Source organism: Eptatretus burgeri, chromosome 17 (assembly GCF_056783735.1).
Source record: "Eptatretus burgeri isolate ZD-2024b chromosome 17, Ebu_testis_v1, whole genome shotgun sequence".
In the NCBI taxonomy this organism is placed as follows: domain Eukaryota; kingdom Metazoa; phylum Chordata; class Myxini; order Myxiniformes; family Myxinidae; genus Eptatretus; species Eptatretus burgeri.
In genome coordinates, this window is record NC_140977.1 from 54,422,557 (window position 1) to 54,538,693 (window position 116,137).

General features: G+C 47.0%; 2 protein-coding genes across 7 annotated transcripts; both read left to right on the top strand.

Moving 5' to 3' along the window:
• Positions 1-16,671: 16,671 nt before the first annotated feature.
• Positions 16,672-57,952, top strand: CRAMP1 (cramped chromatin regulator 1). Of its 6 annotated transcripts, none has more exons than XM_085862886.1 (23): positions 16,672-16,689; positions 23,006-23,259; positions 23,918-24,135; positions 25,255-25,408; positions 25,580-25,663; positions 27,266-27,314; positions 30,738-30,823; positions 31,021-31,144; positions 31,309-31,390; positions 31,890-32,132; positions 37,469-37,613; positions 38,945-39,052; positions 39,428-40,209; positions 45,119-45,254; positions 50,208-50,473; positions 50,805-50,879; positions 52,361-52,442; positions 52,951-53,037; positions 53,190-53,338; positions 53,451-53,715; positions 53,807-53,956; positions 56,271-56,416; positions 56,580-57,952. In XM_085862886.1, exons 2-23 carry the CDS (start codon positions 23,007-23,009, stop codon positions 56,754-56,756), a joined length of 3,861 nt encoding a protein of 1,286 aa, XP_085719012.1. In that variant the 5' UTR covers positions 16,672-16,689; position 23,006; the 3' UTR covers positions 56,757-57,952. The 6 variants fall into 6 exon arrangements, with proteins under 6 accessions (XP_085719012.1, XP_085719009.1, XP_085719014.1 ...); XM_085862883.1 differs by lacking the exon at positions 16,672-16,689 and adding an exon at positions 19,336-19,595; XM_085862882.1 differs by lacking the exon at positions 16,672-16,689 and adding an exon at positions 20,596-21,090.
• A 42,403-nt stretch (positions 57,953-100,355) lies between these two features.
• Positions 100,356-110,329, top strand: LOC147010147 (protein Tob1-like). Its single transcript, XM_085862317.1, has 2 exons — positions 100,356-100,514; positions 108,268-110,329. Exons 1-2 carry the CDS (start codon positions 100,359-100,361, stop codon positions 109,372-109,374), a joined length of 1,263 nt encoding a protein of 420 aa, XP_085718443.1. The 5' UTR covers positions 100,356-100,358; the 3' UTR covers positions 109,375-110,329.
• Positions 110,330-116,137: the final 5,808 nt, after the last annotated feature.

Genomic DNA, 116,137 nt, shown 5'->3' on the forward strand with positions numbered 1-116,137 from the left:
GCTCCTGATGTAAACTCAGACTGGGACCATTCTTCACCAGAAACATGCTCTCTCTCTCTCTCATCCACAGATTCATCCAATCTCATCTTCAATTATCCTACCATTCTACCTGCCCATAGTACACTGAATCTTGTGGTGAGGAAGTTGCTATGAAACAACTTAGCTTTTAGCTTTTATTTTGGGAAAGCAAATCCAACCGAAGGCAATCTCAGATCATTCCAAAAAGTCCTCAACAAGTGTGTGTCCACTATCAGAGGAGCCAGAAAATAACATCTGTCCAACCTCAAGAATGAACTTTCAAACTTGTCTCCTTCCTCTAGAACAGAGAAGTGCCATGTTAAGTCTGTATCTGGAGTATGCTCCCCTTCCATTCCTTCCCTTTCTTGAAATGGCACCACAGCCGACTCCACTCGTGAGAAGGCTGAATGCCTAAATTCTGTGTTTACTTCCAAATCTTGTTTCCCCAAACCCCACTCTCATTACCCACCCTTTCCTGTCATACCAAACTGCTCCTGGACTTTGTATTTACCTATGCCACCGAAGGTGGATGGAGGTTATGTTTTTACCCATGTTTGTCTGTTTATTATCTTGCCAAAACGAAGTTTTTGCAAGATATGTTAGTCAGCTTGTATGTTTTTTTTTTGTTTGTTTTTTGTTTGTTTGTTTGTTTGTTTGTTTGTCTGTAATCACGTATAAAAAAATTCTGCAGAACACAGTTATCATTGGAAATTTTTGTAACTTCGCATATCAGAGGCCTATAGAGGTCCCTTTCAGTGCACAAAATTTTGAAGGTCAAAGGTCAAGGTCACTTTGTCGAAAATCAGGGGAGTCGACGAAACCCTTATTTATTGAGTAATTTTGATCGGATAGTCTTCAAACTTCATGGGAATATAGTTCATGGTCTGGCGCTCAGCTGATTAATTTTTGGTGGCGATTGGCCTTGACCTTCATGGTTAGCGCCTGAGGTCAAACATTTCACCCCAAGGTCAAATTTTCAAGTTTTAGGAACCATATCGTGTAGTACCTCAACTTGAACACCTCGATGAGTGCTTTCTAGATATGTCAAGCTTGAGACATTATGACGTCATTTGGTGACGTTATGAGGCAAACGCATATTTTTCATGGTTACTCTGTAGAACGATTCTCATCGGAATCTCTCGTAGGCAGATATTCCTCAAGGAGTCGCTCCTGGTGGATAGCAGCTCTGTTCACCTCAGTGTGACCTTAAAGAAGTCACACATGGTCACCTTTTGCAAGATACGGGTCACCCTGAGGGTGACATTGGTTTATTTGTTTCTTTGTTTGTGAACAAAATATCTCAAAAAGTTGTGGATGGATTTGAAAGAAATTTTATGGAGAGCTTTGGGTATGTGACACTGACGAAATCATTAGATTTTGGTGATGATCCGAATCCAAAAATCTTCCAAGTGATTTTTCACCATTTGGAGATAGAGCACAATATCTCAAAAGGTTTTGGATGGATTTGAATGAAACTTGGTGGTTGAGTTGGTTAGGTGACAAGAACAAGCTCATTAAATTTTAGTTCAGGTCCAAATTCAGATCCAGCCTAAAAATCCAGATCCAGATCCAGTGTCCTAACAACCTGCTCTGTTGCTCTTGCACATCCTCTCTCTGCCCTTTTCACCCTGTAATTTGCGCTTGGACATCTATCATCTGCTTGGAAATCTGCCCACTGCTTTACATAAAAAAGATGCAAAATCTGATCCCCTGAACTACAGACTTATCAGCTGACTTCCAATCATCAGCAAGGTCATGGAATCCGTCATCGTAGTTGATATAAAATCATTTCTTATCTCCAACAGCCTCATCTCAGATCATCAATTCCGATTCAGACCAGGTCCTTCTACCTTGGATATGCTGCTTCCACTCAGCAACAATGGTGGAGGCCCTAAATATCAGACACGAGATCAGGGCCGTCTCTCTGGCCATGTCTTGAGCTTTTGATACAGTCTGGCATCCCACCTTACTCTCCAAACTGACTGCCAATGGAATCCAAGGTCAACTCCATGCACGGCTTACTAACTTCCTCCATTCTCGAAGCCAACGTGTGGCTCTCAATGGAATCCTTTCATCTCAGGTCAGGTCAGGTATGGGAGCATGCGCCAGAGCAGCGCGTTTCCGCCGGCGTCCACTTTCTGCCGGACGGTACTCCACGGGCCTCCATCTGGCCATCCCTCAGACAGATGCTTGTCCCATCCCCATCTCCTTGAGATGCTGATCAACCTGCTGTGACCATGAGGCATGTGGTCGGCCCATTGGCAATCTCCACTCACGAGGCCCCCTCGCTGAGAGAATCTGGTGAGCAGGATCAGCATCAGGAAAATGAGCCACATGTCCATACAGGTGCAGCTGACGCTCATGGACTATGCAGGTAACATATCTCATTTGAGTCTCTCTCTCAGCAATTGCTTGTTGGGCACAAAGTCCGACCAGCGATAGCCAAGGATTCTCTGAAGAGACTAAGTCTCCATCTCAGATCCCTGGTCAGAGTCCCTTACATCTGCAGAGCAACACTGGAAGCACGAAGGACCTGAAGACTCGGACTTTTGTCATCCTGTAGAGGTACCGACAGTGCTACACCCCATGATCCAGTGAATCCATGACTCCCCAGGCCCAACCCAAATGTCTATTGACCTCTGGGCCACAGCCAGCAGAGACATGAATATCACTGCCAAGGTAAATTAATCTCTCTGTGACCTCAACATCCTCACCACAAACAGGTACCGACAAGATAGCAGCATCCAATATGTCAGTGAAAGCCTGGGTCTTAGTTTTGACCCAGGAAACCCGTAAACCCAGCGGCTCCGACTCCTCATTCAGCACCTCGAGGGCCCTCAAAAGAATATCCAGAGTCTTCGCAAAGATGATTACATGATCTGCAAAATCAAGGTCAGAGATCTTAACATTCCCAAACGATGCAGCACAGCTTGATCTCTCTGACATCCTCCCCAGAATCCAGTCCATACAAGTGCTGAAAAGTGTGGGAGGGGGGCAGTACACTCCCTGACAGACTCCAGGGACATCTGGAAATAAGTCAGAGATGGTATCACCACATCTCAGAGCTCTCTCAGTACCAGAATATAGTTCAGACATCAGATCGATCAGTTTCGGTGGCAGCCCACGGAGACCAAGAATCCTCCAGAGGGCATCCCGATTCACTGAATCAAACACTTTTCAGATAGCAACAAAGGCTGCAAGCAGCCCCTTCCGAAACTCGCGTCTGCAGTTCGGTGAGGACCTGAAGGGAAAGGATACGGTCAATTGTTGATCTCTTTGGTGTAAAGCCTGACTGCTCTAGTGCTGGTGATAAAATAGATGGTGGCGAACCCAATCAAGAATTATCCGAGCAAAGACCGTACCCAGCATTGAGAGCAGCATCACCCCTCAGTCGTTGTTACAGTCCTGGCAATCATCCTTCCCTTTCCAGAGAGGGACAACATGTTTCTTTGCCCCATGGGGAGTTCCAAGACATCCACCGGCAACATCAAGGATGGTGGCCTTGAAGGCACTCCACAACTGTTCAGGATTCCCCAAAGCACTCAAACCCCCAAAATCCTCACTCAGTCTGTTTGCAAGCTCCTCAGCTACCCTCTCATCCTTAAGCTTGCCAACATCCAGCCGAGGCTGGGATTCTCCCAGATTGAAGCTGAAACTTCAGAGTTGCTACCACAAGCCTGTGGTTGGTATTGAGGAACTGTGCACTCTGGTTGACCCTGCAGTTCTGGATCCTTCTGCAGTGACCATCAACGAGCACATGGTCAATCTCCTTTGCCACTCCATCAGCGTTGGAATACCAAGTCCAGCAATGAGCCTGTGGGCGCTGAAACTATGAACCAGCCACCATAAGTCCATGACTTCTTGCAAAGTCAAGGAACTTAGTGCTATTCTGGTTCACAGTTCCAGACCCATGAGAACCAACACATGTCTCATAACCATCCCTATCAGTTCCAGTCGATGCATTGAAATCCCCCCCAAGACGAGAAAAGTATCTCGCCTGGGGCACTGATCCACCACAGACTCGAGCATGGTATAGAATGTGTCCTTCACGGTGAGATTACTCGCCTCAGTCAGAGCATATACAGACCAGGAAAACGACACCCAAGGAGTGACTAATCCTTCCTTAGTCTCATTGACCAATGTTACCTCAATTATCATTGGAGGCAGCTTATTGGACGCAGCTATAGCAACTCTTTGAGCAGAGTAACCATCAGATCGACCACACCAATAGTAGGTGTAACCACCTGCCATGATCTTGCCACTATCCGGTCTTCAAACCTTAGAGAGTGCTGAAATACCAATTTTCAAACGATTGAGCTCAGATGATAACAGTGATAGGTGATCATCCTCTATCAGGGATAGGACATTGCAGGCACCCACCCGAAGGGACCGCCTCAGGTTCACCCAAGGAGACCACCGTCTGGTAGATGACACCTCAGCACCACCATGACACACACAACCGCAATCTGACCCGGGAAGGTTACCCTGTGCTTTTCCTCCTATCATCAAATAGTCCGGGTCCCGAAGGCTTTGCCTCAATCCCGTCATAAAGTGAGCTGCCCTGCGAAGGGCAGCTGCACAGGAGGTACTCCAATGGAGTGGGTTTTCAGATTTATTTGCGTTTTGTTTGTGTTTTGCGGAGTGAAGTGTTTTACGGTGGCCGGAGTGCAAATCCTGCCACCAACCTCCAAAAAAAAGTAACCCAACTGCAGGAGGACGTCCACAGACACAGTTGGGCACAAGACAGGGATGGCCATTGGCTCACAAGGAGATAATCTGTTCTTTGACAGGTTTTGTTTTTAATCCTGCTGGGTGTCCATATCCATGCACCCTCCTCACCAGGAAACCTGGTGGGGTAGACGGTTGAGTCGCCAACAACCCGACCATGAAATAGGTTAGTACAAGTTTACAAGTCACAGATCTAATCTGGCCTGACCTGACAATCATCTCTCCCTCTCCCTGATAATCCCCCTCCACGTTTCTGCAGAGCATATGTGGTCCACCATCAACCCCCTTGTCATGAAATGTCCCAAATTCAGGATCAGTGTTCACCTCCATTCATTTGTTTCTCTTTTTTTTCACCTATGGAATTAACTTCCACTTTCTCTTCAATCTTGTTCTTTCCTCCAAGTCTTCAAGACAGCTGTTCTCAACCATCTAAGATTGTCCCCAATCCAAGAATATGATATTGTTAAGGCTGTGGAAATTCGCATTACACCATAAAGGGTCCTCAGGTGAGATATATCGGTAAGTCGATGTGTAGTTAGCCCAAACCCGTTGTGTGGAGGGAATATATGTGATCCATTCGGGCTGCAATTCTTCAGTTCGCCGGTTTTCTTTTGCTGTCGTTATTTTGGTGCAAGAACAACCACGAACATCGCTACAACCAACACGCCATTCACTACACGACGCCAACAATCACGCCATTCACACCACGACGCCACCTTCCACAACTACGCTACCACCATCTTCGCCACTCGCCATTCAATGAGCACCGTGCGGTGACGATCTCCGCGGGACAGATGAAAGGAGCAGAGAGGCAGCAGCAACAAGGGTGCGAAGGGGCATCTCCCGCCCAAAACTCCCGCTTGAATGTCTCCTGTCGGATTTTCCCTCCTGCTTTTCCCGCGCTTTGGCATGGGGGAGGTGCGATTTGAGCCAGAGGTCAAAGGTGAAAAAGGTGGGGGCCTGATTTTGAGGGAATAATTCCCTGGCCCCGAGCCAAAACTGACTTTCCTCGTCCCCTGCACGGCACGGGGAGGGGGGAACGAGAGGGCACGCCTCTTTTTGGGAAGCTTCCAGAAGGGAGGTGGAGCCAGAAACGGGGCGGGGTGAAGGGCGGAGCCCGACCCTACAAAAGGCGTGGGCGTGGAGAGTCGCCATTCGGTCGATTGTCGAGAGGTGTGGGCGTGAAGGTCGACGATAACGTCGTTCCCTTGTCCCTGTTCCCTTGTCCCTGAAGGGGAATTGTCGAGAGTTGTGATGATTGTTCCTGGTCGGAGGTTCTGTTCGTTCGTCCCTGTCGGGTGGACGACACGTGCAGGCGCGAGGCACGAGCCCAGTGGACCACGCCGGAGGGTCTCGGAGTTACGGTCGCCAAGGGCTGGACGACGCGCTAAGGGAAGTCGCGACTTTCATTTCTTTTGGGTTCTGTGTAAACGTGTGTGTGTGGCGCCAGTCTGTTGAAGTAGAACTGTTATATGTGTTGCTGTGTGAATTGCATTATTCTGTTGTAGATCTGCGTGTGTCTCTTCGCTTGCTTTTATTGTGTTTTCTTGCTTGACTGTAATATACGTGCCTTCCGTGTTGCCGTGTGGCGCGGAATAAATGTGCTGGTACAATTGTTCCCTGTTTCGCTGCGTCCTTTCCTTTGTTTGAATCTCCATCTTGTATCACGTAAGGGATTAATAGTGGGTTGAAAACACCGGGTAACTAATCTGAACCGTCAAGGTCGACGATAACTCCGCTCGGTTATCCCTGTAGCACGGAACGAGCCGCTTAAGCGTTTCGTGTCCGGAGTCGACCTGTGGCGTGGTACAACTCCTCGGTACGCTATCCGCGCGGGTACTCAGGTAAATCGACCATTCGGTGATCGGACCCTATTTCGCGCGGGTAGAATGCGGACTGAGTTGTGATGAGGTTAAACCCCCACCCGTGACTAGCTCCCGGCGTTGTTCCGAGAGGGTCACGACTGAATTGCATGTTCGGTGGGCGAAGCAGCCGCTATTGGTTACACGCGGTCGTTCGCACGCCGACGGGGCGCGAATTCGCAACACTGGTGTCAGGAGTGGGATACAAACTCTCCCGTCTCCAGCTAAATTCACGGGGAATGGTCCAGGGGTGTGCGAGGCGACCCCCCGGTCCCCCCAAATTACGAGCGAGCTAAATTCATCGCGTACGTGAAATAAGATGGAGTCTCAAGGTGAGCAGGAGCCAGGGGTAGTAGAAATGGATGTGGGAGTGTTAGAATCCATGGTCCAGGATGAAATCCCCGTGCAGGACATTCCTATTGTGATGCAGGAACAATTTCCCCAACCAAACCCGGAACCCGAAATGGGCGCGGCAGCGGCAGAGGCCGCGGTGTATGACATCCCCCCCCCACCCTGCCTCCGTCAAAGTCCTCCCCCCAGTCCCCGGTGGACCCGTGCCTGAGGGCGAAGCGATTGCCGCAGACCCACTTAACGTGGGCTAGGTAAACATGATTTTGCAGGCAATAAGCGGAATGATGCAACAAATGAACGAAAAGATGGATGGAAATACGCAACAAATGAACGACAAAATGGATGGAAATACGCAACAAATGAACGAAATAAATGAAAGTTATGAACGACAAAATGGATGAGAATGTGCAAACAATGCGGGGTGAGATGCAGCGCGTGGGGCGATGCCTGCAGGCGGGCATAATGGCGGCGCCACGTGCTGGAGCCACCGAGCTGAGGGGGAGTGCAACGGTTGTCAGGCCTGCAATGGAGGTGGGTGAGGGCAAAATAATTTGGGAGAAGCGTTGGGCAAGACACGTGGAGGTAACAACAACGGAAACATTGACAGTGACACAGAAGGAAAAACTAAGTGGGGTGACTGCGACGTGTGAGATGAGACACGAGGTGACGACGAAGGAAATATAATTAACAGAGACACGAAGGGAGACGCAGGAGATGAAAGAAATAATAGTGGAGACAAGGGAGGTAATGGGTGAAGAGGTGACTGAGTTGGCAGAGACACGGGAGATAGAGGGTGAATTGGATGGGGTTAAGGACAAACACACACACATGGAGTTAGCGAGGCTTGATGGGGGTGAGCTGGCGGACTGTTTGGTGACCCGGTGCAAGCAGCTGGATAGCCTCCTCCAGGAACGAGGGGAGGGAGTATGCCCCCTTGAGGCGACTCACGACCAGGTGGGTCCGGTCGAGCATTGCGAGGTTGAGGGGGCGAGTGCTGTGGACAGGTGCACACAGAGCTTGGGGGGTATGGAGGCCCCGGAAGCTCGAGAGGTGACCCAATTCCCCAGTGTGATTGTCCCGGTGTGTGTGTGTGGTGAAAGGTGTGAGTACGACCCCGTGTGTGAGTGGTATGGTGGCGAGTGTGCCAAAGTGCGTGCTTCCCAGCACGCCATGTGTGAAAGGGGCACCGCGAGTGAAAGGAACCACGTGTACGCCAGAAACGGCATGTGTGAGTGAAATGGCACGAGTGAGTGAGCGGCCGAGTGTGAGAGGAACAGCGTGTGTGAGGTCGTTGTGTGTAAGGGAGATGACGGTGGGCATGAGTGAACATGCAGCCGAGTCTCCCAGTGTGAATGTCATGTCATGGAGTGTGAGCGCCGTGACACGCAGGTGTGCGAGGGTCGAATGGCGATGGAGACGACGGCGACAGATGGACAAGGGCTGAGTAGCGGCCGTAGCTGCATTGGGGACCGCGCCGGGTTTACCCAGCAGCGAGCACGAGGTTCGTGCCATGCAGCGCACGAGGCCGCCACGTGCGTGCTTGCGGGAGTGAAACCCGGTCCGGAAACGCCAGCGGTGGATGTTGCCGATCCCGCGGACGGACAAAGGTTAGGCTGGACAACGGATTTGGACCGGATGGGTTCTCCACGCGAGCGTGTGTGTGAAGCTCAGATGGGCAGAGCACATGTGTTCGTGTGGGGAACCCCTAGAAACGCGAGGCTTGTTTTTTTTTGATGCGCCGGGTGACGTCATGGCTGCACATTGGGTTGGAAGCCGGCAGGAGGGGTATCCCTGCCGGATGGTACCGTCCAAGAGGGACGAGGTACAAGAGCAGCTGCATGACGTCACGGGCAAGGTGCAAAGTGCGCGAGCTGTGAGTTGCCGCACTGATGCACGCATTTAAAAAAATAAATAAATAAAAAAGCAAGCCTCACTTTGGGTGAACAGGATTCCCAGGCAAGGGGTGGAAGATCCCCTTGGACCAGAGCACAGGACACTACTAGTTAGGGGGATGGGTTAGTGATAGATAGACCGGTCTCATGGGGCAGGGGTAAGTCCTCATGAGGCCCGTGGAATGGATGAGGTGGAGGGTTTCGGTTTAGATTTAGGATGGAAGATGGGAAATGGAGTACGGGATAATTTTGAGGACAGTGACAGACTGTGAGTGTGTAGAGGGGATGTAGCTTAGCTACGTAGGTTAAAAGGACCGTGCTGTAGTGTAAGAGACGACATGGGAGCACGAGTTAGTTAGGGGATACAGATAGCAGAATTACAGGATTCAGCGATGTGTGAGTGGAAGAACTGTATGGAAATAGGATGAGTGAGTGAGGCCAGCGGGTCTGTGTGAATGGAGTGAATGTGGAATGCATGGTGCGATGAGTGATTGGGGGGAGGAGTGACTCCCGCCCAAGGGACCCCGAGGTCAGTGTAGAGTCAGTTAGTGGGTTAGTTAAATTGACAAAATGGAGGTCGTTTTGTTGTTGGTGGGAAAGTAGGCTCGAAACCCGTTTGGAGGGGTGCAGGAGCCCTGTTGACGGGCTGGGAGCGTGGCTGCGAACGGTGAGTATCGCTGAGTGGGTACCCCGGGCACCGGGCAAGTCGGCCGTGGTAGGCCAAGGGCCCATGGGAGGCCGGGATAGTGTAGTGGGCACGGATGCGCCCGCATGATGCAGGGGCCCAGGGGGCCATTAGCCGCGTGGGCAGTGCGTGGGCACGGGTGACCCTCGGGAAGGGGCCCGGGGCGCCAGCCTGCCACGTTAGCTTTTCAGGGGAATCGTCAGGGAGGGCACTCCCCGGTGTTTAGGGAGCTGGTAGGCTCGGAGGCAGTGTAGTGCCCAGGGGTGCCATAGCTGGAGAATCGGCAGAGGGTAGTGCCTGCCAAGGGAGCTATGTGTCCCAGCCACGAAACCGTGTGAGGGCACAGGCGGAAAATTGGGGGGCATGGCCCGAAATTGTGAGGACACCAACACAGGCGACGGGAATCTGGGTTGATAGAACCAGTAGATTAAGCGAGAGGCGCTTATTGAAAGCCCCGGGGTAGTTTAAGTGATAATGGTTAGGGTAGGTTAGGAAGTCTACCCCTCCGCACCATCCATCCCTTCGCTCTCGTTGTGGGCCGCTGGACCCACTTTGGGTTAGATCGCTGAACTCTGAGGAGGCCATCCTGAGGCTTCGTTGGGCCTCGACACAGGACGCTAGCTCTCCCTAATTCCCCTCCAGGAAGGGAATCTAGGGGTTGGGAGTCGGCTAGGTGACAGGATAGGTTAGCCGAACAAAGACGATAAAGGGGGTGAGGGGACGAGTTGTAGTCGGGGAAGTAATAATAAAAATAAAAAAAAACAATGTCACCCGCAGGGTGACCCGTATCTTGCCAAAAGGTGACCACGTGTGACTTCTGGGTCACTCCATGTCAAATCATCAAAGAATCTGCCGTCATCTCTCAGATTTTTGTAAAACTTTGGGAACCAATTGGGACCCATGAAAAACGGCAAGAACTCAAATATTTTTGCTGACAGCCTCTGAATTAGTGAGATACAGACTAACGAACTCTGGACTAATTAGCATGACGTCGCGGATTCAAATGCCCATATCTCTAAAAGTATAACACCGAGAGAGCTGGTTTTGGTGTCATTTTAAAGGTATTTTCATGCCCTATGAATTTGTCTGGGCAACATTGTCCTACCTCCAACCACAAAAAAGTTATCACTAAATATAAACTTCAATCATGAATCCCCAAAAAATGTATCCTTCAAATTTCCTCAAATTCATCCCATAGGTACCTGATGATGTCAAGAAGCTTCCACATAAATTTTGTGATGGGCACTCCAATCGTTTCTGAGATATGAGCAATAATGTACATGTACGTATGGCATATAGGTTCGAAAATCAGAATTTGTAATGTATTATTACAAATAATAGATGTAATGTATTATTACGCCGGAGGGACTCGGAGTTACGGTCGCCAAGGGCTGGACGACGCGCTAAGGGAAGTCGCGACTTCCATTTCTTTTGGGTTCTGTGTGAACGTGTGTGGGTGGCACCAGTCTGGTGAAGTAGAACTGTTATAAGTGTTGCCGTGTGAATTGCATTATTCGGTTGTAGATCTGCGTGTGTCTCTTCGCTTGCTTTTATTGTGTTTTCTTGCTTGACTGCAATATACGTGCCTTCCGTGCTGCCATGTGGCGTGGAATAAATGTGCTGGTCCAATTGTTCCGCGTTTCGCTGCGTCCTTTCCTTTGTTTGAATCTCCATCTTGCATCACGTAAGGGATTAATAGTGGGTTGAAAACACCCGGTAACTAATCTGAACCGTCAAGGTCGACGATAACTCCGCTCGGTTATCCCTGTTGCACGGAACGAGCCGCTTAAGCGGTTCGTGTCCGGAGTCGACCTGTGGCGTGGTACAACTCCTCGGTACGCTATCCACGCGGGTACTTAGGTAAATCGACCATTCAGCGATCGGACCCTATTTCGCGCGGGTAGAATGCGGACTGAGTTGTGGTGAGGTTAAACCCCCACCCGTGACTAGCTCCCGGCGTTGTTCCGAGAGGGTCACAACTGAATTGCACGTTCGGTGGGCGAAGTGGCCGCTATTGGTTACATGCGGTCGTTCGCACGCCGACGGGGCGCGAATTCGCAACAATATTTTATACCCTTGTAAACACCTCCCTTCCCAAAGCAAACTCCTTCTAAATTTCCAGTTATTTCTTCCAAAGAGTTTGCTTTTGTGTCCATTTTGTCCACTCCATGCGTCCTCCCCAAGCCCTCATTCCTCCCCCACTTCCATTATTTTTCCACTTCTCCCTTTCTATTGTTCCTTCTTGTTCTGTTGCATCCTGATCCGTTCCATGCTCTCACTCTTCCACGAGCCTTGACTCTGCATACAAAAAAGAAGAAAAACAAAAAAAGGAACTTTTCTGCACATTGGTCATTGTGGAGCTCACCCTGATTCCTGCTCCAATTGTTGGTGTAACCCTAACCTCTGTAATCTCTCCACAAGGTTAATGTTGGTGTAACCCTAACCTCTGTAATCTCTCCACAAGGTTAATGTTGGTGTAACCCTAACCTCTTTAATCTCTCTACAAGGTTAATGTTGGTGCCAGATCAACAGAACTCGCATGACTAATGAAATCAGAAAGAGGAAATAGACTTACGACGAATGCCTTTGTCAAAGTGGACATCTCTCTGGCTATTATCAGAGAACCACCTCACCGCCGTCGAGTCTGGCATTTCACTCAAGCCGACTGGCAGGGTCTCCAAGCAGCCCTCAAACTTATAGACTGGTATCCTATCTCTACTTTCTCCAACATCAACTCATCCTGGGAATTCTTTCAAAGAAACTTGCTCTCCCTCATGCACAGATTTATCCCCTCTCGTCTTCAGTTGTCCTACCCTTCCTCCCGCCCTTGGTTCACTGAAGCTTGTGGCGAGGTAGTTGTCCTGAAACAACTTGCCTTTGCCTCATGGAAAGCAAACCCAACTGAGGCCAATCTCAGTTCCTTCCATAAAGCTCGGAACAAGTGTGTATCTACCCTAAGGAGAGCCAGAAAACAACGTCTTTCTCATCTCAAGTCTGAACTCTCAAACCTCTCTCCCTCCTCAAAATCCTGGTGGCATCGAATCAAATCTGTTTCTGGTGTTTGTTCCCCCTCCATCCCCTCCCTTACCTCAAATGGCAGCACTGCTGATGCCGCACGTGAAAAAGCTGAATGCCTAAACTCGGTGTTTGCAGCTAAATCTTGTGTCCAAAACCCATCACTTTCTCTACCCACCTTACCCAGTCGCACCCAACTGTCCCTGGACTCTGTGTTCTTTTCTCCTGACAAGGTGGAGAGCTTGCTGTCAAACCTCGACTCAGATTCTGCAACCGGTCCAGACGGCATCAGCCCACGTGTCCTCAAAGCCTGCTCTTCTGCTCTTGCTCACCTTCTCTCTGTTCTATTCACCCTCTAATTTGCTCAAGGCCATCTGCCATCTGCTTGGAAATCAGCAAACACCACTGCCCTGCACAAAAAAGGTGCAAAAACAGATCCCTGCAACTACAGACCAATCAGCCTTCTCCCAATCATGAGCAAGGTTATGGAATCCATCATCGCTTCAGACATCAAATCCTTCCTCTTCTCCAATGGCTTGATTTCTGATCATCAATTTGGTTTCAGACCAGGTCACTCTACCCTGGATATGCTGCTTCTGCTCTCCCAACAATAGATGGAAGCCCTCAATGCCAGACAGGAAATCCGAGCCGTATCCCTGGATATATCACCTACTTTTGACACAGTCTGGCACCCTGCCCTGCTCACCAAACTCTCTTCCTATGGTATCCAAGGCCATCTCCACTCATGGCTCACAGACTTCCTCTGCTGTCGCAGTCAACGTGTGGCCCTAAATGGAGTTCTTTCATCCCCCCCCCCCTCCTGTCCAGGCTGGAGTTCCTCAAGGTAGCGTTCTGGGCCCTGTTCTTTTTCTGGTTTTCATCAATGATCTCTCCGACTCTCTGGAAAATCCTCGATATCTCTTTGCTGATGACTCCACCCTCTGCCGTACCATTTGTCATCTGGTAAAACTACCAAAATCACGAATCACTGCTCACCTTCACTCTTTCATTCCTCTTTTTCCCCACCTTTGGAATAAACTCCCTCACTCTATTCATTCCCATTCTTCCCTCCAGGCCTTCAAAACAGCTGTTCACCACCACCTCTTATCATCCCCCATCCAAATCCTCAATCTTTTCTACCCCCGATAATCCACCCAAGCCCACCTCCTTCAAATTCCCTCCTTTCCTTCCTGAAAGTCCCTGAAATGTCCATCTTCTATTCCCCATGTTCCCCGTCCCATCCCTCTCCCTTCCACAGATCTCCAAATGTCTCTGTTCCCCACTATTTTGTCCTTCCCACTCCCTCCCGTCCTGTCTCATGCCCCCCCCTTGATGTGCGTTGTGTGTTCGCTCTCATACGAGCCTCGACAAGGTACATACAAAAAAAAAATGCAGAGGTAGGGTAGTTCTAAATTGAGAAGAGGAGGATAATTGGAGAGAGAATGGAGGAGGGGAGGGCACTGGCGTACTCAGGGGGTTGCAGGGGGGGTGGTGGTCCGCCTTGGGTGACAGCCGGGGAGGGGGTAGGGGGGTTACGATGATATTGTTGAAGATTCGGCGGCGCTTAACAGCACCGCCGTCTCAGGGGTTATAATGCCGGTTAGTTCGGCACAGGTCTCGGGTCATGCGCCTCAGATCACGATACCAACGTACACCTATGCCCTGCCAGTTGGGGATATACACCCCAGCTACAGACTGGGTTTGTCAGAGAACGAGCGAAGTCTGCCAGTCCGTAGCCCGTTTAGTTTTAAATACAAATCGAGCGATTGTTCCTCAGCATGGCACGAATAAATTCAAAGGCGGCAAATTTCGTATGAATCAGCCAGATTTATTGGGGACACATCGGGGAGCACGACACAAGCAAAGCTTTCACGAACGTTATAATTCATCTATAACCCGCTATTAACTAGGGAGCTACGGATACGGGTTTCGAAGGGAGCCCAGGCAAAATAAGCCTTAGGCCTGGACAACATGCATACAAGACACGGAGTACTTGATGGTGCCTCATGGACAAGAGGAAAAGTGTCGAAGGCAAGAATGCGGCTCGTGACAAGCCGATGTCGTCGGATTCGAGCGCCCAGCTCGAGCATGCAGCGTGGCAAGATGGCGCTCGTACTCCTATCGGCACCGCTCGTGCATGCCGCGTGGCAAGATGGCGACGACGACGTGCTTTTGTCGGCACCACTCACACACCAGCCTCGGCGTGTCCAGCCCCTGTAAGGTCGACGGCACAAGAGCTAAAGATCCGGTGTGTTCCAGCTGGTTTATCACAAGGTCCAGTATGCGAATCCAGGCCTGGCCTGTACACCAGACCAGGCCAAATCTGGGTGTTGGGCTCCGTAGGCGGATCGACGGGATCAAAAGATGGGGTCAGGCTGTCCAGGGAGTCAGGACAGTCAGAGGCCCCGTGGCTGGACTCAGGATGAACCTGTGGATCACCTGCAGGCTGGATCCATGGCTGAGGAGGAACAGCTGGCCAAGCCACTCCTCATAAAGCAGATCGCCGACCGACAAAGCAGTTCCTCTTGCCTTTCGGGGCGGGCTTTTCGGACCGCCTCCGGGGACACGTGATTGGTCCATCGTTCGAGTTTGCAGCCGCTCTCCGCCAATGGGTTGCTGACACGTCTTGTTGACTGACTGTCTGGGCGCTGGGTGGGGGCTGGTTAGGAGGGGGGATGGAAGAAGAAGAAGGCGCCTTTTGGTACACCACCACTGTATGAACAATGGACAGCCTGCTACACCTCCCGACACACATGTAACGTCCGATTACCAAACAACCTGGCTAAACATGCACTTAAGGGGGGATCTGGGCTAATCCTATATTTAGTAACCCACTGGGGGCCCATTTCCGCAACAATATAACGATGATAAGAGTACGATGATATAACGATAGTTTTAGTTGCAAGTGACATTATTTCATATTTTTGCGATTTTAAGGAACTGCTGAGGTAAATGTGCACTCACGACACGTCGGTCCTTCAGCGTCGTTATTTCTGTAATAAATGTTTCGAAGAAGTCCCCTTACCTTGAGAAAGCTCCAAAGCGGACCAGCACGAGGAAGGCTTTTGATGGAAGGTTTTCTCATCGAGTGTCGGTATGATTCTCTCATGATAATTTCTGACGTGCTGTGATTTCAAATTTTAAGTCTACAAAATTAAGTTTAGGATAAGAATATTATTTATTTTATAACTTGTAACTTTCAAGAGTAAAAAAAACTGAGGAGAACAGGCGAACTGAGGAGAATTGAGGAGAACAGGCAAAAGAAAAAGAAGAAGAAGAAGAAGATTTAGAAGAAGAAGAAGAAGAAGAAGAATTAGAAGAAGAAAAAGAAGAAGAAAAAGAAGAAGAAGAAGAAGAAGAAGAAGAAGAAGAAGAAGAAGAAGAATTAGAAGAAGAAAAAGAAGAAGAAAAAGAAGAAGAAGAAGAAGAAGAAGAAGAAGAACAAGCGGTTCCTCAGCTCGTGTCAGAAAGATTCTTTCTGTGATAATTCTGACAATTGATTCACAATAATTTAAAATTTTAAGTGGACAAAATTAAGTTTATTAATTATATTGATATATTTTATAAGCAATATTGTAAGTTTATAACTTTTAGGATTAAAATATATATATATATATATATATATATATATATATGGAGAACGCGTGAGAGAAGTGAAAGAAGAAGAGGCCCAGGAGCGACCAGTATAAAAAAAAACAAGGACAAATGTATCCTGAGCCGCGTCCTTAAGGCAATAACAACGACTTCCGATATTTCGTCACGTGCCTTGATGGAGCCAATAGCGAGACCTGTCATGGAGGCTCGTCGTTCATTACGAGAAAATAGTGTGTTTACGAAATTACAATACATTAAATGGAATAATCTTTAAATAGTAACGAGAACTTTTCGAAACTTGAAAGCAAATGTCCAAATATATTTAAAAGTTCATGATAGACGCTCTCAAAAGGCACCGTTAATGCGAGGATGTGTACAGGTGTTTAATATTTAAGGAGATCCGGATCCTGTAAGTAAAAGAGCCGAGTCCTAAAGGTTTTGTCAGAAGAAGAAGAAGAAGAAGAAGAAGAAGAAGAAGAAGAAGAAGAAGAAGAAGAAGAAGAAGAAGAAGAAGAAGAAGAAGAAGAAGAACCCCGGATATAAAGTACGATCCCAGAAAGGATGTTTTTTTTTTGTTATCAGCTTTCTCCACCAATTAGAAGCAAGCTTCCATCAGTTACCATGGCATGTTGTATTGTACGAAAGTCATGATTCGTTCTTTGGTTTGACGTCAGTTTAAACTCATTTGCATACACGTCTTGGCCATGATGGCAGCCCAACGCTCTCCATCACGGGTTGGGTGAACACTTTCATTCTAAAAAGTTAATTGCGTTACTGTTCTGGATTGACAGGCCTTCTGAAAAATTAATCTCCTCCATTAAACAGTTAATGGGCAGGAAAAATGTCCTGCATTTTTCTTATTTCCAATTTGCTCACTCCTGGTACAGGGCTGTAATCCGCTTGAAATTTTACTTGCAAACATGACGTGTGTTTTCTGTGTGTTTAATTTTTTAACTTATTCATCTCCAGGGAGTGCCAAAGCAAAGGTCCGCCTCGGAGGGGGGAGGTGTCAAAGGAAGGGTCCACCTCGAGATTGATTGGGGGGTTGCCAAAGGAAGGGTCCGCCCCGGGTGCCAAATACTCGTTTTGCCCCTGGGGTTGAGTGGAGTATGGAAGGATGTTTGGTGGGAGACGCGAGTAATGGGAGAAACATGTATGTTGCACGTACAGTAAATGATAAGTGGGGAGGGGGGGTGTTGGCAAAATACCGCATTTGCGTACGTAATAAGTATATGTTTACAAGGTCAGGAAATAAAAATTATCGACTTAAAATTGCTTTTAATAAACAAATCTTGTCGTTAACTTCACCACTGCTTATTTTTCGATGTGCGGGTTGTAACGTCAATTTGGTTTACGTGAGAACGTTTAACAGGAGCTCAAGACACATTTTGACTGCAGAAATCGACAAGTCTGAAGACAACAATGGTTCACGAGCGGTACTTGATGATGTAGATTGTTTCAGAAGTCAAGGATGAGACAATGTGATAATGTTTGACCAAGTTATAAAAATGATCAACATGATGTGGTACGAGTGACAGGTTATTAGCTGCAAAATGTCGAAAACCTGGTTTCGTTCAACAACTTTCAAAATTTGACCTTTGCATAACCTTCAAAGGTCACAAAACAATGTTGTGGACATTAAAATAAAGAAACAGGATACGTGCTATAGCTTATTGGAGTTAGTTCGTCGAAGAAGGTCGAAAACCTGGTTCGATTCCCACAACTTTGAAAATTTGACCTTTGTGAACTTTAAAGGTCAAAGGTCAAGTATTATGACCTTTGGTGCAAAACTTCTTCTGGAACATTCCAGGAACAATATAACGTCATAAGGCTATATGGCATTTCACACTCCTCGGATTATCCATATTTTGATGAAATCAGCGTAAAAACAAACTTGAAGGGGGCGCCACGGGCAAGGTGTTCGAGATAGAGCAAAATGGTTTCAAGACTTTAGGTGGGGAATGACCTCAGGATTATGCATAAAAATATTGTCATCCTAGCTCTCAAAGTTTGGGCGGTCGTATGATTTTTACGTCAAAATTCGAAATTTTCTAAGTTCGTGACCTTGTGACCTTGACCTTGGGACGAAAATGAAAAATCGAGCTCCGTGGAGCTATGCAGGTGCCATTGGGCTAACCAAATACTGAAACCCCTGCCAGTTTCGACAAACCCCCTCGGAGAAGATGCAAATTGAAATTGGCTACCCCCTAAATACACAATTCGCAATTTTCTAAGTTTGTGACCTTGTGACCTTGACCTTGGGACGAAAATGAAAAATCGAGCTCCGTGGGGCTATGCAGGTGCCATTGGGTTAACGAAATACCAAAACCCCTGCCAGATTCGACAAACCCCCTCGGAGAAGATGTAAATTGAAATCGGCTACCCCCTAAAAACACATGTTTTTGGGGCGTGGCTCCGCCCATAATGGGCGCACCACGCCCATTCTCAGGAAAGCACAACTCGATCATGATATAAACCTCGCACCAAAATTTTATCAGGATTGGATCAAAACCCACGGAGCTATGATCGGGACAGACAGACAGACAGACAGACAGACATAACGAATATAGTGGTCACTTACTGACTCGTGAACCAATGAATGAAACGTTATCCTTTGGGTCATGAGAATTGGAAGCAATCAAGCAAATCATAATTATTAATAGGATTTTGTAAAGAACATTTTACACATCAGCGTACTGTACTATTTTCTCAAACAAAAGGATGTTTTAATTTTGTTCTCTCTCTCTCTCTTTCTCTTTCTCTTTCTCTTTCTCTTTCTCTTTCTCTTTCTCTTTCTCTTTCTCTTTCTCTTTCTCTTTCTCTTTCTCTTTCTCTCTTCAATTCTGTCATCATTACTTATTTGTATTTTTGCATCATTGCATGATATTCGTTTGAAACAATCCATATCAAATGACGGATGCTCCATTTGTTACAAACCACGGCGGAGTAATTAGCTGCAGTGATTTTGGTAATTTTCTTCAAATGAAATTATTGACTTAACCAAGACATCGTGGCAAGCACACTGTTGATGACGGAGTCAGCGCCCCGTGTCGTCATATCCGAACGACGTCTCCACTAATGGCAAGTGGAGCGCGGGAGGAAAAAAAATTTTCCCTAACAAATCGACCTCGCGTTTTCGTAACGGACTTCACGAGCCACCGTACTCGCCGGGCTGTCAATCGCCTTTCACCCGAGACCACGTGAACATACCGAGCCAATCAGGAGCGTCCGCGGGGTTCCGTCGCTCCCGTGCCGGCTCGGTGGGGCCTTCACGGGGCCTGATCGCTACCGCAGTGTCGTGCCGTCACCCGGACGGACATCTTCGATTCCTAATAATTGCTCCTTTTACCTCTGTACTCGACACCGATCGTCCAAATCACGTAGAGCCTTTCTTTAATTCCAACTGCACTCGCGTCCTTTCTCTTCCTCATCAGTCATCTTTCCGGTGAGGTAAGAGCTACGAACGGGGATTGGGAGCGTGAGAGTCGGGGATTGGGAGCAACGGGCATCGCGAATGACGGCGGGATTGGCACACCGATGGGGTTGCAGATATAATGGGGCTGCATCGGGGGGTTGTAAGGGGGAGACCGATGGAAGGATAGACGACCTCGGCCACAAATGAGGCGCAGGAAGCGGTAGTGATCGTGGTGCAGGTGTCATTGTGTGACTTGTTCTTCTGTACGAGACCCGGTGTGTGTGTGAGATCGCGGTAGTATGTCCAGGTAGTGACCGGCGAGAGACCCCCCCCCCCCCTCTGCCTGGTAAGTAAGGATTCCCTCCACGCCCCGTCGGTTCGACCGGTCTTCCACACCGTTTCCTTGGAGACCGCGCATGACGCAGCTCGAGGAGTGACAGGTCGGCGGACCGGCATCATCATCTTTGCTCGTCTGCAGCAGGATCTTGAAGGAGCACGTGTAGGTGATCGTGGAGGACAGGTGCGCAGTTTGTCCCAAAATGGGGGACACTGCAGGAAAGGAAGAGGAAAGGGACACGGTCTTCACTCTTCACGCTTCCCCGACAAGGGAGGACTTGCGTTGGGGACTTCGGGTGGACCTTTTGTTGATTCGTCTTGGGATACACGTCGTCCGTAAGGTCGTGCACCTTGCGATCTGCTCGCTCTTCGGCCGGTTACACCGGCGTTAGATTTTTAAAGCGGACATCCCCATCCCTAGGCAGACAATCCGGTGTCTATGTCTGAGGACCGTTCGCTCGCGGGATCGTTTTGAGAGTCGGGGGTACCGTTGACCGGACTTGAGGGTCGTTTCCACGTCGGACGTGTTCGCACGAGTTGCAGCGCGGACGATCGAGGGTCTCAACCCGTCGGAGTCGCGGACGACGCGTACGTACGCAGATGGACATTGCTGTAGGAATCGGCGGGGAGCGAGTGAGTGATGAGGCCGCGTCGGTGTCGATGGCGACGAGCCCCCTCCCCCGCCGCACAACCCTGTTCCCCACCCCTCCCGAGGATCCCACTGGGTCTCTGCACCTCGAGCCGGTTCGTCCCGCACGTGGTGAATCGGTCAGGCCCGGTGGGACCGCGTGTGCCCTCATGGCCGGGTGTACGCGGCCACCGAGGAGGTCAGACGATCATGTCGATGCGGAATTGATGACGTAGCTTCGCCCCGTATTCAAGTCGAGCTTCGGGGACTCCCGGCTCGGTTTCCGCACTCTCTCTCTCAGGTCTCAACGGCTTTCGGCCGCACTCAGGCCTTCTCCCCGCAAAGGAGGTCCAGTGTGTGAGGGTTCGGAGGGCCCGGTGAGCCGCTCCGAAGCTCCGCGACAGAGACGAGGGGAGGGACGGCGAGGCGCCCTGCCGGCCGATCTTTGTGCGCGTCCCCGAGCCGCGCACATGATGCTCCATTGATGGTCTCCCGCTTGGGACACTCATGGTCCGGAGACGCAAGGTCGCCCTGGCCGGGGATGAGGTCAAATCGGACAGGGATGGGTAAGTTGGCCCGAGACCGGGGGCCTTGAAATGTTCGTATACATTTTCTGCCTTTCTGAGCCTTCTCGCCGCGGACCTCCATTGCCTCTTTCTCCCTTCGCGCGTTCGTCCTTTCCACCGTGCTTTCTGGACACCCTTGACCCCCGATGTCGGCCCGCGTCTGTTACTTCGAGGTGAGCGAGGGAAACCTCGATGGTGTCGGGGGTGGAAAAGTGAGGACGATGGCGAAAACGGGATCCGGTCGGGATCTTCGAGAGGAACGGCGGCGGCCATGTTAGGGCGGCTTCTCTCTTGTGTGTGTGTGTGTGTGTGTCTTTCTTTCTTCGACTTCCCTTCCATCCGTGTCCCTCCACTCCGGTCCCATTCATGTCGAACGTTTGTCCGTCCCGGTGCGGACATGCCTTCCTGGCTTTTCACCCGTAATCCTCGCCAAGTCCCCGGCCGCGCTTCCCGCGAGTGCTGCGTTGCTAGCGGACGGGGATGATGTACAGAGAGAGAGAGAGAGAGGTACAGAGGTCGAGGCAGACTTGGATTTTGTACATCGACTCGTCCTGCCGTGTCCAACCTCGGCACGAAGCCGTTGTGTCCCTTCGAGGCGACTCGTCCGTTTGAGAAATAAACACCTCCCGAGTTGTTTTCACAAACCGTTCGAACTTCAGCCCCAAATGGGAAACTTTTTTTGTTTCTTTCTGGTTCGCTCTCCCCGAATGCTCTCCGAGGTCCCCGAGCACCCTTCTGCCTAGCTCCCGCACGCTCTCCTGTACCGTAGGTGAACCTCTACTGTGGTGTCGTGGGATGCATGCTTAACCACGTCATGATCATCGTCGTGGGACTTGATTCTGGAACTTTCCAGATGCGCTCTTTGCAGTCACCTCGAAACGTTGAGTAATTTACCGCTTGGAAGATGCTTGGGTGTTTTGATGAGAGGTTGTTATTTTGCCATTTGAAATTTTTTTTTAAACTTCAACTCGACAAACGTAGTACATACACAGAGTTAATGTAGGCTTGGTGTTGGCTTAACGGTTAAACTGGCTGGCTGAAGATCTTGTGGCCTTGAGTTCAAGCCCCTGTCCAACCGTTGAATTAACACCAGACAGGTTGATTCAGCCTGCCATCCTTCCAAGGTCGGCAAAATGAGTACCAGGGGCACTGCATCAGTGGCACAGCCACACCCCCAGAAAATGATGCAGCCAAGCAGCCACAGCCTGCATACATACATACATACAAGCAAGCAAACAAACAAAAATACAGATATAGTTAATGGTAGGGTTCAACACTGATAACCCACGGTCAACCCCGCTACCGCCGGTTCAACTCCAGTAATCCTGGGTTCAACCCTGGTTTAAACCTGTTAACCCGGTTTCAACTCCATCTGCCGGGGCTCAACTCTGATAACCCGTGTCAACCCCATCAGTCCAAGTTTAACTCTGACAACCTAGGTTCAACCCCGTCGTCCCAAGTTCAACCCTAGTAATCCTCAGTTAAACTCTGGCTTAAAGCGACTGTGCTGGATTTAACCCTCATGAACCAGATTTGACCCTCATTTTACCGTTAGCCTGGGTTTAACCCCACCACCCAGGGTTTGACGTCGTCAACCTGGTTTTAACAAGTTTCTTTCTTACCTGGTTTAACTTTGTCGTCATCTTAAACATGGGAAATGGGGTCCAACATGACCCAATGGGAAGATATTATTTGTATCATGAATCTTGTGTACACTTTGTTAAACAATATTACATGCTATGAAACTAAGCGAGATAGACGACTGTATTTGTCCAATTTCAGCAATATCGAACAAACCCCAAAAAATTCACATCTTGAGCTCCAACATGACCCCCATTTCCCCTAGTGCGAAGGTTAACAGCAGTTGAGTTTGTGGTATGAGTACAGTGGTAATTTGACCTCCTCTCTTGAGCAGAATGACAGTGCAAGCTGAAGATAGCATCGACCGAATGCCGAAGAAAACCTCAAAGAAAGTCCCGACGGATTCTTGCAATAGCAACGGAGAAGCGTTTGCGGCGGCTCTTCAGCCGGAGCCGATGCTCCCGGCCTCTCCTCCGAACCGGGCCGGACCGTTACCAGTCGACGCTCAACGCCTCCTGCGCTCGAGTGTTCGGCCACCTATTAAGAGGGCTCGGAGCGATTCGTCTTCGACTCCGGGGAAGGGCAGAGGTACGAGTCCCGATAGGATCTGGCCGTACATGTCCAGCACAGTAACTTTAGCAAAACTAACGTAACTATTATTATTATTATTTGCTCTTGAAATGTGAAGGCTCGTGAAAAGGAACAAAGGCATGCCTTAATCTCAGTCTTGTTTGGCAGTTGAGTTGCCACCTCACTTGAAAAGATGACGATTTCTATTTTTGTGGGGGAGGTGGGAGGAGCTTCTGATGATATGAACATGTTATCCATTTTGGCAGAACGGGGGATTTGTTTACTTATTTATCTATTTATAAAGGCGAGGGGTGGATTCCAGTGATGTTCTGTTATCTGCTTTATAGAATTGGTGTTATTCGTCTATTTGTTAATTTTTTTTAAAGGAGGCTTGCATACCCTTCTGAAACTTGTGTCTTGCCATTATGGCCGAGACAGCAAGTCTGGAAAGTAATGTGTGCAGCAGAAAGCTGTAGAACAAAGCCAGTTGCTGTGCAATTTAACCCAGGAGGTTTATTTTTATTTTTTATTATTTCTTTAAAAACGTATTCTGCACCTAACGATTCATTTGCACAGTCACTGTTGGCATGGTGGTGGGGAGTGCAACCGGAAACGCTGATCCGTAAGTGGTGTGCAACGTCCCAATTCGGATCAATTATGTCGCTTGTCGTGGCAGCTGAAGCAGTCGCCGGCAGCGTCGATGCGGCCGGGGTGACGTCTGGCTGCGGAACCAACACCAATGCTGGCGCAGCACGGAGGGAACAGGGCTCGGTGGGTACGCCAAGTGATTCGACGGAGGTGGAGAAGACAGAGGGTCCTCAGAAGAAAGTCCGCAGACAGTGGGAGTCGTGGAGCACCGAGGATAAGAATTCATTTTTTGAGGGACTAAATGAGGTTTGTTGTTTTGTTGCCATTCATTTGGTTTGCCTGTCAGAATGTTTTGTTTGTTTGTTTGTTTTTGTATTTTCATTTGCTCTCGAGTTATTTTTTTTACTTCCTTTCAGCTGCCAAGCTCACTAATTCCCTCCTGCTCTTCTGTCACCCTCCTTCCTCCTCACTTCTTCGAACCCCTTTATTTTCACTCCAGCTCTTTCTCCCTTCCCTCCCACAACTACCCCTCCTAATCCTGCCCCCTCTCAGGCAGTTCACCTGCTCCTCCCCACTCCGCTCCTTAACAGCTTGGCAGTCTCGTTTGCTCACTCTTTCCCGTCCTTGCTTCCTTCCTATTGATAGATTTTCTGCCATTTTGTTTCAATCTCTCTCCAATGAATTTATTAATTTATTTTTTTCCCCCAATGCTGACCCGATACCCGATACCTGGTACCCGGTACCAAAGTAACTTGAGACAATTTGGGCCGTGTCACAAATTTTTCACGTTTTATTATCATTTGTTTTCCACTATTTATTCTCCAAAATGCACGCATGAGTATTTAATTATTCTTTTTGGTATTTTGAATTGTTTTTGCCCACCTGTGCTTAAAAACATCTGCTCTAATGGTGGGAATCTTTATTTATTTTCCCCACACTTTGTAAAAAAAAACAGAACAGAGGCATATTGTAATCGGCTCCGTCTGTGTCTGTCTTTCTGTCCGTCCATCCGTCACGCTATCTCCTCATAAACGGTTGTTCAGAAATTCACCAAACTTGGTAGTAGTGATCACCACATGGCAAGAATGTGCAAGAGCAGTGTCATTTTGGTCCTCTCCTTGGAGTGAGGTCAACAGGTCAAATCCAGAAAAATGTAATTACGGGCACTTGTTGAACATTTTAACATGATACTATATGTGGGGGGAAAATTAACTCTAAATTTGATATTGCGTCGTTCCTGGTGGAACATTTTGCCATCTTTCAGCTCTGCTTTAGGTGGGAAGTGTGAGGATTTGCAATGTCGAGCCATCAACTTTGCTCGAGTTTATATAAACCCATTCTTAGGCTGCAGACCCTAAACTCGATTGTTTTGCTGGCATGTTCATGCTCCAATTCCATCTCCCTTTCCCATTTTCCACCCCGAAGCATGGCAAAGACTTTGAAGCAATCCAGAACTCGTTCGCACAGCGTTACCGCAAGAAAGGCAGGCCTGCCAACATGGTAAAGAATAAGGAACAAGTCCGGCATTTCTACTACAGGACGTGGCACAAGATCTGCAAGTACATCGACTTTGATAGCGGTAAATGTCGGTAATCATATCTCCTTCCCCCACTTCCCTCTCTTCTCATGGTGGTACATTATCAACCGCTTCACAGAAATCCCTTGACGGGGTTTTCTTTTTCTGATTGCTGCACAGCATTTGATGCACTTGAATTATCAACATCTCAACACCTACTTCCTTTTCTCTCAGTGTTCTCTCAGGATCTCAAGAAGTCTTCACAGGAGCTCTACGGACTTATTTGCTACGGGGAACTGCGTAAGAAGATCGGAGGATGTGAGTCATCCACTCGGCATCGCGTTCAGTCGAGATTCGATGCCATTCATTCTTTTTCATGTGCAAAGAAGAATTGATCGCCATTAAGTGGCAACGCTTCCTCTTTAATGCCGCCGCTATCTGGGGCTTTGATGTTTCACAGTAAACGTTAGCCTCGCGATTCTCTTGTTGCTGATTGGCCGTGACAAGCGTGATCGTAAAAATCCAATCCTGCCACAACACCACTGCAGACTTGCAAACGGCGGCAAATTTAAATCGAAGTAGATTTAATCCTAACTGCACTGGGGTGGGGTGTGTATATGGTGTAAATTAATTGGCCTGTAATTTATTCTGAGTGGTCATCTGTAACATTCTGTCTCAGACATGCTGAATAATTATAGAAAAACAATAAAATTATACAATTAACATATGAAACAAATAATTTCACCATTGCGTCCATTGCATGATGATCTCTGCATGTGCAAGTTTTCAAGTTCGTCGGACCATCGACGGCCGGACCCATTCAGGGAAAGCTCAAAATCGCCCAGTTCAGTCGAGGTTAAACTAGAACAGCACTCATCGACGTCCTGACGTCGACAAGCATGCCTCCGTGCACATTATTACATCATTATAATACTTGTACCAAGTTTGATTTTTATCCCTTCAGCTTTTCTCAAATATCACACCTTTACCTGCCTTCACCTGTGTGACTTCTTGACTCAATCATCTAATCGGTTTATGTATACATCATTATACGTGCTTGTACGAAGTTTAACTTGGATCCCTTCAGCCATTCTTAAGTTATCGAAGTAACGGAAACCTATCACGGACGGACAACCTGAAAACTCGATGCCTCCGGTGACTTTTTTTTTCGATTAAAAAAAAGAGGAATTTTAAAGATTTTAGGGTAAATCCAATATGGCTGCCAAACCGTGTGATCTACGTCATCAAAGGGAGGGAACTTTTTGTGACTCATGGATAGGTGATCATACCTGTAAAGTTTCACCTCGATCTGTTCAGCTGTTTTGAAGAACAAGTTTTTTAAAAATTAATTTAATATCATTTTTTTTAATAGGGATCGATGACGTCATCACCCTTTGTTGTTTTTTTTGTCGACCAATTTATCCCGAGATGACCCTCAAATTTTCATATTGATTTGGTAAAGCGTTCTATGTGTCAAATTTTGGTGGGTGTAGCACGTCACTGACGTCGTCGTAAACAACACTTATTCCCCATGTGGAGTACTTGACATGTGCCAAGTTTCAGTTTTTTTTCCCACAGTGTTTTCGGATATACAGAGGTCCAAATTTTTCCCTTTTTTTCCCCCCCCCCCCAACGTGGCTGCCACACCATGTGACCTATGACGTCATAATTATCATTAAAACATTGCACGTGAGTAGTCGCACATATGGTGGAAATTTCATGTCAATCGGCCAAGCAGTTGCAGAGAAAATGAACTTAAAAGGGATTCACGAACGGACAGCCGGATGGACAACCTGAAAACATAATGCCTTTGTCGGTGGAGGCATTTTTAAATATAAAAAGCTTTGTTTCTCCAAAGGAGATTACTGTATAGCTTTGCTCTTTGCCACTCACAGGATGTGATTTGTGTGTGCACTGCAGGCATGGATGATAAGAAAGCGAGCAAGCTGAACGAGCTGATCCAGATTGGGTGAGTGTTCCAAACTAGTTGTCCCTCATCAAAATGGGAAATCATTTTGCTGTTTAAACACAGCGGTGCTGATTTGGAACAGATTACTAGATTTCCGATTGCCTGCTTGAAAGAAGTGCAACATGCACATTCATTCATACATACATTCCTAATTGCACGATGTACAAACATGGTCGTCTCATTTTGATGAAATGATACTTTCAATCGATTATTTTTCTGTTTTGAAAATACTAGTCGTGCCGACTCGTCGCTTCGCTATTAGGGCTTAATCAAAAGACAGCAGCATGTTGTACTTCACAAACATATTGCATGTCTGTCTGTTGGTCTCAATGAGGATATAAAATGAAGTGAAACACGTGAAAAGGGGATTTTTTTTTATAAGACGTTGTTGTTTGTTTGTTTTCTCCTTCCAGGTACTTTTTATATTTTTATATTACTTCACGAAGTATTCCAATATATAATTTTGTATGCTGCTCCTGTGTCCTTCTGAAAGGTTCTTGCTTGGTTACCCTTGAATAATAGTTACCGTTGGAATCACTAAGTTAGCCTCCCAGTCCTGATCTTACTACTTCAACCCGGAATGAGGGGGCTTTTAAAACGGGCGTGTTTGTGATTAAACAGACTCAGATATTTGTTTTCAAGTGAATCTATTATTACCTTTTTAACGGTACCATTCCGATTATACTATGACAGCAGGAAGTCATTAGAATGAAGCGACACACACACACACACACACACACACACGCCTCTTTTATTAATAGATGTTATCTGGGACTCCTCCCACCCATCCCCCCAAAAAGCAAGTGATAAATCGATGGCCTCCATGTTAAGTGTACCACCGACATAGACATGCTTGCATGACCCACAATAATTCAAACGTATTGTTACATTTGTAGAGGGTGGGGGGAGGAGGGTAGATATTGCTTTAGAACGGGTAGAAATGTATATTGTATGGCCTGTGTACGAGTAGTTAGCCCATCTTAATGTGATTAACTAGGGAAATGTAGCTGCAGAATTGTCTGTTTAAATGTGCACCATATGGAGGGTGGTGCATTGTAATATATAGTGTCTTAGGTAAGGAATCGTACATATAAGCTCTTGTATCTGGGTGAGGGACCGAGGTGAGGCCGAAGCAATGTGAGAGGAGTTTTGAGAGGGGGTGGTATTGTCCAGGAGAGAGGGGGAAGAGCTTTGGTCACCTTCTGAGGTGTGGAGTTTTCTCACCCCAAGAAGGGTGGAGATTAGATCACCTGAGGGGTGGAGTTTCATCACCCCAAGAAGGGTGGAGCTTTGGAGCACCTCCTGAGGTGCCAAGTTTCGTCACCCCCCCCCCGCTCCCCCGAGATGGAGTTGTGGGACCTCTTGCAAGAGCCAGCAGGCTTTGATTTGTCCTGGAGTGCGCTAATGGAGAGAAGGAGATTGTGTGGAGAGTAAACCGTTGCTCTGTCCATGCTGCCTGCCCTCCTTCGTTCCTTTTCATGTGCCTGCCTTCTCCTGTTCCTGCTCTTGACGTTGCCCCTTTTGTTGTGCCTGCTTCATCGTCCCTGGTTCCTGCTCAGGTGGCTTTATCACCCTGACCGCATGTTGCGTTGCCTGCCTCATCATCTGCTCATCTCTCTAGCCGTGGACCTGCTCCTCATTGTCCACCAGCAGAGCTAAGGCCTCATCCGGGTTTTCTCTTTCCCCATCCCTGTCTGTGCTTGAATCCAGAGTATGGTGCCATAGGTTTCGTAGTCTCATTGTATCTTCTTCTTCTTTCGGCTGCTCCCGTTCGGGGTCGCCACAGCGGATCATCCGTATGATCTGCATAGTGATTTGGCACATGTTTTACGCCGGATGCCCTTCCTGACGCAACCCTGGTCGCCTCTTACGACACAGGAATATGGTACACCTATTTTAACCGGGGTATACACCGGCCCAGTGTACTGGTACTCATTTCGCCGACCTCGGAAGGATGACAGGCTGAGTCAACCCCCTGGTGTATTAATTCAGTGGGTCAACGGGGCTTGAACTCAGGACCTTTTGGATCCCAAGCCGCTGCCCTCACCACTGTGCCAACACCAGGCTTCGTAGTCTCATTGTATATCGTTATTTATTATCGATTCCATGTTCCCTCTTTCTTCTGCAGCTCAACCCAACGTCGTCTCCACCGTCTCAATCACCATCCCTTTATTTGCTCAGGAAATAAATCCGTTTGTTTTAAAAGTTAAGATCCCAAATGCGGATAAATATCCAGATAAGAGAGTTAGCAAAGAAGTGGCTTCACAATACAGGAACTGGGCCATACTGTTGACAAAATTTTGTTCTGGTGTGAAAGAATATGGTTCCGTTCCAGCAGAAAAATCCATTGCTACGGTAAGGCGTGTTCTTATGTGGCGGCTCAGTGATGGTCCACTGGCGCCGTGACATCATTGCCACAAGCACGTCTGCCGGTGCATGGCCGTGCACAGTATCTCTCAGAAATGGAACTTTTTGTCAAAATTTGTTCGACTTAGTGCATTGCCGAAAATCTTTTGTGCGCTTTTGGATAAAATATATTTCAATATCCCATGAAGTCAGCATTTGATTGCTGGGTTTAATTGCACTTTGTAGGACATTGGCATTGGGTAATGTCTTTGTCCTGCATGCTATTCCTGTACTTGCTCCTCTAAGAGCCTTGGATCGGTGTTTAAAGAAAAATAAGGATGTTGGTAAATTCTGGACAATTCAACACAGTCCAAGGGATTTACAACCAGAAGGAACAGTGCTCAGATGGGAACGCCCAAACAGACCAAAGACTTGGTCGATGTGCTGGTATTAGTAAGATAAACTTTTATGCCTTTTGGCTTCCGCGGCCTTCTCGGTTACAACTAGAACAGCACTTGGAAGAACGCATACCTCCGGAGGCCAGGCTGAATAGTACACGTTTTGTATCCCACTTATAGACCGGATCTGTATTCGGACTTGAACCAAAATATAATTGGCTTGTTCTTGTCACCTGTCCAACTCTTCGACAAAGTTTTGTCATCCGTCCGTAACTTTTTGAGATATCATACTATAATAAAGATTTTGACCCTGTCTTAATTGTGAAGAATCCCTTTTTAAAAATTATCAAATCTGGATCTTTACCATAAACTAATCACTTGGTATTTGTCATGCACCCAACTTGTCGACCAAGTTTCGTCCGAATCCGGCCATAACCTTTTGAGATATCCTGCTCACAGACAGACAGACAAACATACAGGGGTGAAAACCCAACCTCCGCCCACCTTCGGTGGTGGAGGTTTAAAAAAACGTTTTTTCCCCCCCACTGAGGCTGACCAACTAACCTTTACCTGATTTGGTTCTGCCTTATCTGATCTGAATTTACTTGGTTGGTGGATTTTCTATTTTGTATCATCTTGTGAGATTGGCAGCTAAAGTGTGCTTGCTTTCCTGCATTAGTGTCACAACGGTGCGTTACAAGGGGCGTAACCTGCGGATCAAGATGCCAACGTGTCGTTCCCTCAAGAAGATCTGTGATCCTTATGGTGCGTGTCTTTCCAATATCTCTTGGACAGCCCACCTCCCCCCACAGACCGTACTGCCTTTATGACTTGTAAGATCTTGTTACTCGGTCTTTGAGTGCCGTGACAAGAGATCTCAATGGATCCTTTTCTGTCGGGTTTTTTTTTTAAATGTCCTTTAATTCACGCTGTTGAGAAATTTTACTTTCCGTGTGTCTCAGGAGCAAGCGATGATGAAGATCAGAAGCCAGCAAAGCTTCCCCCCAAGGTGTGTCTGGAGTTGCTGCCAAAGACGAACAAGGCCTGGGCACATGTACAGAACACGGCCCACAATCCTCGCCTTAGGTAGGACCTTCACCACATTTGCCCGTCTTTGCCCAATATCCTTCGTCTTTATACTCGAGCATCTTTTCCATGTTTCTGCATCAGTTGTGAGCTAAATGGTGGCCACCTTTTCATCGTCTTGGTTTTGCCTTTGATCCCATTGCAATATGCTAACCCTTTGACAGAATGATTGTGGAGCTGCATCGGAAAGTGGCGAGCTTGATCGCGTTCCTGCAGGAGAAATGGAGCCCCAGATCAGCCAGACTTGTATCCTTTTTTCCCTTTTCAAGTCATGTAGTAAACTATTTCATCATTGGAAGTCGTACTTTTGAGCATCAGAAGTTCCATTTGTCTTCTTTCTTCTCCTCCGTTAAGTATTGTTCTTCTTTACATGTTCCGTAGTTTGGGGTTGGTGACTCGGAGGGCATGTAGAGTTGTACCAAGTCGTAAAATAATTTGGTTGGCCGGGAAAGACCTTCGATGGGAATTGGTTAGGGGAGGAATTTGAAATTGGTCAGGGTGCCGACGACAACTCGCCTACTTTTCATCATAACATTATTGACGTCTGCCATTGAATGATAGCAGACAGGTACCCAGCATAATGTCCGTCCGAGCGACGGAGCACTCACTGATACGAAGCGCCAATCCGACGGTTTATAGTCTGATCGGTAGTCAAACCCAGGCTAACCAGTTCAACGGCAAGTGTGCAACCTCTACACCTTCCCGATGTACTCCAGCAGTGCCGTACTTAATCCTACACAAATAGCGATCAAACCTCTCCGAAGGACTACAGAGGACATCCGAGGATGTTCGGCCTTCGGCACGAGATGTACAGTACTCAGAACTTCGGCTTTATCCTCCGAAAGAGGCGGTCGTGACCTTGTTGGCTGGTGTTGCACGTGTTGTACACACTAAGGCCTTGTGTACCGTGCACTGGCACCAGGAGGGACGCGCAAGGCATGCATCTCTCCGTGAGGGCATTCACGTCGCTAAAATGACGTCCTGCAAGGTAAAGGTGTTACCGTCTTTGTTTTGAGTTTTCTGGTGATGCTTATATCTTCTTCTTCTTTTTCTTTTTCTTATTCTTCTTCTGCTGCTTCTTTCTATGTGTGCATCGCTGCTGATGATGCTACTTGTACCTTGGCTTCGCTATGCTTTGACGGCTTTTGGCTTTTGTGTTGGGATTATGATTGTGAGAAGCAAATCATGGGTACGAATGCCGACCTTCATCTCATTTGATTCTGCCCTCACCTGCCTTTTCTGAGCTGACTTGCTTGTTCAGCAGGAAGGGGATCCAGGGAATGTGGGTGATTGGGGTGGGGGGGTGGGACAGGTGTTTTGGCAGTAATAAATTGTAAGGGGAACCAGCTCATTATTTAGCAAGATTGGGGGGTGGAAATGAAAATGATCTGTGATGAAATGTTTGTTTTTTGGGGGTTTTCTTGGTTGGGGGTGGGTGGTGGGGGGGGAGGTTCCGTTGTCATTCTTTTGCAATTCAGTATCGAGGTCTAATTTATTCCATTCGTTCCGACCCACCTCCCACACCATTGCTATACTGTTTGCACCCTTTATCTTCACTCGTTAATCCAACTCATCTCGTAACACTTCAAGTGGGGTGAAGGTCTTGGGGTTGAGGAGGTCAGCACATCAAATGCAACACCTGCGGTTCGTTTCTGTTCCATTTTCTCATATCTCGGGTTTAGTCTCACTGTGCTTTTGTGGATTGTTATGTTGGAAATCACAAGCCTCCTTCCTGGAAGGTATTCCATGCTGTTGTGGTGTGTAATAACCAGAAGACTCCTTCCTGGAGGTATTCCATGCTGTTGCCGTGTGGAACACTGAAAAGCCTCCTTCCTGTCAGGTCAGGCCAGACTAGATCTGTGACTTGCTACAGGTACCATGTAAACCTGCACAAACCTGCACAAACCTGTTCCAGAGTCGGATTGTCGGCGACTAAATCGTCTTCCCCACCAAGTTTCTTGGTGAGGAGGGTGTATGATATGGACACCCAGCAGGATTAAAAACAAAACCTGTCAGAGGGTGGAGGAGCTCCTTGTGAGCCAACGGCCATCCATATCTAGTGCCCAACTTTGTCTGTGGACGTCCTCTTGCAGTTGGGTTACTTTTTATTCGGAGGTTGGTGGCAGGATTTGCACTCTGACCACCGTAAAACCATTCATTCTGCAAAACATACCAAAAGCAAAAAGAAATCTGAAAACCCACTCCATGGGAGGACCTCCTGTGCAGCTGCCCTTCGCAGGGCAGCTCACTGGATGACGGAATTGGGGCAAAGCCTTCGGGACCCCCAATCTTTGATGATGGGAGGGAAACCACGGGGGTAACCTTCCTGGGTCAGATTGCGGTTGTGTGTGTCGGGGTGGTGCTGTGGTGTCATGCACCAGATGGTGGTCTCCTTGGGTTAACCTGAGGTGGTCCCTTCAGGTGGGTGCCTGGAATGTCTTATCCCAAAGAGGATGATCACCTGTCTCTGTTATCATCTGAGCTCAAGTGCTTGGATTTTGGTATTGCAGCACTCTCTGAGGTTCGGAGACAGATAGTGGCAAGATTATGGTGGGTGGTTACACCTGCTGTTGGTCTGGTTGCTCTGATGGTTACCATGCCCAGGGAGTTGCTGTCGCTGTGTCCCATAAGTTGGCTCCAATAATAATTGAGGTAACACCGGTCAACGAGCGTATTATGAGACGAAGGATTCGTCACTCCTTGGGTGTCATTTCCCTGGTCTCTGTATATGCTGCGACTGAGGCGAGTGATCTCACCGTGAAGTGAAGGACGCATTCTATGTCCCGCTCGAGTCTGTGGTTGATCAGTGCCCCAGGTGAGATACTCTTCTCGTCTTGGGAGATTTCAATGCATCAATTAGAATTGATAGGGATGGTTATGAGACAAGTGTTGGTCCCCGTGGGTCTGGAACTGTGAACCAGAATAGCACGAAGTTCCTTGACTTTGCAAGAAGTCGTGGACTTAGGGCGGCTGGTTCATGGTTTCAGCACCCACAGGTTCATCGCTGGACTTGGTATTCCAATACTGGCGGTATGGCAAAGGAGATTGACCATGTCCTCGTTTGATGGTCGCCAGAGGATGATCCAGAACTGCAGGTTCTACCGGAGTGCTCAGTTCTTCAATACTGACCACAGGCTTGTTGTAGCAACTCTGAAGTTGCAGCTTAAATCCAGGACAATGGTACCATCCCAGCTTAGGCTGGATGTTGGCAACCTCAAGGATGAGAGGGCAGCTGAGGAGTTTACAAACAGGCTGAGTGAAGACTTGGAGGGGGGGAGGGGGATCTGGGTGCTTTGGCAGATTCTCAAGAGTTGTGGAGTGCCTTCAAGACCACTGTCCTTGATGTTGCTGGTGGATATCTTGGAACTCACCGTGGGGCGAAGAACTGATAGTCTCTCAAGGGACGCTGGATACCATTGACCAAAGTCACAGAGCCAGGCTGAACAGCAGAGCTGAGCTGTTCAGGGAGCTGAGGCGTGAAACTGTATGTGCACTCTGTAGACAAGGAGGCCATTGTGTGAGGAATCTGTGAAGGGGTAGAGCATCACCTGTGGTCAAGTGATTCTCGTCCTGCTTACAGGGGAATTCGCACATTGTGTTCGTCCAAGCCCACCCCTCAGTATACTGCAGTTAGAGCAGAGGAGTCCGAAGTGAAGGCCCGCTGGGCCGGTTACTTTGAGCGGCTGTAACAGGCTGATCCACCAGCTGTTGAGTTTGATGTCAGGAGTGGTACAATCCTGATTGCTGACCCTCCAAACAACTGTGGTCCACCTTTCTTTGTGGAAACACACACTGCGGTGAACCGATTAAAATGGCGTAAAGCTCCTGGGACCTGTGGCATCCATGCTGAACTTCTCAAGGCTGGTGGGAATGCTGCACTCATGGCGTTGCCTGCGGTTCTGTGCTCTGTCTGGAACACAGGCATAATCCCAACTGACTGTAAGAGGGGCCTTGTTGTCACCCTCTCGAAAGGGAAGGGTGATCACCAAGACTGCAACGACTACCAAGGGGTGAGGCTGCTCTCAGTGCCGGGCAAGATCTTTGATCGGATCATTCCTGATAGGGTTCGCCACCATCTGCTTCAGCACCAGTATCGAAAGCAGTCAGGCTTCACACCAAAGAGGTCAACGATTGACCGTATCCTTGCTCTTCGGGTCATCACCGAACGCAGACGAGAGTTTGTGCAGGGGCTGATTGCAGCCGCTGTTGATCTCTGTAAAGCGTTCGATTGAGTGAATTGGGATGCCCTCTGGAGGATACTTGGTCTTCGTGGGGTGCCACCAAAACTGATCAATCTGATGTCTGAACTATACTCTGGTACTGAGAGTGCTGTGAGATGTGGTGATACCATCTCTGACTTATTTCCAGTTGTTACTGGAGTTTCTCAGCGGTGTGTACTGGCCCCTACACTTTTCAGCACTTGTATGGACTGGATTCTGGGTAGGATGTCAGAGGGATCAAGCTGCGGTACATCACTTGGGAATGTCAAGATCTCTGACCTTGATTTTGCAGAGACTCCAGATATCCTTTTGTGGGCCCTCGGGTTACTGAATGAGGAGTCGGAGCCGTCGGGATTACGGGTTTCCTGGATCAGAACTAACATCCAGGCTTTCAATGACATCATGGATGCTGCTATCCTGTCTGTACCTGTTTGTGGCGAGGATGTTGAAGTCACGGAGAGATTCACTTACCTTGGCAGTGATATTCATGTCTCTGCTGGCTGTGAGCCAGAGGTCAACAGACGTCTGGGTCAGCCTGGGGAGTCATGGATTCACTGGATCATGGGGTGTGGTGCTGCCGGTACCTGTGTGGGAGGATGAAAGTCTGAGTCACCATGTCCTTGGTGCTTCCATTCTTGCTCTTTGGATGTGAGACATGGACTCTGACCAGGGATCTGAGATGGATACTTAATTCCTTTGGTGCCAGGTCTCTTCTTGGAATCCTTGGCTTTCGCTGGTCGGACTTTGTGTCTAATGAGCGGTTGCTGAGAGAGACTCAAATGAGATTTGTTACTTGCATAGTCCGTGAGCGTCAACTGCTGCTGTATTGACATGTGGCTCGTTTTCCTGACGCTGATCCTGCTCACCAGATTCTCTCAGCATGGGAGGCTCGTGACTGCAGGAGGCCAATGGGCCGACCACGTGCCTCGTGGTTGCAGCAGATTGATCAACATCTCACAGAGATGGGGATGGGCCAGGCATCTACCTGGGGGACGGCCAGACGGAGGCCCTTGGAGTACCGGCGAAAAGTTGAAGCAGCGATGCGCTTGTTCCCATACGTGACCATGACCTGACCTTCCTGTGCGTTTTCCATGCTGTTGTGATGTGCAAGACTGACAAGCCTCCTTCCTGGGGGTACTGCATGCTGTTGGAGTGTGGAATACTGCCCAACCTCCTCCCTGTGGTATTCCATGCTGTTGCCTTGTGGAATACCCACAAGCCTCCTTCCTTTTCTTCCAGTCTGCTGTGGTGTGGAATTATATTTTTCCTCGACAAATGCGCACATATATTTTTTATATATATATATATATATATATATATATATATATATATATATATATATATATATATATATATATATATATATATATATATATATACACACACACCCTGAAAGTGCTGACCCAAACCACACCAGATAGAGGGGAGATTAGCTTCCTGTAATCCCTGGCCTCGACATCTGCACTCCCCTGTACAACATCCATAACTGTTTGTTATTTTTCGAGTTTGACCTGTTTCTTTCCTCCTAAAATACCCCATTTAGTGCAAGGAAAATGGCTATTTCTACTGCTTATTGATTTAATCCACTTGTGACATCTTAACACAAAAAACATCTTTGGAGCGGTTTCTCTGAAAGAGGGAACCAGATCCATCTCTTCGAACTTTCGATCTATTATGATGAGAAAAATCTCGATGGATTGCTTGAAAAGCACTCATAAAGGAGGTCACACATTGTCCTGAAAAACAGTTTCTTTGTTCATTGCATTGACACAGATGCTGTGCTTGCATGTTTGTTTTTGCTTAGAACGGTTGAACGAGTGAGGGCACATTTACATATACATCACCACCATTGTGACTCACCTGCCCCCACCCTCTTCCCCCTCCCAAAATCTCTGAGAAAGCATTCGGCCTTCCCAAACCCCCTTCCCCTCATGCAGACATAATATGTGGATGAGCTTTGTGCTGCTAAGAGAGCATGCATGCATCAGGAGCAGGAGTCGAATGACCTTCCCATTCTGAACTTGCTGTGTCAATGAGCCCCAGCAACTGGTGAAAGATTGTGCAACATTGGCCTTTACCCTTTCCCCACACACCCATTGTGCAGGACAACGGTGGTGTTGGAAGTCCTGTCAGTGTTGGGAAAGTCCCGAGACCACCCCGACCCCCTCCTGTTGCTGAGGGGCAGGTGGATTCGGTGAACCCTGATGGCGATGGTACCGTGTTATCTCCTCCTGAGGAGATTTGCAGTGGTGAGGACATGGATTTGCAGGTCCTCCCTCTCTTCCCTCTTCCCTCTTCTCTCCTCCTCACTCTTTCACTCTTTCACTCTTTCACTCTTTCACTCTTTCACTCTTTCACTCTTTCACTCTTTCACTCTCTCACTCTCTCACTCTCTCACTCTCTCACTCTCTCACTCTCTCACTCTCTCACTCTCTCACTCTCTCACTCTCTCACTCTCTCACTCTCTCACTCTCTCACTCTCTCACTCTCTCACTCTCTCTTTCGCTCTCACTCTTTCACTCTCACTCTTTCACTCTCACTCTTTCACTCTCACTCTTTCACTCTCACTCTTTCACTCTTTCTCTCTCACTCTTTCTCTCACTCTCACTCTTTCTCTCACTCTCACTCTTACTCTCACTCTCACTCTTTCTCTCACTCTCACTCTTTCTCTCACTCTCACTCTTACTCTCACTCTCACTCTTTCTCTCACTCTCACTCTTTCTCTCACTCTCACTCTTTCTCTCACTCTCACTCTTTCTCTCACTCTCACTCTTTCTCTCACTCTCACTCTTTCTCTCACTCTCACTCTTTCTCTCTCTCTCTCACTCTTTCTCTCTCTCTCTCACTCTTTCTCTCACTCTCTCACTCTTTCTCACTCTCTCACTCTTTCTCACTCTCTCACTCTTTCTCTCTCACTCTCTCTCTCTCTCTCTCTCTCTCTCTCTCTCTCTCTCTCTCTCTCTCTCTCTCTCTCTCTCTCTCTCTCTCTCTCTCTCTCTCTCTCTCTCTCTCTCTCTCTCTCTCTCTCTCTCTCTCTCTCTCTCTCTCACCCTGTCTCTCTCTCTCTCTCTACCTGTCTCTGTCTCTCTCGCTCTCTCACTCTCTCACTCGCTCTCACTCTTACTCTCTCACTCCTTTTAGTCTGTATTTTGTTTTTTTGAAAGAAAAAAAAATAATGGGGATATTGTAATCGGCTCCATCTATCTGTCCGTCACGCTATCTCCTCCTAAACAGTTGTGCCGAAATGCACCAAACTTGTTAGTTATCATCATCACATAGCAAGAAGGTGTGAGAGCAGTATCATTTTGGCCCCGCCCCCTTGCGGAGGGGTCAAAAACAAAAAAAAATGTAATTGTCAGCACATTTTAAACATTTTTCATGAAGCTTTGCATGTACAATCAACATTGGGGGACACATGAAACATGTTACGATTTTTTGGGGGGGGGGGATTTGACCCCCGACTCATACCCCCAGGGGGTGGGGGTGAGTCACGGGTCAAAACTGAAAAAAAATTCACTCAACATTCGATCTTGTCTCATTCCTGGTGGAACTTTTTGCCATCTCTCTAACTTTACTTTAGGTGGGAAGCGTGGGGATTTGCGACGGCTCGCCATCGACTTCGCTCAAGTTGTATGTGCTCCCAATTTGTGTCAGTCTGACAACCTGGATTGCACTGAGTCTTACTCTGGTGATATTTTGATTTATTTACTGTATTTTATTTCAATGTGTGCACGCCAAAGTGTCTTGCCAAACATTCCACTCGTTTGTTCTGAAATTGATTTCGTTTCGGCATTTTTTTAAATACGGGGAATCTGGAAAAGTTATCACAATTCTTTGCCATCTTATGTCTCTGTGCTGAGCTTTGTGCACTTGTGACTTCCATCCAGCCTTCAAAATATTTTTTCATAATATCCTCATTTCGCCAAAGAAGAACATTTCTCATTTGTCTTCTGTTTCACACATTCATATGGTCTTGCTATTTGCTGCCCTTGTATTGTTTGTGGTTTTGCATGTGACTTCTTGACTCTCTTGGTGGTTTGAATGTAAGTGTTTTTCTCCACAGATCCACTGAAGACCTCAACAAACTTCTGCCCGACACCTCCGTGGCCATCGGGGATTCCCTCGACCTCTGTGGACTCGCCTTTGCCTGTTCCTCCAAGATGGAACACGGATGACAACTCTGTGTCGGATGCAGTGATGCACAGCCTGCAGTCTGGTCGCAATGTATCCAATCCTGCAGATAGTGATGATTGCGAGGGGTTGACCAGTGAAGGAACAGTAACGTCTCCAGGTGAACAGTGCCCTAAAATCAAAGACTACAGTAATTGCGGTCCCACAACATCTTTGGAAGCTCAAGGGGAGACTTGGACTAATGAAGATGACACACAAAATGCAAGGGTGATTGCTGGGCTTGCAGAGTGTGGTGACAAACAGGAAGTGGTGGCCAAGAAGGTGTCGGGTGAAAGTGGAGTGGAGGTGAGTGAGGATGCTGGTGAGACTGGACGTGGCACAGGGTTCCCACCCAAGAAGTCCAAGGAAGAAGCGGCAATAGCATTTGCAAATCATTTGCGTGAAGAGGGCTGGGGGGCAGCCACGGGACCTCTCACCATTGCTGAAGTATACCTCATGCTTGGCAAACCATCCAAACTGCAGCTGGACTATGACTGGCCAGAGCTCGGAGGTCCGAGTATGACTCGGGTGAATGGACAATGTACAGAGACACTTTCTTCGACACCACTTTTGCCTTTAAATACCACTTGTACGGCAGAAGCTTGGGATCCAACCTTACGGACTGGGTTGAAGCAACTTCTTCAGCTGGCTATCCTGCAGGTTAACGCAGCCCCTGTAAGTACGCTTGCAGGTTTGGGGGTGACGTGTTGTCGTCGGTCTGTCGTGGAGCTGAGCTGAATTTAATTTTACCATTGCTCTCAAAGCACTTTATGAAAGACAAGGTCATTATTAATGGTAAACTAAGGTCCATTTTGTAAAACTGAGAAAAACTCAATGTAATTCATTAAAATTTTTACTTCACATCCTTGCATGAAAAGATAAATACACCATGAAGCAGTAAATGTCCATTCATCGATTTAATTTGCCAGTTATTTCTGTGGATGTATAGTACAGGCATTTCATGGAAAACCTTTGGTCAACCATGAACAAAGTGCAACAAAAATTATGTAGACTTTTTTTATCCTCCTGAATATGTCCTCCATCACATCAAGAAAGTCTTCAGGTGTCTGAAAAGGGGAAACCTGTGAAAATCACTGGAATATCCATCCATTCATTGGGACCATAGTCTGTGCAGAGCATTGGTGCTGCCTAAGCAGTCTCCTTGGCTATTGGGCACAATCCTGGACGGGTCGCCACTCCGACACAGGATACCAGCAAGGTGGCACTCATTTTCCCGACCTCGGAAGGATGACAGGCAGAGTCAACCCCACCTGGTATTAATTCAACGGCTGAGTGGGATTTGAACTCAGGATCCTAGGATCCCAAGCCCACCACCCTAACCATTAAGCCAACACCAGGCATAGTGGAATATGACCCCACCAAAAATGGCATTTTTCCACATTTCAACCTTCTTTAAACATGTTACAACCTATCTGAAGGTTTCAAGTGGACTGTCAGAGACTGATTTTCTCAAAGATATCTCAAAAAGTTGTGAACATGTTTGGATGAAATTTGTTGGGCAGGTTGGGTGTGTGACAAGGACGAACTGACTAGATTTTGTTGAAGATCTAGATCCGGATAGTGGAATTTTGTTCAGTGATTCTTCACCATTGAGAAATCGGCTAAAAAACAATTAAATGACACGATGTCTCAAAACTTTGTGAACGGATTCGGACAAAACTTGGTCGACACGTTAGGTGTGTGACAAGGAAGTATTGATTCACTTTTGGTGAAGATCCGGATCTGGATAAGAGAATTATTTAATTTTTAAAGTGATTCTTCACCATTGAGAGATGGGGCCAAAAACAGCATGCAGCACAATATCTCAAAAACGTATTGGGCCTGATATGTTCTCGTGGATCAGGCATTACCTGATGGAGGTATGCGCTCTACCGAGTGCCCTTCTTGTTGGCAAGCAGTTCGTGTTTGAAGGATTAAGAGGCCATGAATCTCAGCTGATTACTGGAATTTTTAATCCTACAATAATGAAATTAAAAGCAATACTGAGATACAAACTAGCCTGGTGTTGGCTTTGTGATTATAGTGGCTGGCTTGGGATCGGAGGGTCATGAGTTCGAGCCCCGTTTGCCACTGAATTAACACCAGGGGGTTGACTCAGCCTGTCATCCTTTTGACGTCGGCAAAATGAGTTCCAGTGTACTGGTCCCGGTGTATGCCCAGGTTAGAATAGGTGTACCATATTCCTGTGTTGTAAGAGGCGACCAGGGTTGGCATCAGGAAGGGCATCCGCCCATAAAAAAATTGCCACAACAAGGAACCATGATTGCGTGGAGCCCGCAAAAAGCTAACCCCTGCTCAGCAGGGAAAAATGGCTGCAAAAAGGCTGTTTTTTTTACTGAGATACAAACTGAGTGCATACTATTATTGGCACATCATCATAAAGCTCAACAAGTTTGGGACGATGCTTGGAAAATGTTATAAATGATGAAATAAAACACTGAAGACCATTTGCAATGACTGCAGATTGCCATTGCACAAACTAATTAAAAAAAAATTAAAATACATATAATGATTGTCAACTGGCAGGAGTAGTAATGGTAAATCATAATCCTGAGAGCTTCCAGAATACAACATGGAGTCTGCGGGGAACTTGACGGTGAACAGGAACATGTTATATTATGCAAGAGAAGCATCACTCTGCGCAGAAGATGGGAGGGAGGGAGCATTTTGCCATAATCTCCCCACCAATGGGTAAACTGTGCCAATGTACAAGATGCATTCATAAGCCAACAATGCCTTTGTCTTCACCAAATGCCAGCTATATTGTTTGTACAACCAAATCCTCTGCAGTTTCCCAAAGCAGGAGTACACTCAACATCATGATGCTTGTGTGTGCACTGTGCACCTCAAGCTGCTGCAGTCGGTCTGGCAGTTGCAGCTGATGACCCGCAGCAGCTCCTCAGGAGCAGGAGCTAGGTCTGCTGGAGAGGGACAAGCCCCCTTGTCATTCTCTCACCATCCCCACTTATGAAAGGAGTCCATCCCCAGATCCCTTCCACTCTCGAACCTGAAAGTATACACGGAGGCTGTGGTACTTTGCTGCTGCTGATGTAGGTGGTAAGCTCTGGTTGAACGCGAGACCTGCTGGAAGCCACCTTCTCACAGAACCGCTTGTGCCGCAGAGTGTAGCTTTTTGCTGGGTTTCCCATTGCAGAGGATCACCAAGGCTTTCTCTCCTGCAGCGACACCATCACCGGGAGAAGCTGATTATGCATCAAAAACCTTGGCTTGCTCACAGAAGTGATGGCTTGTCTTGAATTTATTGAGGGATGCTCCTTTCCCAATCCCATAAAGACAATATGTTGTCACATCCAAGGACAGCATGGAGGAAGAGGATGTGTTTGCATATGTCCGGACCAAGTTGTTTCTTGACCGCCTTGATGTTCCAGATGTGACGGTTTGTTGGGTTATTCGGCTCTGGGTGGAAGAACAGGTCATGAGACTCTAAGCTTGCATGGTAGCATGGTAGGACGAGGTATGTGTCATCACCGACCAGCACATTCTTGGTGACCGTAGCAGGCTCGACAGCCTTCTGCATAACGAGGAGATCGGCATCTCCTGAAGCATGGTGTGTCTGTCTTCTTCTTCTGCAGCTTTTCACTCGGCAAGTTGATGAATCGTTGCCTGTTGGCTCGGAATTGATCTTTTTTTCATGGTGACATGCATGTCCACCATAAATGTCACGGTTGCACCAGCATTTCCTCTCTGCATCATTTCTGGTGTGTCATGTCCTTTGTGGATGTGCCATTGTGGACATCAAACGTGACGATGGCTTCTCCATACTCCTTTGTCCCATTCTCGGCTTACTGATTGCAGATGTCTTTGTTTGAGGCTCCATGTGACTCGGTAAACATCCATGCATGGTTCAGGGAGTTGTAAAGGGTACAAATTGGTGAATTGGGACTGTCAAAAGAAGTCGTATTAATGAAATATGAGCGTGGTGAATGTAGATGAAGCAGATGCTTTCCCACAATCCAAATAAATAGATTGACCACCAAAAATTTTTTTGCTGGTTTCAGGATTTAACAACCCCCCCTTCCCCCCCACACGCACACACATCCATTCCCCACCCCTGCAATATTTATTTAAGACTTTTTATATATCATAGAGGACTTCTAGTTATGATGCAAGTGAGCGAGCTTGTGTTGCAATTTGTTTGAGGCCATGGTCCATGATGCCTGTAATAGTTGCCATCGTGTCTTGCCTATGTGGGTCCCTGATTGGTTATGAGATGTCACGTGCTTTACAAAGCCAATTTGGAACCTGAAAAGGCAGGGCGTGTCGGTTTCCACAGAAATTACTGAGAAGCTTAATTAACCTGAGCACACAAAGAAAAAAAGCGGGTTTTAAGCAATTGCCTCGCTTCTGTATGTCTGTCTGTGTCCTGTCGACAAACGTCCGTTGAAGATTGAGGAACAATGTTTTTTTTTTAATTGAATGTTGTATTTTGAACATGAATCGGAAAACAAACCTGAAGTTTACCAGAACTTTGGCTCTGAATTTATCCCAATCGTGCACTTGAAATAATTTTTTACTCTGCCTGTCAGGCACTCAAAAATAATTGAAACACTTTCAAAACCCTTCCATCTGGTAGTGCAGTACTTGAACAAAGTATTACCGCATGATCCGTCGTCTCGACCAATCAATTTGCCGCTCACAGACCCCGCCCACGTCCTTGTTTGTGAAGACCACGCGTGTTCTATTACTTCTCCAATTAGCCCGTCCCCCGTGCAGCGGAAGATGGTGTTTTGCAATCGCTTCTGCGTGTGCGTGTGTGTGTCTGTCCAGGCCGTAACTTCTTTTTCTTTTCTTTTTTTTTACCAATTTGAGCTTTTGTCATCAAATTTTCAACAAAGCTTTATTATGAGGAGTCGGTATTATGAGGATATTGGGAAGATTAATTAATAATTTGGTCAAAGGTCAGCGTCACATAAAATCGTCAATTTTCATCCAATTGACCTGGAATGTTAAGACTTATTTGGTCACTGAATTGGTTCACCAATCAAAAGCCAGAAGCAGGTTGTTGTTTTTTTTAAGATGAAAAGGTCAAGGTTGCCTAAAGTCGTAAATAATTTTTTTAGCGGTTTTCTTAATGTTTTTGCATCATACAGAAGAAGAATAAGAAGAAGAGGAAGAAGTCTACATACAAAGCGGATGTGCTTTGCATTTTCAGATGCTGTCTATTTTAAATTTTATTGTCTCCTTCATGGTGCAATCTCTTTAACATTGTGATTAAAAGTGAACTTTTGATTTTCCAAGGATTACATCAAACATTTCTCAGTTTCTGAAATATCCCTTTCTTTTTTTCCCTTTAATTTGAAAGTACTCCGAATGTAAACATCATTGTTTTCCTGTCTCGAGTTACCAGAACTGTTGCACATCTTAAATAGGTTAGATATGAAGGATTTGTAAAGACAAGAATGACAAGCTACAGTTCTCATTTGAATGAGTCGTTGAGAAAATACTCTCAAGTAGAAGGTGAAACAAAACCTCCAGTTTTTCTCCATCTTTGTTTATCTTCTTTGCAAGTTTCACGCTTTGTTTGTCCTTCCTTTGTACGCAGACACAAGATCCATCTGGGTTAACTTTGCCGTCAAAGCTAGGAGCCGAGGGGTCTGTGCACGGCACCCAACGCAGCCCGGGAAGTGCGCGAGGAGCCGGTGGCCGAGCCGCGAGGAACCTGACCGTGGCTTCTTCAGGTTGGTCTTGGTGTCGCGCTGACATCGTGCTTTGTGAGTATACGGGTTTGTGTGTCTTAAGCAGAGCAAAGAGATGCTGACACTTTTGCAGAGCGGAGCAAAGAGTCAATTGCATCACAATCCAGTGGACCTGTGGGCTTGAGAAAGCGCTTCAGTCGGTTTGATTCTGTTTGATCAGGAATGTGACAGTATGGAAGTGAGATAACTGAGGCAATACAAAAGAGGACCACACCACAATTGTTTAGAGGACTGAGACTACTTATCTGTAAATTGGGATTGAAACGACACTTAGAACTTGTAGATTCTTCTGCAATGTGGAGAGCCAAGTTGCTCAGCAGGAATCTGGTTCATCAGGACATGGTTAGGGTTAGGCGTTGGGATCGACCCTGTGCACCGAGCATCACCACTTGAGGAAACTTCCCTGGATTTGCGAGACCCACCCCTCCACGGTTCCTGGCGCGAATGACTGAAGGACCGCGATCGCTCTCGCACTCCATCACGCTCATCAGTTTTTGTCTCGGAGCGTTGTTGATCGTGCGCCTAGAAATAAAAAAAAGAATACATAAATAATTGAATTAAAAAGAAAGAATAAGCAGAATTGGGAGTTCACAACAGTAAATTACTAAGGAATATGATTACTGTAACTTGAGCAACAACCAAAGTTAAAGTTCTGAAATCAGATGTTTTACCATCACTTCAACGGTGTTTGGAAGAGATTCAGCTCGTTTGATCAAGAGGTTTACAAGTATATGACGTTGTTTGACTGAGCCAACTGGCGTGATGTTGAGTCTGATTTCCATTCACTTGAATTCCTATCCTCACATTTTGAAGTTACACTTCGCCACTGTGACTTTGATAAGACCAAACTGAAATGGGAGTGGAAAGACCTGAGGTGTGCAGTGAACCGTTACTTTAGCAAAGTGAAAGCCAAGTCTATGTGGAGAAATATCTTCGAGTACTGCAAACATGAGTTTCGAAATACGAATGTGTATAGGCATCAGCAATAAAATTGTGGAGGGAGGATTTGGTCTGGACAAAAAAAAGAGAGGGAGGAAGTGATGGAAGCTGCCCTTGATGACTACACGAAGCTATGGCGGAAGGTCAAACTGGGCATCACTGACTAACCATCAGACAGCCTTGGAGCCACCAATAAAACAGTGCAAAATCAGACACAGTGACTGAAAAATCAAGCAGCAGCAATGACAGTATTGTTAGCATGAGCAGTGATGACAAGGGTTCTGTGGGTGAAAGTGGCTGTGATCGGAATGATTTGGACATGACAGATGCGGAGGACGACGCCCAATGATGCTGACGCCGAAGTGTTTTTGGAGGCTCTTGTTGGCAGCTCTGAGAATGAGGACATTACATTGGTTGTGTTTTTGTGTTGAACCCAGGCTGGTGTTTGATGACTTAACATAATGAATGTTTTTCTCGTTGGAAATGTGCTCAATATTTGTTTCAGGGACAATTTGTATGAGATGGACATTGCATTGCAAGTGTTCCAAGTGTTTCTCTTTATTCTTTTGAGACATTATCATAATAAATTACAATGTGCAGTACTTGTTCTTTTCTCCAGTTCTCTATTTACTTCAACAAATGCAATCGCTCTCGCAAAAATAAATTGAGGAGAGAGATTTACAGCCCTTGCAGATTTTACAAACACGAGCCTCTGGGATATGCACCCATCAGGATGCTTCGTAGCTCTGTCATGTAGCCTTATACTTGTCATGTTAATAAACTTTTTAATGTTATTGGGTACATAAGGGTACTCTAGCGACCTGGCCCATTTTTGTTTTACTTTTCCTCTTTTACCTCTTTTACTCTAAATCTATCTTTCTTTATCTATCTGTCCAGGGAGAAGTGAATTCTAACAAAAATACTTTTGTAAGGCTCACTTGGCTGTGCCTGGATGGGTTTTAGGGTAGAGGAGGAGCAGCTGAAACCCAAATCCTATCCAGGTTCTACCAAATGACTGCATCCTCACCGAGCTGGGTTCCTCCTGATGACCCCAGTGTTGTATTTATCCCAAAGCTTTCTGAAAAAGACGGGGAGATGTTGTCATTGGCCGTCTGTCCATACGCCAGTCACGCTATCTCCTAAACCATCCATCTATTTATTCTATTGGGACCATACTTTGTGCAGAGCGTTGGTGCTGCCGAAGCAGACTCCTTGGCTATTGGACACAATCCCGGATGGGTCGCCATTCCGACACAATATACCAGCAAGCTGGCACTCATTTTGCCGACCTCGGAAGGATGACAGGCAGTCAACCCCACCTGGTATTAATTCAACAGCCGAGTGGGGTTTGAACTCAGGATCATTGGATCCCAAGCCCACCACCCTAACCATTGAGCCAACACCAGACATTATCTCCGAAATGGTTGTGGCGAAATTAACCAAATTTGGTAATTATGATCAACACATGGCACGAAGGTGTAAAGAGCAGCAGCATTTTTGGCCCCACTCCCTGGGGTGGGGTCAAAAGGTCAAACACCAAAAAATGCAATTACGGGCACATTTTAAAACAAGCCGGTAGGCGACATGGGTGGTCTCGACATAATTGCATACTAGTCATACAGTTTTTGACGGATCGGGCTGAAAATTTTTGACAAAGAGGGTGATTATAGTGCGCATAAAAGCCTGATAGCCCATTTTTGATTTTCGAAAAAATATATTTTTTAGGATTTTTCTAAAATTTCAAAGTCCCGTTGCTAGGCAACGGTGGTGTCCATAGCAACGATGCTCAAAAGCAAAGAACTAGATCCTGGTATGAACATACCTGTCAAGTTTCATCAAAATCGGTTGACTCCTCTGGCCTCCAGAGCTGTCCATTACAGACAATCAAACAAGCTGGTAGGCGACGAGGGATCCGCTAGGATCGAAGCACTGGATACGATGCTTTTCGTTCTGACCGATCCACCGACGAAGATTCATTGCCAAGACGTATTGGTTCACATACAATTGTTCCTCTGCCTGGCAAGATTTTTTCCTATTGCGTATTTTGCCAACTGGCACTCATAAAAAAATGATGGTAAATAGACACCCTATTTTTGAAGGACGACCATTTGAAAAATAAAACCTAAATAAAAAATCGGCTCGAGTAAATTAGGGACGAATTTAGTAAAAAATAAAATGTGATGGCAAACAGAGTGGACGTCAGAAGAAAACAAAACGAGAGAGAGAGAGGGAGAGAGAGGGAGGGAGGGAGAGAGAGAGAGAGGGAGAGAGAGAGAGGGAGGGAGGGAGAGAGAGGGAGAGAGAGAGAGAGAGGGAGAGAGAGAGAGGGAGAGAGAGAGAGGGAGAGAGAGAGAGGGAGAGAGAGAGAGGGAGAGAGAGAGAGGGAGAGAGAGAGAGGGAGAGAGGGAGAGAGAGAGGGAGAGAGAGAGAGAGGGAGAGGGAGAGAGAGGGAGAGGGACAGAGAGGGAGAGGGAGAGAGAGGGAGAGGGAGAGAGAGGGAGAGAGAGGGAGAGAGAGGGAGAAGAAAAACAACAACACCATAAACAGAACAACAGATGTTCAGGGAAATACGAACCAGACCGTGGGTAGCGCGAGAAGACCTCCTGGTCGGTTGTTTTTGATGAACCTGGCGGTGTAGCGGACGATAACATAACGGGGGTGTAGAAATTTTTTTTGAAAGATGTTTTTCAAATTCCACATAACTTGATTTATACCATATTATTAGAAATCCACAAAGACAGAAATGCCGGTGATTTCATTTATTTTGGATCCTTTTCACTTTGGTCAATAACGTTTGGATCGAAGATGGAACGACGGTGTAGTTCCTTTCGAACACTGTATACACACTTTAAATGACGGTAAATAGACACCCGATTTTTGAAGGACTACCATTTGAAAAATAAAACCTAAATCAAAAATCAGCTCGAGTAAAATTTTCTAAATATCTCGAAGTGTTCAATTCCGAAGTCTCGTTTCTCCACATTCAAAACTGTAGGACAAGTATTGAAAATAGTGAACGTGCGGTTTTTCAGCTGCTGCATAGCAACGGGTGGTTGCTCAGCAACGAAACGAACGTGCACATTCCCAGCTCATATGGCACCTGTTTGCCAAGTTTCATCGAAATCGGTTTACTGGTTTGTGCTGTGGAGCCTCGCGTTGCAGACACACACACACACACACACACACACACACACACACACACACACACACACACACACACACACACACACACGGAAAACCCGACAATAAGGGTACTCTAGCGACCACCCAATGAAACTTTGTATATGCAATCAACGTTGGTGGACGCATGAAATATGTAACTTTTTGGGGGATTTGACTGCCGGTTCATGCCCTGGAAGATTGGTGTCACAGAGGTCAAAACTATGCAAAGAAAAAAAGTAACTCAAAATTTGATATTGGGTCATTCCTGGTAGGAAGTTTTGGCATCTTTCATCTTTGCTTTCGATGAGAGGTGTCAGGATTTGTGATGGTATGCCATCGACTTTGCTCTCGTAAGTGTTGTTTTTTTAAGTCATTTTGCAACCGATCGAGAAATGCAGTTGGTGAAAAGTTTGCCTCCTCAGGGGCTTTTCTGTCCATTGGTGACAACACATGTATGAAAATTACCTGTTTTAATTTGAATCCTGTTCATCCCTATGCTTTTTTGATAAAAAAAAAAAGAGGTGGGGGGGGGGTATATTGTAGAAGTGCACAATTTATTTGATCATACTCTAGTTTGGTGATGGCAGCACCTCGACCTTATGTTTGAAATAGTGGCTGCACTCGGTTTTCCTTTTGTGGGGGACTCTGAACTTGTTTTCTTTGCTTCCTTTTTATTTTAAAACTCGAAATATCATCCCATATAAGCACAGCTCTGCACTACGAAGCTATGTCCTTGTTAGAATTGTATTGCAACAGCTGTTCAGTCTTTGCACCAATATTGTTTGTTTACTCTTTGTACCTACACGTTGTTTTGTACTTGTCGACAAATTGCAGGTCCCAAGCCGCATGCGCGAATCGGTGGCCTGGCAGCGTCCGCGACCACCGCGCCTGCGGCAACACCCGAGACCGCTGGGTTGATGGGACCCGTGGCCGGAGAAGCGACGAGACAAAGCTTGGACTCCGATGGGGGCCAGAGAGATAATGCGGTCGTGTTCCGTATTCCCGCGCCACCTCTACCGGCAGCCCTTCAGCAGACCGGCTCCTCTTGTGAAGACCATGATGCCGAGATGGCTTTCCGGCAGCAGCTCGACTCCATCAATGTAACTTGATACTCATAATTTCAACGGATAGCAAGTGGGAGAATGTCCACAAGGCAAACTATATATGTATACACACACATATATAATGTTTGGCAAAATGCATGAATATCTATTTCTATAAAAATCGATGATGATTCCTGTAACAGTAAAATGTTAATTCAATGCAGCTATGATTCGTTATTTAATCTTGAGGCAGTTTGTGTCTGCTCCCATGTGCGAGAAATATCTGTCCTCTTAATATCTTTCAAATGTTATTGGGTAAATGGGCTGTGTGATGCCAGAATAAGTTAAATTTATTAATTGATGAAGCTTCTTTCCCCGCGTTCTTCAGAAACAACCCGAGATGTACCTACCCCAGCAGAGAAAGATGCGGAACCGTCCATTGCGTAAGCCGTTAGTCGTGCAGGTGTGTTCCGTAGAAACCGCCATTAAAGTCTCTGTCTCGCTCTCGCTCTGTCTCTGTCTCGCTCTCTTTGTCTCTGTGCCTCTCTGTCTCTTTGCCTCTCTGTCTCTTTGCCTCTCTGTCTCTTTGCCTCTCTGTCTCTTTGCCTCTCTGTCTCTTTGCCTCTCTGTCTCTTTGCCTCTCTGTCTCTGTGCCTCTCTGTCTCTTTGCCTCTCTGTCTCTCTGTCTCTTTGTCTCTCTGTCTCTTTGTCTCTCTGTCTCTTTGTCTCTCTGTCTCTTTGTCTCTCTGTCTCTTTGTCTCTCTGTCTCTTTGTCTCTCTGTCTCTGTCTCTCTGTCTCTCTGTCTCTCTGTCTCTCTGTCTCTCTGTCTCTCTGTCTCTCTGTCTCTCTGTCTCTTTGTCTCTCTGTCTCTTTGCCTCTCTGACTCTTTGCCTCTCTGTCTCTTTGCCTCTCTGACTCTTTTCCTCTCTGTCTCTTTGCCTCTCTGACTCTTTTCCTCTCTGTCTCTTTGCCTCTCTGTCTCTTTGCCTCTCTGTCTCTTTGCCTCTCTGTCTCTTTGCCTCTCTGACTCTTTGCCTCTCTGACTCTTTGCCTCTCTGACTCTTTGCCTCTCTGACTCTTTGCCTCTCTGACTCTTTGCCTCTCTGACTCTTTGCCTCTCTGACTCTTTTCCTCTCTGACTCTTTGCCTCTCTGACTCTTTGCCTATCTGACTCTTTGCCTATCTGTGTCCCTGTCTTTCTCTGTCTCTTTGTGTCTGTCTTTCTCTGTCTCTTTGTGTGTCTGTCTCTCTCTGTCTCTCTCTGTCTCTCTGTCTCTCTCTGTCTCTCTCTGTCTCTCTCTCTGTCGCTCTCTGTCGCTCTCTGTCGCTCTCTGTCGCTCTCTGTCGCTCTCTGTCGCTCTCTGTCGCTCTCTGTCGCTCTCGCTCTCTGTCTCTCTCGCTCTCTGTCTCTCTCGCTCTCTGTCTCTCTCGCTCTCTGTCTCTCTCGCTCTCTCTGTCTCTCTCGCTCTCTGTCTCTCTCGCTCTCTCTCTCTCGCTCTCTGTCTCTCTCGCTCTCTCTCTCTCTCTCTCTCGCTCTCTGTCTCTCTCTCGCTCTCTGTCTCTCTCTCGCTCTCTGTCTCCTTATACCTGTCATGTTAATAAACTCCTTCCCTTATGCATGTACCTTTGCCTCTGAGTGTAAATACATTGCTTCGAAGGATTGAAAAGTCTTGAACGGATTTATTTACACCTGTAACATTTTACAGCAAATCACCATGAGCATTGGTGCAATGATAACACAAAAGGTTCAGAAGCTTGTTTGCATAAAATTTTGATATTAGGTTGAGTTGGATGGAATTTTGACCTATTCTTTACTTCGATTTTCATTACATGTCGGATAATCTTGAACCCTTTGACGGGAGGTGAGGAGGAGGGTTGGGGGGGGGAGGAGGGATGTGAATAACTGTGCCGCTTTGTAAATTGTAATTTTTGTTTTATTTTAGCGCACACTTCTCCCTCGCCCGACGGGACAGCCCACACGCCATATGTACGAGCTGTCCATCATTCCCAACTCCTCTGCAGCTGGTAAGCACTGTTGGCCCCAGTCATAATTTGTATTGGGAGAAATCCCATCAGATCTCGCATAAGGTACTGATTTTTGAGGCTTGTTGTGGCACTGAAGGTCAGCCTGTAAGGTTAAATTTCAAATGAACACCATGAGAAGTCGTTTCTGTGAGTTTGTATTTTGTGCCCAAACGATCGTACCTCCATGTGGGAATTAATTATTTCCTTTTCGACGCTCCTGCATGTCTTGTCAAAGTTCATTTCATCTGTGGCTAATGTTTGGCACCATTACCATCAGTTACAGTAGACACTGGCCAGATAATCAGGAGGAATTAATTGGAATGCCCTTCAAGGGACTGATAACTCTTTGCAACACCCTACTCGCAGAACACAAGAATGATACTTTGTAGTCTGATTCTATACAGTTGGTAATGGAAGCTAAATTGTGGAACTCAATGGTAGATACGCTTACCCTGAACTAACCTGACATGTACCCCACGAAGATGTATTATGTTGTTCTGCCAAACAGGTACCGGAATGTTTTCCCCAATCCTGCCCCACGACTCTCACGTTCCAGAGTCGTTGAAGAAAGGTGAAGAGGCAGACAACCTTACCTGTGCGTAGCATTTTATTTCATGCTCCTGCATTCCATCAAGAGTGTTGGTGTCTTCTCTTCATCAAAGTCCTGAAAAATCATTTGAAGAGTGTTTGATGAATGATTCTCACCAGGTTCCTTTTCCATCACTCGTGTCTCACATTCCGCAACAGGTTTCATCAATCTTGCTGCAAAATCTGCAGGCATACTGCCATCCTCTCCACAATGCGTACCCCCTCTGGCCGACTCGCTCGACAAAGATGACACCGTTAAGGGGTCTGCAAAAGTGACCGATGGAGGAACACCTTCAGTACTGCAGCCAGTAAGGACTTTGTTTGGCATGGAGGAAGTATTGAGGAGAGAAAAACAAATGCTTGGGATTTTTGATTGATTGCTGCACACATACCGCTGACTAATGCATTCAACCCACTCAGATCATACGACGTAGCCGCAGAGTGCCCTTGGTCACACTAGCCCTGCGCGACACCTCGGAGCTGGGCGCGACTGCCAATGAACTTGGCGAAGAGGGGGAGAGTGACGAGATGCCTAGTGAAAGCTGTTGTATTGCCCCTTCACCTCCCCACGTCTCCACTCTGCTGGACATCTCTCTCCCGGCTACCCCCGAGGAGGGCATTTCTCAGAGTGGCACCCCTTGCCACGTCAGTGACGCCATCATTGAAATTGCCATTAACTCCTCAGGTAGGGTCAGCATAAATGGAACTTGTCGTCCGATCATGGATCTCTCGGTGTTGTTTTTTTAACCTAAACTTTCTCTCTTCCTTGTGCCCAGGAGTGGGACAAACTTTGCTTTCTCCACGAAAGATGAATGGAGAAGATGTGGATCGGTCACTGACGGAGCTTCCGAGCACACCTTGGCTCAGTTCTCCCCCACACGACCCCCAGTGGTACTCTGGAGACATCTCGCTTGGTGGACTTATTTGTGAGTTTGCAAAACAGGCCACCTCCACAGAGCTGCATAGTCTCCTCTTGATTACAGATGGACACTACTTTATCGCGCGGTTATATTCCACCGGATCACGTGATTGGCCAAAACACGATGCAGATGTAAAAGAAACGAATGGGAATCATCCTGTTTGCTTTGAAGCAGATCCACACAGTTCATGACAACGCTTGAATTGGTGCTTTTAATTACAATGATCCATATAATCAAATATAAATAATCATAAATGTTCTGCTGCAACTAATATGGCAATAAAATCGGTAAATAATGGGACAAAATGTGATTAAACTTTGGCCGAAACATTTGATTCCAATGCAAGAAGTTGTCCAGAAATTGCTGGCACACCCTTCTGGTTCGGAGGACAGCAAAGCGATTTCAAAAAATGAATACATAATTTTATACTTTAATTCATACGATCAAACAATTAGTTTAAAATTTGAAGACGATTCAGTGCCAATTGACGAACATTGCACTTTGCTGTGCACGCACAACATGGTGAACCAGGAAGAAAGGTGGAAGCGGCATGCGATGAGTGCCCTGCTTAGTTTCATGGCCCCTGGGCTAGTCTGCGTACACAAGTGAAATGGCAACCCACCAGCCCCGCATGCCATCGACGTGGAGAATGTTTCCAAATAGTTCTTGCGAGTTCCATTGAAAAGCGATGCAAATGTGCACGCAAAAGTGTTCTCCTGTACTCCTTACCTCTTTCACCTGTCATTATATCAAAACCTTCAGATGACTCTCGGGGTGATGTTCAGTAACGTTTTGCGACTCAGTAATTAGGGTGGGAGGGGTTCAGGGTGGTGTGAGAGAATATATACCTGAACAAACTAGAGAGTTCAGAGAACACCTTACTCCGCACGATCTGGAGAAACAAGGGCATCGGGCAGGGTCTGCGAGCGGAAAATTTGAATAGTTTTGATGATGCAAAACGCCGTGAAATGCCGATTTGTGTTCTTCAGTGTTCAATTATATGATTCAACTGAAATAAAATAGATATTTTAAAGGTTGCAGAGAAAAAAAAATCAGAAGTTTACCGCCATTGATGGAGCATCTTTTACACCACCTTATCTAACACGTTACATTAATTATAATTCGTCCTTTGTGAAGTCCTTAAAAACCAAGTTTCTCCAACGGAATTGTTTTCAATTTTGTTTCACTGATAGACAGGGAGACAGACAGACAAAAAAATTATCTCACTTCTCTCTGCGCATGTGCGATCGGGACAAATTCAGATCCGAACCACTGCACTGCTAAATCACAGGTTCATTTTCCGATTCGTTTTCAAAAGATAACATTCAATCGAAATGAAGTTGTTCTCGATGATAAACTGACGCTTGTAGACAGACAAACAGACAGACAGACAGACATAAAAGTGAACCAATTGCTGAACCACACTTTTCGCTTCGCGCACGCGGGGTAAAAATGTCAATTCAATAGTTGCGACACCTGCACAGTTTGATTGAATCGTAAGAATGGCTGCCACCGCAAAACAATCTCTGCAGGGAAATCACAAAAACAAACCCACACACACAAAGTGCAGAACAGGACAATGGGCCACACTGTGTGCAAACCCCTCTCGTGTTAGCGCCGCCCCACATTTGATGGGTCATAAACAACAACCGAGGTCAAACTTCAAAAAATGGCTAATTGCTCTCGCTAATCATTTCCAAACTGTTCATTTTACATCCTTGCAAGTTTGGCGAATATCCCATTAATTTGTGCAGGTAGCCCGTGTGACATCACTTGTTTTGGGTGTTCACGATTGGTTGTGAAAAGCATGTGACATTTTGCAACCAATCTTTGGCAAGACGTCTCCACAGAAATTTCTGGGGAATTCACTGAAGTTTCACATCCAGTCCACACATTGACGTAATTCTTCTCCGGCAGCCTTTAGCGGGGATATTAACAAGGTGGTGTTGCGAAATTGATCATCACACTAAATGTGGACTTGGCGTCATTTACGTGCGGCTCGATCCGCAAGGCAACTTTGCTGAACAAGTTTGCGAGCGGATCAGCAACCAGAAACCTCTTCCTCCTCCTGTCGGGCTCAGGCTCTCCAATGAAGTCATTACGGTGACATGTTCGTCGTCATCGATGTTCTTTTGATGCTTGGTTATGGGAAACATGCAAGAGCAGGAATACGTTTTCAACAAGGTTTCTTCACGCGTTTTTCCTGACACTTTGCAGTTGTAATAGCATTAAGGGCTTGCATATTTTAACTTGTTGGACATCCGAGGAAGCGCTGTTGTTCTTCACTTGAGACCTGAATGTTTTTGTTTTGCCATTACAGCCAGCGTGGTCTCGCCGGACAAAGGCCGGCGTGTCGGCGCTACGAGTATGACTGGCGCGCCTGCGGTGGTGCCTCCCATATCAGCCCATGACGGAAACTCTCATGACCCCTTCCTCTCCACGCGATACCTCGCAGATGTGACCGAGGTCCGTTGATGACTGCAACGAGAAGCTTTTCGCCAGCATTTGATTTCTTTTTGTTTATGATCATGACATCGTTAGCGTTTTCGACTGCTCGGCTCGTTTGGGTTCAAATTGATTGAGCCCTCAATGTTCGGCACAAGCGAGCACTTCTGTTTCTCACACCCAGGTGGACACCCAGCTGGCATGCATGATGAGCGAGAGCAGCGTGGACTACGTGTCACGATTCACGGACCTGGCACGGGCCGTTTCGGCCGCTCACAGCACGCCCGCACGCGATCTCGCCCCAGCAGAGCCTCTGCCGCATTCAGGGGAGCTTCATCCTCAACCCCGAAGTTCACTGTGACCTTCAACTTTCTCGTTCCGAGCTGTTCGGAGAGCAGCTCACGAGGATCCGCTCGAAAGGATTTCGGTACAACCAATGCGAGGGTCCGCTGGATTGGACGTTTGATGTGTTCTTCTTGCTGTTTGACGCGTGTTTCATTATCTCAGTACCTCAACCAAATGTGATCAGGTTAAATGTACCGGCTTTTACTTTCAATCTCCAACGGCATTCACTCCTTTTAGACGAACGTTGCTCATAGATTTGCTTCCTTCCGGACAAAGGCCCTCTTCCAACGTTGACAATTGTGGCCAAGACTATTTCCACCAATGATTTTGCAGACACCTGTGTGCAGACCTTCTTTGTGGTAAAACTATTCCCAGCATTAACATTCTGTTACACAAACGGCGAGTGGACACACGAGCGGATTTGTTTCGAAGAACTGCCGTAAACGCCACCATTTGCCTGCTTTGTGAGACATCAACCAAGCAGTCTTGCATTTCCTTTTATTTATTTAATTTCCCCCAATACATGTAGCATTTTTGAGAAATGTGAATCGTTTGTTGCTCCAAATATGACTTTTTTTCTCTATGTCCAAAATCTTAGATGCTGTCATGGTCGTGGAGATTCTTTTTCGCTGTTGTTTACTTTCTCTTGTTCCCAAAAGGACGCCTGTGGTTGAAGCGTTTGAAGTACATGTTCATATCGCACGCTTGTCCATGTTAATTGATTGTACCTTGTTGCATTGTGAAGGTTAACTGGTGAAAGTTCTGCAGGATTCGCCCAGTCGGTGTTCGAGTAAAGCGATTGCTTGGACCCTCTGTTTGCACGGCGTCCTGTCGAGCCACGGCTGATCGAACCCTTTGGCGCACTTCCTTCTTTGGAGTCGCACACACCGAATGGCGTGACGATGTTCTTTCCTGCCGATCCGTCTGCATCACTGCTCTCACGCTATCTTTTGATTGGTAACCCACAACGTACGTTCAATCATTTTGAATCTGGATCGCTAAACACACCTATTTATTTTTCCGTCCATGCTGCTGTTGAGCTTGTACATACAGTATCACAGCCTTGTATATAGAACTCCTTCCATTGTTTTATCTCATTTTGTACGTTTGTACAGTTTTTGTATAACTTTACACTGCCTTGAAGGAGGTATACGAGCTGTGCTGCCTGGTCTAGAACTAAATGAAGTGAATAAAGGAGGTGAGTTTGGAAAATTGCTTCTGTCGCTTCCGATTCCTTGCTGTGTCGTTCATCCTTGGCATCATTTTTAACATACGGTATAATCAAATTCTCAGTTCCCCCCCCCCCTCCCCAATCGTTCTCCTATCAAGGCACAAAATAATTAACTTGGACGCATCATCAGGGAGGTTGGACTGGCAGGTTAGCCTTGAGGGAGGCACATTCAACTCTGAGGGATTTGAATCTTGAATCAGCTATAAACCGTCATCCCTATGTTTCGCAGGCTGGGCGATGCATCAATGTCTGTGCCGTCTCTTGGGTGGATGTTAAACTGGCTGTACCACCTACTTGCGTTGGCAGACGTCAAGGATCCCACAGTGTCCTTCCTGAAGATTAGGCAGGTTACCTACCACCTTGAAACATGCAATCAAATATCCTGCATTGGAGTGGCGATCCATCCAGTATTGTAACCCAGGCCAAGAAACTTGCTCAAGATTGAAAATCATTCCAAACACGAAACTTACTGTGTTTAGGGGCGACATAAAGGACACAAACAACAGGAATGAAGACCTAATGTAACGTTTGAAATAAGGTGATTAATAACATGCTGCCGCAACAGTGGTAAACTTCTGAAAATCTTTTACTGCAACCTTTAAAACTTTTTTAAATATAGTTTTAGATTTGAACACTGTGGAACACAAATCGCCTTGTTTGCACTTCCAAAATCCTCCAGTTTAGTTGTACTTGGGCAAAATTTTATACTGTCTCGACCAATTAAATTTGGCGCTCGAGACCAATTAAAACGTACCCCCATGCTCTGAGGGCGGATTTACAGTGAGATTCAGACAAAATGGTGTGCCTAGCAATGCAACCACAGAGCTAACTTCGTCCAAAAGATCTGTTTGTTTAAATGCATCTTTTTAGATCCTCGTGGAGGATCTCGAAGTCTTACTCACGTTGTTGTTCTTGTGGACGTTTTTGTTTCACATCCTACAGTTTTCATCAAAACTTCCTGAAACTTGGCGTAGATATGTAAAAATACCCCGCGCAGACAGTAACCATCTCCGATTTTGAAAATTCCTCCCAGAAAAAAAAGTTATGACGTCAAAATATCTCCGCAAATGGAAATCGCCTAGAAATTATCTCCGAAACGAGGCAAGCTTTTTGAATTCTGTTTGTGGGAATCGAACAGGGCATTAGCGGAGATGAATTACCGTACATATGATACATCACTATGACGTCATAAAAATTGATATGACGTACCCCCGTGCTCTGAGGGCGGATTTACCGCGAGATTCAGACCGAGATGTCAATAAAAATTGATATGACGTCATTCCTATTTTTAGGTCATCTCTACCGAGATGACCTAATAAAGCCGGACCAAATGTCCGTCCGTACGTCTGTCAACAATTTTTCTTTCCGATATTGATGAAACTTACTATGTGGGTAGAGGTCGATGAGTGTTGCACAACGATATAACTTTTGTCCGGGTTCAAGGTCAGGAACGAGGTCACGTAAGTTATAAAAATCGCCATTTTCCAAACCTATCTAGTCTGCCATTCTACAAGATATTCGGCAACTGTTTATTGATTATGATAGTAAAAAATATTATCTTGTATTTAACTGGACAGATTTTTGAATTTCCTTCCCGTTTGATCGTCACGTGATCTGGAAGATGGCCAAAAACGCCGATGCGATTCGCGAAGAAGGAAGGAAGGAGAAATGAAATATAAATATAAAACACATTTTTAGCCTTTTTAGGTCATCTCTTCGAGCATGACCTAATAATATTGGTGTTGAGAGGAGAGGTGACGATCCGTCCGTCCATCCGTCCGTCCGTTCACAATGAAGTTGAAGCGGGAGATCTGGTCATTAGTGATCCTGATAGAGGTCGATGAGACGTACAAGTTGGTATGACTTTCAAGGTCACCGAAGGTCAAGGTCACGAGGCCTTTGAAGTTGCGAAAATGACTATTTTCAAATTCTATTTCTCAAGCGATCTTGAATTTGATTGTGGCATATGAATCTATGGAACAATATATAAATTTGGTCGGGCCGGATTTTCGATATTCGCTTTCATTTTCGTGTCACGTGACTTCAAAGTTGGCAAAAAATGCGAAAATGACGATTTTCAGCATCTATCTCCTCCTACATTTCTCAAGCGATCTTGAATTTTATTGTGGCATATGAATCTATGGGACAATATCTAAATTTGGTCGGGCCGGATTTTCGATATTCGCTTTCATTTTCGTGTCACGTGACTTCAAAGTTGGCAAAAAATGCGAAAATGACGATTTTCAAAATCTATCTCCTACATTTCTCAAGCGATCTTGAATTTGATTGTGGCATATAAATCTATGGGACAATATCTAAATTTTGTCAGGCCGGATTTTAGATATTCGCTTTCGTTTTCGTGTCACGTGACTTCAAAGTTTGCAAAAACTGCCCTACCTTCAGGAGGCTATATATTTTCTCACAGAGATGACCGTCACTCCCGCATGGGGGTAATTTTATATTTATACATTTTCCGCCGAAGGTGAAAAAGTTTCAAAACCCAAAATGTAAACGTCGGCATTTATTTTCAAAATATAATTTCATGCGCGCGCGCCAAAATGCCGAGTCATCTTTAACCAAACTGAGCAGTTCGAGCTGCGCAGTAGAACTGCACAGTAGTCTTCGGTCATAACTGAACATTGAGAACTTGTGGTATTATAGAGATGACCGTCACCCCCACATGGGGGTAATTTTTTTGTTTTTTGTTTCATTTGTTTCACAGCCTACAGTTTTCATCGAAACTTCCTGAAACTTGGCATATATATGTAAAAATACCCTGCGCAGACAGTAACCATCTCCGATTTTGAAAATTCCTCCTAGAAAAAAAGTTATGACATCAAAATATCTCCGCTAATGGAAATCGCCTTAAAAATTATCGCCGCTATACCATTATCTCCGAAACTAGGCAAGTTTGTTTGAATTTTGTTTGCGGGAATCAAGCCGGGCATTAGCACGGATAATTTATCGCAAACCTGATACATCACAATGATGTCATATTCGTTTTTATGGCGTCATCATTAAGAGGACGAGGATCTTGGCTCATTCGAGCTTGTTCTCTAAGATTCTTCCAAATCGTCAGTTTATCCAAGAAAAATTGGCAGAAGGTTCCAGTCTGGACCGTTCCGTTTGATCCATCGGCTTCGTATGGTTGCCATCGCGTCTGTTATTCAAAGTTTGCGAGCAAGGTTAATGTGGATCGTGCTCGGAAACGCAAAGCAAGGGTTGAAAAGACCATTCACGTGTCCCTTTTTCTCAAGACTACGTGGGGTTAAGGTATTCGATGAACTCCCTAGTTTTTTTTTTTAATCCTGAAGGAGTGATATTGGGAGTGGGTATGATGAGGGGTGATTGGGTGGTAGGTGACAGTGTGACCACTCCTTGACTTTTTTCACAAGATCTTGGCTATTCGTTGTTCACCTTGGCGTCTTGGTTTTCTATGGGTTTTCTATTATCATCGCTTTTCCGAAACCTTGTGAATTCTTGGCTTTTTTCATTGGCTCACCTTGGCATTTATGAAAATGAGGAGTGATCACACTGGTCAGTGAGCAATCACTGATGTTTTCAGCATCAGAGCAAGAATGCTACAGAGGGAAACTGAGTAAAAAGTGAATTTATATTTAATTTTTTTTTTGTCGTGTAATATTCCTTACCTCAGTTAATAAGCTTTGTTTGGATGTCATCGTGGAACATTGTTCGTCTCGCTTACAGGTGGTCACTTAGAATTGTGAAGAGACGAAGGTAAGGCTGCAAAACGGCCACAGCCACCGACACCTACACCCCTCCACACACACACACACACATACACACACACGGTTACACTCCCTGCCTCCCTTCCCTTTTTTTGCATACAGGTGTCGAGGCTTATGGAAGAGCTATAACATAGAACTGATCAAGACGCAACATAATAATGAACAGCAGAAAGAGAAGGAGAAAATGCCAGCAACAGGGCTGACGGAAATGGACAACAGAGTGTACAGGTAAGGTTGAGGGCTAGGGGAGAATGCAGGGAGTGGATAAGAGATACAGAAACAAACACTCAGGAAGGAAAAAAATGGAAAGTTGCGATGGGGGGAGGTCTGCTCATGAGGGTAGACAAAAATGACAATGGTTTTGGATGGGGGATTATCTGAGATGGTGGTGAACAGCTGTCTTAATAGATGTGGAGGGAAGAATGAGATTGAAGAGAATGTGGAAGTTGGTTCCACAAGTGAGAAGAAAGAGGAACGAATGAGTGGAGATGAACAGCAATTCTGGATTTAGGTAGTTTCACCAGAAAGGGGGTTGATGTTTGACCATGTGTGCCCTGCAGAAACCTGGAGTGGGGGGACAAAGTACAGTGAGGACAGAGGGAGTAAAACCAGAAAGGAGGGCAGTTGAAGACAGAGACCGCTGACCTGTCTGCAATGGCAAAGTGATATGCACATTGACTCAGCTTCATTGTGGGAGATTACAATAATGTTGAAGGCCTTGATTTCCATGGCATCAAGGTATGAGGCAGGAAAGCCAGCCGAGAGGGGAGAGCAGCACCCCATCAAGTTGCGGATGAAGACCTTGCAGGTGGATTGGAGTTCAGGTCTCGACTTTTTAACATTTTGGTGTGTTACAGCCGGAATTTAAAATGGATTAATTTTTTTTTCATTTTTGTGACCAATCTTCACAAAATAGCCCATAATGACAAAGTCAAAACATGTTTTTAGAATTTTTTACAAATAAATAAAAAAATTAAAAGCTGAAATATCTTGTGTCAATCAGTATTCAGCCCCCCCCACCCCCCCCTCCCCGAGTCAATACTTTGTGGAAGCTCCTTTGGCAGCGATTACAGCTTCGAGTCTTCTTGGGTGTGTCTGGATTTGGGGATTTTCTCCCATTCTTCCTTGCAGATTTGCTCAAGCTCTGTCAAGTTGGATGGGGAGCGTCGGTGAACAACAATCTTCAAATATGGGCTTTGGCTGGGCTACTCAAGGATTTTCATGTTCTTGTTCTGAAGCCATTCCAGTGTTGCTTTGGCTGTATGCTTGGGGTCATTGTCCTGTTAGCATGTAAATCGAAGTCTTCCAGTCCCTGCTGCTGAAAAGCATCCCCATAGTGTGATGCTGCCACCACCATGCTTCCCGGTCGGGATGGTGCTCGATGGGTGATGAGCTGTGCTCGGTTTCCGCCAGACGTAGTGCGTTGCATTCAGGCCAAAGAGTTCAATTTTCATCTCATCAGCCCACAGAATCTTTTGCTTCATATTCTCAAAGTCTTTCACGTGCCTTTTTGCAAACTCCAGGTGTGCTGCAGAGACTGTTGTCCTTTTGGCAGGTTCTCCCATCTCAGCCAAGGAACTCTGTAGTTCTGTCAGGGTTGTCATTGAGTTATTGGTCACCTCCCTAACCAAGGTCCCTCTTGCCCAGTTGCTCAGCTTGGTCAGATGGCCTGCTCTCGGCAGAGTGGGTAGTTCCATATTATTTCCATTTCCTAATGATGGAGCTCATTGTGGTCTTGGGAACTTTCAACACTCTCGAAATTGTTTTACACCCTTCCCCAGATTCATGCCTCCTCACATTTCTGTCTCAGATTTCTACGGATAGTTCCTTGGACTTCATGTTAGAGTTTCTGCTCTGACATGCACTGATAACTATGGGATCTTGTACAGGAAGGTGTGTTTCTTTCTAAATCATTTCCAATCAATTGAATCGGTCACAGGTGGACTCAAATCAAGTTGTGGAGACATCTCAAGGGTGATGAAAGGAAATTGGATGCACCTGAGCTCAATTTGGAGTGTCATAGCAAAGGGGTTGAATACTTATCGATGCAAAACATTTCAGCTTTTAATTTTTAATTAATTTGTAAAAATTTCTCCAAACATGTTTTCACTTTGTCATTATGGGGTATTTTGTGCAGGTCGGTGACAAAAAAGATAAATTTAATCCATTTTTTAATTCAGGCTGTAACACAACAAAATGTGACAAAAGTCAAGGGGTGCCAATCCTTTCTGAAGGCACTGTACATCAGAGGATTTTCCATAGAGATCATTGATGAAGATCAGGAATCGGACTGGGCCGAGAACACTGCTTTGGGGCACTCCAGCCTTGATAGGGAGAGCAGATAATCATTTCGTATGCAGCCTGTGGCTGCTGGTTACATCATTGCTGGGAGTGTGGCTGATGCAGTGCCCCCTGTTTCCAATAAGCTGGCCGACCTCGGAAGGTTGACAGGCTATGGGATGAGTCAACCCACCTGGTGTCATTCAATGGCACAACGGGGTTCAAACTCAAGACCCTGAGATCTTAAGCCATCCAACTTAACCATTAATCCAACATCAGGCTTGCAGAGATTGAAAGGTTTTCCGTTGAGAGCCACACGTTGGATATAAGAGAATCGAGGAAGTCGGTAAGCCATGTGTGGAGTTGGTTGGCTTGGGATGCCATGGGTAGAGTTTTTTTTGTTTTTTTTGTTTGTTTAAGCCGTTCCCTCCTCACTATTTATTTATTCATTTCCTCTCTGTGCCTATGCATTATGTAGATTGTAACATAACATAAAAGCGTCGTTCCAGTCTCTTTCCACTTTAATTACCGCGATGCAGAAACTCCCAGGATAATGAAACAACTTTGAGGGTGAACACTGATGTCGACAAATCGTGCAGGTGTTAAAATTTTCGTTTAATCCGCACATGAATCCTTGGGCCTGGTTATCCCCACCCTTAAGTTTAAAAAACGGGAGGGGGGTGGTGTGGTGTGGATGTTGTAATCCGCTCTTTCCATCACATTATCTCCCCCTAAACGGTTGTGCAGAAATATTACCAAACGTTGTAGTTACTAGTGCGGGCTGTAAATGTATTCACAAATGTCTACCAAATGTCTACCTTTCCAACACTGAAAAAAGCAATAAAATGGCCGTAACTTGGGAACCGCTTATCCGATTTATATCAAACCTTGAAAAGGCACGTCCGCCCCCTCTCCCCCTCACTCGCCCTCCTCTCTCGCCTCCTCTTTCCCCCTCCTATGTCCCCTCCTCTGTCCCCCCTCCTCTCTCCCCCTCCTCTGTCGCCCCTCCTCTCACCCCCTCCTCTCTCCCCCCTCCTCTCTCGTCCCCTCTCTCTCGCTCCTCTCTCCCCCCTCCTCTCTCTCGCTCCTCTCTCCCCACTCCTCTCTCTCGCTCCTCTCTCCCCCCTCCTCTGTCGCTCCTCTCTCGCCCCTCTCTCGCCCACCTCTCTCGCCCACCTCTCTCGCCCCTCTTCCCCCCTCCTCTCTCCCCCTCCTCTCCCCCTCCTCTCTCGCCTCTCTCTCTCGCTCCTCTCTATCGCCCCTCTCTCTCTCTCTCTCTCTCGCCTCTCTCGCCCCTCTCTCTCACCCCCCTCTCACACTCCCTCTCCCGTTCTCCTCTCTCCCCCTCTATTGAATTGTGACGCCCCTCTCTCTCACCCCCTCTCTCCCTCCCCTCTTGCCCCCTCTCTCCCCCTCCTTTCGCCCCTCTCTCGCTCCTCTCTCTCACCCCCTCTTCCCCCCCTCTTTCCCCCTCCTCTCTCCTCCTCTCTCCCCCTCCTCTGTCACCCCTCTCTCTCGCCCCTCTTTCCCCTGCCTCTTTCCCCCTCCTCTCTCCCCCTCCTCTGTCACCCTTCTCTCTCCCCCTCCTCTCTCCCCCTCCTCCTCTCTCGCCCCTCTCTCTTCTCTCTCGCCCCTATCTCTTCTCTCTCGCCCCCTCTCTCTTCACTCTCGCCCCCTCTCTCACCCACCTCTCGCCCCCTCTTTCCCCCCTCCTCTCTCTCGCCCCACTCTCACACCCCTCTCCCGCCACCGCCTCTCTCCCCCTCTCTTGAATTGTGACGCCCCCTCTTTCTCGCCCCCCTCCTCTCTCGCCCCCTCCTCTCTCGCCCCCTCCTCTCTCGTCCCCCTCCTCTCTCGCCCCCTCCTCTCTCGCCCCTCTCTCTCCCCCTCTCTCTCACCCCCTCTCTCCCTCCCCTATCTCCCTCCCCTATCTCACCCCCTCTCTTGCCCCCCTCTCTCCCGCCCCCCTCTTTGCCATCATAATTCCTCTTTTGCTGGCTGTCTTGTCTTACGGCATTTTTCTGTATAAATGAAAGATTCCAGGAGTAATCTTTAAAATCCCGTGTTTAATCTTCCTTGTGTGTCCTTTAAATTGTTGTGATCCGTGTTTGCCGTGAACATGTGATGAGGAATATAAAGAGTTCGTTTAGTTTAATTTAAAATAAAATAAACATTAATTGTGACGTCATTTATGACGTCATAGCACCGTGTCTTGTCATTGGTTTGGTAAATAAATGGCCGTAACTTGGGAACCGCTCGTCCGATTAATATCAAACCTTGAAAAGGCACATCTGCGGGTCCCCAGCAATATTCCTGGCAAGTTTCAATCAGATCGGACCGTCAATCATGCAAAGAAAAATAATAATAATAAAAAAATAAATAAGCATTAATTGTGACGTCATTCGTGATGTCATAGCACCGTGTCTTGTCATTGGTCGACAGATAAATGGCCGTAACTTGGGAACCGCTCGTCCGATTGATATCAAACCTCGAAAAGGCACATCTACGGGGCTGCGGCAATATTCCTGGCAAGTTTCAATCTGATTGGACCGGCGGTCGTCGAGAAACTGCGGTCGCATAGACACACACACACACACACACACACACACACACACACACAGACAGACAGACAGACAGACAGACAGACAGACACACACACAGATTGCTGGAATTATAGATAGATGATCACCACATGGCACAAAAGTGAGAGAGAGCAGTGTATTTTTGGCCCTGCCCTCCAGGGGTGGAGTCCAAAGATTACACACCAAAAAATGCAATTACGGTGCATACTTTCAACTGTTTTTCAGGAAACTTTGTATGTGCAATGAACGTTGGGTGACATGTAACATATGGAACGATTTTTGGAATTTAACCCATGGTCATGCTGCAGGGAGTGGGAACTTAGAGTCACAGGGGTCAAAATGGGAAAAATAAAATTAACAACATTTGCTCTTGGGTCATTCCTGGTGGAACCTTTTACCATCTTTCAACTTTGATTTAGGTGGGAAGCGTCGGGATTTATGATGGTGTGCCATCGACCGCGCTCCAGTATTAATTTGTGCAGACGTTTATCGGTGCTATATTTCAGGCCCCATGAAGTTCGCAGCATTGATTAGGGATACCTAAGCATATGAGTGAAATGAACCAGGCCAAAATGGAGTTTGTTTGATTTTTCACCAACACCTCGGTCCACCCAGGCCCAATGCAGTTCAGCACTTGCCTGGGGTTGACGTCATTTTGGTTCACTTGTAAACTGGTCCGTCCAGTTAAACGTGTGAACGTGGCCATACCGACCTCCGATTCATCATGGTGTTTCCCAGAAGCTGTGCATGTCGGGATATATATATATATATATATATATATATATATATATATATATATATATATATATATATATATATATATATATATATATATATATATATATATATATATAATAGGGCCATTTAGCCATTTCTGTGCTACATCAACTCAACGTTGGTACAAATTCCTAGTTTATTGACTGCTGGGGTGGAAGGAGGAGGATTAGGAGGAGAACAATGGGGTGGGCACAATGACATCACCAAGGTGATATCACACTACATACACAAAGTGCATCCCTTCCCCACCCCAAAGGTAGATATCAAGGTTCGATGCTTACAGCTTGGCACTTGGCACATCATCGACCGAGAATTAACAGGGTCTATCTGACATTTCCTTCAAATTTAGAAGAAGTCCATGTAGAAGGGCAACAGAGGAAACTAAGTAAGATTATTTTATGTAACCTTTATATGTCCCTGTTCTGTAGCACACGATATGAAAATAAAATGTTATGAGATAGCGGAAATTCCACTTTGAATTTTTGATTTCATTTTTATCAAACTTTAAAAAAGTGTAGTTGGACCCTGTTAATTCTCGGTCGACGACATCTCTGTTTATAATCTGCAGTTTCCAGACCCATAAACATACAAAAACTGGTCCTTTCACAAGGTCACACTTAACGGTGCAATATTGCATTTTTTTCATGTTTTTTTTTTTTATAAATACCAACCTGAATATAAAGTCTTCCAAAAAAACCTGGCTCCACTTTGAAGGTGATGCTTGAGGGTGATGTCATTTGGATCTGTGACCATTGAAATGTTTAAATTTAACAAATCTCTGAGATTCCATCTAAATTATTCAGGCCGAAAAAGTGGGTATCGATGACTAATTCCATCATTAGTGTCTCGTGTTGACGTCACAACATATTAAAACACCTTTAGTAGAAAAAGTTTACACTGTACATGCATGTATTCCATGTGATGTCAATCAGTTGACATGAATCCAAATGAAATTTCTCTATTCTCGAATCCAACCGTGATGCCATTGATTACAATATAACATGGAATTCTTTATTGTTTCGAGCTGTTTTTTGGAAAAAACTTTTCCCGATGTTCGTACTTTTATCACAGACCCCCCCCTTCTACCCTGAGCATGCCCCCCTTCCCACCGACCTCTCCAATGGTGGGTATCAAACCCACTTCACAGTCCCACAGGGTTGCTGCTGCTGGGATCATGTCTTGCTAATTGGAAATAAACACGATTTGTGCAGGTCCAGGCTCAGCTAGTTGGGTCAACAGGCAGCCCATATTATTCTGTCTGGCCGTCTGTCTGACCCACATATCGACTCAAAAGGTTTGGAAGCTGAAGTCTGTTCTTGTCAGCCACAATTAGTCCCACGTTCTTGTGGGGTTGGCTGGGGAAGTTTTTGGTCCAAGTCTTTCATGAACTGGTTGGCCAGGCTTGATGCTCGATTACATAGTTTGAGCAGGAATTTGTTATTTGTTGAGGGTGGCGGTGATGACTCACCTACTCTTCGTGAAGGACAATGTGGAATCTTTAAAGTCAACCAACTAATGCCAGCAGATGGGCCACATAGTTTAACGTCCATCTGAGGGACGGCACACACGTTGATGAACCATCCAGCCTGTTGAACAACAAGATGGCAGTTTATAGCTGGGTCAGGATTCAAACCTGAGTGTGCATACCTCGAGGCCAAGTGATGTATTTTTTTGGTGTAAGAGATGCAAAGAAGTGTTTTATAATAGGCACAGAACAGTATGTACTTTGTGTATAATAATTTAACATTTGTGGAGAAGCCAGACACAAAACTAGATTATGGGGTGGGGTAGAGAGGAGAAAGGAGAACATTTACTTAATTTCCCCCTTATTGCCCCCCTTCCCCCCAAAAAAATACCAATATTTATAAAATAAGGAAACTTGAAAAGAGGGAGAGGGTGGGGCATAGTCACACACGAGGAGTTTACATTGCTAACTTAACTCTAATGAATGATAGCTTTCTAACCAATGGTGAACTTGATTGTACTGTTTAACAGCGAGCAACATGTGGTTCAGGTTAATGATGGTTTTCGGTTTCGGAACCAAAATGTTACAAACACCGGGACCGGGTAAACAAACGAGTGTTCACTGTTTGGATGTTTTCCTCCCTCTCTGGCTTTTCCTTGTCCCGTCCCCAACTCTGGTACAACATCACGAGTGTTTGGAATGATTAACAGGACATAGAGGGCAGTGTGAGCTCGAACGGGACAGGTCATCAATGTCAACAACTTAACCCCCACCCTGTACCTCCCTCGACTCGCCGTCCCCCATCCCCTGTTTGTTGGGTAGTGGGGTCTGGCCAGCTCACTCTGCTATTTTGTGAAGCTTCACAATCATTTCAATCCATGTTCGAATCCTGCATCAGATTGAGGCTCAAGGACATGAGAAAAATCACCTGGAGTTAGCATATTCCAGGGAACTCCACCTTAAATTAGTGTAACTTTCCTGAAAAAATAGTTACGGCGATTTCATCCACCATGAATCCCCCTGATTGATCTTTTCCAACACAGATTCTTCTTGGATCCTCGATCTCTTCTTCCATGGATCCTCGATCTCTTCTTCCATGGCTCCTCCGAGATCTCTTACACCACAGATCCTCCTGCTCGATCTATTCCACAATGGATCCTCCTCGATCTCTTCTGTCATGGATCCGCCAACTCAATCTCTTCCACCATGGATCCTTCTTGTTCTCTCCTACCACCGATTCTGTTACTCTCACAAACAAACTGTTTTGAGGCATTTTGTTGTCTTCTAACAGTTGTGTCATGCATAATTGGAAGCTATTTGGTTTAATAGTGAGCTCTATAACACCTCCCCTGCCCGGCTTTCCCTATCCCAGCCCCCATTTTTGCAAAATGGCAGAAAAATGCTGCAAGCATAACTCAGAACTCATCAACCTACTTTAGAAACCTTTAAAACAACTCATCGAGCAGAATCTACGAAAGGCGTTTAAGCGTTAGACGCGTGGAGAATCGCAAATCGTGTGATGATCACCCGTTCAAAGTTAGTCGCCAATCGCTGAAGAGTGATTATCCTGTACTGGCCTATGTGTCCACATTCTTGAATAAGAATACTCTCGGTAGTTTAACCAACACTTGCAGAGTTTCAAGTCACGTTTTCTTTAATTTAAAAATACTACAAATGCATCGGTAAAAACCGTGCCTTTTCCACAACACGTCCCACCAGACCGGGGAAGAGTCCGCTCGCCCTCTACAGCAGAGATGACGCAACGTGTGTGCGGAGCATAAATATGCATGAATGTTATGTAATGCATAAGAGGATGTTTGATCCTGTGAATAGGGCAAAATTGTTGTGGATCTTCCATTCAACGATGAGTGTGCTAATTTTCAGAAGGCAATGCAGCTGCTGCGGTCGTTTGCTCGACAATCTGTGGCAGTAATTCACCCATGACTTTGGTCTTGCTTACTCTGACCCTTGGAAGATCATCACCAGTGAAGGCACACGTTCTGTTCTTCGTGGTGAGTGAAGCTTTCACCTTAGTAGCTGAAGAACGTGATCCATCATCATATCCCAAGGAAACCATCAGACTGAGGTCATTTTTAATCTTTGCATTGCACCGAATAAAGGATGCGAGCATCGAAAATGGTAGAAAAGTGACATTGTGGGTTTCTTTATACTTGAAGGCCGACATCCTCCAACGATCCATGAGGTCAGGTGAAAGCTTTGCTATGATTGGTTTGAGGAACAGAGATATAACCAAAGCTGCAAATCTGGGAAGGGAACCATCGTTTTTGGCAGCCTCTATTTCCTTGATTGTGTCGCTAAACTTCTGCAAAGTTTTGCGGTCATGAGGAGAGAATTGAGGCAAAAGTTCCAGCTTGTTTAGCAATGATTGTGTAACTGTTTCATCGCTGCTGAATCTTTATTGAAGGTGATTCCAGACTTGTTGTAAACCAACATCAGGGTTAGAAATGTAGACTTGGTTAAGACACTTTACGAGTGCTTTGGATTCTGAACCATCAGCCATGTGTTGAACCATGAGGTAAACTGTTCATTGGATGCTAGCAGTACTCCTCTGATCATGTTCCAGAAGGCTGAACGCCACGTCCTGAATTTCTCAGGCTTATGGTCAAACACAGATATCCTATTTGAAAAGGAAGTCTCGACGAGACAAATAGTTTAAACAGTCCTGCATGGCAAGTATCGCTGTTGGAATTACTGATGGCTTGACTTCTTGACCCAATAGTGAATGGCTAGACACTGGGAATGTTGCTGCCGAATGTGTGTTGTATGTCCTCTCAGCATATATGGGTGTACATTGGATTTGGTGAGAAATAACCCGATTGTTTTTCGGTTGTAATCCCACTGGACGGCGACTTAAGGTCAGTATTCACCATGGGACACCGAGCAGTCATAATCGAGGTGGGTTTGTGAACCACGAGTTCATAACTGGGCATGTTAACACAGTCAGGGTCTATGTGCAGCAGTGACTCTTAGCAATGGTGATGGGACACGAAGGTTGTGTATAAAGCATTAGTTGGTGTCTGATGAGTTGCGTTCGATAGACCAGGAGCTGGCATCGTATTATACTGAGCAGACAGAACTTGCTTGTTGGACACGTTAGATATCTGAGTTCTCCATGGATTGGTGCTGCAGCATTGACGACTGGTGAAAGGGGGTCTGTTTGAAATAACACTGGTTCGAGTGACATAGCTGGGTCAGCACGTACACAGGTATCCAGTGGAATACCTTCAGTATTGTCTTCAGATAGAATTAATGGTAGCGAAGACTCACTGTCGCTGGACAAGAGCATTCTCACCTTCTCCGCAGGTGTAGATGATCTCTCGCTGCCAAAATGTTGTCGAATCTGCCCCAACACAGAACACCAGACATCACTTCTAAACGGGCCTTAGCCACAGAAGCCTCTTCCTGCCGCTTCAGCTGTTCGAGATATATCGGCTGCTGCATAGCTTTCATTTATTTCTGCATCTGTTGCTGCTGAAGATGCATCTTTTGCTGCATCTGTTGCTCTTCGGGTAGTAATCGAGCTTCGTCTGATTTGTATCCCATGGCAGCTCTGACAGAGGCCTCGGCTGCCTCTACTTTGGCCTTCAACATGAGTGAAGACCTGGAAGAGTTGGACGAACCAGCAACAGACCGCGTATGAAGTGAGTTCAACATGGCGACTATTTCCTCCTGGTGGTGAGACGAGCGTGAAGTCAGGTTTTTACTATCCTGTAACGGCCTACGTGTCCAGATTCTTGAATAAGAATGCTCCAGGCAGTTTAACCAACACTTGAAGAGTTTCAAATCACCTTTTCTTCAATTTAAAATATCACAAATGCGTCGGTAAAAACCGTGCCTTTTCAACAAAATTACACATCCCGCCATACCGGAGAAGAGTCCGCTCGCCCTCTGGAGCGGAGATCACACAACACATGGGTGGAGCATGAATATGCATGAGGCAAAACATGAATATGCATGAGGCAAGACATGAATATGCATGAGGCAAGACATGCGTGGAACATCATATACATTTTACTTTCAAACTTGGTTACATCACAGGCTAATCGGCTATTTCGACGTGCACGGCGAATCAGCTGTTTAGACACGCACAGGTTAATCGACTGTTTCGATGAGCACAGGTTAATCGGCTGTTTATCTCCCTTCGTAAATTGGACGGGCGACTAGCTATGTGCGTACAACGATGTTTTTGTCCCCGTTTAAGGGTTAGGCGTGTGTTGGCAAGACGCTCGCAAAACGCCTGTTGTAAATTCAGCCCCAAGGATTTAATAGCTCATCGGAAGCCTTTAGAATCCATCCAAACTACTCAGAATCACAAAAAACCTCTCAAGACCTTTCAGGATCCCTGAGAACCCCTCATTTCAGAATCCCTCCGATGCTAAGAACCTCTCAGAACTACCCAGAACTCCTCAGGACCCCTCAAAACTCCTCAGCAGTTAGAACCAATCAAAACAACTCAAACAGTTAATAGCTCTTCAGAATCCCAATCCATCCAGACTCTTCAGAATCACTAAGAAACTCTCTGGACCTCTCAGAATCCATTAGAACCCTTCAAAACTCAAAATCCATCTGAACTGCTTGGAATCTCTCTGAACCTCCCAGAGCCCCTCAAAATCCCTTAGAACCCCTCCTCCCCACAAACGGAGGCAATTGGCTGATGTTGTTGTTCAACCGTTGCTGTGACCTGCCCCTTTCCAACCCCACTCCCCCTTTCCTCCAGTGTAATCCCCTCCCCTACCACGTCACACCCCAGCGATTGCATGCACTTCACTAAACTCATCACTTTTCCTTCATCCCAATTTACTTTGCCTATTAGGCCTATCCGGTATCCTCACGTGGCCGCAATCATGTCTTGTTTTTTTTCACATTGATCTGAGGTTTATGGAGGAGATTGTACAAACATCACGTGCAGGACAAACACTATTACATGGATAAAAGGACATTACGAGACAATGGACGAATACATAGAGCATATGGCTTTTGAACCTGAGTTCTCAGCATCGTGAACTTGTGGGTTTGGAAGGGTTCGAGGAAACAGGCCAAGCTGAGTTGATGTTAAACAATGTCATACGAGGAGTGAATAGTATGAATATTAGATAAACAACAAATGAATAGTTAAATCATATAAAACATATTGAGTTTTATTGCTATGGATAATCCAAAAAATAATACAAAATCGCTCTGGATGAAATTATATTGTCATATTGGAAGTCAAATACAGGAATAACTTTTTCCATGCATCGAAGGCATGCTTATGATGTCATGACGAGTGAAGCATTCCGGAGGTGTGCCTGCAATGGGAACCTTCCACAACGTGACGTCACATCAGGTTTGGCAAAAGCGAATCGAGGATTTTTGGGGCGGGGGTGGGTAGCTCCACAAGTGTCCCAAAAACTGTTGAAATAGACAAACATATGATGGTGTAACTATATATATATATATATATATATATATATATATATATATATATATATATATATATATATATATATATATATATATATATATATATATATATATATATATATATATAGTGTTGCGGTTGTGGAAATTCGGAAACCATTCAGGTCCCGTAGGTGAGATATCTCTGTAAGTACATGTGTAGTTAGCCCCAAACCCGTTGTTTAGAGGGAATAAATGTGATTCGTTCGGGCTGCGACGCTTTGAGATAGCCATTTTTCTGTTCTATCCTTATTTTGAACCAACCACCAACCACAACGCTGCTTCACAACAACAACAACGCCAACAGCCACGATCTTTACCTTCACAACTCGCTCCCGCAAACATCGCATCACCACCATTCCGAATGGCACCATGGCCATAAACCACCACCATAAACCCTCCACCACCTTCACCTCTCTCCTTCTGCAGCCATTCCCGCACCACCTGTGAGCACCGAGCGTCAGGCTGTCTTGGGCTCGTACGGGACGAGCGCCGAGCCGCGAGTGAAAAATGCGGCCTTTCCGAGGAGAATTCGGATCAGGAATGCTACACGCCCACTTCTGATCCGTCCAATCAGCAAGCGCGGGGCGGTTTGGCCCCGCCTCCAGGCGCGTCTGTGTGGAATCAAGATATGCAAATTCTAGGATCAGGGGAGATTCACGCCCCTTTTTCTCCGTCCAATGGGCGAGCGTGGCTCCGCCCCCGAGCTCGTTCTGATCCAGAAATTTGCATATGCGTTCTCCTGCCGGCCTATAAAACGCCGAGCGCAAGGCGAATCTCAGCAGAGTCGGTTTGGGCAGAGTCGGCCTTGGAAGAGCGGAGAGTCGGCCTTGGAAGAGCGGAGAGTGTTTTGGTCAGAGTCAGTTTGGAGCGCGGAGTGGAGTCGGGAGGAGAGGGCGTCCCGGTGGTTTTCGGCAGTCGGCTGAGGAGAATTGGGGGAAGAGACCGAGGAGTTCGGGTCCGAGGCAAGGAAGACGGCGGTCGGCGACGAGGTCGCGGTGGAATCGCTCGTCACGGGACCCAAGCAAGCCAGCTATACTCTTTCCCCAGAGCATCAACAATTCCCCCCCCCCCTTTTTCCCCCGCGCTGAGATAGTGCGAAAAGGGGGCCCCGTTCCCACCCCACTCCAAGCAGTGCCAACGAAACCCGCGAAGGAGCACGAAGTCGGGGCACCGCCGCGCTGCCACATTTGCGGATCATCACAAAGACACGGGTAGGACCCACCCGGTCTCGCGGACCTGACCGCTCTTTCAGGTCCCGCGCAAATATTGGCCCACAGGTCCCGTCTGCCCCCTTGTCTTTGAGGGTGGCCTTTTCTTTTGTTTCTGTGTAAACGTGTGTGTGTGGCGCCAGTCTGGTAAAGTAAAACTGTTAAGTGTTGCCGTGTGTCGGTCTTATTCGGTAGTATCTCTGCATCATTGTTTCTTTTGTTACATTTGCTTTTTGTGCATAATTGTTTTAATTGTATGTGTGCTCTCCGTGTGCCGCAGAATAAATGTGCATCATGTTGAACTGTTTTCCCGTTTCGCTTCGTCTTTTCTTTAATTGAATCTCCATCTTGCTTCACGTAAAGGGTTGGTAGTGGGCTTAATACGCCCGATAATTAATCGGAACCGTCGAGGCCGACGATAACACCGCTCGGTTATCTCGATAGTACGGAACGGGTCGCTTAAGCGGCCCGTGTCTGGGGTCGACCTGCGGCGAGGTGCGATCGCCCGGTCTACCCTCCGCGTGGGTACTTAGATAGGTCGAGTTTGGCGAACAACCTATCCCACGCGGGTGGCCGATTGGCACGATCGTGGTGAGGCCGAAAGGCCCACCCGTGACGAGCTCCCGGCGTTAGTCCGAGAGGGTCACGACAGAATTGTCCTACCGGTGGGCGACGTGCCGCGATTCGAGTTATGTGGCCATTCGCACGCCGGCGGGCGCGAATTCGCAACACTGGTGTCAGGTCCTGGGACACAAACCCATCCCCCTCCTCGCGACACTGGTGTAAGAGAGCGGGAAAACAGGCTCTCCTGTCTCCAGCTAAATTCACGGGAATCGGTCCAGGGGTGAGAGGAGCGACCCCCGATTCCCTCCAAATTACGAGCTATTTAAATTAACCCCTTACGAGAAATAAGATGGCGTCTCAACGCAAGCGGGAGCCGGGGGTATTAGAAATGGATTTAGAATGTGTAGAATCCATGGTCCAGGATGAAATCGCCGAGCAGGAAATGCTGATGGTACAGGACGAACTTTCCCCCCAAACTGAACCCAGAGTTCGAAATGGGCGCAGTGGCTGGGGTGGCGGACGAACGGCCCCCACGTGCGAATTCGCCCACGGATCGGACGATGGAAATGTTTGAAGCATTGATGAGAAAAATGGATGGGAATACGCAACAAATGCACGAAATGAAAACAAAAATGGATGGGAATACGCAACAAATGAACGAAATAAAAACGAATATGGAAACAATTTTTTTTTTTTTTTTTTTTTTTGTATACCTTGGTCGAGGCTCGTATGAGAGCTAACACACAACTCACAGCAAGGAGGCATGAGACAAGAGGGGTGGGAGTGGAAGGGACAAAACATTGGGGAACAGACACAGGTGAACTGTGGAAGGGAGAGAGATGGGGATGGGACGGGGAACATGGCGAGGAGAAGATGGACATTACAGGGACTTTCAGGAAGGAAAGCAGGAGAATTGAAGGAAGTGGGCTTGGGTGGATTATCGGGGTAGAAAAGATCGAGGATTTGGATGGGGGAAGATAAGAGGTGGTGGTGAACAGCTGTTTTGAAAGCCTGGAGGGAAGAATGGGAAAGAATAGAGTGAGGAAGTTTATTCCAAAGGCGGGAAAAAGAGGAATGAAAGAGTGAAGATGAGCAGTGATTCGTGATTTTGGTAGTTTTACCAGAAGGGGGTTGTTGGCGGACCTTGAGCGCCCTGTGGAAATGTGGTTGGGACAAATCGCAGAGAGAGCAGGGGGGGGCAAGGCTGGAGAGGAGTCGGTAGAAGACAGAAAGACCACCGACCAACCTGCGGTGATTGAGTGAGAGGCCCAAAGACTCAGCTTCATTGCGGGAGATGCCAATGATCTTAAAAGCCCTGGTTTCGACAGCGTGAAGTCGAGAAAGGTGGGAGGCAGGAGCACCAGCCCAGAGGGGAGAGCAGTACTCCATCAGGCTACGGACAAAAGCTTTGTAAGTAGTCAGGAGCTCAAGAGGGCCGAGGAAGGACTTTGCACGACGGAGGATTCCTCGTCGGCGACTGGCTTTTGAGGCAAGGTTGGAAATGTGACTTTCCCAGGAAAGGTCATGGCAGATAGTGAGACCCAGAAGCTTGAAAGAAAAGACTTCTTCCAGAGGATTGTTGAGAAAGTGGATGGGGGTTTTGTAAACGGTCCTTTCGAAGAGACATAGTGAGAGTGTGAGATTTGTGTGGATTGAAAGACATGTTCCACGTGTTGGACCAGTTTGTGATTTTATCCAGATCTGCAGTGAGCGAAGAAGCTGCTGCTTGCCGGTCTGAGGGATGACAGATGGTACGGCAGAGGGTGGAGTCGTCGGCAAAGAGAAATAGAGGATTTTCCAGAGAGTCCGAGAGATCATTGATGAAAACCAGAAAAAGAACAGGGCCCAGAACGCTACCTTGAGGAACTCCAGCCTGCACAGGAAGAGGGGATGAAAGAACTCCATTTAGGGCCACACGTTGACTGTGACAGGAGAGGAAGTCTGCGAGCCATGAGTGGAGATGGCCTTGAATACCATGGGAAGAGAGTTTGGTGAGTAGGGCAGGGTGCCAGACTGTGTCAAAAGCACGTGATATGTCCAGGGATACGGCTCGGATTTCCTGTCTGGCATTGAGGACCTCCATCCATTGATGGGAGAGCAGTAGCAGCATATCCAGGGTAGAGTGACCTGGTCTGAAACCAAATTGATGATTGGAAATCAAGCCATTGGAGAAGAGGAAGGATTTCATATCTGAAGCAATGATGGATTCCATAACCTTGCTGATGATTGGGAGAAGGCTGATTGGTCTGTAGTTACAGGGATCTGTTTTTGCACCTTTTTTATGCAGGGCAGTGATGTTAGCAGATTTCCAAGCAGATGGCAGATGACCTTGGGAAAATGAGAGGGTGAATAGAACAGAGAGAGGGTGAGCAAGAGCAGAAGAGCAGGCTTTGAGGACACGTGGGCTGATGCCGTCTGGACCGGTTGCAGAATCTGACTCGAGGTTTGAAAGCAAGCTCTCCACCTTGTCAGGAGAAAAGGATACAGAGTCCAGGGACAGTTGGGTGCGACTGGGTAAAGTGGGTAGAGATAGTGATGGGTTTGGGACACAAGATTTAGCTGCAAACACCGAGTTTAGACATTCAGCTTTATCACGTGTGGAATCAGCAGTGCGGCCATTTGAGGTAAGGGAGGGGATGGAGGGGGAACATACACCAGAAACAGATTTGATTAAACGCCACCAGGATTTTGAGGAGGGAGAGAGGTTTGAGAGTTCAGACTTGAGATGAGAAAGATGTTGTTTTCTGGCTCTCCTGAGGGTAGATACACACTTGTTCCGAGCTTTGTGGAAAGAACTGAGATTGCCCTCAGTTGGGTTTGCTTTCCATGAGGCAAAGGCAAGTTGTTTCAGGACAACTGCCTCGCCACAAGCTTCAGTAAACCAAGGGCGGGAGGAAGGGTAAGACAACTGAACACCAGAGGGGTTAAATCTGTGCATGAGGGAGAGCAAGTTTCTTTGAAAGAATTCCCAGGATGAGTTGATGTTTGAGAAAGTAGTGATAGGAGACCAGTCTGTAAGTTTGATGGCTGCTCGGAGACCCTGCCAGTCGGCTTGAGTGAAATGCCAGACTCGACGGCGGTGAGGTGGTTCTCTGATGACAGCCAGAGAGACCAGAGAGATGAATGCGCAAGGAATGAAGGAAGAAATGAAAGGACTGCGGGGTGAGACGCAGAACATGGGCCGAAGCCTGCAGGCGGGCATGAAGGCAATAACCGGGGAGTGCGTAATGGCGACGCCACGTGTGGGAGCGAACGAGCTGGGAGGGGGTGCAACGGCTGTCAGGCCCGCGGTGGAGGCGGGTGAGGACAAAATAATTCGGGAGACGTGTTGGGCGAGGGTCGTGACGGAAAAAGTGACGGTGACCGAGAGGGAAAAATTAAATGGAGAGACCAAAACGTGTGAGACGAGACACGAGGTGATGACAAAGGAAATAAAAATAGTGGAGATAAGGGAGGTAAAGGGTGAAGAAGTGACCGAGTTGGCAGAGACACGGGAGATAGAGGGTGAATTGGACGGGGTTAGAAACGCACACACACACACACACACACAGAGGTAGTGGAGGACCATGGGGGTGAGCTGGCGGACTGGGTGGAGACCCAGTGAGAGCAGTTGGATGGCCTCCTCCAGGAACGAGGGGAGGGAGTATGCCCTCTTGAGGCGAATCACGACCAGGTTGGTTCGGTCGTGCTTTGCGAGTTCGAGGGGAGGAGTGCTGCGAACAGGTGCACGGAGAGCTTGGGGGGTATAGAGGTCCCGGACCCCCTTGTGGGAACACGAATCCCCAGTGTGGTTGTCCCGGTGTGTATGGTGCAAGGTGTGAGTGCGTCCCCGTGTGTGGAAGCGACCCCGTGTGTGAGTGGTGTGGTGGTGAGTGTGCCGGAGTGCGTGCTTCCCAGTACGCCGTGTGTAAAAGGGGCACCGCAAGTGGAAGAGGCCTTGTGTGTGAGTGAAACGGCCAGTATGAATGGAGCACCACGTGTGAGTGGAGCCGCGTGTGCGCCAGAAAAGGCACGCGTGTGCGAAGCACGGTGTGTGAGTGGAACCACGGGTGCAAGGGAAATGGCATGCGTGAGTGAGCGGCCGAGTGTGAGAGAAATCGCGTGTGCAAGGTCGCTGTGTGTAAGGGAGATGTCGGTCGGCTTGCGTGAGCATGCAGCCGCGTCTCCCGGTTTGAATGTGAGTTTAATGGAGTGGAGTCTGTGCGTCGTGACACGCAGGTGTGCGTGGGTGGAATGGCGACGACAACGGCGACAGAGGGACAAAAGCCGGGTAGCGGCTGTAGAGGTTTTGAGCACCGCGCCGGGTTCACCCAGCAGCGAGCGCGAGGTCCGTGCTGTGCAACGCACGAGGCCGCCACGTGCTCGCTTGCGGGGGTGAAGCCCGGTCCGGAAACGCCAGCGGTGGATTTGCCGATCCCGCGGACGGACAAAGTCTAGGCAGGTAAACGGATTTGGACCGGACGGGTTCTCCACGCGAGCGTGTGTGTTAAGCTCCAACGGGCAGAGCACATGTGTTCGCGTGGGGAACCCCTCGAGACGTGGGGCTTGTGGGTTTTTTTATGCGCCGGGTGTCGTCATGGCTGCGTGTGTGGTTGGAATCCGGCAGGAGGGTGAATCCCTGCCGGATGGTACCGTCCAAGAGGGACGAGGGACGCGAACAGCTGCCATGACGTCACGCCACAGGTGCGCGGCTGTGAATTGCCGCGCTGGTGCGCAGGTTGCGAGTTGCCGCGCTGGTGCTGCGCAATTTTAAAAAAAAGAAAAAAGCAAGCCTCGCTTCGGGTGAACAGGATCCTTGGGCAAGGGGTGGAAGACCCCCTTGGCCTGGGCACAAGATGGAACTAGCAAGGGGGAAGGGTTAGCTTAGTTAGACCGGCTCCATGGGGCAGGGGTAAGTCCTCATGGGGCCTGTGGAATGGATTAGGTAGAGGGATTTCGATGAGATTTAGGTTGGAAAATTTTTTTATTTTATTTGGAGACAGTGACAGACTTTGGATGTGTAGTGGGGACGTAGTTTAGCTACATAGTGTTAAAAGGAATGTGCTGTAGTTTAAGGGACGACGTGGGAGCACGAGTTAGTTAGGGGAGGTAGTTCGAAGGATGGCAGAATTCAGCAGTGTGTGTGTTGAAGAGTTGGTGAGTTGAGTGGAAACATGTGCTTGGTGAGTGAGTGAGGCCAGCGAGTCTGTGTGTATGGAGCGAATGTGGAATGCATGGTGCGATGAGTGATTGGGGGGAGGAGTGACTCCCGCCCAAGGGACCCCGGGGTCAGTGTAGACTGAGTTAGGGGGTTAGTTAAATTGACAAAATGGAGGTCGTTTTGCTGTTGGTGTGAAAGTAGGCTCGAAACCCGTTTGGAGGGGTGCAGGAGCCCTGTTGACGGGCTGGGAGCGTGGCTGCGAAAGGTGAGTATCGCTGAGTGGGTACCCCGGGCACCAGGCGAGTCGGCCGTAGTAGGCCAAGGGCCCATGGGGGGCCGGGATAGCGTAGTGGGCACGGGTGCGCACGCATGGTGCGGGGGCCCGGGGCGCCATTAGCCACATGGGCAGTGTTGTGGGCACGGGTGACCCTCGGAAAGGGGCCCGGGAAGCCAGCCTGCCACGTGTGCGTTCCAGGGGAGTCGCCATGGAGGGCACTCCCCGGTGTTTAGGGAGCTGGTAGGCTCGGAGGCAGTGTAATGCCCGGGGGTGCTATAGCTGGAGATCGGCAGAGGGTCGTGCCTGTCAAGGGGAGCCACGCGTTCCAGCCATGAGACCGTGTGAGGGCACGGGAAGAAAATTGGGGGGGGCGAGGCCCGAAATTTGAGAGGACACCAACACAGGCGACGGGAATCTGGGTTGTTAGAACCAATAGTTGAAGCACGAGGCACTTGTTGAAAGCCCCGGGGTAGTTTAAAGGTTAATGGTTAGGGTAGATTAGGAAGTGTACCCCTCCGCACCATCCATCTCTTCGCTCTCGTTGTGGGCCGCTGGACCCACTTTGTGTTATAGATCGCTGAAGTCTGGGGAGGCCATCCTGAGGCTTGAGTCGGGCCTCGACACAGGACGCTCGCTCTCCCTTGTTCCCCTCCAGGAAGGGAACGTAGGGGTTGGGAGTAGACTAGGGGACGATAGGTTAGCCGAACAAGGACAGTAAAGGGGGTTAGGGGACGAATTATAGTGGGGAAGTGAGGATGTAAACATAAAAACAACAAAAAAATCAGTTGGGGCTAAATTGGGTTTTACAAATTAATAGAGTGGGTAGGTACAGTGACAGGCAAAGGCGATAGGTGGGAGGGAGACCCTAGGGTAAGTCCGAGCCCGCTTTCCGAGTGGCCAGCACCACCGCACTCCCTCCACCAACTTCCACTGACAGGCAAAGGCTAGCCAGCTTCATCTGCTGGCTGTGTTGCTTCAAGGCCTGTGCCGGCCAACTTCATCGGCAGCTGTTGTGTTGCTGCAAGGCCTGTGCCGGCCGGAACGTCTGCAGCTGCTGTGCTTCAAGGCCTGTGCCGGCCAGTTTGTCTGCCGGCTGTGTTTGCCTGCGACGGTCTTGTTCTGCAGGCTCTGTTTGCCTGCTGCCTTTGCCATGCCATGCCCACTGCCCACATCATCAGTTTGCCCCCGTTCAATTTTGCTTTGCCCCCCCCCTCCCCCCTTGTTCATTGCCATGTGCGCCAGGATCATCAAGCGACAGTTTGCAAGCTGCGAGAACTGTCCTGTTGGCAGCTACAACACGGGCCTGCAGTGGCGGCCCGTGCACCGTGTTTGCGTCCATCCATTCATCCATCCATCCATCCATCCATCCGTTGTGTTCATTGCGTGTGCCACTTGAGCTGGCACGGAGACTGCGTTTGTGCAGCCCATGCACCGTTTTATTGCTTGCGTCAGTGCCCGTTCAGTGTTCTGCAGGGACTGCCTTGCGGGCAGCCGCACCAGGAGACTGCGTTTGTGCAGCCCATGCACCGTTGTGGTTCACTGGGTTCATTTTAAAAAGGGAAGGCCTTGGACTGCGTGTGAGCAGCCGGCCACGTTCCCTGTCACCTGCATTGCTTGAGCCAGAGACTGCATGCGAGCAGCCTGGCTCCCTGCTAACTGCTTTCTTTTTGCAGAGTCCATTGATCCTGGGCCATGGTTTAGTGTAAAATTTGTAAGTTAAGGTTAAGATGTACTGTAGATATGAGTGCGCCCCCGGCATGTCTGTCTTAGCGCCGGCAATTTTATTTAAGTCGTCCGTGTGAGTGGGTTTGTCTAATTAGTTATTCAGCCCTCAGGTTATTTATTTTGGGGACACGAATACCATGAATGTCGCACTCAGGGATCCGTAGGTAAACCGTACTAGGGGAGAACTACACATGATGGCACACGAGAATTTGATGACTCGGACGAGTCTGTAAAAAGGGGAGGGGGTCGTGTTGCGGTTGTGGAAATTCGCAAACCACCATTCAGGTCTCGTAGGTGAGATATCTCTGTAGGTACATGTGTAGTTAGCCCCAAACCCATTGTTTAGTGGGAATAAATGTGATTCATTCGGGCTGCGACGCTTTGAGATTGCCATTTTTCTGTTCTATCCATATATATATATATGTATATATATATATATATATATATATATATATATATATATATATATATATATATATATACACCCCCCGCGTAGGATAGGGTTGTTCGCCAAATTCGACCTACCTAAGTACCCACACGGGTATTCGCACCTCGCCGCAGGTCGACTCCGGACACGGGCCACTTAAGCAACCCGTTCCGTACTATCGGGATAACCGAGCGGTGTTATCGTCGGCCTCGACGGTTCCGATTAATTATCGGGCATATTAAGCCCACTACCAACCCTTTACGTGAAGCAAGATGGAGATTCAATTCAAGATAAGACGAAGCGAAACGGGCAAACAGTTCAACATGATGTGCATTTATTCTGCGGCACGCGGAGAGCACACATTTTCAATTACAACAATTATGCACCAAAAGCAGATGCTACAAAAGAAACACAACAATGCAGATCTACTACCGACTACGCGTGCACACGGCAACACTTACACAGTTTTACTTTACAGACGGCGCCAACAACACATTTACTCAAAAGCAAAAGAAAAGGGCCACCCTCAAAGATAAGGGGGCAGACGGGGCCTGTGGGCCGCGAGACCGGGTGGGTCCTACCCGTGTCTTTATGATGAGCCGCAAATGTGGCGGCGCGGCGGCACCCCGACTCCGCGCTCCTTCGCGGGTTTCGTTGGCACCGCTTAGAGTGGGGTGGGAACGGGGCCCCCCTTTTCGCACTATCTCAGCGCGTGGGGGAAAAAGGGGGGAATTTTTGATGCTCTGGGGAAAGAGGATAGCCGGCTTGCTTGGTTCCCGCGACGAGCAACTCCACTGCGAGCTCGTCGCCGACCGCCGTCTTCCTTGCCTCGGACCCGAGCTATCCGGTCCCTCCGCAATTCTCCTCAGCCGACTGCAGCAAATCACCTCGACCGCGCTCCAGGCTTCCTCTCTCTGCAGCTCCCCAACAGACTCCGAACCCCGACAGACTCCGACCTCTGACGTACTATCGGGATAAGACTGACTCTTCTCCAGACCCGACTTGACTCTTCTCAAACTCACTGCCGCTGCCACACTCTGCCGCTGCCACACTCTGCTCTCCAAAACTGACCCTTTCGAAACTCACTTCTTCCCAAACTCACCTTGACTCTTCTCCAACTCGCCTTGACTCTTCTCCAACTCGCCTTGACTCTTCTCCAACTGACTAAATTTGCCCCGCGCTCGGCGCTTTATAGTCCGGCAGGAGAACCCATATGCAAATTTCTGGATCAGAACGAGCTCGAGGGTGGAGCCACGCTCGCCCATTGGACGGAGAAAAAGTGGCGTGAGTCTCCCCTGATCCTCGAATTTGCATATCCCGATTCCACTCCGACGCGCCTGGAGGCGGGGCCAAACCGCCTCGCGCTTGCCGATTGGACGGATCAGAAGTGGGCGTGTATCATTCCTGATCCGAATTCTCCTCGGAAAGGCCGCACATTGCATCCGCGGCTCGGCGCGCGTCCCGCACGAGGCCAGGACACCCTGAGGCTCGGTGCCCACAAGCGGTGCGGGAATGGCTGCAGAAGGAGAGGCGAAGGTGGTGGAGAGTTTAAAGTGGTGGTCCATGGCCATGGTGACGTTTGGAATGGTGGTGATGCGATGTTTGCGGGAGCGAGTTGTGAAGGTAAAGGTCGTGGCTGTTGGCGTTGTTGTTGTTGTGAAGCAGCGTTGTGGTTGGTGGTTGTTGTGTGATGGTGGTTGAGACGTGGTTGGTTCAAAATAAAGATAGAACAGAAAAACGGCTATCTTAAAGGGTCGCAGCCCGAATGAATCACATTTATTCCCTCTAAACAACGGGTTTGGGGCTAACTACACATGTACTTACAGAGATATCTCACCTACGGGACCTGAATGGTGGTTTGCGAATTTCCTCAACTGTAACAATATATATATATATATATATATATATATATATATATATATATATATATATATATATATATATATATATATATATATATATATATATATATATATATATATATATATATATATATATATATATATATATATGACCGGTCAAAAGTTTTAGAACACCCCCATTTTTCAGTTTTTACTGAAATTTAAGCAGTTCAAGTCCAGTGAATAACCTGAAATGGTACAAAGCAAAGCGGTAAACTGCCAGAGGTTAAAAAAAAGTTTAGGTTCCAAAAAACTGAAAAATAATGTAGATTTCAGTTGTTAAAAAAGGCCCTTTTCAGGAAACAAGTAATGGGTTAGCAACTGCAGCTGTTCTGCAACAATGGAAGTAAATTAAGCCTTGAAAGTTGATGCAAACAATTCCTACAGGTGTCCCAACTTTTGTTGATTGGTTGCAAACACTCTGTCTGTATAAAAGCAGTGTTGGAACAGACTGTGTTGCTGCACCCTCTGAAGCATTATTTGGACAATATTACACTGCAGGAAGTAGTATATTGCTATCATAATGGCGAGAAAAACGACAATTAACAAAGGAAGACAGACAGACCATTATAACCCTAAAAGTGTAGGTCTTTCCTTTAGAGAAATTGCAAATGAGCCAAGGTGTCAGTGAGTATAGTTTCTTACACCATCAAAAGGCACTTGGAAACTGGAGGAAACTCTGACAAGAAGAGGTCTGGGAGACCCAAAGCCACAACACAATCAGAAGACAAGTTTCTGAGAGTCAACAACTTGCGTGATAGGTGGCTCACAGGACAGCAGCTTCAGGCACAGCTTAACACTGTTCGAAGTAAGGAAGTCTCAGTTTTAACTGTGAAGAGAAGACTTCGAGCTGCAGGTTTGACAGGTCAAGTGGCAGTAAGAAAGCCATTAGTAAGATGGTAAAATAAGAAAAAGAGGCTTGCCTGGGCCATGAAGCACCACCAGTGGACCACTGAAAACTGGAAGAAGGTCTTATGGACCAATGAATGAAAATTTGAAATCTTCGGTTCATCACGCAGGGTTTTTGTACGCCGTCGAGGAGGCAAAATGATGGTTCCTCAGTGTGTGACACCAACTGTCAAACATGGACGAGGAAGCGTGATGATCTGGGGCTCTTTTGCTGGATCCAGAGTTGTCGACTTGCACAGAGTGACTGGCACCCTGAACCAAAAGGGCAACCACAGCATTTTGCAGCGCCATGCGATACCCTCTGTTCTATGCCTCGTTGGTCAGTGGTTCATCCTACAGCAAGATAACGACCCAAAAATACCTCCAGGCTATGTCAGAACTATCTTAGAATAAAAGAACAAGACGGTAGGCTTCAAATCATGAAATGGCCAGCACCAGTCTCCAGACTTAAACTGCATCGAGCTGGTTTGGGATGAACTGGACAGAAAGGTGAAAGCAAAACAACCTACAAGTGCAACACATTTGTGGGAACTTCTGCAACAGTGTTGGGAAGAACTTTCCGAACAATATTTGATTTCCATTGTAGAAAGAATGCCACGAGTATGTTCGGCTGTTATATCTGCAAAGGGTGGCTACTTTGATGAGTCAAAAATTTAAATTAAACTTTGTTCAACAAAACGATTCCATGAAATATTTTTTATCTACAATTGTTTATTTGTTCTCTGCTTTAATTTCAGAATACATTGAAACATTAAACTGCTTAAATTTTAGTAAAAAATGGGGGTGTTCTAAAACTTTTGACCAGTAGTGTAGTGTGCGTGTGTGTGTGTGTTTGTGTGTGTGTGTGTGTGTGTGTGTGTGTGTGTGTGTGTGTGTGTGTGTGTGTGTGTGTGTGTGTGTGTGTGTGTGTGTGTGTGTGTGTGTGTGTGTGTGTGTGTGTGTAAGAAGGTGGGGCAGGGGTGTTATCCCATTGGACCCTTAAGTGCATTCCCCCATGTGAAGGTGGGGTTAAGGTTACACCAAACCGACAATGATGAATCGGGTTATTTGAAGCTCCGTCACAGCAGATCACTTCGGATTGAAAATGTGGTTTGGTTTGTAATTCAGGGCCTTGTGATGTTTAACCATGGCAAAGGATAAACAATAACTTGTTAAAATCTTTCATGTTCAGTGCCCCGCAGGCTGTTCGACGCAGACACGGAAGGATATGATGGGCTGTACTGATTGTATTTGAACCGGTTGTACTGTGTACGGTCACCTGTACTGTGCGTCACTGACTCGCTCTGTACTGCACGTCATTAACTCAGCTGTACTGTGTATGATTGTCTTGTATTATAGGCCCCACGGGTACAAAACTCAAGGTAAAGTGGTGACACTAAAAAAATTAATAAAAGTTTTATTTGGCTCAGAAGATCCACTTTGTCTGAAACCGACCCATGTTTATGAACCATCCACAATTCATCATTAATTTATGACTGTGACACCTGGAGGAATCATTGGAATAGTCAGAGGGATCACCTCAATGTCTGGAGGGATCATTGGAACTGTGATAGGAATCATTGGAACAGTGAGAGGAATCATGGGAACAGTGAGAGGAATCATGGGAACAGTGAGAGGAATCATTGGAAGAGTGAGAGGGATCATTGGAGCAGTAAGAGGGATCATTGGAACAGTGAGAGGGATCATTGGAAGAGTGAGAGGGATCATTGGAAGAGTGAGAGGGATCATGGGAAAAGTGAGAGGGATCATGGAAACAGTGATATGAATCATGGGAACAGTGAGAGGAATCATGGGAACAGTGAGAGGAATCATTGGAAGTGATAGGCATCATGAGAACAGTGAGAGGAATCATTGGAAGAGTGAGAGGGATCATTGAAAGAGTGAGAGGGATCATGGGAACAGGAAGAGGGATCATTGGAAGTGATAGGCATCATGGGAACAGTGAGAGGAATCATTGGAGCAGTGAGAGGAATCATTGGAACAGTGAGAGGGATCATTGGAAGAGTGAGAGGGATCATGGGAACAGAGATAGGAATCATGGGAACAGAGATAGGAATCATTGGAAGAGTGAGAGGCATCATGGGAACAGTGAGAGGAATCATTGGAACAGTGAGAGGGATCATTTGAAGAGTAAGAGGGATCATGGGAACAGCGAGAGGGATCATTGGAAAAGTGAGAGGGATCATGGGAACAGTGAGAGGAATCATTGGAAGAGTGAGAGGGATCATGGGAACAGTGAGAGGAATCATTGGAAGTGATAGGCATCATGAGAACAGTGAGAGGAATCATTGGAAGAGTGAGAGGGATCATTGGAAGAGTGAGAGGGATCATTGGAAGAGTGAGAGGGATCATTGGAAGAGTGAGAGGGATCATGGGAAAAGTGAGAGGAATCATTGGGAGAGTGAGAGGGATCATGGGAACAGTGAGAGGAATCATTGGAAGTGATAGGCATCATGGGAACAGTGAGAGGAATCATTGGAACAGTGAGAGGGATCATTGGAAGAGTAAGAGGGATCATGGGAACAGTGAGAGGGATCATTGGAAGAGTGAGGGGGATCATTGGAACAGTGAGAGGATTCATTGGAAGAGTGAGAGGGATCATTGGAACAGTAAGAGGGATCATTGGAACAGTGAGTGGGATCATTGGAACAGTGAGAGGAATCATGGGAACAGTGAGAGGGATCATGGAAACAGTGATATGAATCATGGGAACAGTGAGAGGGATCATTGGAAGAGTGAGGGGGATCATTGGAACAGTGAGAGGATTCATTGGAAGAGTGAGAGGGATCATTGGAACAGTAAGAGGGATCATTGGAACAGTGAGTGGGATCATTGGAACAGTGAGAGGAATCATGGGAACAGTGAGAGGGATCATGGAAACAGTGATATGAATCATGGGAAGAGTGAGAGGGATCATGGGAACAGTGATAGGAATCATTGGAAGAGTGAGAGGGATCATTGGAAGAGTGAGAGGAATGATGGGAACAGTGAGAGAAATCATGGGAACAGTGAGAGGGATCATTGGAACAGTTAGAGGGATCATTGGAACAGGTCGAGGATTCATTTGAACAGTCAGAGGGTTCATCACAATGTCTGGAGGCATCAATGGAGCACCGAGAGAGATGAATGGAGTACACGTTGGTTCAAACTATTCCGTTGGTTCATCAAATCGAAATGTGTGTCCAGTGCTTGTGATAAACTTTCTTAAAACTACAGCTTTAATCACTTTCACCCGAAACACCTGGCAAAGGTCATTTTCCTTCAACTGGTGCAGGAGCAGGATAGGTGGAGGATCCACATGGCAATCATAAAAAAAACAATGTTGAAGGCGTTCAGGCAATCCAGGCAGGCCTAGTGTTCCAAAAAGGAGCAAAGGGAGCAATTTAACACCTATGGTTGATCAAACTACCTCGTGAGTGTATTTTGCTGAGAAGAGCAGGTGTTGAAGGATTTACAAGCAACCTGGAGATAAATGAAGGGACATGATGCATCACCTGCATCTTCCAATATCAGTTGAAGTTGGTAATTGTTTGGGATAGAATGACTAAGTGCTCCATAATGTCTGGAGAGGTGGGTGTTGCCGTCGACACGAAAACCATGTATTTTAAATGAGAAAAATGAAATATAAGGGTCACGTTGAAATATCAGCTTGGGACGACGGTTCTGCGCGATATCCTTCTCGCACTAACGTGGTTAGTGGATCATTAATTGCCCAAGAGGCTTCGAGCAGATGTGCCAAAGTGGAACGCGGTGTTCCGGCCTCTCGATCACCTTCACTCAGCAGCACAGAGGGCAGGTATCCTTGGAATAATCTTCCCACGGTGTCTCAGGCTCGTGGAGGAGCTTTTACCTATAGGATGTATCGCGTGTTGAGAGATGACGGACAAAATCAACTTAATGTCTCACAATCTCAACTTGAGATCCCCCTCCACCTCCCCTACCCCTATCATGAGCCACACGCACATGGTGGGAACAACAAATGCGTCGACCCACAATCGGCCGAGCAGTTCGAAAGGCCAGATCCTTGAGACACGCACACCTGTCGTTCCAGCTGTCTCTAGTTGTCCCAGAAGGACACACGGCACTCAGAGCACCCGTCGACTGCAGGGACACTGCAAAACCGGCATCCATCGATTGGAAGTGAACTTTGCAGCATCTTGGAACAACCGAAGTGATAAAGATCGTAAAGGTAATTTGTGATGCATGAGGGAGGCTGCAGTGTAACCCAAACAGGTGACCGTTTCACCTGCAATTCTCACTGAGCGCTAATTACAGGTTGGAGACAAGGCCAGGCCTCCACCACCACGAGTGTGCATGGTGTCTTGGATGATGATGTTACCAGTCACTTCTCCCGAGGGGATGGTGATGGTGGAATGTTTTCCTGGAGTTCCCTGGAGCGTTCTGATGTGGAACATGACACACCAGAATGATCATCGTGATCTCCTAAGTTCTTGAGGCTAATTAACTGCAAAGAACCCAGAAGAATTCCCCATGTTTTAAATGAACGCCATGTTAAGGTGAAAATAGCAGCTGAATTGATACTTCCACGGCATCACTCTCTAATCTATATTAATAAATGCAGTGTGTGTCAGTGAGAGTGTGTGCATCTCCTCCATAACTCCAAAGCCATAAAAACCAAGCAGCCTGAAACTTTGCATGCATACCAAGGGAACTCCAAGGGAGTGCATGAGTGAAGATTGTGTGTTTGGGTTCATTACAACATCCCTTTTGAAGATCATTAACAGCCTTGTTTAATTATATCCTTTATCATGTGCTTGCTTGGCCACCTCACTCTTTGGGGTGTTAAGGCGTATCCTGGGTAACCTTGCTGGGGGTCTGAAGTCGCCATGTTTTTTGGCCTGCTCAACCATGCTTTGACTTGGAACGGGCCACAACGATTTCTTAAGGATAAAGTTTTTTTTCTTTACTTTCTTCACTCATATTATATCGAATGCCTGATCATCATAGCTACGAATCGCTAAATACATTGCAATGCTTATAAACGCCCGGAGACGCCAGCGTTCGTGGCTTTCTTTTCATTTCCACACATGCCATAAGCTCTCGAATCTCTTAAAGAGCAGGTGGCGGGTCACCAAACATGTTCTGAAAATTTATCAATATGATTATATGTGCATTAAATAGTTCGATGCAAACTATTGTGGTTGCCTAACTATTGGGAAAATTAATGAAATTTAACTCCGAAGTTGTTATTTCTCGAGGCTGTTGAAAAAAAACAGCCGCGTGCCCATATATGGATGGTGATGTCACGTTCTCCAAAACAAAGCGGAAGCTCATTCTTTCATTGAAGAAGTGTCCAGTTGAGCGGGCCATTCTTTCGCTTTTTTTGAGCTTGCAACTGTCTATATTATCCTTTTTTTTATTTTGAATTATTGTAGAACAAAGTTATTTGGATATTTGTACATCATGCCTCGTACGTGTGTCGTCATGTTTTGCGAAAATGGCTGGAAAACGGGTAATCGCTCCCATCGATTCTCGAAGGAATCAAACATTCGCTGGCAGTGGATAAGATTTGTACAAACAAAACGGGCGAATTTTCCCTGCCTTTTAAACTTTTAAACAATATCTTTGTGGAAAAAGCGCTGCGGCCTAACATCCAGTCAAGGTGCCCAAGGCCCTGTGCGCCATCAAACATAAACCTTATAAAATATCGGAATTTTACAAACTTCACAACTACCGAGTGTTAAGCATCCTAAGCGACTGCAAAAACCGAAAACAGAATTTGAATTGACTTTAAAACGAACCCGCCACGTCTATCGAAGCAAAAATCTCAATTCACCACAGGAATTCACGGCATTATTTAAAATTATTTTGTCAAAGTCATAAAACCGTAATATTCAGCTATCCACGAACAATCTTTACATAATCCGATAGCTTAACAAGTCAGGCATGTGATGATAACTATTATTGGGATGAAAAATGATTTTTAAACCTCATCTTTGTGGAAAAAGCGCCGCGGCCTAGATCTAGCCAAGGCGCCCGCGGCCATACGCGCCAGGCGCCCTCAACTTGAAACATTCATAACTCGACGAATAAAAGCTCAAATTGCACCAAGCTTACCTTATTCTTGCGAGCTCACGTTCCCTGTTAGTGGGTGAACAATCCAACGCTTGGCGAATTCTGCTTCGCAATGATAGGAAGAGCTGACATCGAAGGATCAAAAAGCGACGTCGCTATTGACGCTTGGCTGCCACAAGCCAGTTATCCCTGTGATAACTTTTCTGACACCTCTTGCTTAAAACCCAAAAAGTCAAAAGGATCACGAGGCCACGCTTTCACGGTCTGTATTCGTGCTGAAAATCAAGATCAAGCGAGCTTTCACCCTTCTGCTCAACGGGAGGTTTCCGTCCTCCCTGAGCTGGCAATCAGTCCTGCCACTTGTTCACGAAATAGGCCGTTTTCTTGCACTTGCAAGTGGCTCAAATTTATATGGCTCAGGGCCAGAAATTCCATCGTATAAATTCCCATCATCCGACTCGTCCTTGGCAATATCGGAATGAAAACACTCAATTTCATCGCCGCTGAAATCACTCTCTGATTCGCATCTCGCCATTATTTACACGCTGTTTCCGAATGTTCACGAAGTTTTTGGAGAACGTGACGTCATAGCATCTTCGGAAACTTCCGGACTGTTTTTCGATCACTGACAAAAGTTTTGACTTAAAAGTTAATTTTAGCATATTTTGAGTTTCAAATGTAAGAAAATAATTGCCCAACGATTATTAATGTGCTTACAACCTTCGAATCACGTGAAGTCATCAGCGACCCAAAACCTGCTCTTTAAACAAAGCCGAATTTCAAATTTTAAGCTCCATAATTGAACTTAGCAGCAGTTCTGACTGCGAAAAAAAAGTGTTCATTTGTCTAATTCGGACATCGTTTGATATTGTGGTTGTTTCCAGGAGGTGTTTTATAAGACTGATTGGCGATCGCTAAACGCTTGCCAAGCCAGCCATTCCTTATCAACTGTTTCATTGGATTGCTTCATTGAGTGCTTAAGCCACTTGGTGAGCGCTCTACAATATTCCACTGTCACCGAATACTGTATGTCGATCGACTTGAACAAAGTACAGGGGCCACTCGCCTGCATTGGCCTCGTGTTGTTCTGATGGCTCGTGTTGTCAGACGGTGATTGGCTCGCTGAAAATGTTCAATTTTATTTTATTTTACACCACATTTCTCCTTTTTGTACGATCTCCTTTCATTACACTACTCGTCACTTGGGCATAGGTAAATACAGATAAAAAATTAAACGCTTCTTTTTTTTTTTTAAAGGTTCTTCAACTGTAGTTGGAGTGCTTGCTTGGAGCGCTCTTCAATCTCTACAAGCTTCCATGGCGATATTGCGGCGTGCTTGTCCCTGTGCACATCTCCGGTGTTAAGGAGGCAAAATCATGAGATGATTCCAATGAGTAAAAATGTTTTTAGTTCCAAAGCAATGAATCGCCACATCATGGCAGGATAGTCGAGAGGTGCACATGCTCACTCTAAGCTATATAGCCTGGGTTTGATTCCAGACCCAGATATAAACTATCAACCCGGTGTTTCACAGGCAGAGTGGTTTGTCAATGTCTCTCGAATAGACGTTTAACTGGCCGCCACGTCTGCTGGAATCCCCCCCCCCCTTTCACTCCAATCCCCACCCCCTTTCCACTCCCCCTCTGCAGTCTTCCTTCCCCTGTCTCTACTTGTACTCATCTATCTCTGTCTCTCTCTCTCTCTCTCTCTCTGTCTCTCTGTCTGTGTCTCTCTCTCTCTCTCTCTCTCTCTCTCTCTCTCTCTCTCTCTCTCTCTCTCTCTCTCTCTCTCTCTCTCTCTCTCTCTCTCTCTCTCTCTCTCTCTCTCTCTCTCTGATCCCTCCCCTCATTTCTCCCTCTCCCCCTTAATATACCTGTCTTTATGCAATGCTTTGCCACCAATCCCAATACGAGACTAACGGTGTTGGATTCCACTGTAACTGTTTACAAAAGGGACGCATTCGGTTTGATGGTGAACGTCCTGTTCTACCGATAACGTCACTGGCAGAAAGGTCCCTCGCCAGCAATATTCATAACAGATGGCTGCCCTGCCTTTTGACAGGAGGTTTCCAACAAGCGTCGCACATTCCTCCTATAGGTGCTGCCGGAGTTGCCTGTTGATGTGCTTTTTGGAACATGACTCGTGATTTTTTTTTGTTTGGAGGGGAGAGGGGCTTAGAAGGCTTTTGGAAGAGGGAAAAACCTTTTGACCTTCGTCGTTTGCACTTCGGTCGGTTCATCTCCATTCAAAGCACCTTTTATAGCAAATACCTGTTTTAAATATTTTTTAAATGTGGAAAATCCAAACATTTAAACAGAGCTTATTAGGATGTGCACTTTGCCCCCAAAACGAAAGTACACAGTCTAACAAGCTTGTTGTGTGAGCACAACAGCCCTCAGGCTTCAAACACATGGTCACAACATCACAACAAGCACACGCATTCTCACCCGAAGGACCTATACACCTGAGGTCCACTGGCTATACACCTGGGGTCCACTGGCTATACACCTGGGGTCCACTGGCAATACATCTGGGTTCCACTAGCCATACACCTGGGATCCACTGGCAATACACCTGGGGTCCACCAGCCATACACCTGGGGTCCACTGGCTATACACCTGGGGTCCACTGGCTATACACCTGGGGTCCACTGGCTATACACCTGAGGTCCACAAGCCATACACTTGGGGTCCACTGGCTATACACCTGGGGTCCACTAGCCATACACCTGGGGTCCACAAGCCATACACTTGGGGTCCACTGGCAATACACCTGGGGTCCACTGGCTATACACCTGAGGTCCACAAGCCATACACTTGGGGTCCACTGGCTATACACCTGGGGTCCACTGGCTATACACCTGGGGTCCACTGGCAATACATCTGGGTTCCACTAGCCATACACCTGGGATCCACTGGCAATACACCTGGGGTCCACCAGCCATACACCTGGGGTCCACTGGCTATACACCTGGGGTCCACTGGCTATACACCTGGGGTCCACTGGCTATACACCTGAGGTCCACAAGCCATACACTTGGGGTCCACTGGCTATACACCTGGGGTCCACTAGCCATACACCTGGGGTCCACAAGCCATACACTTGGGGTCCACTGGCAATACACCTGGGGTCCACTGGCTATACACCTGAGGTCCACAAGCCATACACTTGGGGTCCACTGGCTATACATCTGGGGTCCACTGGCCATACACCTGGGGTCCACTGGCAATACATCTGGGGTCCACTGGCCATACACCTGGGGTCCACTGGCCATACACCTGGGGTCCACTGGCAATACATCTGGGGTCCACTGGCCATCTTCCAACAGAGTGCATTCAGAACCCAGAGACACAAGCCACAACACACAGTCCGGTGATCCTCCAATAAATAGGGATTTATGGAGATGAACACAGTTGCTCTTCAGTGGTGAATTCGTTCGATTGGTTTGTTTTACAAACTACCGCGACGCAATGTTTCAATTCGTAGTGTGCGCAGTTTTGACTTCGTTCCCTGAAAACGTTTTACAACCAACACCCGTGAGCTGTCGATGTTAATGAGTGGCAAAAAAAAAATGGACACCCCTCCCTCACCCTCTTCCCACCTCCACGACCGTGGAAAACCCCGATTAAAAGATTCACCAAAAGCCTCGCGAACCCTCATCGCACGAAATAGAGAATATTTCCTCTCCAGAGACGGGGTTGTTAAAGGGCGATGAGCGAGGGCGCAGTTGTTGGGCGGTGTATACGACGCCGTGCGCGAGTCATTCTGCACGAGACCCCTCGCCGCATGCATCGCCAGACGACGACAAGCGCGAGGCGAGATCGACCGTCGGGAGGGGGCGGAGTCATTCGCGTCACGTGACGAGAGGGGCGTGGCTCGCTCGAGTTGGGGCGTGGTCCGTTTGTCGAAGAGCGCGTCAGCCATTCTCGCACCACCAAGCTCCGTGTGACACACGTTCGTTTACAAATGTCTCCCTGCCTTGTGCCGTCGAAACAGGAGCGCGTCGCTCGTCGCTCGTCGCTCCATGACATGCAGTTTCGTACCGAGAAGCTTGCACATGCACACACCAGACGGGAACGGGACAAAGGGACGCGGCTGCGCTTTCAACGTCAGGAGCAAGTGCTCAGATTACAAGGTTATTTCGGCCGAACAGTGAAACCAGAGGAAGGAGGACGGGTGGGGGGACGAGGAGGACGTGGGGTTCCTGTGCCCTTGGAATGACGTAGCTGTGTGGGTGTGGGGGTGAGAGGAGGGGAGGGATGAGGCACAAGTAATTTGGGGATAGAAAAATGGAAGGGATGGTGAAAGAGGGTGCGGGAGGTTGAGAGACGGACTAATTGGCCAATACCGTACAGAACATGGAGTAATGTAACACGTGGGGGTGAGAATCCCCAGACTCCGGCGGGGAAGTGCTGACATCATCAAATACTGAATCTACACCACCAAGGTCATTGGGTCTTCACCAAGGTCTACGGTGATTCCACACCCACCATCTCGGAGCCACGATTGGCCTTTGGGTCAATGGATTCACCCGTGGCCCTACCCCATGTAATATCTTATTTATTTATTTATTATTATCGCACCACTACCCCATGTAATATCTTATTTATTTATTTATTATTATCGCACCACTACCCCGTGTAATATCTTATTTATTTATTATTATCGCACCACTACCCCGTGTAATATTATATTTATTTATTATTATCGCACCACTACCCCATGTAATATTATATTTATTTATTATTATCGCACCACTACCCCATATAATATTATATTTATTTATTATTATCGCACCACTACCCCGTGTCATATTATATTTATTTATTATTATCGCACCACTACCCCATGTAATATCTTATTTATTTATTATTATCGCACCACTACCCCGTGTAATATTATATTTATTTATTATTATCGCACCACTACCCCCGTGTAATATTATATTTATTTATTATTATCGCACCACTACCCCATGTAATATCTTATTTATTTATTATTATCGCACCACTACCCCGTGTAATATTATATTTATTTATTATTATCACAACACTACCCCGTGTAATATTATATTTATTTATTATTATCGCACCACTACCCTGTGTAATATTATATTTATTTATTATCGCACCACTACCCCATGTAATATCTTATTTATTTATTATTATCGCACCACTACCCCGTGTAATATTATATTTATTTATTATTATCGCACCACTACCCCATGTAATATTATATTTAATTATTATTATCGCACCACTACCCCGTGTAATATCTTATTTATTTATTATTATCGCACCACTACCCCGTGTAATATTATATTTATTTATTATTATCGCACCACTACCCCGTGTAATATTATATTTATTTATTATTATCACACCACTACCCCATGTAATATTATATTTATTTATTATTATCGCACCACTACCCCGTGCAATATTATATTTATTTATTATTATCGCACCACTACCCCGTGCAATATTATATTTATTTATTATCATCGCACCACTACCCCGTGTAATATTATATTTATTATCATCGCACCAGTACCCCGTGTAATATTATATTTATTATCATCGCACCATTACCCTGTGTAATATTATATTTATTTATTATCATTGCACCACCACCCCGTGAAATATTATATTTATTTATTTATCATCGCACCACGACCCAATGTAATATTTTATTTCTTTACTATCATCGCACCACTACCCCGTGTCATATTATATTTATTTATTATCACACCACTACCCCGTGTCATATTTATTTATTTATTATCACACCACTATCCCGTGTAATATTATATTTATTTGATATCATCGCACCACTACCCCGTTTAATATTTTATTTTATTATTATTTATTTGTTTACATATTTTTTATTATTATCATCGCACAACTACCCCATGTAATATTTTATTTTATTATTATTTATTTGTTTACATTTTTTTAAAATTATTATCATCGCACCACTACCCCGTTTAATATTTTATTTTATTATTATTTATTTGTTTACATTTTATTTAATTATTATCGCACCACTACCCCATTTAATATTTTATTTTATTATTATTCATTTGTTTACATTTTTTTTAATAATTATCATCGCACCACTACCCCGTTTAATATGTTATTTAATTATTATTTATTTGTTTACATTTTTTAAATTATTATCATCGCACCACTACCCCATATAATATTTTATTTTAATATTATTTATTTGTTTACATTTTTTTTTCATTATCATCGCACCACTACCCCATGTAATATTTTATTATTATTTGATTATTTATTTATTATCGTCGCACCACGGTCCCATGTAATGTTTTATTTTATTATTATTTCTTAATTTATTTATTTATTATCGTCGCACCACAACCCCGTGTCACATATATATATATATATATATATATATATATATATATATATATATATATATATATATAAATAATTATTATCGTCGCAGTACTGTACACCCCACGACATCCCAAGCGAAACGTTCCTTCCTGAGAAACTTGATGCTCAATGCAGGAGAACTGGACAGACATTGGTCGATTGTCTAACCATGGAGCCCGAACATATATATATATATATATATATATATATATATATATATATATATATATATATATATATATATATATATATATATATATATATATATATATATATTTCGTTTATTTATGAAACATTGACTATGCGAAGGTTTGGAATGGAACATGGAACCTCCCACCACAATGTCACCGCACCCGTCTTGCTGGTGTTGTCGACTGTACGATTGATCACTGCCATCGTGTCAGTGCCTCCTCAACCTCCTAAAGTTGTTTTCTTCCATCGACCCAACATGACACGGATTGCTTCATCGTCCCCATCCTGCAAGTGTTGCAGTGACAGCTGCGGGGACCCCTCGTGGCACCCCCAGCCCCCCTTTTCCCCCGACCCCCAACGGATGGCAGCCGGTTCAGATCGCTGACTCTGGTTACCGATTGCCAACCTGTCAAGACCCCTCCTGGTGACTCGATGGAAAGTTTAGACCCTCCCCAGAGCTCACGACCTTTCTTCCCTCTCCGTCCCTCCCAGCACAGATGAAACCCATAAGACCAATGTTGTTCTCGAAATAAACCCGGTCCGTGAGAGTGGGGCAAACACCCAGTCGTGAGTTCATCGCATCGCCAAACCTGGCGGGGGGGTTGGAGACTCAAATACTGGTGTTGCATGTTCGAGTACCGTACGATTGGACCGAGTGCGGTATCTGCAAGTGCACGGCACGACATGTCAATAGGGTCATTGATTCGTGGTCCCCCGAACGAGGTCGCGAGAGGGAGAGGAGGGACAGAGGGGAGCGCCCTCGCCCCCATGCATCATTCATGAGCGTCGATGCTCTGCGTGGAAACAATGTGACGTCAAAGTTAATGAGCTTGTCCGCGATTGGGAGTAGAGGCAAAATGGTCGTGAGCGCAGCTTTACGAAACGGTCATAAAGAAGGCGAAACAAGAACCCGCCGAGGAAACTTCACGTCCATCACAGCTGAACCGCCCGAGTCAGCTGTTGAGCTGTTTACCAATGGGCATTTAAAGGGCCAAACGACTCACGGCGTCACACGCGGACTGATTTTCTTTTTACCCCCGTCTCCCAATCGGCAGACGTGACGACATCAGAGCCAATCAGAGAGCGCGCTGAATTATTTTTAGCTGTTGCTAGCCTGTCACGGCCGCCGTCGGCTTGCGTATCCTTTCGCGATACGATAAAGTGCGCTCGGAGATGCCCGTGTTTTGTTTCCGTACGGTTATACGCCAAAAAGCTAGAGCAGCTCGTAGGCTCACACGGGTCGCCGTAATTAATCTGAGCCGAGGGGACATGTGCCCGAGGTTGAAGACAAATGAGCGATAACCCTGCGATTGAGGCTTGCTTTGAAAGTAGTTCCACCATATTCCTCGTGTCTATAAATAAGGGCGCGATCGAGACGCCGCGTTTACTCGCGGGGAATGTGAGCGGCGTCAGGGTGTGTTTTTTGAAGAACGCCTGGGGCCAAAAGGTAAAGATGGTTTACAATTCTAAAAATCCGTCTAATTGTGAACGATTTCTCCATGAACCGTGTGCTTGTCTCTCAGTCTTTGTGCTTGTTGACCTGCTTTGGCTTGCGACGTGCGGAGATGTCCCTGTTGTGGGTTGTGTCTCATTCCAATCGCTTGTGGGGGTTCGCTTTGGGGTTTGTAAGAGTTTCAATCCTCTGGTTTGTGGGGTCGTTGTTCGCGATGATGAGAAAGCGATTGGGGTTGTGGGGGGTGGGGGATTGTTAGATTGACGCGTTTGAAATTTAAATCGCTGATCTGGGATGAAGATGAGATTGCAGACAGGGATTTTGAAGACGAGCAGGGATTGGGTGATGGATTGGCAGCGGAAGTGACGAAGGGCACTGAATATGGGATTCCTCGGGCAATATGGAAAGTATTGACAAATTTATGATGAGGGACACAACGACGATTGAATGATGGACTGCAGGGGCTGGATGGATGATAAATGGATGGATGGTTGGATGTATTATGGACTGCAGGGGCTGGATGGGTGAGTGGATGATGGACTGCAGGGGATGGATGGGTGTGGGAGGTAGGGAGGGATGGATGATGGACTGAACTGAATTGTAGGGGAGGGATGGATGATTGACTGGAGGGGAGGGATGGATGATGGACTGAACTTAACTGGATAGGAGGGATGGATGATGGACTGAACTTAACTGGATAGGAGGGATGGATGATGGACTGGAAGGATGGATGATGGACTGAACTTAACTGGATAGGAGGGATGGATGATGGACTGAACTAAACTGGAGGGGAGGGTTGGATGATGGACTGGGTGGATGGATGATGGACTGGACCGGAGGGATGGAGGGTGGACCGGAGGGATGGATGATGGGCTGAACTTAACTGGAGGGGAGGGATGGATGATGGGCTGAACTTAACTGGAGGGGAGGGATGGATGATGGGCTGAACTTAACTGGAGGGGAGGGATGGATGATGGACTGAACTTAACTGGACGGGAGGGATGGATGATGGACTGAACTTAACTGGAGAGAGGGATGGATGATGGACTGAACTTAACTGGACGGGAGGGATGGATGATGGACTGAACTTAACTGGAGGGGAGGGATGGATGATGGACTGGACTTAACTGGACGGGAGGGATGGATGATGGGCTGGACCGGAGGGATGGATGATGGACCTCACTTAACTGGACAGGAGGGATGGATGATGGACTGAACTTAACTGGAGGGGAGGGATGGTTGATGGATTGGAGGGGAGGGATGGTTGATGGATTGGAGGGGAGGGATGGATGATGGACTGGAGGGGAGGGATGGATGATGGCCTGGACCGGAGGGATGGATGATGGCCTGGACCGGAGGGATGGATGATGGCCTGGACCGGAGGGATGGATGATGGCCTGGACCGGAGGGATGGATGATGGCCTGGACCGGAGGGATGGATGATGGCCTGGACCGGAGGGATGGATGATGGACTGGACTGGAGGGATGGATGATGGACTGGACTGGAGGGATGGATGATGGACTGGACTGGAGGGATGGATGATGGACTGGACTGGAGGGATGGATGATGGACTGGACTGGAGGGATGGATGATGGACTGGACTGGAGGGATGGATGATGGACTGGACTGGAGGGATGGATGATGGACTGGACTGGAGGGATGGATGATGGACTGGACTGGAGGGATGGATGATGGACTGGACTGGAGGGATGGATGATGGACTGGACTGGAGGGATGGATGATGGACTGGACTGGACTGGAGGGATGGATGATGGACTGGACTGGACTGGACTGGAGTGATGGATGATGGACTGGACTGGACTGGACTGGAGGGATGGATGATGGACTGGACTGGACTGGACTGGAGGGATGGATGATGGACTGGACTGGAGGGATGGATGATGGACTGGACTGGAGGGATGGATGATGGACTGAACTTAACTGAAGGGGAGGGATGGATGATAGACTGGAGGGATGGATGATAGACTGGAGGGATGGATGATAGACTGGAGGGATGGATGATAGACTGGAGGGATGGATGATTTACTTGACTGGAGGGATGGATGATTTACTTGACTGGAGGGATGGATGATGGACTGGACTGGAGGGATGGATGATGGACTGGACTGGAGGGATGGATGATGGACTGGACTGGAGGGATGGATGATGGACTGGACTGGAGGGATGGATGATGGACTGGACTGGAGGGATGGATGATGGACTGGACTGGAGGGATGGATGATGGACTGGACTGGAGGGATGGATGATGGACTGGACTGGAGGGATGGATGATGGACTGGACTGGAGGGATGGATGATGGACTGGACTGGAGGGATGGATGATGGACTGGACTGGAGGGATGGATGATGGACTGGACTGGAGGGATGGATGATGGACTGGACTGGAGGGATGGATGATGGACTGGACTGGAGGGATGGATGATGGACTGGACTGGAGGGATGGATGATGGACTGGACTGGAGGGATGGATGATGGACTGGACTGGAGGGATGGATGATGGACTGGACTGGACTGGAGGGATGGATGATGGACTGGACTGGAGGGATGGATGATGGACTGGAGGGATGGAATGATGGACGGGACTGGACTGGAGGGATGGAATGATGGACGGGACTGGACTGGAGGGATGGAATGATGGACGGGACTGGACTGGAGGGATGGAATGATGGACGGGACTGGACTGGACTGGAGGGATGGATGATGGACGGGACTGGAGGGATGGATGATGGACGGGACTGGACTGGACTGGAGGGATGGATGATGGACTGGACTGGACTGGACTGGACTGGAGGGATGGATGATGGACTGGACTGGACTGGAGGGATGGATGATGGACTGGACTGGACTGGAGGGATGGATGATGGACTGGACTGGACTGGAGGGATGGATGATGGACTGGACTGGACTGGACTGGAGGGATGGATGATGGACTGGACTGGACTGGACTGGAGGGATGGATGATGGACTGGACTGGACTGGACTGGAGGGATGGATGATGGACTGGACTGGACTGGACTGGAGGGATGGATGATGGACTGGACTGGACTGGACTGGAGGGATGGATGATGGACTGGACTGGACTGGACTGGAGGGATGGATGATGGACTGGACTGGACTGGACTGGAGGGATGGATGATGGACTGGACTGGACTGGACTGGAGGGATGGATGATGGACTGGACTGGACTGGACTGGAGGGATGGATGATGGACTGGACTGGACTGGACTGGAGGGATGGATGATGGACTGGACTGGACTGGAGGGATGGATGATGGACTGGACTGGACTGGACTGGAGGGATGGATGATGGACTGGACTGGACTGGAGGGATGGATGATGGACTGGACTGGACTGGAGGGATGGATGATGGACTGGACTGGACTGGAGGGATGGAATGATGGACTGGACTGGACTGGAGGGATGGAATGATGGACTGGACTGGACTGGAGGGATGGAATGATGGACTGGACTGGACTGGAGGGATGGAATGATGGACTGGACTGGAGGGATGGAATGATGGACTGGACTGGAGGGATGGAATGATGGACTGGACTGGAGGGATGGAATGATGGACGGGACTGGACTGGAGGGATGGAATGATGGACGGGACTGGACTGGAGGGATGGAATGATGGACGGGACTGGACTGGAGGGATGGAATGATGGACGGGACTGGACTGGAGGGATGGAATGATGGACGGGACTGGACTGGACTGGAGGGATGGAATGATGGACGGGACGGGACTGGACTGGAGGGATGGAATGATGGACGGGACGGGACTGGACTGGAGGGATGGAATGATGGACGGGACGGGACTGGACTGGAGGGATGGAATGATGGACGGGACTGGACTGGACTGGAGGGATGGAATGATGGACGGGACGGGACTGGACTGGAGGGATGGAATGATGGACGGGACGGGACTGGACTGGAGGGATGGAATGATGGACGGGGCGGGACTGGACTGGACTGGAGGGATGGAATGATGGACGGGACGGGACTGGACTGGACTGGAGGGATGGAATGATGGACGGGACGGGACTGGACTGGACTGGAGGGATGGGATGATGGACGGGACTGGACTGGAGGGATGGAATGATGGACTGGACTGGACTGGAGGGATGGAATGATGGACGGGACGGGACTGGACTGGACTGGAGGGATGGAATGATGGACGGGACGGGACTGGACTGGACTGGAGGGATGGAATGATGGACGGGACGGGACTGGACTGGACTGGAGGGATGGAATGATGGACGGGACGGGACTGGACTGGAGGGATGGAATGATGGACGGGACGGGACTGGACTGGAGGGATGGAATGATGGACGGGACGGGACTGGACTGGAGGGATGGAATGATGGACGGGACGGGACTGGACTGGAGGGATGGAATGATGGACGGGACGGGACTGGACTGGAGGGATGGAATGATGGACGGGACGGGACTGGACTGGAGGGATGGAATGATGGACGGGACGGGACTGGACTGGAGGGATGGAATGATGGACGGGACGGGACTGGACTGGAGGGATGGAATGATGGACGGGACGGGACTGGACTGGAGGGATGGAATGATGGACGGGACGGGACTGGACTGGAGGGATGGAATGATGGACGGGACGGGACTGGACTGGAGGGATGGAATGATGGACGGGACGGGACTGGACTGGAGGGATGGAATGATGGACGGGACGGGACTGGACTGGAGGGATGGATGGATGATGGACTGGAGGAAGGGAAGGATGGTTGATGGACTGGACTGGACCATACATCCATCCCCTCATGAATGCATGAGTGATGGGATGGATGCATGAGTGTGGGGTGGGATCGGTGTGTGTGTGTGTGTGTGTGTGTGTGTGTGTGTGTGTGTGTGTGTGTGTGTGTGTGTGTGTGTGTGTGTGTGTGTGTGTGTGTGTGTGTGTGTGTGTGTGTGTGTGTGTGTGTGTGTGTGTGTGTGTGTGTGTGTGTGTGTGTGTGCGTGCGTGCGTGCGTGCGTGCGTGCGTGCGTGCGTGCGTGCGTGCGTGCGTGCGCGTGTGCGCGCGTGCGTTGAACTGGAGGGATGGGTGAGATGGATGAGGGAGGAACTGGATTGCGAGATGGATATGAGGGAGGAGTGGAGGGGGTGGCAGAAGGAGGGAGGGATGGATGGATGAGGACCTGCAGGGAATGGTTGTCGGGAGGAATTATTGGATGAGGATTAATGGATGGAAGAATGAGGGACTCCTCTGATGAATGGATTGATGAGGAATTGCAGGGAGGATGGATGGATGTCTCTGGGACTGCAGCATGGTTATGGATGAGGGACTGCTTGGACTACAAATCACTTTTTCAAGGATAAAAGGTCATGCAAAGGTATATGTATGGAAAATAGGGGGATTCTTTTCAGTAACGTTGGTTGGACGGACGTTTGGTCTGTTGAAGAAAGGGAGGGATTTATTTCTAGGATATCGGGGTCACTGTTTTTTTTTGAGGTCAAGGTGGTGTTTGTGCGGTTCGGTTGATTTTTGTGATCATTACATATGTGAAAAGGAGGGGTGTTGGGAAATGTGCTTAATGAGGAGAGGGTGTGCTTTGAATTCTGTACGTGTAATTTAGAGAAAATTGGAGTGGTTTGGGGGTTTGGGAGTGGGGGGGAATTGTATACAAAGTAATTTTTATAGGATTGTTTGGGTGAGTGAATCGGTCATGAGTGCAATGGGTTTATTGGGATATTTCCCCCGTTTCCAATACGGGTTGTACCAGATAAGCAAGCACCGCTGGAAGGTCATCTGTTTGTCCTACGTGGCCGCTGGGAGGGGGGGGGTGTGACTTTGGCCAAGGCAGCAGCTGGGAGGGAGTAAGTGAGGGGTGTGGGGAGGTGGCTCTGTATTGGGTCCCTGGAGCTCGGGAGGCCGTCCCTTTGCCTGGAGCTAATTTTACGATTTGCTTGGTTTTGCAGAAAGAGAGAGGCAGTGTGTGGTGTGCACGGCCATCGGAGTTGGTGTGTGTGAGATAGTGTGGAATTTCGGCACGTGTACCTTCTCGGTGCTGCACCTTGGTTCGATATTTCATTATTGGGTCCAGAGGTTGTTTTCCTGAGTTTATCTTGAAATGCATATTAATAGAGGAAAGGCAACAGAGGTAATGCAGGTGTTGTCACTCCAGTCGGTTAAGTGCATTTGAGTAGTTTGTAATGTGGACGAATTAAAAATTAAAAATAAATAAATAAAAAAACTCGTTTGTGGACTCTAAAAGGCATCGTGGAGGTAGTGGAGACGAGTACGTGTGCTGTGTTTGAATCCTGATGGACACAGGGCCACAATTATTTTTCATTTTACCCCCCCCCCTTTCCCACCCTTCCTTTTTAAGTGGCAGTCAATCAGAGGCACTTGGACTGGCTTCCTTGCCACGTACACACTGTATACTGATGGTGAAGATGGCAGTGGGAGGACGAAGTGGGCTGGGCGTGCTGGGGTGAGGGGTGGGTTGGGTTTCGCTATTCGGTAAGATGACCTTAATAGAGGATGGCGGCAATGAAGGAGGGGCTAGTTTGTGACAAATTGCCGTCGACGTTGCAAGTTATTCCCCCCCCCCCCAAAAAAAGTGTCGCCCGTACCTTGGGTATAATGAGGTTGAGCCAAAACTCTTTCCTCGGCGATTGTTCCGCCGTGTCGTGCCGACCGTGTTTATAAACCCTTTCATTACACTGGCCCAAAGTTTGAGTACCCTGAACTCTGCACCTCGGTTTGCCTCGGTCGGATATCGAACGGAGCGAACGTTGCAAGGTCGCGGACCCGCTCGTATTTTAGAGTTTGCGACCGTGCGCTCGAATCCTTCAATCGGTTGTTTGGTCCATATCACGAGTGGGTGGTTTCATCCTGCGCCACCGTTTCCCTCTAAACGTGACATTTTTAACGGAAAATCCCGGATCTAATGCTAATGACTCGGTGTTCTGAGCGGCAAATTGGGAGCTGTTTTCATTTTAATTTGTGTGTACTCAGCCACACAATTAAGTTGTCACGCCTAACTTTTCTCCACAACAAAGCACGGTTAAACTGTTGCCCGATTGATGGGGACCATTCGTACCTGGTGTGCTGGCAGAAAAGACTGAGGGTTGTGGGGTTTGAGAGCGGTGAGGTTTCAAGGCTTTGTGCTGTTGATCCGTGGTTGATTAAGGTTGCTTGGATTATCTTCAAGTCGGGTTGTTGTGGTTTCTAAATGCAGTGGAGATGTGTTTTGATGTCACAGCTTCTGCTGTGACGGTGTTATGCCAACCCAGGTGTAGGTCGGTGCAATTTAGATGAAGATGAGATGAGATGTGCTGTGAACTGGGATGCACGGAGTGACAAGTTCAGCAGTGAAAAGGGGGCTTTGTTTGTTTGTTTTTTGGGGGTTTTTTGCCGAGAAGGTTCTGTGGACACCGGATGGTGGGATCCTCGAGTAGAGCTTGCAACGTGCCGAGTAGCCACAGTTGTACATGTCGTGGCTTGGTATGCTCCGTGTGTCCAAAGCATGACTGTCATCGCTTTCCTTTTTCTTTTTTGTGCCAAGAGCCAATGCCACCTCTGCCTTCAGCCGGTTTGGTTGGCTTTATCCAAAATGTATTCCACCTTTTTTCCCTTGTGTAGCAGTTGTGCTGTTTTCCTTCTGCTGTGTTTTGTTCAATAAACATCGTCGGAGCTCAATTAATAGTTCAGTTTTATTGGTGGGTGTTGATTAAAGATTCTCATGTTTGTCTTTGACAGACTGAAGGTAACAACGGCGGAAGAGCGGGTCGACAAGACGGCTGTGGAGGCGAGCAAAGAAATTGCACAGCAACCATGCAACTGGAAGTACAAGTAGCATTAAACTTCATCATTTCGTACCTATACAACAAACTGCCACGGCGACGTGTCAACATCTTCGGCGAGGAGCTCGAACGTCTCTTGCGCGCCAAGTACGAGGGTCATTGGTACCCCGAGAGGCCATATCGTGGCTCAGGCTATCGCTGCGTTCATGTTGGTGAGACGGTGGATCCAATCATTGAGCAGGCGGCTCGAGAGAGCGGTCTGGATGTGGCGGACGTGCGTGCCCATCTTCCCGCTGAGCTGAGTGTCTGGGTTGACCCGGCTGAGGTTTCGTACCAAATTGGTGAGAAGGGACCGGTGAAGGTGCTGTACGCCGAGGCGGCAGAGAGTGTTGGGTCGAGTGAAGGTACCGTCACCGCCGAGTTGGGGGTTGAGAGGCAGCCGAGTGAGAGCCGCAGCAATGGCTTCAATCCGCATGCCCCGCTCTTCTTGCCAGTAAGTGAGGCTGGGGTTTCTGGAAACGGCAGCGGAACGAACGGTAGCGGACCCTCTTCGTGTGGCTCACCATCTCCTCCTGCCACCAGCCCCACCTTCTTGCCCCGTGTTCCGCAGCCTTTGACCTTTACCACGGCTGCCTTTGCCGCCACCAAATTTGGCTCCACCAAGATGAAGTCTGTGGGTAATGGTGGACGGAGGAATGGAAATACCGGCTCGTTGGCTCCCGGAGCTCCGCTTTCACACCGCACATCTCCAACCCAGGGGCTCCTTGGAAAAGCGACACCCGGAGCACTTGGTCCTTTCGGTGCACAGTCTGGTGGGCCGGCTGTCAAGTCTCCACCTGGAAAGGAGCTGCTCTTTCCAGGCCTGGCCGGAGGTTCTTTGCCGCCGCTGTTCGGCCGTGACGGCCCACTCGCCTCACCTGGAGCGGCCCAGTTTGGTGCCGCTTTTGATCTTTTCCCATCTTTTGGGCCGTTGGGAGAGAAGCCAGGCTACCTCGAAGGCTTGGGCCTACCCCCACTGCAGTACTCTGCTCCGGCTTTGCAACCCGTCATCATGGCTAGCTAAGTTGGCCGGGCGTTGAACGAGTGGTCGCCCAGGTTGCGAGTCTTGTGCGGAAATGCAATTTGAAAAACAAAACTTAGTACAAAAGCAAAATTGAACCTTATGTGGTCTGGGTTTTTTGATTACCATTAATGTTTATTTTATTTTATATTTTACGAGTATACAGCTTCATACAAGCCATGTCTACAGTATTTAGGAAGAAATTTGCTTACTGGGCTGGAGCCTGGAGTGACTGGGTGAGGGGAAACAAATTTATGGGAGGGGTTATGGAGGGTGGGGGAGGGGGTGGTGTGGCTGAGAAGGTGTGTGTGTGTGTGTGTGTGTGTGTGTGTGTGTGTGTGTGTGTGTGTGTGTGTGTGTGTGTGTGTGGGTGTGTGTGTGTGTGTGTGTGTGTGTGTGTGTGTGTGTGTGTGTGTGTGTGTGTGTGTGTGTGTGTGTGTGTGTGTGTGTGTGTGTGTGTGTGTGTCTGTGTGCGCGCGCGTGTTTGTGGAATTCAAAATGGCATGCACGTTAGCTGAATGTACAAAAATTGGCACTAATGTATCACGCGCGTGGGATATTTAAACCAACCAACACCAACACAAGCAGCAGAAGAAGAAGAAGAAGAAGAAGAAGAAGAAGAAGCAAAAGAAGTAGTAGAAGAAGAAAATGAAATTGCACATTTAATTTATTACCCTGTTTCTACATAAGAGCATATTGTTTCTAAGTGGCATTACAGCTGTTTGTTTATACTTTTCTACCTGAGCAATGTTCAGAGGCTGTGACGGCTTTAGTTTTCTACAAGTTTAAATCTCAAGGCGAGGACATTGTAAGTATTGTAGGAATCAGACAGCAGCTCTGTATAGTTATTTGCTTTGAGGGAATCCTACAGAATTGTATTTTTTGTTGAGATTTGCTATATATTCTTGGAAATAATAAAAAAAAATTTCTATGTGCGATTGTGCAATACATGCTGTAACCTTGATTCTCATTGTTCTTTGGGTGGATAAAGGGTATACTTTATTTACCGGATTTATATTAAAGTGCATTTAAAAGAAAACGAAACAACGAAACCCCTGTCGTGTTTGGACTAACTCTTTGAACGCTGTCCCGATCCACGCAAGGTCGTTTTGTTTAACCTCACAACAGGCTTTGGCTTGTCGGTAACGCTGCTTTGTGTTTTCCTTTGTCAGTACGCGCCGACGCCTCAGCACTTTGGGACTCGCTGCGTCATGCGTTCCAAGCTCCGCTGCCGAGTCGGGACGGAACACTTTGCTACCTGTACCGTTCGGCCCGTCTTGCGTCTGGAGGTGCCGTTCGATTCTCCTTCCTCTTTCCCTCCCTCACGTTGGACTGAGTGTCCTTTGGGGATGGACACTCCTTTTGAGATGCGGTACTTGCAGAAACGTTGGGTTTGATTTTAAGAGGTTTGTGCAAGTTGTTGGGAATTGTCGGGTGTTGACTTGCGTGGGTGTGGGTGAATTGCACATTATTTCAACATCAACATCAAATATCTTCAATTCGAGACTCCTCGGCATTGGAGATTTAACCTTGGGGGGGTTTTTTAAAATATTTTTAAAATTTATTTTTCTCCTCCTCTCATCGACTCGTGACTTTCTTGATGTTATCCATTTTCATGGTCATCCACCTCGGATGACGAGTTTTTATTTTATTGAACGCTGCAATTCAAACTGAGCAGGTTGCGTTCGTTTCTGCCTCAGCTTTCAGTCACGGGTCATGTGACGGGATCGCCCTACGTTGGGACGTGTCGTGATTTGGCGGTGATTGTTCCACAATCGAGCCAGGCCGCAAGGTACCAGTTGGTTGTTTTGATCTACTCGGACTCAAATTGGCGGTGTTGTGTTGTATATAATGAGTCAAATTGATTTGGCTTTGAATCTCAAAATTTGCTCTTCAAACGCGTTAACCATGCCGCCTCCAAATTGCACTCATTTATGCAATCAATCATGGCGTTTGCTTTGGCCGAGCCTGAAGTTCATTATTGCTGAAGTGTGCTCTTTTTCAGCTTTATTTACAAGGGAAAGCATCCTGTACGTGTATGTGTGACTATTTGTTCGTACTTTCAATCACTGCGATCGAACCTCGAGGCAGCTGACTTGGCAACTATGATGTCCACTGCGGCGGATTGTAAATCTTGTCAAATCAGATGTCCAGCTGTAAACTCTAACTGCTACTGTATGAATGCCATCACGTACTGAGCCACTGCCAAGCAGCATACCAAACGTTTGATGGTAGCTCGAGGCCTCATTTTGAAGTACTTGTGTATATGAGATCATAAAACTCTTCCGGGAGTCGAAACAAAGTTTCAGACTTGAATTAGCAAATTTGAGTTTCTCAAGTCGACCTCCACAAATTGGCTGTCCCTTGTCTGTGGGGGCTTTTTTTTGTCCCAGTCTTTTGAGGCATCTGTGGCTGAAGGATAAAGGTAAGGTGGCCTGTTTGGAGTTCTCATACGAACACAACTTGCGCTCCCAGGAAAGGGGTTCAAGTTCTGTCTACCTTTTTTGCTTTATCCACTGTCTATTACAGACCTGCTCATTTGTCCATGTGTTGTATACCATGTACAAGCTCGTCCATGGAACCTTGCAGAACTCTGTGACCCCTGAAAGTATGACATGTTCCACTAAAAACATAGGCCGTGCTGAGGTCCATTGGAAATGTCTGATTTGTCAATCTTTTTGTTTGTTTATTTCTTTATTTTTGTTTGTTTTTGCTGACCGAGTTCACCTGACAAGGCTTCCTTCCAATTCTGATGTCATTCAAAAATGGCAATTGATACTTTTGCTTCATCTTTAAACATGTAGGTATCACAGCATATATGTTGCACTAATTAAGGTGCGTGAGGAATAGGTTATTTGCCATCAAGTAATTAATGAGCTGGAGGAAGTTTTAATTGATGTTCTTTACAATCAAGACCATGAAGGAGCGATCTATCTATTCCAGGTGCGTTACACCACAGCACATCATCCTGTCCCTCCAGTAATACTTTCCGATGGCATGTGTGAGGTTTTTCCGAGATTGGCAGCAACTTTTGAAACCCCACACTTCTGTGTATGTTCGATGGCTCCAGTAAACAGAACACTTTATTCCAGCCATCCAATCAAAACCAGGCTTTTTTTGTTTTTGCTCGTTATTTAACCAATTTTGGGATTGTGATTTTAATTTGGATGTCTCACATCTGAACCCCTCGATCTTCCGGCTTCACCTGATCCTTGTGGCCTGATTGTGGGATACCCTTTGAGGATTGTTCAAATATGACCTTGACTTTTTGGGGGGGAGGGGGGAATTTAATAATTGGTAATCGATCAATATGTGCAATCGCATGATTCCTGATTTCACGCATGTGCTGCAAATCAAGATGATGACGAGGGTGGAAAAGCAAATTGTGAAATGTGTTTTTTGTTCAACAGACATGAACCCTGTTGGAATTTCGATGATTGGTGACATCAATGACATCCATTATTACTTGTGCTACGACGACTCTTCTCTTATTGAGATGTACCATACTCTTAGTGTTGGTGCTGTGATGCAGTTTCTTGGCAAGGCTTATAGTGGGTCATTTTCTATTACCTTCCCAGTAGTAGTTGGTGCATGCATTTGTAATTCATTCATGGTGCTGGCGATAGCTCGCCGACTCTTCACGAAAGACACTATGGGAACTTTAAGATCCACCAACGAAGTTTAACGTCCATCTCAGAGATGGCAAGCATTGCTGAAATACCAGGATGGCAGTTTCTACTTGTGCTGGAATTCCAACCCAGGCTCGACAGCTTCGGGGTGAGTTTGTTGTTCTCAATACCAGCCTACTACTACTATTACTAGTTTATCAGCCCTAATTATTCCCACTCTCTCATATGGTCGGTTGGGGAAGGTTTTTGGCACAAGTCTTTCACCAACGTACTCGTCAGTCCTGCTGCTCGACTGAAGGTGATTTGGAAAGGAATTTTTAATTTATTAATGGTGCTGGTGATGACTTCCCTACTCTTCAAGAAAGACAGCTCAAAGGTGAGTGCGCATCCCTCTAGTCTTGGCTGTCTGATCAACCATTAGGACATCTGTAAGCGAGTGGTTGAAATAATTTAGAGGTGGATTTGAAAGTGTCTGGGATGAAGCACAAGCTGTGAGACCGACCACCTCGATCAACAACTCAAACATCAAGCAAGTTGAGCATCTTGTATTTGCCGAGGAGGTTGTTCGTCATAACGATGCATAAGCCAACATTGTGTTGTTGTTTTTTTAATCGTGTTGAGGCTTGCATTCACACTGTGATGAACACAAGTCCCAGGTGAGCCACCTTTGTACAAGGTAAATGGTTAACCAAGGGAAGGTGATGAATGATCAATGTTTAAGCATCACCTTGTTTTAACATTTTGGTTCTAACAGGCTAATACCAGGGCTGAAAGGCACCACCTACTGTGCCAGGTCTGTTGAGTTGGTCCAGGTAATCGCAACCGAGTGTGTGTTCTGAGCTTCATTTGCTCGAGCAAGGGTCATCATGTGAAGGTGATGTGGCCAATGTTCGATTTCTATGACAATTGGATTTACAAAAGGAGATGAAGCGATAGTTTGGAGAGGCTGGGAAGATAGCCTTGGCCTTTGAGGTTTGTGCACTCACCTCTCCGTTTTCTAGCCTGGGTTTGAATCCAGACCCAGCTGTAAACTGCCATCCTGGTGTTTCATGGGCAGGATGAGAGACGTGTGTGCGCGTGCTGTCCCTCGGATGGACGTTAACCTGGGAACCCACTCGTAATTGGTGACGTTAAAGATCCCGCAGTATAGTTGGTTGAGGGTTATCGATCGTGAGTTATTCTGCCAGATTGTATAAATACCTGCAGTCAAACATCAGGCCTGCCTCGCTTACGGTTTGTGAAATGCTCGGGTAAGAACCCCCAGCAGGTCACATGAGAAGGTAAGAAGATAAAAACAGTCATTTGGATTAAAAAACAAACAAACATGAAAACGTTTAAAGCACTGAAGACTCGAACAATTGGCCACTTGTGGTCTTGTGGACCCGGTGAAGGTTATGCAAGCAAAATGGATCTTTTTCTCCTCTTTTCACTCTCTCCTCGAAATCCGAAATATGCACCCCTCCAAGTGCACAGGGCAATGGAAAGCAACACCGACTGTGATGCAATCCATCAGATGATGCTGCAATCTCGAGCAACTCTCGGATTGCACCACCATTCTCGGGTGGGTCAGAAACGTTTTCTTTGGTCGGGGTTCAGCATTTGGTATTCATTGTTAGATTGTCAGAATAATCAAGTGGAACAGGATGTGTATATACCAACAGGATATATATATATATATATATATATATATATATATATATATATATATATATATATATATATATATATATATATTTTTTGTATACCTTGGTCGAGGCTCGTATGAGAGCTAACACACAAATCACAGCAAGGAGGCATGAGACAAGAGGGGCGGGAGTGGAAGGGACAAACAGTGGGGAACAGACACATTAGGTGAACTGTGGAAGGGAGAGGGATGGGGATGGGGCGAGAAACATGGCGAAGAGAAGATTGACATTACAGGGACTTTCAGGAAGGAAAGCAGGGGAATTGAAGGAGGTGGGCTTGGGTGGATTATCGGGGGTAGAAAAGATTGAGGATTTGGATGGGGGAAGATAAGAGGTGGTGGTGAACAGCTGTTTTGAAAGCCTGGAGGGAAGAATGGGAAAGAATAGAGTGAGGAAGTTTATTCCAAAGGTGGGAAAAAAGAGGAATGAAAGAGTGAAGATGAGCAGTGATTCGTGATTTTGGTAGTTTTACCAGAAGGGGGTTGTTGGCAGACTTTGAGTGCCCTGTGGAAATGTGGTGGGGACAAATCGCAGAGAGAGCAGGGGGGGCAAGGCTGGAGAGGAGTCTGTAGAAGACAGAAAGACCACCGACCCACCTGCGGTGATTGAGTGAGAGGCCCAAAGACTCAGCTTCATTGCGGGAGATGCCGATGATCTTAAATGCCCTGGTTTCGACAGCGTGAAGCCGAGAAAGGTGGGAGGCAGGAGCACCAGCCCAGAGGGGAGAGCAGTACTCCATCAGGCTACGGACAAAAGCTTTGTAAGTGGTCAGGAGTTCAAGAGGGCCGAGGAAGGACTTTGCACGATGGAGGATTCCCAGTCGGCGACTGGCTTTTGAGGCGAGGTTGGAAATGTGACTTTCCCAGGAAAGGTCATGGCAGACAGTGAGACCCAGAAGCTTGAAAGAAAAGGCTTCTTCCAGAGGATTGTTGAGAAAGTGGATGGGGGGGGTTTTCTAAACGGTCCTTTCGAAGAGACATAGTGAGAGTGTGAGATTTGTCTGGATTGAAAGACGTGTTCCACGTGTTGGACCAGTTTGTGATTTTATCCAGATCTGCAGTGAGCTAAGAAGCTGCTGCTTGCCGGTCTGAGGGATGACAGATGGTACGGCAGAGGGTGGAGTCGTCGGCAAAGAGAAATAGAGGATTTTCCAGAGAGTCCGAGAGATTATTGATGAAAACCAGAAAAAGAACAGGGCCCAGAACGCTACCTTGAGGAACTCCAGTCTGCACAGGAAGAGGGGATGAAAGAACTCCATTTAGTATATATATATATATATATATATATATATATATATATATATATATATATATATATATATATATATATATATATATATATATATATATATATATATATATATATATATACATATACATATATATATATATATACATATACATATATATATATACATATACATATATATATATATACATATACATATATATA

What these genes read in the sequence shown, in the direction of transcription:
- CRAMP1 (XM_085862882.1), top strand. Translation starts at nt 21,032, where the DNA reads ATGGTCCGGAGACGCAAGGTCGCCCTGGCCGGGGATGAGGTCAAATCG. An exon ending in AACGAGCTGATCCAGATTGG is followed by an intron (nt 27,315 to 30,737) that starts GTGAGTGTTCCA and finishes TTCCTGCATTAG; the next exon opens with TGTCACAACGGTGCGTTACA. An exon ending in AGAGGCAGACAACCTTACCT is followed by an intron (nt 53,038 to 53,189) that starts GTGCGTAGCATT and finishes ATTCCGCAACAG; the next exon opens with GTTTCATCAATCTTGCTGCA.
- LOC147010147 (XM_085862317.1), top strand. Translation starts at nt 100,359, where the DNA reads ATGAGCGATAACCCTGCGATTGAGGCTTGCTTTGAAAGTAGTTCCACC. An exon ending in AGAACGCCTGGGGCCAAAAG is followed by an intron (nt 100,515 to 108,267) that starts GTAAAGATGGTT and finishes TGTCTTTGACAG; the next exon opens with ACTGAAGGTAACAACGGCGG.